This window comes from Miscanthus floridulus, chromosome 11 (genome assembly GCF_019320115.1).
Source record: "Miscanthus floridulus cultivar M001 chromosome 11, ASM1932011v1, whole genome shotgun sequence".
NCBI lineage: Eukaryota > Viridiplantae > Streptophyta > Magnoliopsida > Poales > Poaceae > Miscanthus > Miscanthus floridulus.
This window is the reverse complement of record NC_089590.1, coordinates 13,677,307-13,821,485: the sequence shown is the minus strand read 5'-3', so window position 1 is coordinate 13,821,485 and position 144,179 is coordinate 13,677,307. Positions and strand designations below refer to the sequence as shown.

The window sequence follows — 144,179 nt, the reverse complement described above, 5'->3', positions numbered from 1 at the left end:
TCGGTGGGGTAGATAGTGACAGTTTTATTATCCGCAACCTTCCATTGTTCCTAGCTAATTCAGCGCAAACATGGTTGGAGCACCTTCCACCCAATCGGATTCAAAGTTGGGTGGACCTAAAGGAGATTTTCGTGGGAAACTTTCAAGGCACCTACGCGCGTCTTGGGAACTTGTGGGATCTCAAAAACTGCTGATAGAAGTCTAGGGAAACTCTTTGTGAGTATATCCGGCGCTTCTCCCGGTAGTGCAATGAGCTGCTCAATGTCGATGTTATAGGACCCTTCCTGTCTAGGACCATCTATGAGTCCTTGGTTCACAAGCTTGGATGCAAGGGCCCATAAACCACCAAGGAGCTCCTCAACATCGCCACTAGCCATGCCTCGGGCGAGGAGGCAGTCGGAGTGATTTTTGACCACCCCAAGGGCAAGGCGAAGCAGGACAAGGATGCTAGCGAAGGCGCCTCAAACTGTCCCAATAAGAAGAAGAACAAGCAGCGGCGTGAGGGCTTGCTCGTGGCCGCTGCCGACCACAAGGGAGGTCAGAAGCCTACTGAGGGAACCCTAGACCACTTTGAGAAGCTGCTAGAAGGGCCATGGCCAAACCATGCCTTCCTCATCAAGCACCTGTACAAAGACTATGCCCTCATGAAGTGGTTCCTATCCGGTGGCTCCAACAAGGGGGAGCATAGGAAAGAGCCCAAGCCGGCGACAGATGACGCCGAGGGGAAGGACGATAGCTTTCCAACGCTGGATGGCTGCCTCATGATCTTCGGTGGGTCAGTAGCCTACGACTCCAAGTGTTGCTAGAAGCTTGCAGGCCATGAGCTCTATACACCGAGCCAACCGTGCCTTCCTTCCTTCGATGGTCGGAGTCTGCCATCACCTTTGATCAGACTGACCATCCGAAAAGTGACTTGTAGCTAAGAAGATACCCACTCATGGTCGACCTGATCGTCGGCATGAAGCGGCTCACCAAGGTACTGATGGATGGAGGTAGCGGCCTCAACATCATGTACGATGAGATGCTCGATGCCATGGGCATCAACCGATCGTGCATCCAGCCGACTAGGGTGCCTTTCCACAGCATCGTGCCTAAAAAGCAGGCCATGCTGCTCGACTAGATCGATCTACCCGTCACCTTTAGGAATTTGACCAATTACAGGATGGAGATCCTTACCTTCGAGGTGGTTGGGTTCCACAGAACCTACCACGCCATCCTATGACATCCATGCTACGTGAAGTTCATGGCCATCCCCAACTACACCTATCTAAAGTTGAAGATGCCGGGTCCACGTGGGGTCATCACCGTCGGCACCTCCTTCCAGCGTGCCTACGAGTGTGAGGTCGAGTGCTGCGAACACGCCGTGGCGATTATCGCCTCCAAAGAGCTCGTGGCCATCAGAGAGGAGATCATCAAAGAAGCGCTCGACCCCAAGTGGTCAGCTTGGTCTTTCAAGCCCGTGGAAGGCGCAAAGGAGGTCCTCATAGACCCCAGCAGCTCTGAGGGCAAAGTGGTGCGCATCGGCACCATGCTTTCCTCCAAATAGGAAAGAGCGCTTGTTGACTTCCTCCGCGCCGATAGAGACATCTTTGCATGGAGTCCCTCGGACATGCTAGGAATTCAGAGAGAAGTCACTAAGCACACCTTGAAAATTAGTCTAGGCTCCAAGCTGGTGAAGCAGCGCCTACGTCGCTTCGACGAGGAGAAACGCAGGGCCATCGATGAGGAGATTGCGAAGTTTTTGGTGGTCAGATTCATCAAGGAGGTGTATCACCCTGAGTGGTTAGCCAATCCTATTCTTGTAAGAAAAAAGTGTGGGAAATGGAGAAAGTGTGTTGACTACACGGGTCTCAACAAAAGCATGTCGAAAGGATCTGTTTCCTTTGCCACGCATAGACCAAGTAGTTGACTCGACCTCAGGGTGCAAAACCCTTTGCTTCCTTGATGCGTACTCCGAGTACCATCAAATCATGATGAAATTGTCCGACTAGCTCGCGATGTCTTTTATCACCCCATTCAGATCGTTCTGCTACGACACCATGCCGTTCGGTCTAAAAACATGGGGGCTATGTATCAGTGTTGTATGCTCAAGTGTTTCGGGGACCTCATCGGGCAAACCATTGAGGACTATGTAGATGACATCATGGTCAAGTCCAAACATGCTGACTAGGTAGTAGCCAACCTAGAGCAGACCTTCGTGAAACTTCGAGCAAACGGCATCAAACTCAACCCCAAGAAATGCGTTTTGGGGTCCCAAGGGGTATGCTGCTGGGTTTTATCGTCTCTGAGCACGGCATCGAAGCCAACCCAGAGAAGATCTTAGCCATCATGAGGATGTGCTCGATTCAAAGTACAAAGGGGGTACAACGACTTATAGGGTGCCTCGCCGTGCTCAGCCCCTTTATCTCGCGCCTCGGCGAACAAGGTTCCCCCTCTATTGGCTTCTGAAGAAAGCTGGCCATTTCAAATGGACACCCGAGGCCCAGGAGGCACTTGACAAGCTCAAGCAGCTCCTGATGAAGACCCTGATCTTGGTCCCCCCAACCGATGGGGAACTGCTCCTGCTCTACATTGCGGCCAACATGCAAGTGGGCAGCGCCGCCCTGGTGGTAGAGCGGGAAGAAGAGGGACACACCCTTAAAGTATAGCGTCCCGTGTACTTCGTCAGTGAGGTCTTGTCCAATTCCAAGTCTCGCTAACCCCAAATTCAGAAACTCCTATACGCCATCCTGATCGCCAAGAGGAAGCTGCGTCACTACTTTGAGTCACACCCGGTGATGGTCGTGACGTCCTTCCCTCTCGGCGAGGTCGTCCAAAACTGGGATGCCATAGGAAGAATTATGAAGTGGACACTCGAGCTGATGGGTAAGTGTAACACGTCTGGTGTTACGAGCTTGCTTAGCACCTAGGTTAATGCCTAAGATTAATTAGCAAAACAAGTTTTGGGTTTTAAAATTTAAAGCACACATGGAATTATAAACGAATCTTGTGTGACTTGCTTTCATGAATAAAACAAACAAATAAGTGTTGCTAGTCAACTTGCCTCGGTGCTTAGCAACTTTTAAATATTCTTGTGGACAAAAGTTGTTTAGGGCTTGTTTTGGAAAAGTATGAAGAAAGTACTTAAAATGTCTGATAGTAAATAAATAGTGAATGGCTTGTTTATTTGATTAAGCATGAAAAACAATTTTTATAAAAAAATTAAATATAACTTGTAATTGGTACTTGAATAAAATTTGAAGTTGTGTCGAAAGTACACTTTTTGGTGAATTATAAAATGAAAAATAGTTAAATAACGCCCTGCTGTTTTGGTCCTATTGTTTGGTATAAAGTGTGAACTATGTCGTGAAATGGTTAATCACTCCATCTATGTTTTCACATGATCGGTTGCAGTTAGGTGTAAACTAGGACATGGGGGCAAGTCGAGGTTATGATAGAGTTACAATGCTCACGCAAAAATTGACCAAACTTTGTTAGAACGCGTTGAGGACATGTCATTGGCACTCTGTTCGTGGACCGACTCTTGTAGCAAGTGATCTCGGCCGCTCACCTCAACAACCTCACCCCGCTCGCTCTCGACCGTTCATTTCACCTACCCGAGCTGCTGTCCTCACCTCTGCTCTCTCTCACTCTCTCGATCTCTACCTTTGCCGTGCCATTACTCTGCATGCACGCTCGCAAGCCGACGCCGGGCTGCTCTCCTCCAAAGCACTGAGCTACTGAAGCCACCAGTGCATAGGGCAAATATGCATGCATCTTTAGCAGCTCATAGTACTAGCATCGCTCAGCGGGTACACCATATCGGTAGCACTCCACCACAGCAAGAGCAAACTTCAGTTGCTGCCGCCCCCGCTAAGCGCCACCATCCAATTGCAAGCTTTGTCACATCACCCTATAGCACCATCAGCGCCTCTGCGCCGGGCCGCCCCTGCTACTGAGCCCGCATGTGGCTCCTCGCTCTCCCCATCGCGCCTGTCTTCCCTCCCTCCTAGCTTGTCTGCTGCGCTGCTGCGCGCTGAAGTCGTCGTGCCGCGTCTCCCGCTCGCCCATCGTTGACACCCCTTCCTCACAAGCGCGCCTGAGCCTGCATGGTCCTACGTTGCTCCTTGCTGCTCCTCCCATGGCGACCTCCCTGGCTCTCTGGTCCTTCACGCGTAGCACCGTCGCCCCCTCCTCTTCCACCTCGCGTCACGTGCCCTCGCACTGCAGGCTGCTGTGCCCCCGCTGGACTATCGAGGATGGATGGGCGCACCGCCTGGCTGCCAACCAGGCGTAGCTACGCACCATGTGGCTGCTGATGACCTTGCCACCCCTCCCACTATCGTTCATGTTGGGAACCGCTGCCTCCCCTGTCGTGGCCGCGTGTGGCCACCGTGCCATGCTCCGCCTCGGCCCACGCTGCGGCCAGGCTGAACCCGATCATGGCCCACGCACCTCCCCATGCCGCTCCATCTCTACTATAGCGCCCCCACTGTGGCCACGACATCATCGCTGGGCAGCTGCGGTCGGGCCTAAGGGTGCTTGGTCGCCATGCCACGTCGCCCCGCAGCTATGGGCCACCTCATCCCGTGTTGTTGGCACCCTTGGATGCGGGCCAGTCCCACGCACCCCACGGTCGGTCCTCCGCCATCGCCGTGCCTTCCCCAGCCAAAATCGGCCCACCGGCCGGTTCCCCACCGCGTGCTCTGCTTATGAGGAGGGAGAGGAGGAGAGAATGTGTAAATAGAAGTTTTTTTGGGTAGCTAGGTGTGAAAACTGTGACTCATCTGAACAGTAGCATACTAAATAGATAGAAGCTTGGGGATGTTTTTGCAAAACCATCATCGCACCCTAGGCTTGCCCAGTTGGGGTGGACTACGTTGCCACCTGGGTTGTCGGCCGTGTGCCTCGTTTGGGCTGGCTTGCTAGGCCAACGCCTGCGCCACGTTGGGCTGCGTTCGCCGCGCCATGGGCCACGGCCTATGGTCGCACGCGTGCTGGGCCGGCCTGCCACCGTCGCGCCTACGCCGCGCGTGGGCTAAGTTGGGCCAGAATTGGCCCAAGCGGTCCTCTTCCTTTTTCTTAGTCTTTTTCTTTTTCTACCAAAATAGGGATCTTACAAAATTCATAGTAAATCATAGAAAAATCACAAAAATGACAAACCAATTTTGTTAAGTTCCTAAAATCATGATCTATCTATTAGCATAATTGGTTCATCTATTTTTAAAATGTTTCTAGGGTTGCTCTAATTATTTTAACATGTTTAGTATTGTTAAAATGTGAACTTGTAGGAATTTCCGTGATAAATCGGTGATAGTGTTGACTCTAAAAAATTTACAGTAAATTACTAATATTATGAGTTGCTCACTGTAATTTTTGTAGCCCAATAATAATTAGTTTACTAGAGTAGTTAATGTGCCCTAGTTTTGAGTATATTAAATCACTAATATATCAAAAAGAGATTTGATTTGGTAAGAACTAGTACTTGTTGATGAAAATGATACTTGTTTAGTGAGGTCAATACTTAGCTAATATATTAGTCATAGGAGTTAGCTTGTTAGTTTGGTTTATGCACTCGTATTTTATGAATTGTTGTTGCCTTTTGATTGATTGCGCCATCTCTGCATTTGCATCAATACATACCATAATAGGAACGGCGGTGGATCAATGGTATCAAACGAAGTAGCTGAAAAGATGGTGCTAGGGATTAAGACACAAAGATGGAATACTAACTTTTGGTTATATTTTACCCAGGCAAGCCCCGGTGCATAACCCCTACTTTTCTGCACTTTATATTATGTTTGTGCATTAAGTTTTAAAGAGTTGAATGAAACCCACTTGCATATATATATCTTTATCCTATGAGTCTTACTAGTATGACACGATCGTGTAGAGTGCTATGCTACAAGACTCCTATAGAAGTCGAGTGATTGCCTGTCACTCGTGAGAGATAGGAAATATATTATTGTTGTTACTATATTATTATCACTTGGAATATATATATGAATGATAAATCGAGACCGGGCAGGGATATGGTTTGGGTATTGATGAGTGTAAGAGGTTGTATCCTGCAGCCAATGGGGCATAGCTTGGTTACACTATTTTCCCTGTCTATGTCGGTTAAGGACCAGCCATTGCATTGGACTCTAGGCAAGTCACAGACTTATTATCCTGAACACATACTTGTGTACGGACGCGGGAAGACTTATTACTCTCTTGTCATGGGTTCCGGCTCTTTCCGGACCAACTTTCAAGGTGGTTTTTGGGTGGAGGTCCAAGCACCGCATTGAGTCCGGGACGTAGGGGTGAGGGCTTGGAGTCCAAGTTTATATGGGAACCTAGACCCCGTGATAGGAGGGTAATGGGTTGGTCCTGCTTATGCCTGGGGTACAAGCGGCGCATGTGTTTTAAGGTACCCAGCTGGGCACATTGATTCATGAATCGCCAAGCGATCTGGTATGACTTGTCTACACTCTAGCACCGTAGTAAGAACTAGAAGATGAAAGATGGTAAAATGATTCTGATTGCTTACCACCTACTTGAAAGTAGCACAGGTGCTTACATAGAATGGTTAGTTAATGAACTAATGCTGACTGCTAATAAAAATTGAATACAAGGATGCACGCTTAGTATTGCTTCCTGCAGATGCACTAAACCCACAAGCTAGATAGCCTTGCATATCCTTGGAGTCTTTTTCTTTCCTCCTATTGGGTAAGTCTTGCTGAGTACAATTGAGTACTCGGGGTTTTATTCCCCCCTGTTGCAGGTGACAGGTGGATGCTAGAGCTGACCCTTGTGTGTGGATTCCTCCTGGTGGTCTCAGAGAGGATTCCTTTATGCTACGAGCATAGTCTTTATTTATAACTCTCACTAAATGTTTTTATAAATAGAAGTTTTATAATCTGTTATCATAGTTTATATATCAATGTTCCATCATGTCATGAATAGCTATTTATTTCTGCTGTAACTCTGATCACATGTTTATATTCTGCTATTAAATTAAATTGTTCATACCTCTGATGTTGTATTAAAAGTGATGTAAGAAATGGCTAATAATGATGTAAGCTTTATTCTGTCATTTGTGATCCTGATGAAAAAATATGGATTTTTGGGTTCTCCCTTGGGGTGTGCTCGACGAAACTGCGTAATTTGGTGCCCTCCCTTGAGTACTTAGTGTCTAATGGAAGACAAGTACTCCTGGGAGGCATTAGATTAGGCGGTTCTACCACAGGTGGTATCAGAGCATAAATAAGGAAATAAAGCTTTGAAAACCTTTTCTAAAATAAAATTTGACAACAAAATATTTTCAAAGAATAGGATGTTTTTATGCGAAGTTATATAAGTAGCCCTATTACTATGGTTATGTATCCAGGATAGATGGCACTCTGTTGACTTAGGTAGGCTTAATAAGTTTTTCTACAGGTACACTGACCTCGAGCATAGTCCGATAGTATCGACTAGCTATAGGGAGAGAACGTTGTGGCAAAAATCTAAGAACGGTTGCCCTATACATTGGAAACAATTAAGGACGTATAAGATGTGCATTCATGCATATCCTGTTTGTGCATTGTAGTGCCCATATTGCTTGCAGATATGCTATCCATAGGTGTCACGCGTGTCGTATTGTGCACGACTGACCCGTCCTTGTTCCGGAGTTATTTCTGCACTATGGCTTTGTGCTCCGCGTTCGCCTATGGTTCATGCCGGTCGTGACCCATGTCTCCCCATACTCTTTTTTGCGCTCTGGTCAGACACTTGCCCTGCAGTTGTACTAGTCAGTAATGGCCTCGGACATCGCTCGCCTCGAACGCGTGAAAAATTTGGTTGATTCAGTCATATTGATCCCACGTAGAAACCTTAGTGGACTACGCCAGGACCATTGACTGCTCTGCCTTTATAAGCAGTGCCTAGCTCAGCCGTTGGTACCACTACTTAGTGCACTTTAGCTTGCCTAGCTTTTTCTTTTGAGCAAGCTTTTCGCTCAGTCCTTCTTTGCAACCATCGCTAGTAATGGCAAGGGCCTAGGTTAGTAGTTACTGCCTAAACATTGAGGGTTTTCCTAGAATCCTGCATGCCACCCTGCAAAAACTCAGAGTCAAAGATCATCCCGAGTATGAGGGCCACAAGTAAGTAAAGCATGGTACTTAGTGGTGTGAGGTTACCGTCTACATTGGGAAGAGTGAAGAGTTTCCCGACATCACGGAAGCCTAGAATGTGACCACAACTGGGTTTCGCTTTGTCGACACCTATTAGGTTGTAGCCCGCAAAGCCTTGTGATACCTTTGCTAGACCTATGAGGAGCCCATTGCTCGTACCCGCATGAGGTTCTTTCCACCTTTGGAAAAGAATCGGCGGGCATGGAGGGCTTGCATGGAGGCTTTGCAAGGGCAGAATGCGCAAGAGGATAGTCCTACCATGGTGCACTTGACCACGTACCTGCTTGCTTTGGATGAGCAGTATGATCGGTAAGCCTCGGAGCTGAGGAAGTGCCTCCATCGAGCTGAGGAAGCCGAGACCTTCTCTAGGATTCTCTAGGTGTAGCTTGCCGAAGCACATGCCAGTGCGATAGCCATAGAGAGTCGAGAGACTGCCATGTCGGAAGCTCTAAAGGAGGCTGAAGATCAGCATGTCCATCAGTTGGGGGAGGCCTACCTGGTCACTAGGGCCAAGTGGAGGACGCTGGCTGCTGAACGGTAAAATCCCTTGATTATGGAGGGGATTCTTGTCCACCCGCCAGAAAGAAGGAGAGCTGGTGCAGCAGTACTGCCAGCACCTCCACCCTCAAAAGTGTTAGAAGTAGAGAGGAGGTAGATCCATAGCCAGGGCGGTAAAAGAATCCACCAAGCCAGAATAGACCAATGATGGGCCACCTACGCTAGGCTCTAGGGCTAACCGACCGTTAGCTCTTTCTGAGCCAAAGTCATGGAGCTTGATGACCCTCTAGCCGACTGGAGGATGCCTTACCTCGACTACCTCCTCCGTGAGGCACTACTGACAGACAAAACAGAGGTTCGATGGCTCACACGTCATGCCAAGTCATTCATCATCATTGAGGGTGATCTCTACAAGCGAAGCCACACCGGGATCCTACAGCGCTGCATCCCATCGAACAAGGGAAGTTGTTGCTAAGAGATATCCATGGTGGGGTCTAGGGGCACCATGCCACATCTAGGACTCTGGTCGAAAATGTGTTCTAACTTCTACTAGCCGACCATAGTAGACGATGATGAACAGATTGTGCGCACCTACAAAGGGTGTTAATACTACGCTCGGCAGACCCACCTGCCAGCCCAAGCACTCCAAACGATCCCCATCACATGGCCATTCATGGTTTGGGGGCTCGATATGGTTGGACAAGATGAGGACATCACTCCTTCGGATGTACCTGCTGATCCTCCAACCATCATGCAAGGTCCAATGACCCGAGCTCGAATGCATCAACTCAATTTAGAGGTGAGCTCATTCTTAAGCGATCCTTTTCAAACTTTTAAGAATAGACTACTACCTAATGATGTTATCTTACTTAGGAACATTGGAGAGGGCCATGAGGGACTTAGAGGAAGTGGTAGAGGCGATGATGACCAGCAAGGACGACCAACATAAACTGGACGCCCGGTCCAACATGATTTTGAGTTTGCCTCGGCCTCTAGGCCTAGTCTGTCTTAAACTGGTCACCCAGGATGCATCTAGACTCTGTTTTTGATGATCCACATATGGTTGGAAATATAATTTGATAAGGAAGCCAATGCAAGTGGTATCACATCAAAAGTTCTTTGGAATCCACAGGAATTATCGAAACAAGTCAGCATCTAGAATCTGTCTAAGTGTAGCATCACCGTATTTGGTCCAATGGGCAATCTATCGTCTTTGAGCCCACTAGGGGGGCACGTCTAGGGTAGGCGATGACCCTAAGACCTTTATAATCATACGCTGCCACCGTCATTAGGTTTTGGGTTTTGCTTAAATTAATCTATCAAGAACAGTTTTGCCTTTCATCGGTTTGTGAGACCCCAGCTTTGTGAGATTAATCATTCATCTACAATTTGGTTGTTTTCTTTCTTGTTCTTGCTTGTGTTCTTTGTTGCGCAGGCAGGGATTAGCCTTCTTAGCGAGGTTAACTAGATCCATGTCATGGCTGATAACCAGAGGAGTTGTGGTGCTAAGATTATAGGGTTCAATCTTTCGATCTGAAGCCGGATCGGTGTGTCATTCTCCGCCACAATGATAGTTACCTCTACCTGACAGAAGATTGGGATCCCCGTCCCCATTAAGTGGTATTAGAGCGACAAAGTTGTTCATATTGCTGACATTTTCTTTCAAGAAATCATTCGCTTGCATGGTATGCCTTCTACTATTGTTTCAGATCACGATACATTCTTGAGTCATTTTTGACACACTTTGTGGAATAAATTGGGGACCTAGCTGTTGTTTTCTACAACATGTCATCCCCAAACTGATGGGCAAACTAAGGTAGTGAATCGAACATTGTCCACCATGTTGAGTGCAATTTGAACATGTGGGAAGAGTGTTTGCCGCATGTGGAGTTTGCATATAATAGGGCGGAACATTCCACCACCAAGGTAAGTCCTTTTCAGGTAGTGTATGGTTTTATCCCCCGTGCTCCTTTTGATCTTTTGCCTTTACCTACCACTGAGAGAACACATAGTGATGCTAGAGAGCATGCTGATTTCATTTGTAAGTTGCACGAAACAACTAAAGCAAATATTGAAAGAATGAATGAAAAGTATAGAATTGCTGGTAGTAAAGGTAGAAAAGAAATTAAACTTGAACCGGGTGATTTGGTTTGGTTACATTTGAGAAAAGATAGATTTCCTGAGGTGCGTAAGTCTAAAATAATGGTAAGAGGAGCTGGTCCTTATAAGATAATTGAGAAAATAAATGATAATGCCTACATAATTAAGTTGCCACCCGAGTTTGGGGTTAGTCCCACCTTTAACATTGCAGATTTGAAGCCTTATTTGCAAGAAGAAGATGAGCTTGAGTCGAGGATGACTCAGTTTCAAGAGGGGGAGGATGATGAGGACATCACTTCTTCGGATGTACCCGCTGATCCTCCAACCGTCATGCAAGGTCCAATGACCCGAGCTCGAATGCGTCAACTCAATTTAGAGGTGAGCTCGTTCTTAAGCGACCCTTTTCATACTTTTGAGAATAGACTACTACCTGTTGATATTATCTTGCTTAGGAACATTGGGGAGGGTCATGAGGGACTTAGAGGAAGTGGTGGAGGTGATGATGACCAGCAAGGATGTCCAACAGAAACTAGAGGCCCGGTCCAACATGATTTCGCGTCTGCCTGGACCTCTAGGACTAGTCTGTCTTAAACTGTAACCCTAGACGTATCTAGACTCCATTTTCGATGATTCACATATGGTTGGAAAGCTAATTTGATACAGAAGCCAATACAGGTGGTCTCACATCAAAAGCTCTTCAAAATCCATGGGAATTGTCAAAACAATTCAGCATCTAGAATCTGTCTAGGTGCTGCGTCACCATATTTGGTCCAATGGGCCATGTATCGTCTTTGAGCCCGTTAGGGGGCGCATCTAGGGTAGGCGATGACCTTAAGACCGTTATAATCATACGCTGCCGCCATCATTAGGTTTTAGGGTTTGCTTAGATTAATCTATCAAGAACAGTTTCGTCGTTCATCGGTTTGTGAGACCCCAACTTCGTGAGATTAATCATAAATCAGCAATTTAGTTGTTTTCTTTCTTGTTCTTGCTTGTGTTCTTCGTTGCATAGGCAGGGATCAGCCTTCTTGGCGAGGTTAACTGGATCTGTGTCTTGGTTGATAACCAGAGGAGTTGTGGTGCTAAGATTGTAGGGTTCAATCCTTCGATCTGAAGCCAGATCGGTGTGTCATTCTCCGCCACAACGATAGTTACCTCTACTTGATGGAAGATCGCGATCCCCGTCCCCATTAAGTGGTATCAGAGCGACAATGTTGTTCATATTGCTGACATTTTCTTTCAAGAAATCATTCGCTTGCATGGTATGCCTTCTACTATTATTTTAGATCACGATACAAAATTCTTGAGTCATTTTTGACGCACTTTGTGGAATAAATTGGGGACCTAGCTGCTATTTTCTACAACATGTCATCCCCAAACTGATGGGCAAACTGAGGTAGTGAATCGAACATTGTCCACCAGGTTCAGCGCAATTTGAAGATGTAGGAAGAGTGTTTGCCGCATGTGTAGTTTGCATATAACAGGGCGAAACATTGCACCACCAAGGTAAGTCCTTTTCAGGTAGTGTATGGTTTTAACCCTCGTGCTCCTTTTGATCTTTTGCCTTTACCTACCACTAAGAGAACACATAGTGATGCTAGAGAGCGTGCTGATTTCATTCGTAAGTTGCACAAAACAACTAAAGCAAATATTGAAAGAACGAAGAAAAAGTATATAATTGCTGGTAGTAAAGGTAGAAAAGAAATTAAACTTGAACCGAGTGATTTGGTTTGGTTACATTTGAGAAAAGATAGATTTCCTGAGGTGCGTAAGTGTAAAATAATGGTAAGAGCAGCTAGTCCTTATAAGATAATTGAGAAAATAAATGATAATACCTATAAACTTGAGTTGCCACCCGAGTTCGGGGTTAGTCCTACCTTTAACATTGCAGATTTGAAGCCTTCCTTAGGAGAAGAAGATGAGCTTGAGTCGAGGATGACTCAGTTTCAAGAGGGGGAGGATGATGAGGACTTCACTTCTTCGGATGTACCCGCTGATCCTCCAACCGTCATGCAAGGTCCAATGACTCGAGCTCGAATGTGTCAACTCAATTTAGAGGTGAGCTCGTTCTTAAGCAATCATTTTCATACTTTTGAGAATAGAGTACTACCTACTGATGTTATCTTGCTTAGGAACATTGGAGAGGGTCATGAGGGACTTAGAGGAAGTGGTGGAGGCGATGATGACCAGCAAGGACGTCCAACAGAAACCGGAGGCCCAGTCCAACATGATTTCGAGTCTGCCTGAGCCTCCAGGACCAGTCTGTCTTAAACTGGTAACCCAGGATGCATCCAGACTCTGTTTTCGATGATCCACATATGGATGGAAAGCTAATTTGATAAGGAAGCCAATGCAGGTGGTCTCACATCAAAAGCTCTTCAGAATCCGTGGGAATTGTTGAAACAATTCATCATCTAGAATCTGTCTAGGTGCTGCGTCACCGTATTTGGTCCAATGGGCCATGTATCGTCTTTGAGCTCGTTAGGGGGGCACATCCAGGGTATGCGATGACCCTAAGACCTTTATAATCATATGCTGCCACCATCATTAGGTTTTGGGTTTTGCTTAGATTAATCTATCAAGAACAGTTTCACCGTTCATCGATTTGTGAGACCCCAACTTCGTGAGATTAATCATTCATCTGCAATTTGGTTGTTTTCTTTCTTGTTCTTGCTTGTGTTCTTCATTGTGTAGGTAGGGATTAGCCTTCTTGGTGAGGTTAACTAGATCTGTGTCTTGGTTGATAACCAGAGGAGTTGTGCTGCAAAGATTACAGGGTTCAATCTTTTGATCTGAAGCCGGATCGGTGTGTCATTCTGCGCCACAATGATACTTACCTCTACCTGATGAAAGATCGGGATCCCTATCCCCATTAAGTGGTATCAGAGCAATGATGTTGTTCATATTGCTGACATTTTCTTTCAAGAAATCGTTCGCTTGCATGGTATGCCTTCTACTATTGTTTCAGATCGCGATGCAAAATTCTTGAGTCTTTTTTGACGCACTTTGTGAAATAAATTGGGGACCAAGCTGCTGTTTTCTACAATATGTCCTCCCCAAACTGATGGGCAAACTAAGATAGTGAATCGAACATTGTCCACCATGTTGAGCGCAATTTGAAGATGTGGGAAGAGTGTTTGCCGCATGTGGAGTTTGCATATAACAGGGCAGAACATTCCACCACTAAGGTAAGTCCACTTCAGGTAGTGTATGGTTTTAACTCCCATGCTCCTATTGATCTTTTACCTTTACCTACCACAGAGAGAACGCATAGTGATGCTAGAGAGCGTGCTGATTTCATTCGTAATTTGCACGAAACAACTAAAGCAAATATTGAAAGAATGAATGAAAAGTATAGAATTGCTAGTAGTAAAGGTAGAAAAGAAATTAAACTTGAACCGGGTGATTTGGTTTGGTTACATTTGAGAAAAGATAGATTTCCTGAGGTGCGTAAGTCTAAAATAATGGTAAGAGGAGCCGGTCCTTATAAGATAATTGAGAAAATAAATGATAATGCCTACATACTTAAGTTGCCACCCGAGTTCGGGTTTAGTCCCACCATTAACATTGTAGATTTGAAGCCTTATTTGGGAGAAGAAGATGAGGTTGAGTCGAGGATGACTCAGTTTCAAGAGGGGGAGGATGATGAGTATATCACTTCTTCGGATGTACCCGCTGATCCTCCAACCGTCATGCAAGGTCCAATGACCCGAGCTCGAATGTGTCAACTCAATTTAGAGGTGAGCTCGTTCTTAAGCGATCCTTTTCATACTTTTGAGAATAGACTACTACCTAATGATGTTATCTTTCTTAAGAACATTGGAGAGGGTCATGAGGGACTTAGAGGAAGTGGTGGAGGTGATGATGACCAGCAAGGACATCCAACAGAAACCGGAGGCCTGGACTAACATGATTTTGAGTATGCCTAGGCGTCCAGGAGCAGTCTGTCTTAAACTAGTAACCCAGGACGCATCTAGACTCTATTTTTTATGATCCACATATGGATGGAAAGCTAATTTGATAAAGAAGCCAATGCAGGTGGTCTCACATCAAAAGCTCTTCGAAATCCATGGGAATTGTCAAAACAATTCAGCATCTAGAATCTATCTAGGTGCTGCATCACCGTATTTGGTCCAATTGGCCATGTATCATCTTTGAGCCCATTAGGGTGGCGCATCCAGGGTAGGCGACGACCCTAAGACCTTTATAATTATACGCTACTGCCATCATTAGGTTTTGGGTTTTGCTTAGATTAATCTGTCAAGAACAGTTTCGCCGTTCATCGGTTTGTGAGACCCCAACTTCGTGAGATTAATCATTCATCTACAATTTGGTTGTTTTCTTTCTTGTTCTTGCTTGTGTTCTTCATTGCATAGGTAGGGATTAGCCTTCTTGGCGAGGTTAACCGGACCCGTGTCTCGGTTGATAACCAGAGGAGCTGTGGTGCTAAGATTGCAGGGTTCAATCTTTCGATCTGAAGCCGGATCGGTGTGTCATTCTGCGCCACAACGATAGTTACCTCTACCTGATGGAAGATCAGGATCCCCATCCCCATTAAGTGGTATCAGAGCGACGATGTTGTTCATATTGCTGACAATTTCTTTCAAGAAATCATTCGCTTGCATGGTATGCCTTCTACTATTGTTTCAGATCGCGATGTAAAATTCTTGAGTCATTTTTGACGCACTTTGTGCAATAAATTGGGGATCTAGCTGCTGTTTTCTACAACATGTCATCCCCAAATTGATGGGCAAACTAAGGTAGTGAATCGAACATTGTCCACCATGTTGAGTGCAATTTGAAGATGTGGGAAGAGTGTTTGCCACATGTGGAGTTTGCATATAACAGGGCAGAACATTCTACCACCAAGGTAACTCCATTTCAGGTAGTGTATCGTTTTAACCCCCACACTCCTATTGATCTTTTGCCTTTACCTACCACTAAGAGAACAAATAGTGATGCTAGAGAGCATGCTGATTTCATTCGTAATTTGCACGAAACAACTAAAGAAATATTGAAAGAATGAATAAAAAGTATAGAATTGCTGGTAGTAAAGGTAGAAAAGAAATTAAACTTGAACCGGGTGATTTGGTTTGGTTACATTTGAGAAAAGATAGATTTCCTGAGGTGTGTAAGTCTAAAATAATGGTAAGAGCAGCTGGTCCTTATAAGATAATTGAGAAAATAAATGATAATGCCTACAAACTTGAGTTGCCACCTGAGTTCGGGGTTAGTCCCACCTTTAACATTGCAGATTTGAAGCCTTATTTAGGAGAAGAAGATGAGCTTGAGCTGAGGATGACTCAGTTTCAAGGGGGGGAGGATGATGAGGACATCACTTCTTCGGATGTAGCCACTGATCCTCCAACTGTCATGTAAGGTCCAATGACCGGAGCTTGAATGTGTCAACTCAATTTAGAGGTGAGCACGTTCTTAAGCGATCCTTTTCATACTTTTGAGAATAGACTACCACCTAATGATGTTATCTTGCTTAGGAACATTGGAGAGGGTCATGAGGGACTTATAGGAAGTGGTGGAGGCGATGATGACCAGCAAGGACGTCCAACAAAAACCGGAGGCCCAGTCTAACATGATTTCGAGTCTGCCTGGGCCTCCAGGACCAGTCTGTCTTAAACTAGTAACCCAGGACGCATCTAGACTCCATTTTTGATGATCCACATATGGATGGAAAGCTAATTTGATAAGGAAGCCAATGCAGATGGTCTCACATCAAAAGCTCTTCGGAATCCATCGGAATTATCGAAACAATTCAGCATCCAGAATCTGTCTAGGTACTACGTCACCGTATTTGGTCCAATGGGCCATGTATCGTCCTTGAGCCCGTTAGGGGGCGCGTCCAGGGTAGGTGACGACCCTAAGACCTTTATAATCATACACTACCACCATCATTAGGTTTTGGGTTTTGCTTAGATTAATCTGTCAAGAACAGTTTCGCCGTTCATCGGTTTGTGAGACCCCAATTTCGTGAGATTAATCATTCATCTGCAATTTGGTTGTTTTCTTTCTTATTCTTGCTTGTGTTCTTCGTTGCGCTGGTAGGGATTAGCCTTCTTGGCAAGGTTAACTAGATCTGTGTCTCGGTTGATAACCAGAGGAGTTGTGGTGCTAAGATTGCAGGGTTCAATCTTTTGATCTGAAGCTGGATCGGTGTGTCATTCTCTACCACAATGATAGTTACCTCTACCTGACGGAAAATCAGGATCCCCATCCCCATTAAGTGATATCAGAGCGACAATGTTGTTCATATTGTTGACATTTTCTTTCAAGAAATCGTTCGCTTGCATGGTATGCCTTCTACTATTATTTCAGATCGCGATGCAAAATTCTTGAGTTATTTTTGACGCACTTTGTGGAATAAATTGGGGACATAGCTGCTGTTTTCTACAACATGTCATCCCAAACTAATGGGTAAACTAAGGTAGTGAATCAAACATTGTCCACCATATTGAGCGCAATTTGAAGATGTGGGAAGAGTGTTTGCTGCATGTGGAGTTTGCATATAACAGGGCAAAACATTCCACCACCAAGGTAAGTCCTTTTCAGGTAGTGTATAGTTTTAACCCCCACACTCCTATTGATCTTTTGCCTTTACCTACCACTAAGAGAACAAATAGTGATGCTAGAGAGCATGCTGATTTCATTCGTAAGTTGCACGAAACAACTAAAGCAAATATTGAAAGAATGAATAAAAAGTATAGAATTGCTGGTAGTAAAGGTAGAAAAGAAATTAAACTTGAACCGAGTGATTTGGTTTGGTTACATTTGAGAAAAGATAGATTTCTTGAGGTGCGTAAATCTAAAATAATGGTAAGAGTTGCTGGTCCTTATAAGATAATTGAGAAAATAAATGATAATGCCTACAAACTTGAGTTGCCACCTAAGTTCGGGGTTAGTCCCACCTTTAACATTGCAGATTTGAAGCCTTATTTGGGAGAAGAAGATGAGCTTGAGTTGAGGATGACTCAGTTTCTAGAGGGGGAGGATGATGAGGACATCACTCCTTTAGATGTACCCACTGATCCTGCAACCGTCATGCAAGGTCCAATGACCCGAGCTCGAATGCGTCAACTCAATTTAGAGGTGAGCTCGTTCTTAAGCGATCCTTTTCATACTTTTGAGAATAGACTACTACCTAATGATGTTATCTTGCTTAGGAACATTGGAGAGGTTCATGAGGGACTTAGAGGAAGTGGTGGAGGCGATGATGACCAGCAAGGACGTCCACCAGAAACCAGAGGCCCGGTCCAACATGATTTCGAGTCTGCCTCGGCCTCCAGGACCGGTCTGCCTTAAACTGGTCACCCAGGACGCATGCGAACTCTATTTTTGACGATCCACATATGGTTGGAAAGCTAATTTGATAAGTAAGCCAATGCAAGTGGTCTCACATCAAAAGCTCTTCGTAATCCGGATTAATTGTCAAAACAAGTCAACATTTAGAATCTATCTAGGTGCTACGTCATCGTATTTGGTTCAATGGGCCATGTATCGTCTTTGTGCCCGTTAGGGGGTGTGTCCTAGGTAGGTGATGACCCTAAGACCTTTATAATCATACACCGCTGCCGTCATTAGGTTTTAGGTTTTTCTTAGATTAATCTGTCAAGAACAGTTTCACCATTCATCGGTTTGTGAGACCCCAACTTCGTGAGATTAATCATTCATTTGCAATTTGGTTGTTTTCTTTCTTGTTCTTGCTTGTGTTCTTCGTTACGTAGATATTGATTAGCCTTCTTGGTGAGGTCAACCGGATCTGTGTCTCGGTTGATAACCAGAGGAGTTGTGGTGCTAAGATTGTAGGGTTCGATCTTTTGATCTGTAGCCGTATCGGTGTATCATTCTCCGCCACAATGATAGTTACCTCTTCTTGATGGAAGATCGGGATCCCCATCCCCATTAGGACCTCTCAAGAGAGTGCCTGGGGGCTATACACACTTGCTTGTCACTGTAGACAAGTTTACAAAGTGGATAGAGGCTCGATCGATCTCTGTGGTCAAGTATGAGCAAGCCGTGCTATTCTTCCTTAACATCGTCCATCGCTTTTTAGTCCCGAACTCCATTATCACGGACAACAACAGAAGTTCACCAGGAAAAAGTTCCTCCAATTTTGCGATGAATACCACATTCGCGTCGATTGGGCCACTGTGGTGCACCCCCGCTTGAATGGGGAGGTTAAGCGCATGAACGGTATGGTCCTACAAGGCCTCAAGCCTAGGATGTTCAACTAGTTGAATAAGTTTGGCAGTCGATGCGTCGCATAGCTCCCCATGGTGCTCTGGAGCTAGAGGACGACCCTAGCCAGGCCATCGGCTACACACCCTTCTTCATGGTCGACGGTTCTGAGTCTATCCTCCTGACCGACCTCGACTATGGAGCACCGAGGGTCAAGGTGTACGACGAGCAGGGAGCCGAGGCATCCCTTGAGGACGCCATGGATCAGCTCGATGAAGCACGCGACATTGCCCTCCTCCGCTTGACCAAGTACCAGCAATCATTGTGCCGGTACCATAGCCGTTAGGTGTGGGGTCAGGCCTTCAATGTCGGGGACCTAGTGCTCCGCCTTGTCTAGAGCAACAAGAACCGCCACAAGCTCTCTCTGCCGTTAGAGGGACCGTACATCATCGCAGAGGTGCTCTGACTAGGCACCTACAAGCTCAAGACCGTCGATGGTGAGGTCTTCATCAATGCCTGGAACATCAAGCAGCGACATCTCTTTTACCCCTAATCTATGCGCATACTTATGAAAATTAAGAATGATGTTTCTGAAATAAAAAACACTTTTGCTTATCGATTTCACTATCGTTTCCTCGATCTTTAGTGACACCTGACCCTAGCAACGATAAGGGGTCGGGCCTCACTAGGGGGCTGATAAGAGTATATCTCCCAGACCTTTCTCATGTTAAGATCTAGAAGCAAGGGTCGTGGAAACAAACGCTGAGGAAAACTAGTTAGACTACAAGAAACCCACGCCCCAGTGGCTATGATATTTTTGCTCACCAGCGTGATCAGAGTTTTTTCGCCCGCACCTCGAGCTTTACAGTCTTAACAATGGAAAGGGTCGGAATGCATTAAACTTTTTATACATAAAAAAGGGAGAAGAGCCAAAAGTCTATTCGGTCATAACAAAAGTTAAGAACTTGTCTAAGAACTTGTCCACTTATTACAAGTTCTCCGCCTGGCCTATCTAACTAACTAATTCTTTGGGGGATGATCTCATCCTCTATCTTAGTAGATAAGTAATGTGCCCAAGGGCCCACTTCCTTCTCGATGTCCTCTAGTTCAATGTTGGAGTAGACGGGCATGAAGCCCTAGCTCATCGTCGCCAGATCGATGTTCTCGTAGTGAGAACTAGCGATCACAAATGATTGGTGAACGCCGAAGTGAAGCGCAACCCTCGTGATCTCACACGCTTGATCCGTAATCTAGATGGTGCGAACCACGTATGAGCTCATCTCCTGCTCTAGGCCAGTTCGAGGTCATCGAAGACTAGCTAGATGGCGACACGTAGGGAATCATACTCGTCGCTCTCCTTTAGGAGGGAGGCCTTCACCTCGTCGAGCTCCTTCTCCAAGCAGCGGCTCTTCATCACCTTCGCGCCAAGCTTGTCACCGAGACCTGTCCAAGCCACATACCGATCGTGTCAAAAGGCCTACCACGGATTCTAGGGAGAAAGACAACAAGGGAAACCGGAGGCTTACTGGCCACGTCCACCCGAAGCCTGCGCACCCAAGGTTTTCATTTTTGAAAATTAAAATTTATCGGGGGTCATAGATAAAGAGGATAAACATGATATATCAGAAATATCGGACCAAATTCAAATAAAAGTTAATTTGAATTTAAGTAAATTTAAATAAATTTAAACAAAATTTGTACAAAAAAGATAGATATTTTCTTATCGGCATCTATAGATAAAAATGATATATCGGAAATATCAGGAGATTTCGGCCGAAAAAGGAAACCATGTGCGCACCTCATCGCGCCGCTAGGTCACCTTGGCCTCTAGGCGCCGAACCTCTTCCTAGCGCTAACCAACCTCCATGGCGAGCCTGGCGGACATGCCCTCGACTGCAACCTTCAGGTCCCTCTCCCCCTCAAGCTCAACCTCAAGGAGGTCAATCCGCTGCTGGGCGTCGGCGCGCTCCTGACGAGCCAAGTCACGCTCCACATGGAGCCCCTCTACAGCCCAAAGCAAATTGTCCGGCTCCTTCCCTAGCCGCTCGGCCTCCACAGTGTTCGTGCGTACCCTCTCGATCAGGGCCATGAGCTTCTCCCTACTTCGCAAGCATCATCGTGAGCATCCTTCTCCCTGACTCGAAGGTCGACCAGCTCTTGGGCGGTGGGGGCAAGCTCAGCCACCTCCTGATGGGCGGCAGCGAGCTGTGCGGCTAGCCCCTCACTCTGTCATGCCTCCTCGATAAGGAATTGGGACTTCTCCAGGCTGCGGACCATAAGGGACTACAGAGAGGACAAGACTTAGAGGCACAGAAAGGGAAAATGAGGGTTAGGAACATGGTCATATCATACCTGGCCAACTAGGGTGACAATGTCATGCAGCGAGCTCAGCATGGTGGTCAGGGCATGAACCATAGTCCCAACCTCTGTGTGGACGCTCCCCCATTCCCTCTCCTCCACTATCATCAAGGGCAACCACCTGGACCAGAGATCGGGATGGCTCTATGCCAATCCCAAGGGCACCGACCCCTCTTGCGGCAGCAACTCCTCTAGAGTGGACCCTCCGGCGGTAGACGAGGCGGGTGACGTGGGTGCAGAGGCCTGCCACCTCACCACATCCGGTAGGATGCCTTGGGTACATCCTCCTCCATCCGCCTCACCGAAGAGGCAGCCACCCATATGGATGACTGCTCCAGCTGTGCCACTTTCGCCTACAATGTCGTGGTCACACCCGACTGTGCCACACCCACCACGGGCACCCCAGACGCACCCTCCTCCATCTGCTCTCCCATGGATGTAGCCATCGGCTGTGCCTCCCCGGTCGACACCGTGGCTGCCCAACCACCACTCCTGCTCATCTCCGACACGGCGCTAGCTGGCTCCTAGCGCGTCTACTGGAGGAGGCTCTTCTTTAGCGCAAGCCTCAGGAGAGTCCCACGTCCACCGACACTGCAAAGGACATGACAGTCAGTTTACGGCAAAAATTTGTTAGAACAAAAGGACAAAAAAAACTCCCGCTCACCCTAACACCATCAGGCGATGACACTTTGGGGCCGGCTGTGGCAGAACCTCCTAAGTTATAGGGCCCACATGCACTTGTCACTGTCCGATGACCTTTGACATTTATGCATATGTTTCCAATAACTTAAAAAGACTGTCGGGTGTCCTCGGGGAACCCCGAATCATCCACGATTTCCGAGCAGGATCACGTTACAGAGTCATTGCAGTATTACAACATTTATTCAAATATCAAAACCAGAGTAAAATCAGCGGAAGTCTTACGATAACATAGTTTACAAACCCGTTGTTTCAAACCTTACAAACTAAGTTCGATAATTATTACAAACCATAGTAGTAGTGGAGTGGCATAATTAACATATACTTAACACACAAAATAAACATCCTGCCCAAGGATCACACATTTACTTCTCGTCGTCAGAACGAACGATAGTCATGCAGCACGATCCAAAACAGATCTGCTCATGAGGCTCACCTGCAACAAGGGGTCAACGAACCCTAAGTACAAAAGTACTCAACAAGACTTATCCGAAATATTAACTGATAAACTCAGGAATGCAGGCTCAGGGATTTAAGGTATAGCTTTAACAATGATCAAAGTTCTTTTGCGTAAAAGCTCTTTTAACAACATTCTTTATATAGAAAACTTCTCAAGAATTATATACAAAGCTGACATGATCCGCACTGAGATCATGAAACTTCATATCCAACACCTTCACAAGCCTTATTCAAGTTCCGGTTATTAATTCTATGATGATGAACAGTGAGTTGAGTCTCCTTAACCGAGGAGCAACGACGATTCGAACCGATTAAACACCCAGCTGGGAATTCCAGACCACATGACATATGCAGGTCCCTGACCTACATATACCAACCTACCCTCGGATCCTCTAAAATAAGAACGGGTCTGCGCCACCCGAGAACACAGTACTCCACCATTCCAGCCCATGGCCACGTGGGTACACGCTATTCTCGCCATCTCTCCACTCCCAGTGCGCGAGTAGCCATTCTCGTAATAGAATCGCCAAGTTCAGGCTTACCGGAGTATGTGGTTAGTACTACAAATTCTCACCTCATGCAATTCAACAACGGACGTGCCTTAATCGACACAGGCGGAAAGACCCCGCTCACAAGACCTCCATGTCTTGTGGCTCACACACACCGAGTCCGCCCGGTCCAGATTTATTACTCCACATTCCCATATCACATGCTAACAATAATGACCAATGTTCCATTTAAAACTTTCAGGTGGCAGGTGGTCACCCGACTTTCATCGTTCTACGCATAGCTAAGCAAAACTAGGCATACACGAGTTTAAAACTGGTAATATGGTAAATATGGAATAACAAGGGTGGTAATGCACCAATGAGGCTTTTACTTAACTCCTAATCACTTAATGCAGTAATAGAAAGCAAAAGCGAAATTAATTTATAAAACACAAGGTAGGGTTGTATGCATCCGGGGCTTGCCTTCATTGACGGAAAAGTCCGGTTCCTGCGACGTTACACAAGGATTCGATCCGACCTCAACAGACGGATTAACCTCCTCAACAGCTTGATTAACTACCACGTTTTCACCTTCGTTCACTACACGTAATAACAATGCCATGTTTAACATGATGCAGAATTCGAAACATGATGCTCGATGATGGATGCAAAATTAATAATTTGAATACAACTTTCCTTCGTGGTACAGTTGCAAGTCAAACAAACTAAATCTTTTTCGTAACACATACATCAACTGCCAAGGATCATTAACAACAAACGACTCAAGGTCATCACTCAATCCAAAATTCCAAACAAAAACCTAAATCATTAAAGGTTACTATTCGCTTTTATGAATTAATTATTTAATTCAAAATTATGAAATAAATCAACTTATCCCAATTGAGCTCAAAATTTTAGTACATGTTCATTACATGTTAACTAAGTGGCAAAATAAATTTCATAATTTTTAGATAAATAAATAAGCCTAGAAAAATCCTAGAAATCCATTTATGAATAAATTGAGCAATTTTTATCACATTTAAAAATTACTGAAAAACACTATTTCATATTTTTCTTAAATACTATACATCTCAGAGAAGTCACACAAAAATTTTCATAATTTTTGGAGCTCTAAATAAATCTACACAAAAATAACAAAAATAGACACTATTCATTCAAATATGAAAATAGAAAAATCCATTTGAACGCTGAGTCACTGACATCGGACCTCACATGTCATCACCTACCTCCCGCGTGTTGACTACGACAACGACGGCGTTGACCGGCGCAAACTCACCGACGGTGAGTCCAAAGGCGACGGTCAAGGTACCAAAATGACCACATCATCACGGCGCATCGACTGAAGGCACTAGCTAGACGAATTACTACGAGTTACGAGCTTGGCGTCGGCCATGGCGGACGCGGTGGCTCGACGACGTTACGCCGGCGACAGGAGTACGGTAGCAGTTAATCAAAGGGCATAGGAAGCATTAGGAGCTCACCACAAACACTACAGAGCAGAAAGCAAGGCTGGAGAAGCAGCGTAGACGCGGGTCGACGTGAACAGCAACGGCGGCGGAGCAAGGATCGTCGGTGACGGTGTGCTGGCGACTGCAGTGGATAAAATGGCCAATCAACAGTGAAATGAGCACTACGGCATCGGGACGAAGCTAAAGGTACACCAATCAAGGGCAACGGCTCACCGACGGGCTCTGGCCACGGAGATGCGCATGCGACGGTGAGGTTACCGGCCGCGAGGAAGAAGGCGATGAAACTTCGAGTTCCCGGTGAAGACAAGCCAAATTGGTGGGTCAGATGGACGCGCAAGGTTCAGGCAGAGCTGGGACTAGCTTATCAGCGATGGTGGAGCACGACAACGACGGCACGGGCTCACCGGAGATGGAGCAGCGGCGACGGGAAAAACAGAGAACGAAGAAAGAAGAACGGCGGCGGCTCCAGAGCTTTATAGGACAGCCAAGGAAGCGCAAGGAAGCCACGATGAAGCCTTCAGCACGCCAACGCGACGCCTAGATGGCCACGCGCGCGACTGGAAGCAAGTCGAAGCTCGCCGGCGGTGTAGCGCAAGCGGTGAACACTGTTCATAGTAATTACAAGTTTGCCATTCGCCAAATTTCACAAATTACTCTCAAATTTTCATAACAACTCAAAAATCTCCAAAAATTAAAGTTGTTCAAAATCAAAAGTTCTACAACTTTGCTTTTATAACCATCTCCTAATTCGGTCTAGATTTTGAAATGAACTTTTGAATTTGAATCGGGAGATTTAGCGAATTACGCCTTTTTGATTTACTCAAAATTTTTCTAAACAACTTGAAAAACTCCAAAAATAAACTTTGCTTAACTTGTCAAGCACTACACTTTTTCTTCAAGGCTCAACCCCAAACTATGCTTAGATTTTGAAATGGATTTTCAGGGTAGGATTTAAATGTCGAAAAGCGGGGTTTTCTTGAAAAATTCAAAACCCAGACAAACTTTGAACTTGAGTCAAACAATACAATTCAACACTTATTACACAAATGTAAACTTGTTTTAGTAAATGCACATCAAAGTTTTCACCAAATGCCAAATGCTTTGCAATGCATATGATGACATGTCAGATTTTAATATTTAAACACCCGAGGTGTTACACCGGCTCACCCGACCCTGGCTGCTCCTCATCGGCACATTGCTGCTTCGAGCTCTCCCTCAACTCGGAGGGCCTGGATAGAGTAGGGCGGTCGGTTCCCGCCGACTCTAGGGGCACCGCGGAAGGCCCGGACGGAGCGAGGTGGCCTGATTCCACCAGCTCTGGGGGTGTGTCCTCCCCCTTCTGCCCTAGGGCATGCAACGGTAAAGGCCCCATCTACGGCAGGGATAGATCCTCATCCCCGCCGCCTAGCTTGTCCCATTGGATGGGTGACCTAGAACCATCGCCTTCTTCTTCTTCTTCTTCTTCCTATTCCTCCTCCAAACCTTGCCACTGCTTTCCTCGGTTCAGCCTCGCCCGCTGCCTCACCTTCTTGTCATCCTTATCCTTCTTCCTCCACTCATCTATGGCACGGTTCGCCACCCTCATGGCCGCGTGCTCTGGCAGCGGCATGACGGAGGCCCAAAAGCCCATGTCCACCAGCAGCTCGATAAAGGCTGGATCCGGCCGCATCATGGGATGTCCTAGGATTGGGAACATGATGTTGGACTCATCCATCGCCTCCTTGATGCGCTATGCAACCTCACTGTCATGGAGTGGCCCCTGGGTGAGTGCTGTCCCATCGGGCTACGCGCCGGGCGTCAGTCCATACAGCAGGAGGGCGTGCGCCATCAGCAACGCCTCCCTCCTTGCATGGTATGCCCTGATAACACCAGCCCCGTGAAGGCCGTAGCTCCTTAAGGATGCGACGGACTCGAGGAGGTCGCACATCCTCTTCTTTTCCTTGATGGGTGGCCCCCATGGCCACATCGGCGGTGCGTCTTCGATTAGGCCCCCGGTAAAGACCGACAAGGGGCGACAGGGTCATTCTTCAAGTAGAACCACTACGTGTGCCACCCCTTGTTGGATCTAGACAGCTGGCAGGGCATGTTCTCGGTCGCTCGCTGCCCCTAGAGGTGGATGCCCGCGCATTCCATCAGCACCGAGATCTCCCTACCTCTGTCCTTCCTCTTAAGTAGGGAGATGGAGAAGAAGTACCTCCACAATTCAAAGTGGGGTTCGATCCTCAGGTATCCCTTACATAGCGCGATGAAGGCCACGATGTGCTAGATCCCGTTGGGGTTCAGATGCTGCAGCTCAATCTAGTAGTGGTGCAACAGTCCCCGGAAGAACGGATGGGGAGGAATCATGAGTCCACGCTCGTGGAAGGGCGCAAAGGACACGACGTACCCATCGGGCGGCGCTGACACATCCTCGCGACTAGGCATGAGCCACTCCGCCGTGTCGGTCCTCCTGTGGAGAAGACTGTGCTTAACAAGGCCCTCCATGCATGTGTGGGTGACGTTGGAGCGGTACCACGACTCCATGGAAAACAAAGATGGAGGAGCAAGGACTTTTTGGTGACGGCTGAGAAGCAAAGGCTACGGATCTAAGGCGCTGGCGGCAGATTAGCAAAGGTAGCAAATCCGAATGACACTGGCAAAAAGGCGAAGAAGGCAAGGTTGTTGTTTAGTGTGCCAAAACATGGAGGGGGAGGCCGCTATTTATAAGGTGGGGTGAAGCGAGAGGCAAACCGTCCGCCTAGATCTACGCACCCACCGCGTCGTGTCACATCACCTCTCTAAGAAATGTGCGCACGCCACCTCTGGCCGCTCCCTCAAAGGACGTGTCGGATCATGGTTCGTTCTATTCGATGGACCGAGAACCGCCACAGGTAAGATAGGATACGGAGCTGAAAATGCTCCCATGGCCCATTCAGGCCTGAGAATTCGAAGGTTGGCCCACCGACGGGTTCACAACCGCTATGGGCGCTTTTAGAGTGAGGGTGGAAAGGGATGGGCCCGATAGCGTCCAGTACCCAGGTGCACGAGTGCCACGAGCATCCTGACCCATGTTTGAGTCTTTGTCGGTTCATAGTCGATGGTTTTAATCGAATAAAGGCAGCGAGCCCTTGGGACTGGTTGAACGGACCCAGGAACTATATGGATTGGCCGCTAAGAATCTAGAGTCGGTCACCAGCTAACCCATACTACACCCCTAGAATGGGAAGCTAGGGCCCCATGCGGACTAGCCTGTTAATAGCTCACCGAGTCCCTCCATTTTATCAAAAAAGCGCTTGAGGGAGGATGATCACAAGATGAGCTGACTCCTCGACTGAACCCCTGCTATGCACGGAGGCTCGAGGGAAGTTGGACTCACAAGGAGACCGAATACGCGGTCGCATGACGATGGCGTATTGATCAGATCCTAGGGAGGGATCAGAATCCCACAGCTATATGTTTCCAAGGAGTTTGATCGCAATAGAAGGGAATCACAACCCACCAAGGCGTCCCACGGGCAGCAGAAGATCGAAGCCCTCGAAGTCCCTCCATCCGAAAAGCCTACGAAGGAGTATCCTACTCCTCCGTAGGCTCTAGGGCTACTGTCGGGTATCGGTATTAGGGATACCCGAAGAAGGGATCTGAGGACCACGGATGACAACTCGCTTAGATAATCAAGGACGTATTTCAGTCTCGACCGACCCCGAGGGTACGGGAGCCATCTCGCTCGACCCTGAGGGCACGACCTCGTGTCGTCCGACCCCGAGGTCACAAGCTCTGTCTAGCCCGACCCCTTGGGCACGGGACCCGTGTCACCTGACCCTAAGGGTACGGGAGCCATCTCACCCGACCCTGAGGGCACGGGCTCCGTCTTGCCTGACCCCTGGGGCGCGGGCTCCATCTCGTCCGATGGAGACCCATAGTGTCTCCAACCACTATGGGTCAGAAGGTACGACGCCGGGGTCAAACTTCTGACATCAGGCGGGATGCAGACATGTCTCGACGTGACCCATGGCCACGTCAGGCCATGCCTGGGGTTCACATTGCCAACAGTGATAGGTGCGTGGTCACTGTGCTGCCTACTCCCCATACGGCCGCTGACGGGCACGTCGGTTCACCATGCCATGCGCCGGGACGGGATGGGACGCTATGACCAGCTGATGACGTCGAGGCAAAGTCGTCCATGGGACGCTATGACCAGCTGATGACGTCGAGGCAAAGTCGTCCCCGTCACCATCTACAGCGTTGACGGGACCTGCGTGTAGGAGAAAAGGACGCGGCGGCCCTGGAGGTCTTCTTCTCCCTTGCTTTTCTCCTTTTCTCTCTCTGTAACCTACACCTTCCTCTTCACCTATAAAAGGGGAAGCAGAAGCACATGGCTGGGGGAGAGACAACTAACGAGGACACGGCTGAACAAGCTCAGCAAGACTCAACTCCATTCGATCTTTTCACCAAAGACTTGGGAACTTCTGCCTCTTTCGCTCGTTTGTAACTCCTACCACAAACTAGTGCCGATAACATGAACAGTAGCAGACTGGACATAGGGACATTTCGCCAGAACCAGTATAGATCCTTGTGTCCTCGTGCACACCATTCGGGCCAGACGTGCAGATATAAATTTACTAGCCGGTGATCCGAAACACCGACACATGGTCAAAAGGTTTTTGTTTACATATATAAGAATAGTCGTGTTCCTTCAAAAGGATGAAGACTGTTATGAGTGAAATAGATAATAATTAGACTATACCAGTGAAAATAAACACAAGCGTTTTAGCTATACAAATAGTTTGACAGTTATCTGAGTCCGTCTGAGATAGAGATTTCTTAAATCCAAAATGAAAACTTCACTGATCATAGAGGTGTAAACAGATCAGATATGGACAGTATATATAGTTTTTTTTTTCTAACTTGCATTCGGATATGGATAGTATCAACTATGCAGACCTGACCCCTGACGGGTGTCGAGCTTGGCGGCTGCACTGGGCCCTTAAAAGCTAGGGGCCCAATTTCAGATATGTGTTTGTAGGTGTACGAGATCACTGGCTTAGTAAAAGATATGCTACGTGCGAGTCGATTTGCCTTCTGTCGCTCCAGCGCTGCTTTGTCGATATGCGTCACGCGTCGCCGACTCCGATTACTCGATGTGAACAGCTACGCGGCAACGGCTAGGCAGCCGGCGACTCGCGCACTTTGTTTTAGCATTTCCGAGCCACGCGAGTCCGAGAGATGATCAGACGACGAGACATTCAGTTGCATCTGCGTCGAGCATTGACTTATTTGTTTAATCATCAATGTTTTGATTTGTCCTCATCAATCTTTATTCTTTAGAGTACAAGGCTCCGAGATTATTCTGATATGGGATTTGGAAATCCCATACAGAGCTGGCGTGCAGCTATAGTGTAATGTGACCTAAATCTATACTCAACATATTTTTAGTAAATTACTTACTAATACTTGTTTGAATTACTGATGAAGTATTCGAGGTCCGTAATGTCTTCAGAAAGATTAAATGGTTTGGCGACTATATGCATTGATGAGAAGGAATTATTAGATGAGATTGTTATTGACGCCAGCATCAATAAGTTTACATATGCAAATATTAGAAGAAAAATTAAAGATAATATTTATAATTTGTCTAACAAGAATGTTTTTGGATGTATTAAAGTGTTTATTAGAAACATCATTATTATTATAATTATATTAAAGGATCCATCTTTTTAGCTTCGCTTCATGCCACCAAACTGACAGGACCGGGCCTGATCATCTGTACTAGAAAAGATGCATCACATATATCAAACTTTTAACAGTTTGATTCAGATATTTTTTTTTGGGAATCAGTTTGATTCAGATATGATATGGATATTGAATGCCTCGATTCAAAATATTCATTTAGTACCAAAATTGTGTCGGTCAGATAATTTGGTTGCGATTAACCTTGTACTGGTCATCCTTAAAGGATCTAGCGTATACCTTATCATACTATTATTTTTATAGTTAATATTAATCAGTTTTAAGAATAATTTTTACCTTGATATAGGTTATAATAAAGAGAAAATTACTTATTTGACATAAAAAAATACTTGCTGCTCCCAATTTAGCACTCAAACTTGAAATGTTCCTGGCCTCCCTTGAAATTTTTGTTCCCAAAATAACACTACCTTCCATTTAGTGATTTAGACCACCTCTATCGTGAACTATCATGTGGGGCCACATGCAAAAAGACGAGAATGCCCTGACCCTAACATGGAGGGTGGCGCCGCGGGCACCACGTACGCCCTGGCGCGGCTCCTCCGAGCTCCAGTGAGGCACCTCCTCGCCCCGTCGCGATCCTACGCGGCTGTCACGGCCCATGCGTGCCAGGCGAGGCCCCTCCCGGCACCGTCGCGTCCGTCGCGGTAGGTCCTAGGCCCGGTTAGGCCCCTCCCCGCTCCGTCACCACCCCGCGCGGCCCTGGAGCATATGGCACGGCCCCACGTGAACCGGGCGCATCCGCTCCTCGCACTGGCACGGCGGCACCTCCCAGGCCTGCGCGTGGCCACCCGACACTCCTCCGCGCGAGGCCCCAGCTGGCACCGGAAAAAACACCAAAACACTTATGTACTACAGGGAACCAAGGTTTTCATTTTCGGAAATTAAAATTTATCAGGGGTCACAGATAAAGAGGATAAACATGATATATTGGAAATATTGGACCAAATTCAAATAAAATTTAATTTGAATCTAAGTAAATTTAAATAAATTTAAACAAAATTTATATGAAAAAGATAGATATTTTCTTATCGGCACCTACGGATAAAAAAGATATATCGGAAATATCAAGAGATTTCGGTCGAAAAAGGAAACCAGGGAACAACAACCATGTTAAAAATAAAAAAAATGGCAACTAAACATGTCTTTACCAGAGAGAATGTCACCACGGACGGCAAATTAAAGGAGGGGCAAAATCGTCCTTTTGCATTTGAGTTAACACTTACCTGTTCAATCTAACGCAATCTAACGATAGTGTCATTTTGGGAAATTTCAAGCGAGAGCAGATAAGGAAAATTTCAAGTTTAAGTGGTAAATTGGAAACAACAAGTTTTCCTGCTCGTGCTCTTGGTCGGCCCATAAGTTTTCTACAATTGTAGGAATTTTCCCAAGAGTGTTCCCAATTGTTGTTCCCAAGAGTGCGATGAGGAAGAAATTTTCTCTATAATAAACTACAACCTCTGAAGACTGCTATTGTGGAAAATAACTATTTTAACAACATATTGCACAACCTCTGACAACGTGTTAAGGGAAAGTTACATGTTTTTGCAACGTTATTATGTTAAGATAGTTGTATGCTTTTATAAAGGTTATTTTTTTTTGCGACATGTGTCTACATAATTCTAAGTTTTACAAATTTACATTTTTTTGTTCAAAATGTAATGTGCATCGTTTCAAGGGAGCTGTATGTGTCGGCGGGCCCTATGCCAAGCGGGGCACGGTGGCAGGCCCCTGCAGTGACGGGGCCCACATGTCATCCTCACATTGCTCCTGCTCTACCTAGCAAGTGTCGTCCGCGGGCCGCGGCCAGCAGGCGCCGCTCCTGCCGCCGTTGCGGCGCCGCAGCTCCGAGAAGTCGAGGCGCAGCTCACCAACCTGACCAAGCGCGTCACCAGCATAATCTCCGACCGCTCCAGATTCTGCATCGCGGACCCGTAAGTTTTCCCGCTCGTGCTCTTGGTCGGCCGCGCCATCGATTAAAGGTCGAGCTCGTCGCGTTTCGTGCTTCCCATCGGGATGACTCGGGCTGTCTTTGGTGTTTCAGGGAGGAGGATTGGAATGCGGCATTCAATTACACATTGAACCTCGACTTCCTGCAGCAGTGCCTCGTCGAGACCAGAGGTAAATCTGCAAATCGGTAACGCTCACATTTCTAGAGGGGTTCTTGCTGAATTCTTGGATGGATTCTTCAATACAATAGCAAGTACCGATGGCAAGAGGTTCTTAGTTTGACTGTTTGAGAGATGGAAAGTTTTATAACTTTTTTGAAGAAAGAACAATTGTGGTGGATCACCACTTTTGTAGTCCATGTTGGTTGTCCATATTGGGTAAATAGTTGGCACTAATTCAGAATACATCTAAAACTAAATAATTGGCACTAGTTCAGAATACATAAACTAGTATGAATTCTCTGCACCTGACTGCATCCATGATGTTATTCTATATGTGTACATGTACCGATGATACACTCCAGTACTCCACTACTCCAGCATAGAGGAACTCTGTGTCTTTGTCTCATGTGCCTTTAGTAATGGATGGGCAAAGATCAAAACGCAACACATTTGAATGACTAGAATATTATATATTTTTTCCTTTCTGACTTAAACAGCAGTCTAATCTTACAACTGAAGATTTGAAGCTATTCATATGTTTGATAAAATCGAAGAGTTATACTTGCAGAAGAGTATGCCCTTTTGAATGAGATATGTGATTTGCATACATGGATACATGAGGTCTTCTGTTCTCTTATGTCTAAATTCAATCTAGTAAGGACCATGCATCTTAGCATGCTTCTTAAATTAGACAACCCTGAACTGCCATGCTCTACATGCAGTACTTCTCTCTAGAACCTGTGAACTTATAGAGTATAGGAGATCTGTAATAATTTCTGCTCTCAACTTTTAGAGTATACTGGGACATATTTTAATTGTTGGTTGTTTATCAGATGATTAAAAGTATATTATTCTGATGTGAAAAAATGATTCGTAAAGGTGATCTGGTTGGTCGTCTATGCACACCAGCAGAAGTGAGATTCTACTTCTCATGCCTCCATGATCAGAAAGGTGTGAACAATATCTTCCTGAACACTACTATAAACTGCAACCAGTCCTCTTGGGTGCAGGGATGTGAGCCAGGATGGGCTTGCTCAGTTAGTCCAGATATTTTACTGAGCAACATCAACAGCAGCATGATTCCACGAAGAAGTACCAACTGTCAACAGTGTTGTGAGGGTTTCTTCTGCCCCCGTGGTCTTACTTGCATGCTGCGTGAGTTTTTCCAACACTTCTGAGATAATTATGCTCGTGATCTGGTACTATTTTCCAACGTGTGTTGAGCTTTCTGTTTGTTGCCTGTAGCTTGTCCACTGGGCTCATACTGTCCACATGCCAAAGTGAACATAACCACTGGTCTTTGCGATCCGTAAGTCGTCGCTTTTTCTGTTTGGTTTGCATTTAGACCATGGTACGCAAACAATGTGTGATTGCATTCATATGAATTGCTGAACTCTGTACAGATACAAGTATCAGTTCACCCCAAACTCAAGAAATGCCTGTGGTGGCGCTGACATGTGGGCTGATTATAAGAGGACAGAAGATGTATTCTGTCCAGCAGGTTACTACTGCCCAACGGCAACATCCAAAAAGTCCTGTAGCAGCGGGTAAGGATCTTATCCTATCATTCCTCTCTCTTTCTTCGCATGAATGTTTACAAAATTATTTGACTTGGTCATGTTGCTTCCTCTTTGGCTTTTATTCAGGCACTAGTGCAGGTTGGGTTCCACCACTGAAGATAGTAAGCATTATCTGCCAGATATCTGATCCTGCAGTTTCATTTCTAATCTCACGTTCATAGCAATTGTCCTTCAGTATGCTGAATTCTGATTAAAATGAGAGCACAAAAAATGAGAGCACATTTGTGCTTGGTGCTTGCTTGGTGGTAAATCCTCAAAAAATCTCATCATTTTACATTTTTGCTGCCATGCTATCTTACATCTTATAGTAATGTTCTTTGCAAATCTCTGATCCATTAACCCTAGTAGATTTCAGTGCATAACCTCCTATGAGTATAAAAATTGAAAATCGCAATTTGATGCAGGGTGCATTGAGTGTGGTGCTTTTGATCATATATAACTGATCAGTTCCTCACAATCCGTGAACGGAGAAAAACAAGATCGAGGGAGAAAGCCATTAAGATGGCTAGGCAGCAGATCAGAGCACAAAAGCACTGGAAGGTGGCAAAACAGCTATTGAAGAGTCATGTAAACGGAAGCCAGAGTCATGTTCCTCACACGTTAGGGTCCTTTGCTCAACATGCAGATAGAGAGGACCCTACCCATAGAACGGAAGAGACACCAATGGTTCCAATGAAGGCACAGGAACTATCACTGAAGGCACAGGAACTATCAGAAGCTTCAGTGTTTGAGAGTGAAGGCACGAACGAGATATCTGAATCTGCTTCGTCAGTTGTGGTGATTTCGAGTGGTGGTGGGGAAACTGCTGTTACCAAGAACAAATGTGCGCTGAAAGGAAAGTACAGATCAACAGTCTCACAAAGATTCAAGTACGCATATGTGAGTATCGAGAAGGAGAAGATCGAGGAGCAAGAAAACAAGAACCTTTCCTCTAGTAGTGTCGTTACTACGGTGAGTGAACAGAATGAGATATCTAGGCCTTTGCTTAAAGTTGAGTTCAAGGACCTTACCCTGACACTAGGGAAAAACAAGCTACTGAGATCTATCACAGGGGAGCTCCAGCCTGGCCATGTTACCGCTGTCATGGGCCCCTCAGGTGCTGGCAAAACCACATTCCTCAATGCCATTGCTGGGAAGGTAGCTGGCTATAAGATTAACGGTTCAATCCGTGTTAATGGAAAGTATGGCAAAATCCGCTCTTATAAGAAGATTATTGGCTTTGTGCCACAAAATGATATTGTTCATGGAAACTTAACTGTGGAGGAAAATCTTTGGTTCAGTGCAAAATGCAGGTACTGATGCCTAATGATCATTGTCAATTATTCTTTCAGTTTCAGTAACTAACACAACCATGTCTAAGAACATATATTTCAAACAAGCAGGCTATGCACGCAAATGCCACAACGCGACAAGGTCCTCACTGTTGAAAGGGTAATAGATTCCTTGGGCCTTGAGACAATTAGGAATTCATTGGTTGGGACAGTTGAAAAACGTGGGATATCTGGGTGGCAGAGAAAGCGTGTTAATGTAGGAATTGAGATGGTCATGAAGCCGTCCCTTCTTATGCTGGATGAGCCTACCTCTGGCCTCGACAGCTCTTCATCGCAACTCCTTCTAAAAGCTCTTCGCCGTGAGGCTCTTGAGGGCACAAATATTTGCGCTGTTATTCACCAACCAAGGTTACCCACAAAAAAATATTTTGCTAGAGATAATTTGGAGATTTCTGAAAGGTTTCTCAATATAATGATTCTTTCTGCTCTGCAGCTATACATTGTACAGTATGTTTGATGATTTGATACTTTTGGCAAAAGGAGGTCTAATAGTTTACTGTGGTCCTGTCAACACGATTGAGTATTTCAAAACTCTTGAGATTCATGTTCCTGACCGTGTAAATCCGCCAGATCACTACATTGACATTCTTGAAGGAATTGTAGAGTCTGACTCAGGCATCAAAGCGAAGCATCTTCCTCTGCATTGGATGTTGTACAATGGCTATGAGGTGCCAAATGACATGAAAGATGATATGGAGACAATGCATGACGGAAACAGGACATCATTGCCTAGATCAATGCCCAATCAACTTCGCAACATCAGAAATACATATGTGGGAGAGCAAGGCCACCTCCAGTGCGACTTATCAAGACCTAAGGATCGGTTAGGAAGGACACCAGGGATTCTGATTCAATACAAGTGCTTTCTGGGCAGGTACACTTAAAAGTCAATATTCTCAATCTTGTGAAAATTTTGAACTGCTATTTTATCACTTTTTAGATTTACTTTCCGCATGCCATTGCAGGGTCACGAAACAGCGTTTGCGCGAAGCTGGCCTGCTTGCGGTTGATTTCCTAATACTATGTTTGGCTGGAATATGCCTTGGGATTACTTGCAAAGTTCAGTGACCCGACATTTGGGATGCCTGGATATATTTACACCATAATTGCAGTCTGTAAGTTTAATACTTCAGTATCCTATGTGTTTGCACTCTCAATGTCGTGAAGTTACTGTGATGCAGCTCTTTTGTTCAAAATTGCAGCACTGAGGTCATATTCACTGGAAAGGTTGCAGTACAAAAGGGAGAGAGAATCTGGGATGAGCTCTTTTGCATATTTCCTTGCCAGGGACACCATTGACCATTTTAACACAGTTGTGAAGCCGGTTGTTTACCTCTCCATGTTCTACTACTTCAGCAATCCAAGGTCAACGATGGCTGATGACTACACAGTGTTATTAGCACTTGTGTACTGCGTGACCGGGATTGGTTATACTTTGGCTTTCTGCTTCAATCCTGCTTTAATTATCATTCCTATTCCTATTCTGGCTTCTTTCATGAATTGTATTCTATGACTCTATTTTGCAGTGTGCTGCAATAATACCAGTTATCCTGACCTTGTTGTCGACTCACCCAAGTACACATCTGTTCCTGAAAAACTTGTGCTACACAAAGTGGGCACTGGAGGGTTTCATCATTGTAAATGCTAAAAGGTACTTCCTTTGTTTCAAATGGAAAGTCATTCTGGTTTTGTCCTAAGTGAAACCGTCTTACACTTGAACAAGTTTTGACAAAAAAAAAAAAAACGATATTTATGATATCAAATAAGTATCATTAGATTCATCATGACATAGTAATGCCTATTTCGTGTGACAAATATTGGTATTCTTCTTTATATATATAACTTGTTATGACCGGTAAGGTCTATGGGCGCAGACACCAGGGCTAGCAGCCCAGGTGGGTCGGTGGACCAGTTGGTTACCAGGGCTAGCAGCCCGGTTGGGTCGGTGGACCAGTTGGTTAGCAAGTCCTAAACTCTAGGATACTTATCTCTTCAGTTTGTTATTTAGATTGAGTTAGAGTTAAGTTAGTTAAAGATTTACTTGTATAAGTATGGGACTCTTATGAAGGAATAGATTTAGCCTGGGATTGAGTTTAACTCACCTTGGCCCTCGGGCGTTACTGTTCATGATCCTCTATTGTCGCTGCGACCCAGACGTCTCCAGCCAGCCGCCGAGCACGGCGTCTCCCGTTCATCGCCGGGGTTCCAAGCCCAGGCCCTCCGTCTCTCACCCCTACGCCCTCCGGTCCCTAAGCCACACCGATCTGGTATCAGAGACCATGGCTTCCTCCAGTGCTGCTGCCGCTGCCGCGGCGACGGCCACCACCGTTTCCACCATGCCACCGCTGTCCGCGACCCTCGTCACGTCGGCTTCCCTAACACCACCCCCTGCACCACCGAACCTTGCGGAGTCCTTGGCCGCCTTGGTGACCATGCAGCGGCAGATGGGCGACATGTTCCACGGCATGCAGCGGCAGATGGTGGAGATGTCCCTACGCCTGGCGACGGTCGAGAGCTGCCCTGGTCCTTCGACAACACCGATCCTGCCGTCCTCCACAGCACCGCTCCTCCAGTATGGCATGCCGGGCTATGGGGCTTTCCCGGCGTCAGAGCCGGTAGTCTCTGAGATCCTGCCTTCACAGTCACTTCCATGGCCCACAGCGCCGCCTTCGGTGCCCACAGCGGCCGGCGTTACCTCGCAGCCATCTTCGACGGGACTTCCGATTCAGTCGATTCCGTTTCCGTCATCACCGTCGCCGGTACCGTCGTTGTCCTCCATCCTGAACGGGCCAATCTACTCTTCTGCGCCGGTGGTACATGAACCGCGACATCACCATGAGGGACAGGGGGACAGCCAGGGCGTTCCCAGGTCCCACAAGTTGTCCTTTCCCACTTACGATGGCAAAGAAGACCCGCTCGGATGGCTAAACCGTTGCGAATCCTTCTTCCGCGGCCAACTTACTAGTGAGGCGGACAAGGTTTGGCTTGCGTGCTTCCACATGACGGGATCAGCACAGCGGTGGTATTATGTGTTGGAACGAGACTTCGGCCGCCCATCTTGGACTAATTTCCGCCTGCTCTGCCACCAACGTTTTGGACCGGCACTGTCCACCAACCATCTTGCAGACCTCGCTCGACTACTGTTCGGTGCCTCCGTCGATGCTTACATGGAAGCTTTCCAGGCGCGCTTGGCGCACGCGGGACATCTGGCGCCGCTACAACAAGCGCAGCTGTTCACCGGCAGACTTCTGGAGTATCTCCGAGTTGACGTGGAACTCCATGACCCCCAGGATTTACACCGCGCCATGCGCCTGGCTCGGGCTTATGAACACCGCCATACATCAGCGGTCCTCACGCTACCAGCACCACCTAGTCGGCCTCCTCGGCGAGTTCTGGCTGGACAGCTAGGGGGTGCTATACCACCAGCAGCAACCGCGGCCTCATCCCCAAGCCGGCCATTCAAGCGCCTCACACCGGCGGAGATGGCAGATCGCCGCAAATTGGGCTTGTGTTACAACTGTGATGAACCATATGTGCAAGGACACAAGTGTCCGCGTCTGTTTTACCTTGAAGTGACCGATTATATGGTGGAGGAGCCAGAGTCAGATGACGAAGAACAACTGACAACAGTCGACCAGGACAAACCAACCATATCACTATCAGCCATCGCAGGGATCAGGACCGAGGATACTATGCAAGTTTATGTGCAAGTGGGCAATGTACACTGCGTAGCGCTCCTCGACTCAGGTTCCACTCACACATTCATCAACGGGGATGTCGCACGACGCGTGGGCATCCACTTTGATCGGTGCCCAGGTGCCGGGGTCACTGTCGCCAATGGTGACCGTGTCGAGTGCCGAGGGCTCACGCGCGACGTCGGCATACGCATTGCCGAAGAGGCCTTCTCAGTGGACTGCTATACAATTCCGTTGGACCGGTGGGATATGGTTCTCGGTGTCAATTTTTTGCGCACTCTTGGACCGATATTGTGGGATTTTGATGACTTGTGCATGGCTTTCAACAAGGCTGATCGACACGTTTTCTGGCACGGTATCGGCTCAACCCGCTATGATGTGCAGTCCACTCGACGGCTCTATGCTCTCCAGGACGCGGGCAGCACCACAGGTACAGCCTTGCTCCACAAGCTGCTCCACTCATTTGAGGATGTGTTCGCTACACCCGAAGGGTTGCCGCCTGCTCGACACTGTGATCACCGCATTCACCTCGTGCCACATGCGGTGCCAGTGGCCGTGCGGCCCTACAGATATCCCCAACTCCAGAAAGATGAACTGGAGGCACAGTGTGCTGCGATGTTGCAGATGGGGATGATCCGCCCGAGCACTTCAGCATTCTCTGCTCCTGTGTTACTTGTCAAGAAACATGACGGCTCCTGGAGGTTTTGTGTTGATTACCGTGCCTTGAACAAACTCACCATTAAGGACAAATTTCCCATCCCGGTGGTCGAAGAATTACTGGATGAGCTTCATGGGGCCCGGTTTTTCTCCAAGCTGGACTTGTGCTCAGGGTACCACCAAGTTCGTATGCATGCTGATGACATTGAGAAGATTGCTTTCCGGACTCATGAGGGTCATTTCGAGTTCTTAGTCATGCCTTTCGGACTGTCCAATGCACCGGCAACGTTCCAAAGTCTCATGAACACAGTGCTCCGGCCATTCCTCCGTAAGTTTGTCCTTGTGTTTTTTACGACATCTTGATTTATAGCCCCTCTTGGTCGACACATCTACAGCACATCAACGCAGTCTTGACTACCCTTCGTGACCATCAATTGCCGCTGAAACGATCTAAATGCGACTTCGCAACATCGGCAGTACAATACTTGGGACATGTCATCTCGGCAGCCGGTGTGGCAATGGATTAGGAGAAGGTCGCGGCAGTCAACACATGGCCTCAACCCGACAACGTGCGGGCGCTCCGGGGATTCCTAGGTCTCGCCGGGTACTATCGTCGGTTCATCAAAGATTACGGTTCGGTGGCTGCCCCCTTGACTGCACTTCTCAAGGAGGCGTTCCTGTGGTCTACAGCAGCCACGGACGCCTTCAACGCCCTCAAGAAGGCGCTGTCCAGTGCACTGGTTCTACAACTACCTGATTGGGACAAAACGTTCATGGTTGATTGCGATGCATCGGGTTCTGGATTTGGCGTAGTCCTCCATCAAGGCGCCGGGGCTCTGGCATTTTTTAGTAGACCTTTCGCTGCGAGGCACCACAAGTTAGCCGCATATGAGAGGGAGCTTATCGGTCTTGTCCAAGCCGTGCGGCACTGGCGTCCCTATTTGTGGGGCCGACAGTTCATTGTGCGCACAGATTATTATGCATTGAAGTTTTTGTTGGATCAACGGCTATCTACGGACAACATCAGTGGGTTAGTAAGCTCTTTGGGTATGATTTCACGATTGAATACAGGCCGGGAGCTCTCAATGTTGTTGCCGATGCATTGTCTCGGCGGGAGGCGGGCGATCTGATGCTCCAGGCCATCTCGGCTCCGACATTTCAGTTGTTCGACGACCTACGCCGCGAACTGCAGCTGGACGAAGACCTGCGAGCGCTGCGCGACTCCATTGTGGCTAAACGTGGTGAGCCTTGGCGCATCGCGGAGGGCCTCATCATGCACGGCGCCTACGTTTTTGTCCCAGCAACGTCGTTAGTCCTTCCCGTTCTCCAGATGGCACACGAGGCTGGTCATGAAGGAACACAGAAGACGTTGCAGAGGCTTCGGCAGGAGTTCGTGATCGACCATGATCGTCGCATTGTCCGGGACTTTGTGAGTTCGTGCCTAACGTGTCAGCGGAATAAAATCGATCATCTACACCCGGCCGGCCTCCTTCAGCCGCTAGAAGTCCCCTCGCAAGTGTGGTCAGACATATCCATGGATTTCGTGGAGGGGCTACCTCGTGTGCATGGGAAGAGTGTGATTTTAACGGTGATTGACAGATTTTCCATGCAGGCACATTTTCTTCCGCTCAGTCACCCATACACAGCAGCGTCGGTCGCCGGGGTGTTCTTTGACGGCATCGTCAAACTTCATGGTTTTCCGGCGTCCATTGTGAGTGATCGCGATCCAGTGTTTACAGGGCATGTGTGGCGCGATCTCTTCAAGCTCGCTGGGGTCAAACTAAAGATGAGCACAACCTTTCATTCGCAAACCGATGGACAGTCTGAGGTGGTCAATCGCACCATTGCTATGTATCTGAGGTGTCTCACAGGCGATCGTCCTCGTTCTTGGCTTCAGTGGCTACCTTGGGCTGAATATTGTTACAACACTTCGTTCCACTCTTCCCTGCGGACGACGCCGTTTGAGGTGGTGTATGGCCGGCCGCCACCGCCACTGCTGCCCTACACTGCGGGCTCGGCAAGGACAGCCACGGTGGACAGGCTTCTCTGCGACCGTGACACCTTTCTCGCTGATGTTCGGGATCGGTTGCTGCAAGCTCAGGAGTATGCCAAACGGCACTATGATGCTCACCACCGCCCTCTTCAGTTCAACATTGCGATTGGGTTTTCTTGTGCCTTCTGCATGGGCCGGCGCAGTCCCTGGTGCCGGGTTTTCATGGCAAGCTTAGTCCATGGTTTGCTGGACCGTTTTAGGTTATTGAACGCATTGGCGAAGTGGCATATCGCCTACGTCTTCCGGAGGGAGCTCGGATTCATGATGTGTTCCATGTTGGGGTGCTCAAGCCGTTTCGGGGAACCCCGCCATCAACTACACCAGTGCTTCCTCCTCTCCATCAGGGCCGACTGCTTCATCATCCTACACGAGTGCTTCGTTCTCAGCTGCGTCGCGGTGTGTGGCATGTGCTGGTGCAGTGGGAGAACATGCCGGAAGATGACGCTACATGGGAGCCCGTGGAGGAGTTCCGTGCTACTTTCCCTTCGTTTTAGCTCGAGGACGAGCTGTTTCCAAAGGAGGGGAGAGATGTTATGACCGGTAAGGTCTATGGGCGCAGACACCAGGGCTAGCAGCCCAGGTGGGTCGGTGGGCCAGTTGGTTACCAGGGCTAGCAGCCCGGTTGGGTCGGTGGACCAGTTGGTTAGCAAGTCCTAAACTCTAGGATACTTATCTCTTCAGTTTGTTATTTAGATTGAGTTAGAGTTAAGTTAGTTAAAGATTTACTTGTATAAGTATGGGACTCTTATGAAGGAATAGATTTAGCCTGGGATTGAGTTTAACTCACCTTGGCCCTCGAGCGTTACTGTTCACGATCCTCTATTGTCGCTGCCACCCAGGCGTCTCCAGCCAGCCGCCGAGCACGGCGTCTCCCGTTCATCGCCGGGGTTCCAAGCCCAGGCCCTCCGTCTCTCACCCCTACGCCCTCCGGTCCCTAAGCCACAACATAACTTGATCAAATTTAAGAAGGTTTGACTTCGAAAAGAAGTAGAATGATTTTTCTTTTTGGTCAAACTTAAGAGGGAGTAAGAGCTTTACACGTCACAATGTTTGTCAAAGTAGATATAACCATATAGGTGAAGACTATATTTGTTTTGCAAAAATAGTTATTCATAACGAAAGTTTGGTGACACGTTTGAAATTGTGACAGCTCGTTACATGAATTTAATCATGTGACGCCTGTAAATTGCAAGGGGCGTGTTTCTTGCCAAGTTGTTGCGAGACTGCGACTGCATATTTGTTCTAACCTATGTGCTGTTTACAGGTATCCGGGAGTGTGGTTAATAACTCGCTGTGGTTTATTGTTCGAGAATCACTTTGACGTCCACAATTTCAAGCTCTGTATTTCGATTTTGTTTATGTATGGTCTGTTCTTCCGGATCGTTGCATTTCTGTCTATGATTTTACTGAATAAGAAATGAGTGAATTCAAGTGTACACCTTTCTCATAAACATATTCATTTAACTGTAAATTTGTTTCTGCTCTTTACTACCAAAAATTAATACTCATTCCGTTCCAAATTATAAGTCGCTTTGACTTTTTTTTTACATCTATTTTGTTATGCATCTAGATATGTCTAGATGCATAGCAAAATGGATGAACCAAAAAAGTCAAAGCGACTTATAAGTTGGAACGGAGGGAGTAAAAGTGAAAGGTGCAAAAACTTGTCTTCACAGGGAAAGGAAGATGCTTGAGATACCTCATCTTCAATAATTATATTATAGTTGATTACTGTGCACAATATTATTGCTGTTGTAATGATTTGTGTCAGTAACCTTGTATAATCTACCATGGTAAACATAAAAAGTGTTGGTCATGTACATGGAGGGAAGATGGCAAAAAAAATTCTAGTTTTGATAGTAACCAAAGGATAAAAAAGAAAGTAGCACCGTTAATTTCAAAGACATATGTCATGAACTGGGCTGCCAAGTGGGCCGAAACTGGGCTGCCATGTGGGCTGGGTTGAAGAAAGGGCTTCAACTGCACAAGGAAGGAGCAATGTTGGGAGAGGGGGGTCCAAGAGAATAGAACCAATAATAACCTGAGCTTATCTTCTATCTGTGTTCAGGAACTCTTTAGGGTAGCTGTCTACCTCTGATTCCCGTCTTTCCTTACCTAATTCCCTCTAAATCCTCTTATATCCTAACTGGAATTGAGTAAATCTTAGTGTTGTTGAGTATTCTTGTCTGGATATCAAGGTCTCTAACATGGTCTTCATTTTGTTTTAGTTTTTGAAAGGCATGGCCAAGTAGGGGTCGAAATGGATTGAATCCTTGAATGTGCAATAGAAATAAAACAGTTCAAATTCAAATCCAAGTACGAATGTCTATTTGATTTTTTAAAACCTCAGGCTTGAAGCCCTTTTGATTTGGACAGATTCAGCCGAATCGTTGAGACAAGACATCTAAACTATTACAAATTGTGGGACGGGATCAGCCCAAACATGATACGGATCCAGGTCTCAACTATGTGATATACATGCAAGCTCGTGCATGCGCACACAGAGTTACCAGTTATGTGAATGAATATGCACGAGATATCTACGTGTACAGAGTTTTCCTGCACCATCCATCGACAAGGAATCTAGAGCTTGGAGTAGAATTGTAGAGTCGGATTCTAGTTGGATGCTAGAGATGCCCAACACCAGTGCTTAAAAAAGTCCTTTCAGACTGGCCATCCCTTCAGCTATCACTTTACCATGAACCGCCAACAAATTCCGTTAGGGCTTAACGCTATGCATGCTTTACTGTTTCCTCTTTTTTTCGCTCTAGATATATGTGCCGTCCCATATATTGGCAACAAGGAAACTGCAGCAAGATTAAATGGTCTCATATGGAAAGTTTGTCATTTATCTCTATAGGTGAAAAATACATAATGGTACATCCAATATTAAGTTTAAAATTAACAGCATGCGTCATACACAATAAAGGCGATGAGATTTTTCTCAATCTGCTGTAGGAGCACTCCCCTATAATCTCAAATCATGTTTTCTCAATCCCCTATAGGAGATTTTTAAGGGAACGAGATACTCAATCTGGTAGAGATACTCTAAGGTGCAACGGTTTTTGTGTCATTTATTTTGTTTGTGTCATAAACTCATTGAAATCGTACGGCCTCTTTTTCTATCAGAACTGCAAAAGTGAAATAAATGTGTCTTATTCTTGATATAAGATAATTTCATTTTGTTGTTTTGAAAGCCCGAATTTCATATTCTATAATGATGTTTATAACATCAAGTACATCCTCCATCGGGCTAGACTTGCCAATCACACCATCATCTCATATTCATGAAGCGGTTACAGAGGTTGATGTTCTTCTTTCTTCCGGAGAAATATTTCGTTATAAAAGAACCTATACATACAGTGTAGCGATAGCTAGCTAGGTAGGTTTGTGAAAACCATGATGTGTTGTTGGTATTAGTAAAAGCTCAAGAACAGCAGCTTTAACATCTACAAACTTGAGGGAATCGTGGTGATATATATGCTACTGAGTACTGACACTACCATCCAAGTAACAAACAATAAAGCTAATGCTACGCTGGAGGCAAGATTGTACCTGATTGCCCATGAACAATGGGATTAGATTGTCTCAACGGCTAGATATATTGCCTTTTTCTTTCTAGCTGGTGGTAGACATGTCGAATTAGTGGATGCCTGGAACCACCTGAAGCAAGTTATAAAATTGTAGGATTCCAGCAAGTTGGATTCATTTTTCTAATTCATGATCATCAGACAGCGTCTTTCTTCAGGTGGTATTTTTCCTCAAAAGAAATAATTCTTTTGAACTTAAAGTAGCAAAAAAAAAAAAAATCATGGTGTTTTATTTTTGTTAGCGAAATTTAGAAGTAATCATGGTAATACTTTTGTCTACTTCTGGGCTTGCGTGTACGAACATCCTTTTTTCTCGGTAAAACTGACAAGGTTATCAAAGTTGTTCAAAAGTAATTGCAGCCTGAACTTGTCGTGAATGTAAATCATGTAAAAAAAGTTCTAAAAATACGTGATGGTCAAGTGATGTATGCAGCAAAGGGTCATATTGACTATATAGAGATATTATGGAACGACATGCAGTTCAGTATGATGAATATGTAATGGCAAGCTAATATTGAAATCTTTATATATTCTTTTTCTTATTAGTGCTCATGATATATCATTTAATTTAGTTCTGCACATTTTCTACCTGGATCAGTAATGAAAAATATTATTTCTGGGATCTAAGTTTTACACGCATAGGCTCGGCATATATCAGGTACAACTGGTGAGTAGTGTCGAAGTGTGTTTTAGTGTTCAGGATGTGATTAACAGATGAAATATTGTAAAAGAAAGCCTATGTGTGGTGGTAGAGGATGGATAAAAATCCATTTTCTAAAAAAAAGAAACCAAGAAAGTTTTTTTAGAACATGTGATCGGCATGCATTAGTTAATTCAATAGAAGCATTGTTTTAAGTGTCCAATAACTAAAATGTTGATAAGAAATTGGTAGAATCTTGGACACATAGTCTATTACTTGGTTTTGTTTACAAATCATGATAACTTATTTCATGCATTAGCGCTACAACCATTAATACTTGATCTTTTCTTATACGAGAAATCACCAATAAAATACTGAAGCTGTATTCTTGCCCATTTTTTATTCAAAACCCAAAATATTAACTTGGAAATTGTCCTCAAATGATATAAATTTGATAATGCAAAATTTTATCATTGGATACATGTTCTAACAGACCCTCCATGCGTTATATGTTGAAATATAACAGGGGAATAGTAAGCAATATACATATGTATAATCATATATATGAATGACAAGTATTACCCTAAAGTTCTAGACATCCAAAGTGTGTGTTGGGTGCGCGTGCCATCAAGTAATTTTCGTGTTATTGGTGACATAATTATATCTTCTATCTTATTTGAGTGTTGGATATATCAAAATATTCTACGCGTGCATTGTGATTCTTCTTCACAAAGAGAAGTGCGCGTGCGGAAAACCCACTACCCTATATGGGAGATTGATACTCTTTTTATGTCAACCAATATCTCTCCATTCAAATCTCTAATTGTAGGACGACATCCCAAACTTGATTCCATACAAATAGGAGCTAATAAACCGTCAATTATTATCAGGACATAGTGGGTAAAGATTGGAATCATTTAGGTCCAATTTCTAACCAATTCATGTTTACATAAAATTATTGAACTAACATTAAACCGTCATTGTCCAACTAAATAGTAAACCCTACCATATCTCTAGCTGCCTAGGTAGCATTAGTCAGTAATCAAGCTATTAATGTAACTAACAAAAAATAAAAAATTCATAACTAAAACCAACACATTTTAAGAAATAATTTCCACCAATTAATATTCAACCCAAATCACAAAAACAGTATTATGTTAATCCTCTCTCTCTCTCTCTCCCCCATACATATATATCTTGATATAGACCTAGTTCTAGATCCGAAATGGATACCTATTTTAAAATGAACTAGTTCACCATATATATCATGACATTTGGGCAAGAAAATGGGAGAATATTGTTCACCTACTCAATCTACCCTTGTGCCTTAAAGATTTGATCTACTTTCATGTCTAATTGCACACCACCATGCCTTCAGAGTGGTTTGTAAGACCAGCTACCCCAAAAAATCGATTGTTAGGGTTGATCCATTAGCCGGGGCTTGTTAGAGAAGTGTCTCGAGACGTTGTTCTTGATCTAGCTACCCCTGAAAAAAATAGTACGTCTCGATCTGAAAATAGTTTCTATAATAGTGCACCATTTGTATGCTGTCCTTGCATAAGGAATAAATCTTGAAGTGATCGTAAAAAAACATATCAAAGCATACTGTTCAATATACTATAAAAAATAGTTATCACATTGGAAGCTGCTCCCTCTGATATATATGTTAATGCGTTTCTGAAAAGAAAATTATTGTTTAGCACTTGGTCTATCTTTCTAGATGGTGATTAGTCTTTCTTCTTGTCGTATATTTCTTGAAAATTAAAGAAATAATTCCTTTGAACCTAATGTAGCAAAAGATCATGGTGTTTTATTATTTGTGTTAGTGAAGTTTCATGGTCTACAGTTTTAGCAGCTAAAATTTAGAAGTAACCATGGTAACACTTTTGTCTACTTTTGGTGTTGCGTGTATGAACAGCCTTTTTTCCTCTGTAAAACTGACAAGGTTGTCTGAATACTAAAGAGTTCTGCTCAATATAATCCGCTTCTTCAATTTTAAGTTTCCCATACAGACAATAAAACTGCTCCAAAGTGATGACAACCTGAATTTTTCATGAATGTAAATCACGTAAAAAAAAACTGTTATAAGAATAGTTGATGCATGATCAAGCTATGTATGCAGCAGATGGCCATATATTGGCTGTAGACATTATGGAACGATATACAGTTCAGTGTGATGAATACATAATGGCATGCTAATGCTTAAATTGTCGTCTAATCTTATTTTTTTTCCTATTGCATGACTGTACAATAATTATTGGAGTTTGGTTGGCCACCGAATTTTCTTGGGTGCCCAAGATATATCCTTCAGCTCTGCACATGTTGTATCTGGAACAATAAAGGAAAATATTATTTTGCCGAATCTAATAAGTTTTAGGCATAGACATATATCAGCTAGAATGGGAGAGAGTTAGTGTTGAAATGTGTTTCAGTGTTGAGGATGTAATTAGCTGATGAAATCTTGTAAAAACATGGTTATGTGCGGTCGCAAGGCTAGCTGGAAACAATTCCATTTCCTCAAAAATTAAAAAAAAGGGAAACAAAGAAAGATTTTTGAGAACATGTGATTGTCATGCATTCAATAGAAGCGTTTTTTAAATGTCCATTCACTAGAAGGTTGATACGAAATCAGTACAATCTAGGACTCATGGTCTATTACGTGCCTTTTTGTTTTCAAATCATGATAACTTATAATTATTTCATTGATTAACTACGACCATCAATACTTCATCCTTTCTTATTATATGAGAAATATCCAATAAAATGCTTAAGTTGTATTCTTACCATTCTACTTTATAGGGTCTGCACCTAATTTTTTATTCAGAACCCATAATATTAACCTAGAAATTATCCTCGCATGATATATAAAGTTTGTAATGCGAAAAAATATCTTTGTACTAACGTTTTAACAGTCCCTCGATCTTGTGGTTATGAACTTTTTTATTCAGAAACTATATTATAGAAGGAATTATGTGGCGAAGTCTATTTTTTTGGTCCTCGTTAGATGAAACCATGCATTATATGATGAAATATAGGGGAGTATATGAATGACAAGTATTTCCATAAAGTTCTAGACATCGAAAGTGTGTGTTTGGTGCGCGTGCTGTCAAGTCGATATCATGTTACTGGCGACATAATTATATCATCTGTCTTATTTGTGTGTTGGACGTTTCAAAATATTCCATGGGTTCACTGCTATTCTTATCCACAAGTTGAAATGCGCATGCATAAAACCCACTACCCTAGTTGGGAGATTGATACTATTATTGTCGGGACAACGACAACCAATCTTCTCCTAAATTGTAGAGTTTAAAGAGATCTAAAACTTTTGTTGTTGATAAGTTTTTAATTCGAGATGGTTTACGAGTCCAAATATGCAATATAAGTTCTCAGATCAGATTTAACATGATTAACAATGTCGAATGGAGACAAAGTCAACATCGAAATTGTAGTACCCCCAACAATATCTCTACAACTTTGCAGTTAACAACTTTTTCATTTCAGATTGTTTAGAGTGTCAAATATACAATATAAGAATCCAAATGTGTGGTTAACAGAATAGCGTCAGCTATATAATCGCATGTGTCGCGTATCTTAGCTGGTATGTGCGCTCGAGGGAACGTGAACGTTGATGTCTCAAGTTTGAATCCTAGAAACCACATATTTTCTATCTCGGTATCACCTATCACTGCCGGGTGATGAGGGGTGGAGACCCGGTAGTGATGGTCTATTTTGTCGTAGTGGTCATGGTTTGGACACATTTCTTTTCGCATCACTTAGGCTTCTATAAGTTTTTTTTAGTTTAGATTAGGTTACGTAGCTCACTGCGGGGACCAAATATTGCTATTTATTCCAATATCTGTTTATTTTGGTGTCAACTGTCAAGAAGCATGCATGTCTAAGAATCCCAGTGTTTTGAATGAATTGAGCACTTGCTTTTCTGATTGCCATCTTGCCTAAGCTTTGGTCAGTAATTTACGTGGCTTCATGTCTATCTAAACCTCATAGCATATCACATAGGTTCGGCATTTGGTAAGGAGGGCCTTAGAAAATATATGAATATGAAGCCACTAGCCTTGCTAGCAGTGGCTACTACTTGTTGGTCACTCTGGCTTAGGAGGAATGACATATAATTTAAAAAAAAAGAATAAATTCTCTCCTTTGCAAGTTACCTTCATAGTTACGCATTGGCTACATATATGTGCTGTTCTCCAGAAGCATGTCTTATAGGATTTCCATGTGGAGGCTTTGCAGCATTTGGTATAGGTGCCCAATGTTATCATTTACCTGTTACATGGGTGGCTATGTAGCATATATTGATTAATTGTCAACAGAGGGATTACAGGTGTGTTTTGCTTAATTTTGTAGCTGTGTGTTTCTTGATAAGTTGAGGTCAGGAGGTCTATTTTCAAACCTTATTACCATGGGCCATGGCCGCGCCTTATTACCATGACAATAGAACTGCTTTATAAACATGTACAGATACAATGGCAGAATGGCCGGTGTAATGACTAATCTGGCATTCTTGTCTCGAGAATAAAGCTTGTGGTTTCAAATATCGAAAAGGGATGGAAGGTAGACTTCTTTTTTGGCATAAAGATAAGCGCGTTCAGCGCAATCAGCATATAGACACCCTTTTACTGCCCTCTGGTCGCTATGACATGCTACTGCTAATCATTTCGTTCCAGTCAGGCGTGCCTTGGAAAATGGGTGATATGTTCATTTATCTGTTATTGTGTCTACGTGGTTCATGTCAATCACAAATTACAGAGGCACTGCAAAGCCTGTAACAACCGACATGCTTTTTCAGTTAATGTCCGTTACACAAATATACAGTAAGTAATGCAGAAAGCCAATGAAGCTTTGAACGGAAGTTGTTCCATGGATTTCGTTGGTGAAAGTTAGGGCACGAGTTAGAACCTGACACACCGTAGTTATGCACTAGCAGCACTCGGATTGTTAATAACATAGTACGATACAAGCTTACACTGTACCGTATCATGAAGGGCAAAGATGAATTGCATTAACTAGTGCAAAAATAATTTTTAGAGACAGTTTCCATTTCTAATAGAGGCTGTCGACTTAGGAAATCATCTGTAACCTTGGCGGAAGGCACTGTAGCTACACAACCGATTTTGGAAATCAATTTTCAGGGACGGTTATGTTAAGTAAACCGCTCCTAGAAATGTATTCATTTATAGGGGCAGTTTCCTTCATTTCTAGGGGCAGTTTTCTTAAGAGAACTGTCCTCTGAAATATGATTTTTGGGACGGACGTCTTTACCGAACCGTCTCTAGAAGAGACAGAGTTTCAGGGACGGTTCTTCTCTTAAGTGAACCGCGTTTGAAATCTAATAATAGGGGCGGTGCTCTACAATTGGTGGCATAGTGGCGGTTTTTTAAATAGGCCTTTAAGATTGTTTTTTACTGTTAGCAAAATCATTTATGTACTAGTGATAAGGGTTCTCGTTACCGGTTGGTACCTTGAACCGTCATTGTGCAATATGAGGAGCCATCAGTCCTGGTTGCCCACCGCCGACACCAATTCTTGCAATAGTAGTGGTTTGGAACCACCGGTACTGGATGGTTCCGTAGTAGTGCAACATAATGCACCAAGACCTATTATCACCTAATGGCTCGCAGCTCCCCAACCCCAGTTGCATAATATCATGAGCGTCATATTCACCTGAACAGTTACTCTTGTATTAATATGTCTATATATAGCGTGCCCATGTGTATCTTCAGTTATCAACACAAGCCCTCGACTAATCAGATATCAGGGGTGAGTCCTTTTCTTTCTGTGAGCTCATCGGTTTTATTTTGTTCGGTAGGATTCAATATACAATTCCCTTTTATTGTGTTGGAAATTGAAGCCTAACACGTACACATCCATCTAACATATACGCATGCAGATGAAGCCTACAACCGTGGCACTGCTCATTTTGATGAACATGATGTGCACTATTGGAACAAAGGCCCAAGAAACCACCTTACTGGCAAATTCGTACGGAAGCAATGAAGGAACCAGTTTTACGACGGGCATAAATCCTGGAAGGATGCTGATGGCCCGCAACTTTGATAATAGAGATATATGCTGCAAAATGAGCTTTGCAAAGTAAGATATGATTGTCCTTAGAGATATATACTTGCATTCCCATGCATATGGAGGACGGATATCCCATATATAGACACGGTAAGTTGCATCAGCAGGTTCTTGAGTCCCTTGTATCATCATCTGGGTTTAGACCAATCTAAATAATCTCTGGGGTCGTGAAATGCCGTGTAATTGTACTGAGCATACGCTTAATATTAATCAATAAATTAAAAGATGTCCTGTGTGTGATAATTAGTCACTCGGACAAATCCATGGATGAAGTTCTTAGTGAAAGAACATTTGGCCATCTTTAATAGTATTTATTGCTCTTTGCCTCTACATCACCACGTTCTTTTTATATTCAAAATAATAAAAGGGGAGCGAACACTGTGAACTAAATGGGGCGACCCTAGGTTCGATTTGTATCAACAGGTTTCTCATCCTTTTGAACCTCTTCGTGTGAGGGTCAAACTGCTCGAAACCTATAACACCACACGTCCAAAATCTGCTTATATGGTCTAGCTCCGAACATTGAATGGGCCTGCATACGCATAACACATCTCTTATACTTATTTTGTCCTCACTTCGTGTAAAAGGGTTAGCTCAAACCGCTCGAAACCTATAACACCCCGCGTCCAAAGTCTGCTTATATGGCCTAGCTCCGCATGTTGAACGGATCTGCGTACGCGTAGCACGTCTCTTGTACTTTTGTTCTCACTTCGTGTAAAAGGGTTAACTCGAAAGTGTTGCATTTGGAGCAACAAGGATTATAAGCTGTCCCTCACCCTCCTAAACTTTCAAGGTGGCACTAAAGCCACCAACTACAGCTCCTCATGTACCACATGGGCCACACGGGCGAACAACAGAACTACTACAATCCTCTAATTGGGCTGGGTTGTTACATTCACCCCATAAAAGGGGGACGCCCTTGGTAGCTCACTATATACACAGTAGATGCTCAGAACACGCCTTGGTACACGCCTCCACGAGCACATGCAACAAGGGTTTATGCTTTGATACCATCTGTAACACACAAGGTCCAAAATCTACTTATATGGCCTAGCTCCACATGTGGAATGGGCCTGCATACCTCTGTTACACCTTCATCCTCGTTTCATATAAAAGTGTTAGCCCAGAGATGCTATGTTTGGAGCGAAAAGGATTATAAGCTAGCCCTCACCCTCCTAAACTTCTAAGGTGGTACTAAAGCCACAAACTATAGCTCTTCATGTGCCACATGTGCCACATGGGACAACAATACAACTACTATAGACTTCTAATGGGCTGACGTGTTATAGAACCGTGGTCTAAATTTAGGAGCGGGTCGGAGATCCGAAGGGGTCGATCCGCCACCCTTGCAGGCATAGTTCTGGAAATAGAGGGAAATGACGTACCCTCAAAGGAACTTGCATGTACAGAAAGGAGAATAACATCGATGAGTTTTCTATTCAGTTTATCCCTCATTAACGAAGTCCCATGTTTCTTTTTCAAAAGAGAGAGTAATCACTAATCACTTACAGTTTCATGATATACAATTTGGTTTAGCACATTTACAGTTACTTTTAGGCTATGATTTACTAGTTCCTCCATTTTTGTGTTTAGATGTATGTGTGCCCTACCATATCATGCGAACGAAAAGAACTAAAGCCGGTCGTCTGATGGTAAAAATACATCGGGACATCCAATTTAGTTTATAATAAAACTAGACCATCAACCCATGCGAGGGCATGGGCGAGAATCTTTAAAGACAGAAGTATTAGTTATTGTTTAGTATCTTTGGCTAATGAAAACTAATTATATTAATTGTACATTACTTTCTTTTCGTTTATTATCTGACACAGTAGGCATAATGGATACTCTCACTACTACAGAATGTTACTGTAGGGGCGGCTCTAGAGCCTCTGTAGGGGCGGCTACACCAGCCACCCTTCCTAGGGTGTTCCTACAGAGGGTGCCTCTGTAGGGGCGGTTTCCTGACCGCCCCTGCAGTGCCCTCTGTAGGAGCGGCTGGTGTTTTCAGCCGCCCCTACAGTGCCCTCTGTAGGGGTGGCTGGTAATATCAGCCGCCCCTGTAGTGTACTTCTGTAAGGGCGGCTGTATCACCAGCCGCCCCTGCTGTGTGTATTTGTAAGGGCGGTTCAATCAAGAACCGCCCCTACAGTGGATTTTCCAGAAAAAAATAAATAATTCAAATTCAAATCTGACCATATATATATATACAATTCAAATTCGAATCTGACCGCCACAAATATACATATATACATCCACAAACACAAGACCATTATTTAGAACATCATCACAAGTCATAATTCACAAAAGTCCATCATGCAAAACAAAGTCCAAACCGTTCCAAAGTCTGATCCAAACCATACCACAAGTCCACATTGTCATCAACGACCTAGGGCTAGCCTATCAGTCTCCCGAAGATGTTGGTATAGAGGATTACTACCTAAGTCGGAAAGAAGATGATGGTAAGTGCCTTTATAGTACACAATCTGGTCCATTATAAAGTTGCAAAGGTCGCCGACCATCTCTAAGAGCTCGTCATCCTTGTATGGGTTCCTTCTCGTGTCTTTATCTTTCTCCAACTACAAGAGAACAAGTTTAGGTTTACTATATCACAATATATGCGAACTTTTCATACTACGAGCGAAGAGGTTCAAACTTACCAGATTGGGGTTTCTGTTGTAGCCACCGATGGTACTCATCATAATACATGTGTAGTATCCACAATGTAGACTCCCAGGCTTCTGCTTGGGGCACTGTGTGTTTTGCATATGGAGATGTTAAGTAATGCTATTGACAGACACGTAATATATGGAGTACCAAAGTAAATGACACTTACCGCACATAGAGTTTTGACATACAACTTTTCCTTCCTATTTGGATGATGCCTCCCCTTATGTTCCTGGACATAGTGCCTGAATGCTCCGTTCCAATGGTTTTACCAAATACAACTTGTTAGTATCCCACATTGAACCTTACAAGTATGTATACAAACATAGTAGCTAAAATAAGGATTGTCAATATGTATACGTCTTGACAATCGCTATGAAGTCTTTGTATGTCTCGACTGGGAAATCCGCTGAATCAAAGACCCATGCCATGCTATGTGAGAGCCATACGCCTATGCAAATCCAGTGATCGCTGCATGAATTTAGTCATAGAAGGAACACATAAGCTCTTTTGCATCAAACAAAGTATATTGAACAAAGCTAAGTATACAATCGAACTTACTTGAAGTGGTATGGTATCCATATATTATCGTGTTGTTGGAGATTTTTAAAACATAGGGCAATGTATGCCGCAACCTTGAGGGACTCTTCCAATATTTTCTTGTTCCTGATGTCCTCTTTCTCCTTAAGTGTCTTTCCAGCTCCTAGTTCTTTGCAATCTAGTTTCCAATCTTTAGGGTAATTAAAATTTGTTGATGCTATAGGTGAAGGGTCTATATACCCGTGTTTCAGAGCTAGCCTCTTTTTCACAAAGTCCGCTTGCATTCTACAAATCACGACGCGGGTTAGTTACAACAAAATTAAAAGATTACAATCGTATCATATCGAGGGGCAAGGACTTACAGGCACCATATGCGAATTAGATTCATTTCCATTCGTCCGAGGTGGAAGCATGCCTGGATATCCCTAAACTCAACGGCAATTTGCCCACCTGGGGCTCCAAATGTGCCGGCTGGGATCCATGCTTGTAAGATTTCTAGTTCTGTTATCTGAGCACGCAAGTACGATTTCCTCCCAAACTCTTGTATGTTGTTGGTCCAAATAAATCCATGTGAAGGAGTTCTAGCACTCTTGTGGTTGACATGAAAGCTTTGGTTGGATGAGTATTTGCAACTTGCTTGCTGGCTTGACATGCACTACAAAGCTTGTCCTTCTCAAACTTCACATCCTTCAACCCTCTCACCAAATCATTCTTCATTAGCTTCTTGAGTGAGCTCATACCAACATGAGCTAGTCTTCTATGCCATAGCCACCCAAGTGTTGTTTTGGTGAATAGGCAAGTCTTCAAGTTAGCATCTTCGGAGGTAAAGTCCACTAGATATAGGTTGTTGTATCTAAATCCTTTGAATATCACTTGATCATCATCCTTCTTAGATACAACAACTTTCTTCTCGGTAAACAAGCATTGGAAGCCAAGATCACACAATTGTCCAATGGATAGCAAGTTGAAGCTCAATGAAGCAACATATAGCACATTTGAGATAGAATGATCATTTGATATTGCCACTTTGCCCAATCCTTTAACCTTGCCCTTTGAGTTATCTCCAAATGTGATTCTTTCTTGTCCATCTACTTCTTCTTCTAATGAGGTGAACATACGAGGATCACCGGTCATATGTTGTGTGCAACCACTATCAATAATCCAATGACTTCCACCGGTCTTGTAGTTCACCTACACACAAGAGATCAAGCTTTAGGAACCCAAACTTGTTGAGTGCCCTTCACCTTCTCAACAAGTGACTTTGCAACCCAAATTTTCTTAGGCCTATTTTTATTGGGAGGTCCTAAGAATATCACTTTCATCTTTCCACTAGAATCCTTTCTAAGAATGTAGTGAGCATTGAAGGCAAAGGGTCTAGCATGCTTGGGCAAGGGTTGTGGTGGTGGAGTTTGGCACTCATGAGCAAAGTGGCCTTCTTATCCACACTTAAAGCATCTCTTTGGCTTTGGCTTTGGCTTTGATTGTTGTTGTTGAGCTTGAGCCTTCTTCTTCTCTTGATTTGCCATGTACCCAATGCCACTTCTATCCATCTTCATGATGGTGTTCATTAGGAGCTCACTTTGAAGATACTTGCCTCTAGTGAACTTGCTCAATCCAATCTTGAGATGCTCTTTCTCCAACTTGAGCTTCTTGTTTTCTTCCTTAAGAGCATCATTGTTTTTCTCTTGCTTGAGCTTCTTGTTTTCTTCTTTGAGCTTCTCAATCTCAAGCATCAACTCACCATCATGATCAAGTGTTTCTAGCACAATGGTGTTGTGGCTTTTGATTTCTTTAAGATCTTTCTTGAGCTTTGCATTGCTATTCTTGAGCTTGACAAACTCATCATAATCATCGGCCTCAACCACTTGCTTGCCCTTGCTACTAGAACTTTGCTCAATGCTCTCAATGATCAAGTCATCACATGATGTAGCTATATCAATCTTAACAACATGGTTAGTAGCATCATGTGGCTTATTTGATAGAAATTCTTGAGCTATGACAAGATTATCATGATTAATCTTGAGAGTAGTATATTCATCTTTTAGCTTGTTATGGCTAGTGATGAGCTCTTTGTGCACCCACTCAAGTTTATCATGTTTATGTTTAAGCTCTTTCTTAGAAGATTTAAGCTCCTTGAGTTTGGATGACATAGCATCACTTGCTTCTCTAAGCTCAACACTAGCCTTTTCCGCTATGTCACATTTTGCTAAAAGTGAATCATTTTTAGCCTCTAGCTTTTTATTCTTAGCTCTAGTCTTTATAATGATCTTAGTGTATTGTTTTAGCAATCTAGCAAGATCATCATAAGTAGGTGACTCATATTCATCATCATCACTATCGCTATCATTATTACTAGCATTTTCATCATCACTACTATCATCACCATTTGATACCTTGTGTTCACCCTTGGCCATAAGCATAAGTGTGTAGAGGATGATGTTGGTGGTGGCAGTGAAGATGATGAGTCAATAACAATGGCGGCCACCTTCTCGTTGTCACTATCATCATCGGATGATCCACTAGATGAATCAATGTCCGTGAGCCAATCACCGACGATGTAAGCCTTTCCACTCTTCTTCTTCTTGTGGAAGTCCTTCTTCTTGCCATCTCTCTTCTTGCATGGCTTGTTCTTTTTCTTCTCATCTTCATCTTCATTGTTTGAGTCATCTTTCTTGCCCTTGTTCTTGTTCTTGAACTTGTCTTTCTTGGGCTTTGTGCATTGGTGAGCTAGATGACCAAGTTCTCCACAATTGTAGCAATCCATCTTGGAGATTGGCTTCCTTCTAGAGCTAGTGAAGAACTTCTTCTTCTTGCCATCAAACTTGATGCCACTCTTGTTGAGCTTCTTTAGCATCTTAGCGGTTTTCTTCACCATGAGAGCAAGACTTTCATCATCAACTTCATCATCACTTGAGCTCTCATACTCAAGTCTTGCTTTGCCCTTCTCTTGGCTAGCCTTGAATGCTAAGTCTTTTTCTTTCTTCTTTGTAGAGGATGAGCCATCTTGAGGTGTGATGTGCATGTACATCTCATGAGCATTGATCTTTCCCAATATTTGTGTCGGTGTAGCGGTGGAAAGATCACCTTGATGTAGCACGGTCATAATATGCCCATATTTGTCAATGGGAAGGACACTCAAAATCTTTCTTACAATATCGGATGGTTGCATTTGAGTAAGTCCAAGCCCATTGACTTCCTCTACAAGAACATTCAAACGTGAATACATTTCATTAGCACATTCTTTAGGAAGCATCTCAAAAGAGTTGAGCTTTTTCATGACAAGATGATAGCATTCCTCACGCTCACTCTTTGTTCCCTCATGGAGCGCATAAACATCCGACCATAGTGCATGGGCGTCTTTGTGGTTCCTCACCTGGTTGAACACATCTTTACAAAGACCTCTAAATATGGTGTTTCTAGCCTTTGCATTCCATTTTTCATAGTTCAACTCATCGCCTTGTGGGTGTGCGGCATCCCGAGGTTTTGGGAAACCTTGTGAGGTGGCTCTAAGTATTAGAACATCTAGAGCTTCTAGATACGCCTCCATACAAATTTTCCAATATGGAAAATCGTCCCCCTCAAAGATAGGAGGAGGTCCGTCCCCGTGAGACATCTTTCACTAGGCGGTTAAGCCTAAATATGTGAGCACAAGGCTCCGATACCAATTGAAAGGATCAAGATGGATAAGAGGGGGGGGGTGAATTGGGCTAATTCTAAATTTCTTTGCAATAATTAAATCCTATGGTTAGCCCAATTAACCCCTTGTGCCTACAAAGTATTTCTAAATGTTCTACCGCACAAAAGACTTGCAACCTAAGTTCTAATCCTACTCTAGCATGGCAATTCTATGAATGTAAAGACAAGTATTGAATTGCTTAAAGTAAATGCTCAAAGTAAATAGAGAAGGAGGAACGCGGCGATGTTTTGCTGAGGTATTGGAGAGTCGCCACTCCCCACTAGTCCTTGTTGGAGCACCCGCACAAGGGTGTAGCTCCCCCTTGATCCGCGCAAGGATCAAGTACTCTCTACGGGTTAATTCTTCGACACTCTATCGCGGTGAATCACCCACAACCGCTCACAACTTGAGTTGGGTCATCCACAAGCTCTTTGGATGATCACCAAGCTCCCAATCATCACCAAGCCATCTAGGTGATGGCGATCACCAAGAGTAACAAGCACAGACTCTCACTTGACCACGACAAGCCTAATGAGAAGGCTGTATGCACACTTTACTACTCTTGATCTCACTAGTGAGGGCTCTCTTTGGGATTCTCAAATCTCAATTACCTCACTAGGACTTTGCTCTTCTTGGCACTCTCTAAAGTGTTTCTCAGCTGTTGGAATGAGCAAAAGTACCCCCACACACGAGTGGAGGGAGTATTTATAACATGGGCTAAAAAACGAACCGTTATGTGCCTCTGCGGGGTGACCGGACGCTCCGGTCATGTTGACCGGACGCTCCGGTTAGTACAACCCGAACTCCAGTGTTTACAGTGTGACCGGACGCTGACCAGCATCCGGTCAGCACTGACCGGACGCGTCCGATCGTGATTTTCCTCTCTGGAACCTTACTAGAAACGACCGGACGCTGGCTCTCAGCGTCCGATAACTTCACCTCTCAACGTCCGGTCGTACCAGACGATTTCACCTTGGTGAAATGAACGGACCGGGCTCTGCGCCAGCGTCCAGTCAACCCAGAACTAGCGTTCGGTCAGTATTTGACCCTCCATTCACTTCTAACTCTCGATCATATGTAAATGAAGTTTGCTCCATTAGATCTAAGGGCTGTTTTGGAGCTACCTAGTGCTAGTTTTAACAAGTGTGCATCACACCTAACTCACTAGACTCACCTAGGTCAAACTACCCATCCATATCCCCCTTAATAGTACGACCAAAGGAAAAACAAAGTCCTAAACTACTCTAAGTGTCTCTCCAACTCCAATCGACACTTAGAACTAGTCCATCCTTAACCTTGTCGTCCATCCTTTGAAAACCGAAACGATTTCCATCGTAGGGGCATGACCATCATGATTGCCCAATCGATCTCCATTACCGTGACCTAACTTAATTGCCTCTGCAAAACACACGTTAGTCACAGTAATCACGTATTGTCCTTAATCACCGAAACCCAACTAGGGGCCTTGATGCTTTCAGCCTCCTAGGAAGGAACCTGTTGGAAGTTGCACCTAGGGTTGTTCTATGTTGGTAAGGTCACCTAACATGGGATACATCACAATAGTGGTCAAGGCTGGCATTTTTTCTCCTAGACACATGGGTTGTGATCTAGTCTTGGGATTGAAAGTCATTAGGGTGCCAGGCTTTGTTTTCTTTCTTCACTTAGTGCTTTGATGCAGAAGCTAGAGGTGGGTTCAGGATTATTGTATCAACTCAACGAATTAATGATCTTGAATAAAATCCTTCCTTTATAAAAAATAAGCCAAGTCAACTTAAATTCTTACTCGGCCAATCAACCCGAGTGAATTCATGCAATCGTCCAACCAATTTGAGTGGCATTTTCTATCATCGACAAGTGGAAACCTGTCAATTGAGACTAATGCACTGTCATCTAACAGAGCACACCAACAGTTGGAAATTGCATGTGCATGCTCATGGAAATTAATAGGCGGCGATCACAAATACTTTCCCTGATCTATCATTTCAAATTGTACCCTCTACACACCACTATGTGCATAAACCATTGTCGCTCATCACCTCTGATATGCCAGCCCCAAAAAATCATCTTCCCTTCTCTAGCACATGGCACACCTCTGCGACATTTGGCACATTTTTAATTATGCCCATGGTGGCAAGTGTTTGTTGATGTGAGATTATGGGAGTTAAGTCCCAAGAGGGAGTCTTCCTAGTCATGTTTTGCTTAGTTGTGGGTGTTTTGGGCCAACAAGAACATCAATCCCTTCAATTGGGTGCATGTGACATCCACACCAATTTGAATTATGCCCATGGTGGCCAATGTGTGTATGTTGATAAAATATTGTGAAGGTTTAGTCCCACATTGGTTATTGAGGTTTTGGTATGGTTATTGAGGTTCGGGTAGTTGTCGCAAATCTCGTCCTACACTCAATGGGATATCACACCCAGATTGAAATGAGCATCACTTGAGGATTGATTCGCAACGAAGAAGCTGTCATAGCCGGTTTCTGAAACCGACTTAGCTAGTTTTGTCATATCCACTGCGAAAAGGCTAGAAACGCTTCCCAGGAAGGAGCCTGTTGGGAGGTGCACTTAGGGTTGTTCTATGTTGGCAAGGCCACCTACCATGGGGTACATCACAATAGTGGTCAAGGCATTTTTTTTCCTAGGCACATGGGTTGTGATCTAGTCTCAGGATTGAAAAAGTCATTATTAGGGTGCCAGGCTTTGTTTTCTTTCTTTGTTTTGGCTATGTACTTTGATGCAGAAGCTGGAGGTGTGTTCGGGGTTATTGTATAAGCTCAATGTAATGATCTTGAATAAAATCCTTCCTTCATAAAAGAAAATATGAAGTGTTATGCAGTATATCTAACCAATATATCTGGTTGTTAACATACATTCCACAGTCTTGGTGTTTGTTTTGTTTTAAATGGAATTATAATAAAATCACATGTACAGGTTGTTCTTGAGAAACGAACAAACGTTAAAGTGAATCTATGAAAACAAAACAAAGTAGATACATTGCTCGATGTAATATAATTATGATAATTTTAATTATTGTTTTGCTAGCTGTGCTGCGTCTCATCTCTATAATAATGATGTTTGTCACAGGAAAAGACACGGAGTAGAACTTAAACTATCGTACTAGACCTCATATTCAATGAAGCAGTAAGAGAGGTTGATCTTTCTTCAGGAGGAATATTTCTTTTTAAATATTAATTCTTTTCAACCATCAGTACAGGGTAGCAATAGCTAGGATTGTGAAAACCATGATGTGTTTGTTGGTATTAGTAAAAGTTCGGGGACTACATCTTCAAAACCTAGGAACTTAGAGGGAATCATATATGCTAATATATTGCATATGGTGCCTACCACGGATCAGAGTGACAAACATTATTGTTAAGAATAATTGCAATTGTAAAACTAAAGATATGCTAGAGGCAAGGTTGCACTCGATTGCATATGGTGCCTAACAATTATCTCTTGAGCTAGCTATGTTGCCTTTTTCTTTCTAGCTGGTAGCCATGTGTCTAGTTAGCTGGTGGTGGTCGCCTGGAATGACCTGAAGCAAGTTAGGGCGAATTTATAGGATTCCAGCGAGTCGGATTCAGTTACTAATCCATGATGGCTGCACAAAATATCTTGTTCCATTCATCAAATCAGCGGTGAGCTTACTATGATCTCATCTGTCTCTAGAACCATGAAATAAGATCTACTGCATCAAGTCATGCACATTGGTAAATAGGTGACCACGATTTGCCAGCGTTGGCATGGTTCACATCATAGCTCCTTTCAAGGCACTCTGTTGTTGGCCTATTCCATGCCACACCAATCCCTACACTGGAGCAATCATGTTGGCGTCAAATTGATGAAAGCCTGCAAGTTGTAGGCAGTGTTAATATTGTAGACATATGCTTTTTGAATACTGCAATCTGTTGCATGGTCAGGCTATGTATGTAGTAGAAAGACATATAGAGTGCAGCTCTTGGCATGGTTCACATCATCTTTGGTGCTGATAGTTATTGGGCCCTGTTTATCTAACTGGTTTTAATTATTACTGTGTAGATTGTTCAACTGAGCTCGAACAAAAACCAATCCATATACTAGATCACCATCCATATATCAGCCCCATTTGTCAAACCTTTTCCTATGTGCACACAACGAAGAAAAAAAAGACTATAACACATTCGTTGTCAATCCATATACTAGATCGCCCTCCATCTATGCAATTTTGGTAAATGTTTTCTTTATCAAAGAACAAAGCTAGTACATATTTAATGTAATTTACATTTTTTTATGTTACCGCTTACAATCTATCGGCACTAATAGTATTAGACTCAAAAATCTAGACATGGTAACCCTTTCCTAGGCTATGTTTGAAATCCTGGTCACATATTAGTAGGCACTAATAGTATTTGATCTTTCTTTGGGAGAAAATGTCTGGAGATATACTTATCTATGTATCAAATGATATGAGTGCGTGTTGTAGACATCAAAGTGCGTGTTCGGTATGCGTGCCAATCAGTCATTTTCTGGATATTGGCGACATAATTATGCCAATCGCTTTATTCGCATGCCTATGTGTGAAAATATTCGAGGGGTGCTTTATAATTCTTAGCTATTAGTCAAAAAAGCGGGCATGCACAAAACCCACTTACTTGCGGGAATATATTCTTACTTTCACGCAATACCAAGCTATCTTTCTCCTATATATATCATAACTCTCCTTATTAGTAAATATGCATAGTCCGAAGCTGGCATGGTACTTACAATCTGTAAGGGCTCACAACTTCTTCCCTAGCTTATCTGATATCATATGTAATTGACATAATCTTCTTGATTGTCTAAGGTCTTAGCTGTATAACATGTCTCAGATTGTTTTTTCGCCTCCCTTTCCCATTAGATTTTAGCTATATAACACTTATTCATATTCTTATGACTATTTTTTCATCGGATGTATTCACTTCATAATTATGAACTAGTAATAATGAATTGGTGTGTTTGTTGGAAACAAAAGAAAGTTTATTGGTGGAGTAATCAAAAAGTGGCAAATCAGTATGCATCAATTATTTACAGATCAGCTGTGTTCTGAGTATGTTAACTAGGTATCTAAAAGTGTAAATGAGTTGATAATTTTATTGCAAAGGACATAACTATGTCCAATAATTGATTGGAAATAATTCACCAAAGTATTCAAAGTGACATGTTAAATGTGTATTGTTCACACATATGTTTACTGCTAGATAATTAAACAACCCAATTGGACTTGTAATTTTGTAATAGTGTACAAGTATATATACTTCAATTTGGCACTTTAGGTCGTTAAATGTTTCTATAGCAATAGTTACTATCATCCACTGTCTAGTTTGTTCACCGGATGCTATTCTTTGTAGCACAGTTTTATTTGAATGTTGGCTTAAAATTATATCTCATAGCACTTCTTCATTTCACTTCAACTACATGTGTTTAGATTATTCTTATGAAATATATGTATATGTGTATTCAGTGGGCAAAAATGATGAAGGCATATACCATTCTTATGGCCCTTTGCATGGTAGTTCTGTTCTCTTGCAATGACGTGGAGGGTGGAGCATACATGAGGCATGAAGCACTTTCCCGCAAAGGTCTAAAAGAACAAATCAAGCTAGCCACTAGTGGACTGAATCCTTCAGTTAGCAATTTGTCAGGTCAGGCATCTAGCAACGTAAACGGTGTGAACAATAACTCTGAAAGCACAAACACTAATATGTCAGACACCGCTACAGCCTATACCCCGACGACTGCCACTACCACAGATTCCCACCATGACCTCTCAGTTGATCAGTACCGAAGGATCACCCACAACAATGAGAATAAGCCGTGATGAAGGATTCATATGTCAGGGCACTCAGTATCACCCAAGCACAAGAATCTATGGATGGAACCATCTATCTAGTTTGCAAATTTAATCTTAAGTTGTACTTGTGTGTATTTCTGGAACAAACTTGTATTACAAGATGCCTACTTTGTGTAATGGTATTTTCCATGTACTATGCATCCATCTCAAGCATTGGATTCTCAAGGTTTTCCTATGCTCATGAATGTACCATATATATTGGACTAGTACAAATAAAGCAGATGTTTATGCATGGTCCACATTAATGATCAAAATGGGTGACTTCGTTTTCATAGTTGGGTTACAGTAAGGATTTGTGTATATCCAGCATATTAGACCAGTTGAAGAGGGAATTGATGAGGTTAGATATATTTCTATATTCTTCTTTCATACTACACCATTTTCAACTTGGTCCATAAGTTACCGTCTCCGCTTGATTTAGCTCTCAATAGATAACTATACGTTATCTTAATTAGCTTAATTCAACTCTCTAAATTTAAGCTCAAGCTCCACCACCAGTATAAATAGCTGGTTGTAAATAGACATATACCACCCAATAACCTGTGGAGCAAAAGTGCATTGCATGCTGGTTTCCTTGTGTATAAATAAACAGGGTGCCATATGCCCCCTGTTCTCACAAGAGTGAAGCATAGTCATTTGGAGAAAAAAATACATTTTTTTTTGTAAATTCCTGAAGCGTGCGTATATTCCTGTGGAGACAAGGTAATGGAGTCGTCACGTAAGCTCCAGCCGGTCGTCATCCTTCTTCTCCTGCTGATTGTGGCCACCGGTATGTTCTGAAACAAAGACAGTAGATTCTATGCACATATATGGTGACACAAGCATGCATGGTTATATTATCACTAGTAGAGAATAGACTTTCAGTTCAACACATTAGTCTCGGCTAGCCTTGGACCCGAGACTAATGTAAGCATTAGTTCCGGGTCCAAGTTTTCTGGGCTGCAGAGGAACTTTAGTCCCAGTTGGTAAGACCAACCAGAACTAAAGGGTCTAAATTAGTCCCGGTTGGTGTTACCAACCCGGACTAAAGAGCCTTGTACTTTAGTGCCGGTTGGTAACACCAACCCAAATTTTAAAGGTAGACCCTTTAGTCTTGGTTGGTGTTACCAACCCAAACTAAAGGGTCATTTAATTCCGGTTGGTGTTACGAACCCAGAACCTGGACTAAAGGTCCTCCGATGGGCTAGATCAATGAGAAAGCTTCCCATCCAAGGTCACATGTGCTGTGCAGGTGGGGTGGAAAGATACGCGTAAGGCAATGCATGAGGTCTTGGGTTCAAATCCGATGAGGCACAGGGGTGAGAGGCGTTATTTTTTTTAGCATCGGAAGACCTTAGAGCATCTCCCAGAGTTTCCTAAATCATTTCCTAATCCTTGGTTTTTAGCAAGATGAGAAAAAACCTAATGCAAATGTTCCAACAACTCCTTATGCATCCTCCTAATCTTTTACAACTTGGGAAAAGTCACCCTGTTCTGCGTAAAGTTACGCGCTTCCGAGTCGCGCGTAACTTCTCTCTCCTGCGCGTGTTTGTCGGCCAATCTAAAGGTGGAAGGGCGTGGAAAGAATAAAGAGTAGGAAAGGGTTCCTAATGCAAATGTACAATAGAGAAAGAATGTATAAAAGTGGTTAGGATAATTTAGAAATAGTATAGGATTCCTGATGTAAAATTGTCTTCTATATTTTAGGACTGGATTATTAGAGACTCTTGAAGATGGCCTTCTTTATTCCTTCCAATATTTTTTTAGGAATCGTAAAACTTTATGTTTTTAGGAAGAAAATATTGGGTACTATTCAATGTTATGTAGATGTATATAAAGAGTTATATAATTAAACTGATTTTGGTTTGCACGCTGTGTCATTCCCTTCTGATAATAATATATTCAATGTTACGTAGGTTTTTTTATATATTTTTATATAGTGGGATTTTCTAGTGATAGATCGTTTGTCTGCACGTTATGTTGTATCAGAAAATATATATGTAAAGGCTGATACGAGGGTTTGGTTTCGGATCACCTCTAGTACGGTTACCAAACCGCCCTCAAGATGTAAGGTTTCTAGAGATTTTTGTTGGATTGAAACACAGTTGCATTAATTGGTCTCGTAGAAATCGATTTTGGCCACCTCTAATAATTGATTATTTATAGTAATGGAAGTTTTGATCCTGATAAGGTCTTATTTACATACGCATGTATATATCCGCCTCAATCTACGGGAGTGGTTTGATGTGAAATTTAGTTTAAATTACACACCAAACCACTTCAAAATTGATGGCATTCATAAAAGCCGGGTAGGACCACATCTCTCTACATGTACAGCCAGCCATTGTTGTAGGCTTGTGACCACCCGACCGTCTCTCACTACTGGAAACCGGTAATTTGCCGAGTGCCTGCGGTACTCGGCAAAGCCCGAAATACACTCGGTAAAGGCTTTGCCGAGTGCCGCACTCGGCAAAGAGCAGTCAGCAAAGAACCCATCGGTAAAGGTTTCTTTGCCGAGTGCCACATATCGGGCACTCGGTAAAGCCTTTGCCGAGTGTCACGTCAGCACTCGGCAAAAAAAAAACCGACGTCAACTCTGACGGCCTCTTTGCCGAGTGCCACCTCAGCGGCACTCGGCAAAGAATTTTTTCTTTTTTTTTTGAAAATTTTTTGCCGAGTGCCATACTCTTGCACTCGGCAAAGAATTTTTTTCTTGTTAAAAAAAATCTTTGCCGAGTGCCATGGCTCTGGCACTCGACAAAGCTAGGAAATTGGGTCTCTGCTTCCCAGCTTTGCCGAGTGCCATGGTCACGGCACTCGGCAAAGAGGGAAAAATGCTATTTTTTTGTTTTTTTGCTTTCCATCAACGCAAACAAAGAAATCACATATATATCAACACACAGCACAGGATATATCACATACACATCCATATTCCATCACATACACATCCACCATCCATAATACATCACATACAAATCCATTGTCCATAATTCATCACATACATTCGCATCATCCATGACAATATCCATCACAATATATATATGTCTCTAGTAGTAGTCCAACATAAGGCTAAGTCTAACACAAGTCCATGCAACATGAAAAGAAACAAATAAATGGTACCTACTGCCAGCCTCCCCACCCAGAGTGTGAACTGCCACCTTGAGGAGGGCCAGTTGTCCACCTGGCCTGTGGAGAAGGGCCACCTTGAGGAGTCGGGTTTGAACCCGCCGACTGTTGCTGCACAAAGGAGAAGCGAATTCATGAGTATCTACAGGAGGGCCACACAAGCTAAAGGAATAAACAACCATATATAGTCACCGGAGTCCCTACAGGAGGAGGAGCCACAACTGGAGCGAGTAGCGACTGGGGCACGACCACACCTGGCAAGGCCTAATGGCTCGCCATGAAGCTGAACATGTCCTATAGCCTCTGCGTCTCGGCCGCCCTCTGGGCTTGTACAACCTCCATCTCCAGCCGATGGGCCTCCGCCTGGGCCGCCTGCTGGGCCTCCAACCTCTGCAAGTCGACCTGCAACATTCCACCCGCAATGTTTAAACAATGCAAAGGCAAGGTAGATGTGTAAAAGCAATGAACGACGAATAAAACAGTACTAACGTGGAGTTCCACCATCTACTGCTGTGAGCTCTGCTGCCGAGAGCGTATGGGGAGGGAGGAGCTCGTGCTCCTTGCTCGAATGTCGGCGAGGATGGGAACATAGGCGGAGTTGACTGTGCTATCCGCCATCCAGTACCGGTCGTGCTGCTTCCCTCCTCCTAGCCTCATCAGGAGGTCTGTGTCCAGGAGCTGGGTGGCCGGATCAAAGTCCTCCCCATGGTGCTCGCGGGCCGCCGAGGTGTACTCGCTAAGCTTGCTATGGACGCTCATGCTGGTGTACGCCTCGGGCCCGTCCACCGGGTTGTAGGTGACTTCCAGGGCCGTCACCTTGCCCTTGTGTGCCAGGGCGTGTGCCATGAACTTGTTGCATTCCTGGCCTTGGTACGCCTGGGACTGCGAGGAAAACACAAAGATGATTACAAGTAATGAGAATTGAGCGTTAGAATAAATAAATAAAGATGAAAACACAAAGAAGATTACCCATGTCTAGGCGTATGCGCTGAGGCTCCGGTTGCCTTGGTGGTGTGGCGCCCCACCCATCTGCAGGCGGCAGTCCCGACGGATGTTGTGCTTCTCCGCCCACTCCTCCAAGAGCCACCTGTCCACAATGGCCTCCCAGCAGAGGTGGTGCCTAGCGCACCAATCAGGACATTGCTGCATGCCATCAAGTTATTGATATGTCAGAAGATGAAATGAAGCCTACCTATTCTTCATGGAAGGAGTCAGTATCAATGTTTCGTACTTACCAAGAGGTACTGCTCCTTGGTGAACGTCCTGGTCCTAGCATCGGCCTTCCTCACCACCTGACCAAGGACGTCGGCGCTGTAGTTGATGATGCACTGGAGCCGCGTCTCGTGGTACAAGTCTGAGAGTCGGGACCTACAGACCTTGTCCTGCACTCACGCTGCCCGGTCCTCAAACCCTTCGTTGCACCTGAAGAAGTCCTGCATACAGACATCATGTATCATTTCATTATTTCAAGAACGACCAATGAATGCATAGTATTGACCAATTTAGTGCGATGAAGACTCACCCCAGAACTCGGCCTTGATCCGCGCCGCAACGGTGCCGAACTCGCTGTCCTCGGCGGCGTAGAAGTGGTCCCATGTCCAGGGCGGCGAAGTCACCGAGGCATAGGTGACCATGCTAGGGTAGTGCTGCCGAATCAGAAGGCCCAGGGTGCCATTGATGTGCCGGCCCGTTACGGACACAACTTCCCAGTTGCTGCAAGAGTCATTAAGAAGAATTGTTAGTCTCCAGTTCGATTTTCAGCATGTCATATGAAATAGTAGTGAAATAATACTTGTCGCCGCTGGGTCGAATCACCGGGCGCCGATGAAGTGGGATCGGCCATGTCGGGAGCTGCGAGGGCCCACGCAAGTAGACTCCCGACAAGGTAGAGCTAGAGGCAGTGCTAGTGGAACCCCCTGGTGTCGCTATCACCACATCCCCATGGTCCGACGAGTCAGAGGAAGTGCCACCCCCTCCTATGTGTAGGCCCACCACCTGGTCATCCTCGTCCACCGACAGGGTGGCAGCCGACTGCACCCTCGTCCTCGGACGACCGCGGGGACGGCCGCTCCTCGTCCTCCTCGTCGGCGGCTCCGGCAAGGGGTCCTCCTCAGCGTGGGGTGGTGAGCGCTCCCTCATGTAGAGGGAGTTGACCCCCGATGGGCCTGCCTTCCGCCCAACATTTTGTCGAGTGCCTGCAATTTCAAAGAGTAAACCAATTAGCACAGTTAAATTACAAGTACTTATAAAGAGATGCAAAATGAACGAAACATAATTGCAATAATAATAATAATAATATAGTATTACATGAATTAGAAATATTCTTCAGGATCGGCAGCGGCTGGATCATAGGTGTCGTCATCACTATCAATATTGTCGAGTAAATCGGGCTCATCTCCATCGTTGTCATCATTGTCATTGCCTAACTGTAATCGCTCAAGCATTTGTAAGTCCTTAGCATTTTGCACCTCTTCTCCGTCGTCCTCATCTCCATCATCCTGATTAATGTCATTGTCTACTTCCATGCCCATCAGCAAAAACATGTCTATGTCAAACCTCCCTTGTAGCCCCTCTGGTTGATAGAACTCCCATGTGTTTGGGTCAAAGTTGTAATCCTCATCATTTGGGATAGGCAGTTTACTGTGCGGTGATACCAACTGCACAAGGTACCAACCGATAAGATTGGGGTCTTTTTGGCACGCCCATGGGAGATAATAAACTTGCGTGGCCTGTTGAGCCACAATATAGACATCCTCTCGTTGATAGATAGAATCCTAATGAATTTTGACTTGTCCAATCTTAGGGGCTGTTCTCGTGACATTAGGATCGAACCAATGGCATTTGAATATGACTTAATTAGGAGCTTTGCGACACTCAAAATTAAGCTCGTATATTTCTTCTACTATGCCGTAGTAGTCGCGCTCATCGGTGCCGGGCGTACGAACTCCGGTATTCGTGGTTTTCCGATTGGGCCGACTCCGCTCGTAGTTTCTTGTGTGAAAGCGATAGCCATTCACATCATAAACGGTGAATGACTTGACCTTGTAGGCAAAGCCTTTGGCGAGCCCTTTCAACTCAGCATCCATTTCCACATCCTTGCGGGCCTGCAAGGTGAGGCCGGATAGATCGTTACATTACTCGCTCGTAGGAGCAAAGTGGGATGTCAAAGGTTGAATGAGGTAAATTGGATGGTGCCTTCGTATCGAACCAGGATATGAAATCAGGCACACCATCTTTGAGAAGACTATCTTCTTCTTGAGGGGAAGGAGCCCTATTCCCTCTCGAGTATTTATTCAGAAATTCCCTAAAAAACAAGAGATAAGGGGGTTCGATAGATGGAGGATAGTGACAAGGGCATATGTAACAAGCTCATTGAGAACTTACTGCACATAAGGCTTCACTTCGTCAAGGTTCAACAACACATACACCATGATAGTGCGCCACTCATCATGCCGCAAGATCTTGGTGCCCGATGCGCTTGCCTTTTCAAGTTGCCCTTTGAAAAGGCTGAGGTTCGATGAACTCTCGTCCGCGTTGTAACGAGAGGGACGATTGTGCATGCTAGGAAGGCCATCCTTATAGTATGTGTTATGAAGTTTGACACCTCCTCCAGAATGAATGCCTCTGCCATAGAAGCCTCAATTTTGGCTTTATTTCTACACTTTTTCCGAAGAATCTTTAGACTTCTCTCAATTGTATAGCACCAATGGGCCTGCATGGGTCCCCCCATTCGTGCCTCGTACGGTAGGTGCAAAATCAGATGCTGCATCGCCAGGAAGAAGCCAGGTGGGAAGATCTTCTCCAACTTGCAGAGCAACACAGGTGCCACTTTCTCCAAGTCATCAATCACGTCCCGAGATAACTCCTTGGCACAAAGCTGGCGGAAGAAATAGCTCAAATCTGTCAGCACGCGCCACACATGCTTAGGGACGTATCCCTGGGTCATCGCAGGAAGGAGCCGCTCAATCCATATGTGGTAGTCATGACTCTTCATCCCTAAGACTCACATAGTGGACAAGTTCACTCCCCTACTCAAATTCACCGCATGCCCATCAGGGAACATTAATGTCCGGATCCAATGTAGTACTTCCTTCCTTTGGTCCTTTTTCAAGACAAAATCAACCGGAGTCCTTCTCCATTTCTTGCTGGGCGCGGGAGGCTTCATGACTTGCTTTGGCCTATCGCACATCGTTGCCAGGTCTAGTCTAGCCTTAACATTGTCCTTTGACTTATTAGGAATGTCCATGAGTGTTGCAAAAAGCGCCTCGGCGATATTCTTTTCTGTGTGCATTACATCAATGTTGTGTGGAACAAGAAGGTCATTGAAATAGGGGAGCCTAGTCAAGCCCGATTTATGAGTCCACTGGTGTTCCTCACCATATCCAATAAAACCACCTTTCTCTTTATCATCTTTGAGAGCCTCTATCTCAGCATGGACCTTGGCACCGGTCATCATCTGAGGTGCAGGGTCGGTGACTTGAACCCCTTTCCTGAAGTTCTTGATGTCTTGTCTGAATGGATGGTCAAGAGGGAGGAATTGACGATGTTGGTCAAACAAAGAAAACTTGCCACCCCTCTTCAGCCAAGTGAACCTCACAGTTGTCTTGCATATTAGGCATGGGAACTTCCCATGAACACACCACGCGCAGAATATGCCATACGCCAGGAAGTCATGCAGGGAGTAGTGGTACCATACATGCATTGTGAAGTTCTTCTTTGTAGCTCGGTCGTATGTTAGTACCCCCTTTTCCCAAGCAAGGATCAATTCATCAATGAGAGGCTCCATGAACAAACCCATCTTGTTCCCCGGGTGTCCAGGAATTATCAGTGACAAGAATACGTTCTTGGGTTGAAACATGACGCCGAGGGGAGATTGAGGGGGATCACGAACATGGGCCAACAAGTGTACGGGGCCGCCAGCAATCCATAGGGGTTGAACCCATCTATTGCCAGCGCTACATGTACATTCCGAGTCTCCTCAACTTTACCATGATGTATGTCATCGAAATGGGTCCATGCATCGCCATCCGATGGGTGTACCATCTTGTCAGCATTGTATCTTTTGCCATGTTTGTGCCATGTCATCTATTTCATGGACTCCTCTGTCATGTACAGCCGTTGGATTCTCGGTATGACAGGAAGGTACCGTAGGACCTTCGCGGGGATACCAAGCTATTCCTTCTTGCCCTCACTAGTGTCGACCTCTAGATACCTAGAGGATTTGCACTTTGGACAGTGCGTTGCTTTCTCGTGATCTTTCCTAAATAGGACACAACCATTCGAACAAGCATGGATGTGCTCATATGGCATCTTAAGGGCACGGAGAAGTTTCTGTAACTCGTACAAGTTCTTTGGTAGAATGTGACCCTCCGGAAGCAGGGATCCAACAATTGCCAACATACCATCGAAGTTGTCTCGACTCATGCTACACTGCGACTTGAACGCCATTAGGCGTCCAATGGCATCCAGTTGCGAAACCATTGTCTTTTCGTGAAGGGGCTTCTGTGCCGAAGACAGCATATCGTAGTACGCCTTTGCGGATTCCTTTGGCTCGTCCTCTAATCCATCACTGAACTGTGCCTCCTGAAAGTCATCCATCCAGTCTGCTACCCCAGCATCTCCATCAAAAGCCTCGAGGCATGGTCTCACCACCTCCTCTCTAATATGATCGGCTTCACCATGGTGGATCCAGCAGGTAGAGTTTGGCGTGAATCCATACTTGCAAAGATCTTCCCCCACGTTCTTCCTATTCTTTCTTACACGGTGTCACATTTGCTGTAGGGACACGGCATCCGACTCGACCCTCTAGTAGCCTCGCCAAATGAATGCTCCAAGAAAGCATTAGTCTTAGTCATCCATTCTGGGGTCATACTTGCGTGGCCCGTGTACATCCAATCATGGTTCTCCATCCTCTGGCATATACATATGTAAGCGAGTAATATAACTAGCAATTGCATCTACACAGCGTTCCTACCATCCAATAGGTGAGGATAGGTCCTAATCCCACCCGCGGATGCGTAGATGAGGTCAGTTTCAATGCTCCGCTCCTATCCGAGACAGAATTTCAACAGCACCTCCCCGCTGTTCTCTCGATACATGTCCAGCAAGGGAGAGTGTGTATCCAGAGAACAACAGGGAGGTGATGCCGAAAGTCCGTCTCAAACCAGAGCGAACCATGGAAACTAACCTCATCTACACATCCGCGGGCTGTCCAAAATACATGGACAATCCAAAAGAGATACGGTCATAGATATGCAAAGATCTGTATACCTCCGACCGTATCTCTTTCAAACGGGAGATGCCTAACTGGGCTACGTGACCATATAAAACATGCATGCAAAGGAGGAGGGGGTTATACCTAGGGTGGCGGTGGAGTCAGGCTAGCGGGGCAGTGGCGTGTCGGTGCAGTGACAAGGCAATGCGGTGCAGGTAGACCAGCAGCGCCGACGAAGATGATCAGGGTCGCCGAGTCCCTCCCACGGGTCCTTCTCCTACATAAAAAGGCAATAGGTTAGAATCCATTGAAAATTTCGGCAGCACCTCCCCTGCACGGGGAGGTTTCCAAAACCTACAAGAAACGTAGACGCGATGGCCAACAACCACATATATACCAAACATAGGCACAAAGGCCAACAAACATATATATACCAAGACGAGCCATGTACTTTAGTTCTCTTTCCATGCAGATGAATGTATCGAAGTAGTACAACAACAAGTACTACTACCAGTACAACTACTACTAACACTAACACTAACACTACTTACTACTAACAATACTACTAACACTACTAACTACTAACTACTACTACTTACTAACTACTACTAACACTACTAAGTACTACTACTAACTACTACAGGTGTAGGGCATACCTTCGCGACGAGAATGGCAACAACGAGGGTCGGCGACGACGGCGGGGACGACCGCAGCGGCGTGAGGGTCAACGGGCCTAGGCCGACACCTTCCTTCTCCTCTCCTTCTCCTTCTCCTCCTCTCTTCTCCCCTCCTCCTCTCTTCTCCCCTGCCTCCTCCTCCTCTCTTCTACAGTGGCCACCGGCGGGGGCAGTGGCCGCCGAAGGGGGAGGTGTCCCCCAAAGGGCGCGCAGGCGGGGGAGGCGGCCGCCAAGGGGGCCGGCGCGGGCAGTGGAGGCCGGGCGGGGACGGTGGCCACGGCGCGCCTCCTCCTCCTCTCTTATGCAGTGGCCGCCGGCGGGGGAGGTGGCTGCCGAGGGGGGCGCGCAGGCGGGGGAGGTGGCCACCGAGGGGGCCGGCGCGGGCGGTGGAGGCCGGGCGGGGGCGGTGGCCATCGGCGGGGTGTGCCACGGCGGTGCTGGGGCCCACGCGGGAGGCGGCCTGGGGGCGCCGGCCGGCGAGGAGCCGTCGCACGGGGAGGCGCGGTGGCCGGCGGTGTGGCGGAGGCACGGGCCGGGGCGGAGGCATGGGCTGGGGCGGAGGCGCGGTGGTCGGCGGTGTGAGGAGGCGTAGGCCGGGGCAGAGGCGCGGTGGCCGACGGTGTGCGGAGGCGTGGGCCGGGGCGGAGGCACGGTGGCGGGCGGTGTGCGGAGGCGCGGGTCGGGGCGGAGGCGCGGTGGCCGGCGGTGTGCGGCGGTGGCGGCTGTGGGAGAGAGAGGTGAGAGGGAGTGAGAAATGAGAGAAAGAGAGAGAGAGAGCGCGCCGGCCGGGCGCGGGTGAAGATAAGGCGGCTTTGCCGAGTGCCAGATCGGCGGCACTCGGCAAAGTCAATTTTCTTCGCCGAGTGTCGTGATCTGGCACTCGGCGAAGCTTTAAAAAAAATCAGTAGCTCTTTGCCGAGTGCCAGCTGGGCGGCACTTGGCAAAGTTATTACTTTGTCGAGTGCCAACCCTAGGCACTCGGCAAAATAATTTTTTTTTGGTTTTTTGCCACCAATTTTTTTTGAAGCTTTAGTACACTACCACAAACAACATGTTTAAATTTGAGACATTTTCATTGCCTTTTGGCATATTTCTATAGTTTATTTTGTTTTGTTGAATTTTTCCAGAAAATGTAAGTTTGAACTGCAGGTGCATTGAATAATGGATTACATTCGTTCAAAAAATGTTATCCTTGTTTCTTAGTGTAAATTTAGGCTAAATCCAGGAACTGTCTCGAAATTTTGATCAACATGCTCACGGGGCAACGCCACCAACTTGCGTGGGAGTGGTTTTTTAATTGTATAAAATGCGAACGAATTCCGAAAATCATGAAACTTGTTGAGTTGTCGCCGTATCGTATGCGTATGTCGTGGAAAAAAATTGAAAAAGTTTCGACCACGTTGTCACGTACGATGCTCACAAACCAGGACATCTCCACATGCTCACAAATCAGTGATCACATGTGCTGTGCAGGTGGGGTGGAAAGATACGCGTAAGGCAATGCATGAGGTCTTGGGTTCAAATCCGATGAGGCACAGGGGTGAGAGGTGTTATTTTTTTAGCCTCGGAAGACCTTAGAGCGTCTCCCAGAGTTTCCTAAATCATTTCCTAATCCTTGGTTTTTAGCAAGATGAGAAAAAACCTAATGCAAATGTTCCAACAACTCCTTATGCATCCTCCTAATCTTTTACAACTTGGGAAAAGTCACCCTGTTCTGCGTAAAGTTACGCGCTTCCGAGTCGCACGTAACTTCTCTCTCCCGCTCGTGTTTGTCGGCCAATCTAAAGGTGGAAGGGCGTGGAAAGAATAAAGAGTATGAAAGGGTTCCTAATGCAAATATACAAGAGAGAAAGAATGTATAAAAGTGGTTAGGATAATTTAGAAATAGTATAGGATTTCTGATGTAAAATTGTCTTCTATATTTTAGGAGTGGATTATTAAAGACTCTTGAAGATGGCCTTCTTTATTCCTTCCAATATTTTTTAGGAATCGTAAAACTTTATGTTTTTAGGAAGAAAATATTGGGTACTATTCAATGTTATGTAGATGTATATAAAGAGTTATATAATTAAACTGATTTTGGTTTGCACGCTGTGTCATTCGCTTCTGATAATAATATATTCAATGTTATGTAGGTTTTTTATATATTTTTATATAGTGGAATTTTCTAGTGATAGATCGTTTGTCTGCACATTATGTTGTATCAGAAAATATATATGTAAAGGCTGATACGAGGGTTTGGTTTCGGATCACCTCTAGTACGGTTGCCAAACCGCCCTCGAGATGTAAGGTTTCTAGAGATTTTTGTTGGATTGAAACACAGTTGCATTAATTGGTCTCGTAGAAATCGATTTTGGCCACCTCTAATAATTGATTATTTATAGTAATGGAAGTTTTGATCCTGATAAGGTCTTATTTATATACGCATGTATATATCCGCCTCAATCTACGGGAGTGGTTTGATGTGAAATTTAATTTAAATTACACACCAAACCACTTCAAAATTGATGGCATTCATAAAAGCCTGGTAGGACCACATCTCTCTACATGTACAGCCAGCCATTAATTGTTGTAGGCTTGTGACCACCCGACCGTCTCTGCAAATGTTCCATTAATACTGACCTCTACTTAAGAATGCTTTCTGTACAATTCTTTGTGATATATACATCCTGATAACTAACCCGCGGTCTGCTGTGCGTGCATTTGTATGTGGTTGATGACGAGATAGATATGGCACCGGCGGTGCACGCGAGGGAATGCGAGAAGGACAGCGAGCGATTTGCTGGGATATGCACGAACAAAGAGAACTGCGCCACCGTGTGCCTTAGTGAAGGCTTCATGGGTGGCAGGTGCAGCACCTTCCGCAGACGCTGCATCTGCATTAAGCCCTGCTAATTAAACCAGCTCGCTCGCCATCAACTGGATGATGCGCGTGCCTGCGACTGCGACCGTACCGATCGACCACCAGATGCCGATGCTAACTACTCTCGTTCGGCATTTCATTTCGATGATGGTCTTGTGTTTTATTAATTTGCTTTATTTATTTATTTATTCCAACAATAAAACGTACTGGCAAGGAGATCTATGCTTGCTTTATTTATGATGCTTGTATTCCTGCTTATATATATAATCTATATGTAATTAATGAATGATTGATTGCTTGAATTGGCCCAGTCCCAGTGAGTTTTGTAGTTTTGGTATTTCGCATCCGACGCCTGCATTTCTCTGTCTTGGGATGCAGTGACAGACGACTCACACCAACAGTATGTAGCCAAGGGCCTGAAAAGCCCCGTACAGCCAAAATCAGTGGCAGAAAATGTCATGACGAATTTTTCTGTGTAATTACGTGACGACTTAATAAAAAGCTTTAAATATGTTTTGTTAGGTTTCAGATTTCCCCTCAAGTTTAGTTGTCTTGCTTTAAGAGATTACATTACCGAGGGCGAACCTATATGAAAAATCACAAGTTTTGTCAAATCTCTATCTCTACACCTAAAAAATAACTAAGCTTATCATCTGCGTCCCTACGTTAACCCCGCCCGATCCCACTCGCAAACCCCGTCCAGGCGACCCGTGACCTACGTAATCACCGTGACCCACATATTCCGCAACAGATAAGGCCCGTTTCCAAAACAAACTCCGTTTCCGAAAGGCAAACAATCATGCCATATACAGACGTCTTATTGCTGCTGGTGCGATTTTAGGCCGCCTCCCGCACCCGGTTTCCAATCATGGATCGCTGCCCATTCTGACGCCTCTCCTGCATCGGGTTCCTCTCTTCCAGGCTGCAAAGGTGACTCACAAGTTCTCTTCTCTCCCTCAGATTTGCACTGAAAATTTGACTCTGCACTTTCAAAATTACTGACTAATTCAATCACGCTTTAATACTTGTCAATAGGTATACTTGGCAATGGTGCATCTAGATGAATGAAACGATATCACGCCATCTAAGCCTCAAAGCCAATTGAGAAGGTGAGACTGCAAATATTTCAGAGTTGATAACATTGTACCTTTGCATGGTACAGGCCTCCAGCACCTCCATCTCTTGTTCAATTGTTTATATTGGTCATCTGTTCCCTATGTTTCAGTGTGATAGTAGATTGAGACAAGCTATGAGCTTCAAGTCAATATATGAAGAAACAAATGTAGAATAATCACATGAGAAACCTTTTCAATCAGTATAGAATAACATCCTTTCTCTTTCAGTTCAGGTTCAGGGACACATGACATGTAAGAAGACATTGTGGACTAATCATTATTGTGGCCTGGGTGTGAGTTGATTTTTTTTCTTAAAAAAATAGCAACCAACGAGCCACCTTCCTTCAATGGTGTGGTCTGAAACCAGCAACATGGTCTAGACAGCAGTGCCTCCACCGCTTGTATGGTGGAAGGAGACAGTCAGATATCACAGACATGAGCTGCAGGCACGTACATCACTGTAGGCGTGGGCAAAAACTTAGGGCTCCCGTGCAACGCACGAGCATAATTCTAGCAAATAAAAAAATTATTAATTCAACATTACAACCTTGAATTGATAAAATATTTTGGAACGCACCAGCAGCAGAATGGCCTAATTTAACCTAGTTCAAATATGCTTGTACGCAGTGGCGGATGCATGATGCGGGATAAGGGGGGCTAAAACAATGGAGATGTTGATTTGCATGAAGATTTAATGGTGAAATCAAGTTTTTGCTACAGTGACTAGGCTTGAAATCAAGAAATTAGGGGGGGCTGGAGCCCCAGCCCCCCCCTGTGGATCCGCCGCTGCTTGTACGTCACCGTCACCACACTAATGACATTCGAAACAAACTAAACTCGATAATCTATCAAGCCCACCAAAAAGAACAACACAAAACATTCACTTCTCATTTTTCATCACGTCTAGGATCATAATATGTAAGTCAATTTTACAACATTTCACAAACATGTAGTTCAAATATATCTCACACTCCATAGCGTAGAAAGGAATAGGGAGAACACCTCACACCCATTAGGGAGGGGTGACTTTCATATATATAGCCACAAGGCCGTCAATACGTTTACAATTAGACCCCTAGATATATACACATCTAACACCCCGGCCCCCGCAGTTGTAGCGGGAGGATCACGGACGCATAGATTGGACCGAAAATCAGTAAATAATTATACAGGCAGGCCCTTAATCATGATATCCGTGAACTGATGTGAAGGCGGCACATGGAGAACACGAGCTTCACCAAGGGCGACCTTCTCACGGACGAAGTGAAAGTCGATCTCGATGTGCTTGATCTAGCGGTGATGGACGGGGTTTGCTGTCATGTATACAGCAAGGATGTTGTCATAGAAGACAACCATGGTGGAGTGTAGCGGTAGATGGAGCTCCCGAAGAAGCTGGCGCAACCAGCAGCACTAGGTGACGGCATGGGTGATGGCACGGTACTCTGCTTCAGCACTGGAGTGAGAGACAAAGTAATTTTGTAAGTGTGTGTGAGAGCCTTGAGTGGTGGCAGCGGCGGGGCGCTCGGGCTCACCCTGACTCCTTCCAAAGGGTGCGCGCAAGCTTACCTAATGCGTATAGCCCCCGAGCCATCTATGGGATCGGTCGGGGGTCCACCGGTCAGCTTCCTCTTTCCCAGGGACTTAACATATATCCCTATGTTAGACTCTCGTCAATTATCCAATATACTGGAAATGCAACAAAGGTATAATATTTGCAAATACTGATTGTATATGTAGGAAATATTAGTAGTGACGATAAGAAGACTTATAAGGGTGTCGTATTGCTGTTTACTCGTGCCATGTTTGTCGAGCTAAATACTTGCTGGAACCTTGATTGTCTTATAAAAAACATCTAAGATAGATGTTACCATTATTGCGTAAGGAACAAATCCTGAATTGTAGGAAGCATATGGAAGTAAGCATACTGTTCAACATACTATAAGGAAAAAAACTTATCACTTGGAAGTTGCTTGATTTGATATATGTTAGTGTGTTTCAGAGAAGAAAATTTATCATTTAGTAATGGGTCTATCGTAGTAGATGACTCTTCTAGTGAGTGATCTAATTTTTTATGAGGTTGGTCTTTCCCCAGGTGGTATCTTACATCAAAAGAAATAATTCTTTTGTGGCTAAAGCAGCAAAGCCATAGCTATGTTTGTGAAAATCATGGTGTTCTAATTGCATTAGTGAAACCCCATAGTCTACAGTTTTAGCAGCTAGAAATTTAGAGGTAATCATGGTAACACTTTTGTCTACTTTCGGGTTGCCTGAACAAACATCCAGTTTTCTCTGTAAAGTTGACAAGGTTGTCTGAATACTAAAGTTCTGCCCGATCTGCTTCTTCTGCAGGCCGTGCCCCATCAATTTCAAGAAGACCCGTGAACCCTGACTTGGCTCATAGGTGGCGATAAAATTGCTCAAAAGTGAGGACAGACAGAATTTGTCGACAACCCTAAACCACATCAAGTTACTTCACGATGTCATCAAGCTATGTATGCAGCAGAGGGCCTTATTGGCTGTAGAGGTTATGGAACAGCATACACAGTTTACTGTGATCAATATATAATTTGGCATGCTGATACTAAAATCTTCTAATCTAAAGTTGTTCTTATTAGAAGACTATCATAATTTGAGTTTGCCCACGGATTTTTCTTGGTTCTCATGATATATTAATTTCTGAGTTCTGCACATCTCCTATCTGCTAAAAGAAAGGCAAGCATTGTTATTTGTCGAATCTAAGTTTTAGGGAGAGGTATAATCCGTTAAAATGACATAGTAGTAGTGTTGAAATTTGTTTGTGTTGTGTACAAGAAAGGAAGAATGATTTTTTTTAGGAAATGTGATTGGCGTGCATTCACTAGACATTTTGTTTTCAACGGTCCATTCACTAGATGGTTAATAAGAAATCAATACAATCTTATTTCGTATAACTTATTGTTTCTAGGATTAGCTACCACCATCAATACATGATGTTAAAACGTCCAGCGAAATACCCCTAATCCATAGTCTCCCCATAATATTAACCAGCAATATATAAACTTTGTAATGCAAAAATGATATATTTGGATTTGAGTTTGAATGTCTCTCTTGTGGTTATGGTTTTTTTATACAAAATATACTATAAAGGAAATTATGAGCTAAAGTATAGTTTTCTAGTTCCCACCGAGACAAACCATGCCTCATGTTTTGAAATGTCAGGATTAGTACACAACATACAATTGCCACTGTTCGCCTAAACGGTCGTTTAGCCCGTTTAAACACCATGTAAATGCTACACGGTGGTGCGTCGTTTCCGTTTAATCACCCGTTTACCCCGTTTAATTGGCCGTTTAGCCCATTTAATGGGACGCTTTGCCCGAATAATGGCTAAACAGTAGGTGACCGACTGTTTACCGTTTAGCGTTTAGGAAAACACTGACAATTGCACAATCATACATATGAATGATAAAAATCCATATAGCTCTAGAAATCCAAAGTATTTGTCGGTACGCATGCCATCAAGTTGTTTTCATGTTATTGGGTGACATAATTATATCATCAACCTTATTTGTTTGTCGGACGTGTCAAAATATTTAGTGCGTTTGTTACGATTCTTATTCACAGAGAGAAGTGCGCATGCACAAAACCCACTGCCCTAGTCGGTTTAGAGAACAAGAAAGACTAGCTAATGGTTGTAGTACACAAATTTGTTCGGTGCGCATGCCATCAAGTTGTTTTCATGTTATTGGGTGACATAATTATGTCATTAGCCTTATTTGTTTGTCGGATGTGTCGAGCTAATGGTTGATATACAGGATTTGCATGTGGAGGCTTTGCAGCATTTGATATAGGTGCCCAATGTTATCCTTTCCTTGTTACATGGGCCGTTGTCGACGTAGCATATATGGATTAATTGTCAACAGAGGGATTATAGGTGTGTTTTGTTTAATTTTGTAGTTGTGTGTTTCTTGACATGGAGAGGACAGGAGGTCTATGTTCAGACATTATTACCATGGCCGCGCCTTATTACCACGACAATAGAACTGCTTTATAAATATGTACAGATACAAAGGCAGAGTGGCTGGTGTACTGACTAATCTGACATTCTTGTCTCGAGAATAAAGTTTCTGGTTTCAAAATCGAAAAGGGATGGAAGGTAGACTTTTTTGGCATAAAAATAAGCGCGTTCAGCAATCAGCATATAGACACCCTTTTGCTGCCCTCTGGTCGCTATGACATGCTACTGCTAATCATTTCGTTCCTGTCAGGCGTGCCTTGGGAAATGGGTGGTATGTTCATTTATCTATTGTGTCAATCATAAATTACAGAGGCACTGCAAAGCCTGTAACAGCCGACGTGCTTTTTCAGTTAATGTCCGTTACACAAATATACAGTAAGTAATGCATGCAGAAAGCTAAAGAAGCTTTGAATGGAAGTTGTTCCATGGACTTTGTTGGTGAAAGTTAGGGCACGTGTTAGAACCTGACACCCCATAGTTATGCACTAGCATCACTCGGAGTTTTAATAAGATAGTATGATACAAGCTTACATTGTACAGTATCAAGAAGGGCAAAGATGAATTGTATTCACTAGTATAGAAATAATTTTTACAGACGGTTTCCATTTCTAATAGAGGCGGTCCACATAGGAAACTGTTTGTAACTTTGGCGGGAGGCATGGTTGCTACACAACCATTTCTGGAAATCAATTTTTAGGGATGGTTACGTTAAGAAAACCGCCCCTAAAAATGTATACATTTCTAGGAGTGGTTTCCTTAAGAGAACTGTAACACCCTAAAATTTGCCACTTTTAAAAATAGAGTTAAAATGATTTATTTGTGAATTATTGTGCACATGAAAAATAGGAAAATAAAAATTTTCATTAATTTAAAATTTATCATAAGGTAGAAACGTGTTTGTTGCATTCATGCCGGTCGCACCTCGTGTTTCTATGTGCAAAATGTGTGTTTTTGTATACGTTTAGGAGACGAATATCTATCTCTAGGAATTTTTCAGCTTCTTTCTGGAATTTAATTCCTACCTCCTTCACCTTAATCTTTATGTTCAAAGTTCCCAACAATATTTTTATGAGCTCCAAATACTTTATTTGGGTTCATCAAGTTCCAAAGTGTCTCTGAGAATTTTCCCCAAATTTTCGGAGGTCCCGGAGTATTTTTCGTGGCTTAAATATCAATTCTGGACTTTTCTAGAATTATTTTATCCACGAAATTAATTAATTCCGAAAATAATAAATCTCTCATTTATCCCAACGCTCAAAGCCCATGTGCAATAATCCTAATAAATCCTAAAGGCCCATGCATTTATTTACTAATGGGCTTTAATGTTTATTTAGGCCCAATAGTAAATGTGGAGGGGGTAACATCAATTAGTACTATATCGCTAGTTGACGTGGATGTAGGGAGTTTTTCTTCCTATATATATCAACCAACCCCTTGGGCAAAGCACACCAAAATTACCATATGGGGAGCAACTAGTTTGGGAAATCCCTCGTGTAGTAAATTATATTTTTCTCCTCTTTCTCTCACCGTGAATCCATACTTGCAAAGATCTTCCCCCACGTTCTTCCTATTCTTTCTTACACGGTTGTCACATTTGCTGCAGGGACATGGCATCCGACTCGACCCTCTAGCAGCCTCGCCAAATGAATGCTCCAAGAAAGCATTAGTCTTAGTCATCCATTCTGGGGTCATACTTGCGTGGCCCGTGTACATCCAATCACGGTTCTCCATCCTCTGGCATATACATATATAAGCGAATAATATAACTAGCAATTGCATCTGCACGGCGTTCCTACCATCTAATAGGTGAGGATAGGTCCTAATCCCACCCGCGGATGCGTAGATGAGGTCAGTTTCAATGCTCCGCTCCTATCCGAGACAGAATTTCGACAGCACCTCCCCGCTGTTCTCTCGATACATGTCCTGGAAGGGAGAGTGTGTATCCGGAGAACAATAGGGAGGTGATGCCGAAAGTCTATCTCGGACCGGAGCGAACCATGGAAACTAACCTCATCTACGCATCCGCGGGCTGTCCAAAATACGTGGACAATCCGAAAGAGATACGGTCGCAGATATGCAAAGATCTGCATACCTCCGACCGTATCTCTTTCGAATGGGAGACGCCTAACTGGGCTACGTGACCATATAAAACATGCATGCAAAGGAGGAGGGGGTTATACCTAGGGTGGTGGTGGAGTCAGGCTAGCGGGGCAGTGGCGTGCCGGTGCAGTGGCGAGGCGATGCGGTGCAGGTAGACCAGCAGCGCCGACGAAGATGATCGGGGTCGCCGAGTCCCTCCCATGGGTCCTTCTCCTACATAAAAAGACAATAGGTTAGAATCCATGAAAAATTTCGGCAGCACCTCCCCTGCACGGGGAGGTTTCCAAAACCTGCAAGAAACGTAGGCGCGATGTCCAACAACCACATATATACCAAACATAGGCACGAAGGCCAACAAACATATATATACCAAGACGAGCCATGTACTTTAGTTCTCTTTCCATGCAGATGAATGTATCGAAGTAGTACAACAACAAGTACTACTACCAGTACAACTACTACTAACACTAACACTAACACTACTTACTACTAACAATACTACTAACACTACTAACTACTAACTACTACTACTTACTAACTACTACTAACACTACTAAGTACTACTACTAACTACTACAGGTGTAGGGCATACCTTCGCGACGAGAATGGCAACAACGAGGGTCGGCGACGATGGCGGGGACGACCGCAGCGGCGTGAGGGTCAACGGGCCTAGGCCGACACCTTCCTTCTCCTCTCCTTCTCCTTCTCCTCCTCTCTTCTACCCTCCTCCTCTCTTCTCCCCTGCCTCCTCCTCCTCTCTTCTGCAGTGGCCACCGGCGGGGGCAGTGGCCGCCGACGGGGGAGGTGTCCCCTGAAGGGCGCGTAGGTGGGGGAGGTGGCTGCCAAGGGGGCTGGCGTGGGCAGTGGAGGCCGGGCGGGCGGTGGAGGCTGGGCAGGGACGGTGGCCGTGGCGCGCCTCCTCCTCCTCTCTTATGCAGTGGCCGCCGGCGGGGGAGGTGGCCGCCGAGGGGGTGCGCAGGCGGGGGAGGTGGCTGGGCGGGGGCGGTGGCCGCCGGCGGGGCGCGCCACGGCGGCGCTGGGGCCTACGTGGGGAGGCGGCCCAGAGGTGCCGGCCGGCCCAGGGGCCGTCGCACGGGGAGGCGCGGTGGCCGGCGGTGTGCGGAGGCACGGGCCGGGCGGAGGCGCGGTGGCCGGCGGTGTGAGGAGGCGCAGGCCGGGCCGGAGGCGCGGTGGCCGGTGGTGTGCGGAGGCGTGGGCCGGGGCGGAGGCGCGGTGGCCAGCGGTGTGCGGAGGCGCGGGCCGGGGCGGAGGCGCAGTGGCCGGCGGTGTGCGGCGGTGGCGGCTGTGGGAGAGAGAGGTGAGAGGAAGAGAGAAATGAGAGAAAGAGAGAGAGAGAGTGTGCCGGCCGGGCATGGGTGAAGATAAGGCGGCTTTGCCAAGTGCCAGATCGGCGGCACTCGACAAAGTCAATTTTCTTCGCCGAGTGTCATGATCTGGCACTCGGCGAAGCTTTAAAAAAAATCAGCAGCTCTTTGCCGAGTGCCAGCTAGGCGGCACTTGGCAAAGTTATTACTTTGCCGAGTGCCAACCCTAGGCACTCGGCAAAATAATTTTTTTTGGTTTTTTGCCACTAATTTTTTTGAAGCTTTAGTACACTACCACAACCAACATGTTTAAATTTGAGATATTTTCATTGCCTTTTGGCATATTTCTATAGTTTATTTTGTTTTGTTGAATTTTTCCAGAAAATATAAGTTTGAACTGCGGGTGCATTGAATAATGGATTACATTCGTTCAAAAAATGTTATCCTTGTTTCTTAGTGTAAATTTAGGCTAAATCCAGGAACTGTCTCGAAATTTCGATCAACATGCTCACGGGGCAACGCCGCCAACTTGCGTGGTATCAGAGCAATGCTGACTGTAGGACGCAAGCCTAGTAGAAACTGGTCGTTTTATTTTATAAGTTGCTACAAAAACCCTTGTTCTATGACCTTGATATTTTCTTCTCTACTATATCTCTACCTTTGCTATTCATCTCTACCTTGATGCTTATTTTAAAGTCTTTGTTCTCATCTTTACCCCTTGGTTTGATATGCTTTTAGAATTGTCCCTCATCACCTTCTTGCGTAATCTGAAGATAAGTCTTAGGATTGTTACCCCTAACATAATGAGGACGATAGTATCGCAAGTTGTGTCAATGATTGAGTGTGCACCTTTATTGCTTTGTTGAACTTACATTATGCTTATGCTTGTTTTAGATTTTTGTAATGATTGCAATGATCTTGTTGGGTGTCCCCGCAATTTCATTTAGCTTATAGGCTTTAGGTATAAGGATTAGTGAAATAAATAGTGGGGTTTTGGTTTCCTTCTATTTTCCCTATCCTGTCTTTTTGAGTAGTCTGTACTTTTCGGCTTATATCTCTATTCTTGGACAACCAAAAATCATGATAAAATTCTAGACAATAGTAGACTTCAATATCTTTCTCTGAGCGCAAGAATCACCCTGATAGCTATTTTAATCATGGAGATACGAAAATCACAAGCCGATGCATCTGTGCTGTTTGGAACCTAGAATAGTTTCTGTTGTGCACTAATTTCGACCAAGTTAACTGCAGAATTTGGAAATGTGTTTTATAAGGAAGTTGTGGAGAATTTTATAATCTTTCCAACGGTATAAGCTACAACTTCATTGAGTTAACAGAATGAGAGTTACAATTATTTTACTACTCTGCTGTTTTTCTGCTCGCGAGGAATTCCAGATTTCTTGTTCCTGCTCATATGCGAGAGTATCATTGGGATATCAGAATGACTTCATACTAGTTAGCTTATCTAAAAGAATATGCAAGCTGTGCTTGGTGTCCCCTAGTTTATTTTTCTTAAGGGGGGTAGTCAAGTGAAAGAATTTGCAAGATGAAGTGCCCTATGTTCTAGTTTGTGCAGCAGAAGCGTGGTGGTACCCAAAGATATGAGAGAAACTTAGAGTTTCAATGGGTTTTGGTTAAAGGTCCAAGGAAGGTTTATCCAAGATCATCAAGATTTTGCTAGAGCTACTGGAGAAGTTATCAAGTTAGTTTGGATAAAGACCTCAGCTAAGTGTTGGAAGGAGTCCAAGAAGAGGTTGATGTAAAACCTATGTATTAGCTTTGCCAGATCCAGACAAGAGTTTCATATCTACAATAATGCACCTTGTCAAGATGTGGGATGTGTCCTTATGCAAGAAAGAAAAGTAGCGGCTTATTTATTAAGTCAATGAAGGAAGCGTGAGTTGAACTACTTAACATGTTATCTGGAGTAATCTCTTATGGAGCATGGTAGTAATATCTTCTTAGAAGAAAAAGTGACATATAGGAGGATCACAAGAATCTACAGGACATCTTCACCAAGTTGGTCTTGAGCTTGTAATATCTTTGTTGGAACGAGATTGATTATGACTTGGAAAAGTGCTATACCTTGGAGAAGTAGAAGTCGCAGTCGATGCCCTTAGCAATGGAGAATCATGCTAAGAAGGTTCGGGTGACACCAAGGACTAAGAGTTGTATTCCCACATCGAGCAACTTAGCCGAAAATGTTAATGTTTTGAAGATTGGTGGTAGAATCTCCTTCTGATGAGAGGTTCGTCAGGCTTCCTCGGAAGGTGGATATTTTAAGAAAAGAGAATTAGTATTAAAGGAAAGGTGGCCTAGTGATTGGAATTACCTAAGCATTGTTAGGAGTATCTACCATAATCTTGGAATCAGTTTGATAAGTGACTTGGAGTAAGATTCACAGGTATGCAAAGTAAGACAGAATTCTTATCAGGATGATGAAACTGCACGAGGAAGTAAAGAAGAAACCAAGAACGAAGTATCCCTATATCCTAGTCGACGTCTTTCGAATCTCGAGGGCGAGATTCATCTTAAGGGAGGTAGAATTGTAACACCCCAAAATTTGCCACTTTTAAAAATAGAGTTAAAATAATTTATTTGTGAATTATTGTGCATGAAAAATAGGAAAATAAAAATTTTCATTAATTTAAAATTTATCATAAGGTAGAAACGTGTTTGTTGCATTCATGCCGGTCGCACCTCGTGTTTCTATGTGCAAAATGTGTGTTTTTGTACACGTTTAGGAGACGAATATCTATCTCTAGGAATTTTTCAGCTTCTTTCTGGAATTTAATTCCTACCTCCTTCACCTTAATCTTTATGTTCAAAGTTGCCAACAATATTTTTATGAGCTCCAAATACTTTATTTGGGTTCATCATGGTCCAAAGTGTCTCTGAGAATTTTTCCCAAATTTTCGGAGGTCCCGGAGTATTTTTCGTGGCTTAAATATCAATTCTGGACTTTTGTAGAATTATTTTATCCATGAAATTAATTAATTCTGAAAATAATAAATCTCTCATTTATCCCAACGCTCAAAGCCCATGTGCAATAATCCTAATAAATCCTAAAGGCCCATGCATTTATTTACTAATGGGCTTTAAAGTTTATTTATGCCCAATAGTAAATGTGGAGGGGGTAACATCAATTAGTACCATATCGCTAGTTGATGTGGATGTGGGGAGTTTTTCTTCCTATATATATCAACCACCCCCTTGGGCAAAGCACACCAAAACTACCATATGGAGAGCCCCTAGTTTGGTAAATTCCTCGTGTAGTAATTATATTTTTCTCCTCTTTCTCTCGCCGTCGCCGTCGTCGTCGCCGTCGCTGTTGCCGTTGTCGTCTTGCTCCTCCTACGCCACCGAGGTACCCCTAGGTAAGACCGCAATCCAAAATGTTTTCCCAGACTTCGTCTTCTTCTTTTAAAAGCGTATTTTAGTCGGTTCATTTCAAAAGTACGTTTTCAGCTATTTACAGAATTGCTACTGATTTTGTTTTAGCCATAACTTCTCCGTTTTAACTCAGATTTGATCCGTTCAACTTGCGTTAGGTTCATAATTTCATAATCTACGTGTTTATACTACTGTTTGGTATGTTTTTAACTTTTAAAATTCATGGTTAGATTTAATCTAATATTTGACTAAAAGAAATCTTGTTTAAATCATATCTTCTGCGTCTTAGATCCGTTTTAGTCCATTCAAGTTACGTTAGATTCATAGCGTCAAGATCTACGCGTTACTAATAGTGTTTATCATGTCATTAATACTAGAATTTCATGGTCTATATCATATCTTAAATAACAATTATGCAACTGGATTTTATAAATAGAATATGATTTGTTTCACTTTAGTTTTATAACTCAAATCTAAATTTGACTTAATTCAATTTATATAAGCTTTTGTATAGTTAAAACACATGAATCTTATAGTTTTATATTTTCTCTTATGAGTAGATCTTTCGGTAGTTGTATCTTTTCAACCGTAGCTCCGATTAGAGTGCTTCTCGCAATTGTGTGTTCATAGCGATGCGTATAATCGTGTTTCAAACTCTTTTACTTATTTTTCTATGATTGGTATACTGTTCTGATTTAGTTCTATTGTTTGCTTCGTGTATGATTGTATGGATGCTTGTGTGGTGCTTTATGATTACGTCCAGTCAGTGAGATATACGTGGTGACCAAGAAGAAGGAGTACGTTGAAGATTAAAGCTTACCGAATGATCGGTGTTTTAAGGCAAGTATAGCATGGGATCTTCCTTGTTGTCCTATACACCTTTAATCATTTAATTCATGCTGCATGTGTCTACCTTGACTACCACTAAGGATATCCTAGTCTTTTGTACTGGTACCTTGATACCTTTGGGTTATTGCATTAGGTAGCTTTGCTAGTGCTCAACTACAACCATGATCTTGTAACTTGACTAATAGTATATGCAATAAACACTAAAAGATGCTTTTTAGCACCATGGAACAAGGGGCTAGAGCATTGGGCTATTTATGATGCTCTAGATTCCTCTCTCTAAGGACTTATCTGTAAGTGATCATCCGGGACTTACAGTACAGCTGTGAGGGCTATATGGCTCTGGCTTTGGCTCAGTATGAGGACCTTTTCTAGCTTGTTAGTGGTTACCTTTATTGGCGTAAGAATGACTTACCGAATCGGGTATAGTGCGGCCTCTATCCCCTTGTGTATAGGCTGCGTGTCAATGTGCCATCGGGAAGGGGGGCTCTAGATCTATTTGCCGAGTGAATCTAATGGCCCTAACTTGTTAGACGAACCTTCGAAAGGCCTCATAGTGAACCCTGTCGACCTTCCTTGGTAGAGGGTCAAGAGGCTGATCACCTCGGGCGAAAAGGTAAATCACGACTCACAGTGAAAGTGTACAACCTCTGCAGAGTGTAAAACTGATATATCAGCCATGTTCACGGTCACGAGCGGCCTTGGAACATTTACGGAATAGATAATGAACACAGATGATACTAATGATAAAGATGCTCACTATTGGTTAATTGTTTATGCTATTCATTATTCATGTTTACCTGATCATGTGTTTATGGGCTTGAGGTGAACTTTTTACTACTCAATTGCTAGAATCATGACTCATTAAAAGCTAATCGCAGTGAACCAGTGTCAACCTTTTGAGCCTCATGAACCCCATATTATATTTGTTGAGTTTGACATGTACTTATGCTTGCTTTATTTTCAATTATTTGGATAAAAATCCCGGATGGGTACCAGATTGCTAAAGTTTAGAGAAATTAGGCTTGTGGTCAACCAGTCAGTTGTCCCTGTGGTATTGGAGTCTTTGCTTGAAGATCGGAGTTGTCTTTCTGCTGTCTATACTCTGAGGTTATAATCTTTATACTATTACGCTATGTATTTAAGCATTGTCTTTTGATATTACCTTTATTTGTAGCTATATATGAGATTTGACTTCTTAGGCTCACACATGGTGTGTATCTGGTTTTATTCTTAAAACCAGGTGCGACAGAGTGGTATCAGAGCAATGCTGACTGTAGGACGCAAGCCTAGTAGAAACTAGTCATTTTATTTTATAAGTTGCTACAAAAACCCTTGTTCTATGAACCTTGATATTTTCTTCTCTACTATATCTCTACCTTTGCTATTCATCTCTACCTTGATGCTTATTTTAAAGTCTTTGTTCTCATCTTTACCCCTTGGTTTGATATGCTTTTAGAATTGTCCCTCATCACCTTCTTGTGTAATCTGAAGATAAGTCTTAGGATTGTTACCCCTAACATAATGAGGACGATAGTATCGCAACTTGTGTCAATGATTGAGTGTGCACCTTTATTGATTTGTTGAACTGTCATTATGCTTATGCTTGTTTTAGATTTTTGTAATGATTGCAATGATCTTGTTGGGTGTCCGCGCAATTTCATTTAGCTTATAGGCTTAAGGTATAAGGATTAGTGAAATAAATAGTGGGGTTTTGGTTTTCTTCTGTTTTTCCTATCCTGTCTTTTTGTGTAGTCTGTACTTTTCGGCTTATATCTCTATTCTTGGACAACCAAAAATCATGATAAAATTCTGCACAATAGTAGACTTCAATATCTTTCTCTGAGCGCAAGAATCACCCTGATAGCTATTTTAATCATGGAGATACGAAAATCACAAGCCGATGCATCTGTGCTGTTTGGAACCTGGAATAGTTTCTGTTGTGCACTAATTTCGACCAAGTTAACTACAGAATTTGGAAAAGTGTTTTATAAGGAAGTTGTGGAGAATTTTATAATCTTTACAACGGTATAAGCTACAACTTCATTGGATTAACAGAATGAGAGTTACAATTATTTTACTATGCTGCTGTTTTTCTGCTCGCGAGGAATTCCAGATTTCTTGTTCCTGCTCATATGCGAGAGTATCATTGGGATGTCAGAATGACTTCATACTAGTTAGCTTATATAAAAGAATATGCAAGCTGTGCTTGGTGTCCCCTAGTTTATTTTTCTTAAGGGGGGTAGTCAAGTGAAAGAATTTGCAAGATGAAGTGCCCTACGTTCTAGTTTGTGCAGCAGAAGCGTGGTGGTACCCAAAGATATGAGAGAAACTTAGAGTTTCAATGGGTTTTGGTTAAAGGTCCAGGGAAGGTTTATCCAAGATCATCAAGATTTTGATAGAGCTACTGGAGAAGTTATCAAGTTAGTTTGGATAAAGACCTCAGCTAAGTGTTGGAAGGAGTTCAAGAAGAGGTTGATGTAAAACCTATGTATTAGCTTTGCCAGATCCAGACAAGAGTTTCATATCTACAATGATGCACCTTGTCAAGGTGTGGGATGTGTCCTTGTGCAAGAAAGAAAAGTAGTGGCTTATTTATTAAGTCAATAAAGGAAGCGTGAGTTGAACTACTTAACATGTTATCTGGAGTTATCTCTTATGGAGCATGGTAGTAATATCTTCTTAGAAGAAAAAGTGACATATAGGAGGATCACAAGAATCTACAGGACATCTTCACCAAGTTGGTCTTGAGCTTGTAATATCTTCGTTGGAACGAGATTGATTATGACTTGGAAAAGTGCTATACCTTGGAGAAGTAGAAGTCGCAGCCGATGCCCTTTGCAATGGAGAATCATGCTAAGAAGGTTCGGGTGACACCAAGGACTAAGAGTTGTATTCCCATATCAAGCAACTTAGCCGAAAACGTTAATGTTTTGAAGATTGGTGGTAGAATCTCCTTCTGACGAGAGGTTCGTTAGGCTTCCTCGGAAGGTGGATATTTTAAGAAAAGAGAATTAGTATTAAAGGAAAGGTGGCCTAGTGATTGGAATTACCTAAGCATTGTTAGGAGTATCTACCAGAATCTTGGAATCAGTTTGATAAGTGACTTGGAGTAAGATTCAAAGGTATGCAAAGTAAGATAGAATTCTTATGAGGATGTTGAAACTGCACGAGGAAGTAAAGAAGAAACAAAGAACGAAGTATCCCTATCTCCTAGTCGACGTCTTCCGAATCTCAAGGATGAGATTTATCTTAAGGAGGGTAGAATTGTAACACCCCAAAATTTGCCACTTTTAAAAATAGAGTTAAAATGATTTATTTGTGAATTATTGTGCACATGAAAAATAGGAAAATAAATTTTTTTATTAATTTAAAATTTATCATAAGGTAGAAACGTGTTTGTTGCATTCATGCCGGTCGCACCTCATGTTTCTATGTGCAAAATGTGTGTTTTTGTATACGTTTAGGAGACGAATATCTATCTCTAGGAATTTTTCAGCTTCTTTCTGGAATTTAATTCCTACCTCCTTCACCTTAATCTTTATGTTCAAAGTTCCCAACAATATTTTTATGAGCTCCAAATACTTTATTTGGGTTCATCATGTTCCAAAGTGTCTCTGAGAATTTTCCCCAAATTTTCGGAGGTCCCGGAGTATTTTTCGTGGCTTAAATATCAATTCTGAACTTTTCTAGAATTATTTTATCCACGAAATTAATTAATTCCAAAAATAATAAATCTCTCATTTATCCCAATGCTCAAAGCCCATGTGCAATAATCCTAATAAATCCTAAAGGCCTATGCATTTATTTACTAATGGGCTTTAATGTTTATTTAGGCCCAATAGTAAATGTGGAGGGGATAACATCAATTAGTACATATCGCTAGTTGACGTGGATGTGGGGAGTTTTTCTTCCTATATATATCAACCAACCGCTTGGGCAAAGCACACGAAAACTACCATATGGGGAGCCCCTACTTTGGGAAATCCCTCGTGTAGTAAATTATATTTTTCTCGTCTTTCTCTCGCCGTTGCTATCGCCGTCGTCGTCGCCATCGCTGTTGCCGTTGTCGTCTTGCTCCTCCTACGCCGCCGAGGTACCCCTAGGTAAGACCGCCATCCAAAATGTTTTTCCAGACTTCGTCTTCTTCTTTTAAAAACGTATTTTAGTCGGTTCACTTCAAAAGTACATTTTCAGCTATTTACAGAATTGCCACTGATTTTGTTTTAGCCATAACTTCTCCGTTTTAACTCAGATTTGATCCGTTCAACTTGCGTTAGGTTCGTAATTTCATAATCTATGTGTTTATACTACTGTTCGGTATGTTTTTAACTTTTAAAATTCGTGGTTAGATTTAATCTAATATTTCACTAAAAGAAATCTTGTTTAAATCATATCTTCTGCGTCTTAGATCCGTTTTAGTCCATTCAAGTTACGTTAGATTCATAGCGTCAAGATCTATGCGTTGGTAATAGTGTTTATCATGTCACTAATACTAGAATTTCATGGTCTGAATCATATCTTAAATAACAATTATGCAACTGGATTTTATAAATAGAATATGATTTGTTTCACTTTAGTTTTATAACTCAAATCTAAATCTGACTTAATTCAATTTATATAAGCTTTTGTATAGTTAAAACACATGAATCTTATAGTTTTATATTTTCTCTTATGAGTAGATCTTTTGGTAGTTGTATCTTTTCAACCGTAGCTCCGATTAGAGTGTTTCTCGCAATTGTGTGTTCGTAGCGATGTGTAGAATCGTGTTTCAAACTCTTTTAGTTATTTTTCTATGATTGGTGTACTGTTCTGATTTAGTTCTATTGTTTGCTTCTTGTATGATTGTATGGATGCTTGTGTGGTGCTTTATGATTACGTCCAGTCAGTGAGATATACATGGTGACCAAGAAGAAGGAGTACGTTGAAGATTAAAGCTTACCGAAGGATCGGTATTTTAAGGCAAGTATAGCATGGGATCTTCCTTGTTGTCCTATACACCTTTAATCATTTAATTCAGGCTGCATGTGTCTACCTTGACTACCACTAAGGATATCCTAGTCTTTTGTACTGGTACCTTGATACCTTTGGGTTATTGCATTAGGTAGCTTTGCTAGTGCTCAACTACAACCATGATCTTGTAACTTGACTAATAGTATATGTAATAAACACTAAAAGATGCTTTTTAGCAACATGGAACAAGGGGCTAGAGCATTGGGCTATTTATGATGCTCTAGATTCCTCTCTCTAAGGACTTATCTGTAAGTGATCATCCGGGACTTACAGTACAGCTGTGAGGGCTATATGGCTCTAGCTTTGGCTCAGTATGAGGACATTTTCTAGCTTGTTAGTGGTTACCTTTATTGGCGTAAGAATGACTTACCGAATCGGGTATAGTGCGGCCTCTATCCCCTTGTGTATAGGCTGCGTGTCAATGTGCCATCGGGAAGGGGGGCTCTAGATCTATTTGCCGAGTGAATCTAATGGCCCTAACTTGTTAGACGAACCTTCGAAAGGCCTCATAGTGAACCCTGTCGACCATCCTTGGTAGAGGGTCAAGAGGCTGATCACCTCGGGCGAAAGGGTAAATCACGACTCACAGTGAAAGTGTACAATCTCTACAGAGTGTAAAACTGGTATATCAGCCATGTTCACGGTCATGAGCGGCCTTAGAACATTTACGGAATAGATAATGAACACAGATGATACTAATGATGAAGATGCTCACTATTGGTTAATTGTTTATGCTATTCATTATTCATGTTTACCTGATCATGTGTTTATGGGCTTGAGGTGAACTTTTTACTACTCAATTGCTAAAATCATGACTCATTAAAAGCTAATCGCAGTGAACCAGTGTCAACCTTTTGAGCCTCATGAACCTCATGTTATATTTGTTGAGTATGACATGTACTTACGCTGGCTTTATTTTCAATTATTTGGATAAAAATCCCGGATGGGTACCAGATTGCTAAAGTTTAGAGGAATTAGGCTTGTGGTCAACCAGTCAGTTGTCCCTGTGGTATTGGAGTCTTCGCCTGAAGATCGGAGTTGTCTTTTCACTGTCTATACTCTGAGGTTATAATCTTTCTACTATTACGCTATGTATTTAAGCATTGTCTTTTGATATTACCTTTATTTGTAGCTATATATGAGATTTGACTTCCTGGGCTCACATATGGTGTGTATCTGGTTTTATTCTTCAAACCGAGTACGATAGAGTGGTATCAGAGCAATGCTGACTGTAGGACGCAAGCCTAGTAGAAACTGGTCGTTTTATTTTATAAGTTGCTACAAAAACCCTTATTCTATGACCTTGATATTTTCTTCTCTACTATATCTCTACCTTTGCTATTCATCTCTACCTTGATGCTTATTTTAAAGTCTTTTTTCTCATCTTTACCCCTTGGTTTGATATGCTTTTAGAATTGTCCCTCATCACCTTCTTGTGTAATCTGAAGATAAGTCTTAGGATTGTTACCCCTAACATAATGAGGACGATAGTATCGCAACTTGTGTCAATGATTGAGTGTGCACCTTTATTGCTTTGTTGAATTGTCATTATGCTTATGCTTGTTTTAGATTTTTGTAATAATTGCAATGATCTTGTTGGGTGTCCCTGCAATTTCATTTAGCTTATAGGCTTAAGGTATAAGGATTAGTGAAATAAATAGTGGGGTTTTGGTTTTCTTCTGTTTTCCCTATCCTGTCTTTTTGAGTAGTCTGTACTTTTCGGCTTATATCTCTATTCTTGGACAACCAAAAATCATGATAAAATTCTGGACAATAGTAGACTTCAATATCTTTCTCTGAGCGCAAGAATCACCCTGATAGCTATTTTAATCATGGAGATACGAAAATCACAAGCCGATGCATCTGTGCTGTTTGGAACCTAGAATAGTTTCTGTTGTGCACTAATTTCGACCAAGTTAACTGCAGAATTTGGAAAAGTATTTATAAGGAAGTTGTGGAGAATTTTATAATCTTTCCAACGGTATAAGCTACAACTTCATTGAATTAACAGAATGAGAGTTACAATTGTTTTACTACTCTGCTGTTTTTCTGCTCGCGAGGAATTCCAGATTTCTTGTTCCTGCTCATATGCGAGAGTATCATTGGGATATTAGAATGACTTCATACTAGTTAGCTTATCTAAAAGAATATGCAAGTTGTGCTTGGTGTCCCCTAGTTTATTTTTCTTAAGGGGGGTAGTCAAGTGAAAGAATTTGCAAGATGAAGTGCCCTATGTTCTAGTTTGTGCAGCAGAAGCGTGGTGGTACCCAAAGATATGAGAGAAACTTAGAGTTTCAATGGGTTTTGGTTAAAGGTCCAGGGAAGGTTTATCCAAGATCATCAAGATTTTGATAGAGCTACTGGAGAAGTTATCAAGTTAGTTTGGATAAAGACCTCAGCTAAGTGTTGGAAGGAGTCCAAGAAGAGGTTGATGTAAAACCTATGTATTAGGTTTGCCAGATCCAGACAAGAGATTCATATCTACAATGATGCACCTTGTCAAAGTGTGGGATGTGTCCTTATGCAAGAAAGAAAAGTAGCGGCTTATTTATTAAGTCAATAAAGGAAGCGTGAGTTGAACTACTTAACATGTTATCTGGAGTTATCTCTTATGGAGCATGGTAGTAATATCTTCTTAGAAGAAAAAGTGACATATAAGAGGATCACAAGAATCTACGGGACATCTTCACCAAGTTGGTCTTGAGCTTGTAATATCTTTGTTGGAACGAGATTAATTATGACTTGGAAAAGTGCTATACCTTGGAGAAGTAGAAGTCGCAGCCGTTGCCCCTAGCAATGGAGAATCATGCTAAGAAGGTTCGGGTGACACCAAGGACTAAGAGTTGTATTCCCATATCGAGCAACTTAGCTGAAAATGTTAATGTTTTGAAGATTGGTGGTAGAATCTCCTTCTGACGAGAGGTTCGTCAGGCTTCCTCGGAAGGTGGATATTTTAAGAAAAGAGAATTAGTATTAAAGGAAAGGTGGCCTAGTGATTAAAATTACCTAAGCATTGTTAGGAGTATCTACCAGAATCTTGGAATCAGTTTGATAAGTGACTTGGAGTAAGATTCACAGGTATGCAAAGTAAGACAGAATTCTTATCAGGATGATGAAACTGCACGAGGAAGTAAAGATGAAACCAAGAACGAAGTATCCCTATCTCCTAGTCGACGTCTTTCGAATCTCGAGGACGAGATTCATCTTAAGGGGGTAGAATTGTAACATCCCAAAATTTGCCACTTTTAAAAATAGAGTTAAAATGATTTATTTGTGAATTATTGTGCATGAAAAATAGGAAAATAAAAATTTTCATTAATTTAAAATTTATCATAAGGTAGAAACGTGTTTGTTGCATTCATGCCGGTCACACCTCGTGTTTCTATGTGCAAAATGTGTGTTTTTATATATATTTAGGAGACGAATATCTATCTCTAGGAATTTTCCAGCTTCTTTCTGGAATTTAATTCCTACCTCCTTCACCTTAATCTTTATGTTCAAAGTTCCCAATAATATTTTTATGAGCTCCAAATACTTTATTTGGGTTCATCATGTTCCAAAGTGTCTCTGGGAATTTTCCCCAAATTTTCGGAGGTCCCAGAGTATTTTTCGTGGCTTAAATATCAATTCTGGACTTTTCTAGAATTATTTTATCCACGAAATTAATTAATTCCAAAAATAATAAATCTCTCATTTATCCCAACGCTCAAAGCCCATGTGCAATAATCCTAATAGATCCTAAAGGCCCATGCATTTATTTACTAATGGTCTTTAATGTTTATTTAGGCCCAATAGTAAATGTGGAGGGGGTAACATCAATTAGTACCATATCGCTAGTTGACGTGGATGTGGGGAGTTTTTCTTCCTATATATATCAACCAACCCCTTGGGCAAAGCACACCAAAACTAACATATGGGGGGCCCCTAGTTTGGTAAATCCCTTGTGTAGTAAACTATATTTTTCTCCTCTTTCTCTCGCCGTTGCTGTCGCTGTCGTCGTCGTCGTCGCTGTTGCCGTTGTCGTCTTGCTCCTCCTACGTCGCCGAGGTACCCCTAGGTAAGACCGCCATCCAAAATGTTTTCCCAGACTTCGTCTTCTTCTTTTAAAAGCGTATTTTAGTTGGTTCACTTCAAAAGTACGTTTTCAGCTATTTACAGAATTGCCACTGATTTTGTTAGCCATAACTTCTCCGTTTTAACTCAGATTTGATCCGTTCAACTTGCGTTAGGTTCGTAATTTCGTAATCTACGTGTTTATACTACTGTTCGGTATGTTTTTAAATTTTAAAATTCATGGTTAGATTTAATCTAATATTTGACTAAAAGAAATCTTGTTTAAATCATATCTTCTGCGTCTTAGATCCGTTTTAGTCCATTCAAGTTACGTTAGATTCATAGCGTCAAGATCTATGCGTTAGTAATAGTGTTTATCATGTCACTAATACTAGAATTTCATGGTTTGAATCATATCTTAAATAACAATTATGCAACTAGATTTTATAAATAGAATATGATTTGTTTCACTTTAGTTTTATAACTCAAATCTAAATTTGACTTAATTCAATTTATATAAGCTTTTGTATAGTTAAAACACATGAATCTTATAGTTTTATATTTTCTCTTATGAGTAGATCTTTCGGTAGTTGTATCTTTTCAACCGTAGCTCCGATTAGAGTGCTTCTCGCAATTGTGTGTTCATAGCGATGCGTATAATCGTGTTTCAAACTCTTTTACTTATTTTTCTATGATTGGTGTACTGTTCTGATTTAGTTCTATTGTTTGCTTCGTGTATGATTGTATGGATGCTTGTGTGGTGCTTTATGATTACGTCCAGTCAGTGAGATATACGTGGTGACCAAGAAGGAGTACGTTGAAGATTAAAGCTTACTGAAGGATCGGTGTTTTAAGGCAAGTATAGCATGGGATCTTCCTTGTTGTCCTATACACCTTTAATCATTTAATTCATGCTGCATGTGTCTACCTTGACTACCACTAAGGATATCCTAGTCTTTTGTACTGGTACCTTGATACCTTTGGGTTATTGCATTGGGTAGCTTTGCTAGTGCTCAACTACAACCATGATCTTGTAACTTAACTAATAGTATATGCAATAAACACTAAAAGATGCTTTTTAGCAACATGGAACAAGGGGCTAGAGCATTGGGCTATTTATGATGCTCTAGATTCCTCTCCCTAAGGACTTATCTATAAGTGATCATCCGGGACTTACAGTACAGCTGTGAGGGTATATGGCTCTGGCTTTGGCTCAGTATGAGGACCTTTTCTAGCTTGCTAGTGGTTACCTTTATTGGCGTAAGAATGGCTTGCCAAATCGGGTATAGTGCGGCCTCTATCCCCTTGTGTATAGGCTGCGTGTCAATGTGCCATCGGGAAGGGGGGCTCTAGATCTGTTTGCCGAGTGAATCTAATGGCCCTAACTTGTTAGACGAACCTTTGAAAGGCTTCATAGTGAACCCTATCGACCTTCCTTGGTAGAGGGTCAAGAGGCTGATCACCTCGGGCGAAAGGGTAAATCACGACTCATAGTGAAAGTGTACAACCTTTGCAGAGTGTAAAACTGGTATATCAGCCGTGCTCACGGTCACGAGCAGCCTTGGAACATTTACGGAATAGATAATGAACACAGATGATACTGATGATGAAGATGCTCACTAATGGTTAATTGTTTATGCTATTCATTATTCATGTTTACCTGATCATGTGTTTATGGGCTTGAGGTGAACTTGTTGCTATTCATTTGCTAAAACCATGACTCATTAAAAGCTAATCGCAGTGAACCAGTGTCAGCCTTTTGAGCCTCATGAACCCCATGTTATATTTGTTGAGTATGACATGTACTTACGCTTGCTTTATTTTCAATTATTTGGATAAAAATCCCAGATTGGTACCAGATTGCTAAAGTTTGGAGGAATTAGGCTTGTGGTCAACCAGTCAGTTGTCCCTGTGGTATTGGAGTCTTCGCCTGAAGATCGGAGTTGTCTTTCCGCTGTCTATACTCTGAGGTTATAATCTTTATACTATTACGCTATGTATTTAAGCATTGTCTTTTGATATTACCTTTATTTGTAGCTATATGTGAGATTTGACTTCCTGGGCTCACATATGGTGTGTATCTGGTTTTATTCTTAAAACCGGGTGCGACAAGAACCGCCCATGGAAATAAGATTTTTAGGGACGGACGTCTTTACCGAACCGTCTCTAGAAGAGACGAGTTTTTAGGATGGTTTTGTTAAAAGAATCGTGTTTGAAATCTAATTACAGGAGGGATGCTCTATAATTTGTGGCATAATGGTGGTTCTTTAAACTGTCCATTAAAATCGTTTTTTACCATTAGCAAAATCATTTCGTTATTAGCGACTAACAGTCCGAGGGAAATCTTTAGCAACTAACCCTTGAACGATACTTGTTAACTTTTAGTAACTGACGTTACATGATATTTTGGGGTTGTGGTGTAGTGTAGTGATAAGGGTCCTCACATTACCAGTTGGCACCTTGAGCTGTCAGTGGTAGCCTTTGACACTGTTGCTTTATGACCTAGCAGCAATAGGAGGAGGGGGCATCAGTCCCGATTGCCCACCGCCGACACCAATTCTTGCAATAGTAGTGCTTCGGAACCACCGGTACTGGATGGTTATGTAGTAGTGCAACATAATGCGCCACGACCTATTATGACGTAATGGCTTGCAGCTCCCCAACCCCACTTGCATAATATAATGAGCGTCATGTTCACCTAAACAGCTACTTTTCTATTAATGTGGCTATATATAGCGTGCCCAAGTGTATCTTCGGTTATCAACAGCACGAGCCCACAACTAATCAGCTATCAGAGGTGAGTCCTGTTCTTTTTGTCAGGTCATCGGTTTTATTTTGTTCGGTAGGATTAATATATAGTTCCCTTTTATTGTGTCAGAAATTGAAGCCTAACACGTACACATGCATCTAACATATACGCAGATGAAGCCTGCAACGGTGGCACTGCTCATTTTGATGAACATGATGTGCACTATTGGATACTTTGATCATGCAAGTTTTTTTGGAACAAAGGCCCAAGAAATCACCTTGCTGGCAAATTCCTATGGAAGCAATGAAGGAACTGGTTTTTCCAAGGGCATAAATCTTGGAAGGAAGCTGACGGGACGCGTCTCTACTACTAGAGATATCTGCTGTAGAATGAGCTCCGATCCTTGCAAAGTAACATATGATTGTACTTAGAGATATATGCTTGCATTCCCATGCATATATATGCAGGACGGATATCCTATATATAGACATGGTATGTTGTATCAGCAGGTTCTTAAGTCCCTTGTATCATCTGGGTTTAGACCTATCTAAATAATTTCTGGGGTCGTGAAATGCCGTGTAATATTGTTGTTGACACCGTTTTTTGCACGTGTCAAAATAATCGGAGTGGACTAATCGGCAAGGGGAAAGTTATTGAATACTTTGATAGCCGATGAAAGCCAGTTTGTAAAGATGGTTGCCGATAGCTGGTAATGGTCGATGGAAAGGTTGATTTGGACTCGGGCGTTGCCGATGAGGTTGGAGGTGTTATTGTCGATGCCGATGAAGGGAGGCTTGAAGACTACTGCCGATGAAATAGGGAGTATGCCGATGGGAAGGAGGACGGTGAGATTTCCATCGTAATTGAGGCGGACAGGGAAATAGATAGGAGTTGATTTCCTTTTCTATATTTGTTAGGGTATGATTCATGTAAGAGTCACGTGTTTCCTTAGATATGGGATTGGTGTCCTAGTTGTGTTTGGTTGTGTCTCTTTAGATCAGGGTATAAATATGGAGTAAGGGGCAATGTAATAAAAATCTGAATCAATATCAAAACCAATTTTTACTCCTATTTGCATCTACTTACTTTTCGGCGACTTCGTCAATTTGCATATTTTTCCTTTTTTACGAGTTCTCATTGATTCGGCGAGCTGCATCGTTTCAGTGCGACCTTCGGCGATTCTCGAGTTCCGTGTGAGCACCTCTTGGCCGTGACTTCCGGGCGTATCGCTGTTGTCAGGACCAAAGTGTTCGTATCTTCATCCTTGTCGATTAGCAGGTCAAATCGACTGGCACGCTTTGGATATCGATTCGGGTATTAGCCCTTTGTGTTTGCAGATCACTTTTGCATCAACACATCTTTTGGCACGCCCAGTGGGACCAATCAATCAATATGTTCAATCCCGAGATCGATTCGGGGAACATTATCGCAGTATCAGAAGAAGATCTCAAGGAAGAACAGAGGCAGGCTATGGAAAAGGCTGTGGAAGAATACAAGCAGCTTTGTCTGAGATCGTTTAGCTTGAACAAGAGTGGACAAGTCATCCAGAAGCAAGATTTGCCGTTGCCTCGGCAGGTTACCTTTGACTCCAATCCTGGTAAACTTCAAGAGATGGTTAATTCTGCAGTAAATCATGCTTTGATTAATCATTCCAATGTGCTGTCCAATACTGTTCATAATGCTGTGGTTCGAACTCTCAAAGAAGGACAAGCGGCACCACATTACGTTGGGCCTGCCTATCATCAACCAGAGCCGGCATCTGTCAAAACTCCATCGGCTCCTTCGGCCGTTGTGGGTACAGAAGTTACTTCCCCTCCAGTATTGGCAGGCTCACCTAATATTCAATCTACACCGATACAATCAGATCAGGTACTACCAGGAGGGCGAGTTCAGCTTAATACAGATCTATCGGCATCAGCTATGTCAGGCCCTGTGTCTCAGAATAGCCAGATTCCTACTAATTGGTGGGGATATGGCATGCCTCCAGAGTCATCTGCTTTCAATCCTAGATTACCTCAAGTGTTTGATGCAGTAGGAAGAGCGCCTATACCATCGGCCGTTTCGCCGATGGCTCAAGTGCCTCAATATGCCGCAACTACTTCTGTGCAACCAACTCCAGGAGGTTTCCAGATGCCTATGGTTCAAACATTCAATTCAAGTCCATCGGCGAGCTTACTGCCGATGCAGCAGAAAGCCCCTGCTATGAGTCAAACTGGGGTTCAGTTCATGCCTCAAACCAGTTATAATTATCCAATAATATCAGCAAATTACCAGCCATCGGTAAGTTTTGTACCGATGAGTTCTAATAATGATTGGTCAGGACAGTTACCTGTTCAACATACAGTTCAGCGAAATCAGCAGGTTGCAGGGATTCAACAAGGTCATATGCAAGCTGGTTTCCAGAATCAAGCATCGGCAGCCCAGCCGATGAATCCTTTCCAACAGGCTAATGGGCCACAAGTAACGGCAAATATGCCGATTGCTGGAGATCGTGGGCTACAAAGATATGTGGAGGGATGTCAGCAGGCACCTCCTGTAGAAATTCAACCAGTTCGTCAGCAGGAGGCTGATGCTTTTTGGGCCGATAAGATAGCAGAAATTGTGAAGGACCAGTTTGGGATAAAGCCCAAGGTCAATACTTATTCTTATCGGACTCCATACCCTCCTGCATACGATTTAATTCCTCTCCCAAATCGGTACAAGGTACCGGATTTCACTAAATTCTCTGGGCAAGATGATACATCAACAATGGAACTTGTCAATCGCTTCATTATTCAATGTGGAGAGGCAGCTAACAGAGATGAATTAAGAGTTTGATTATTTTCATCATCTTTGTCTGGATCAGCATTTACATGGTTCATTTCATTACCACCAAATTCTATTATTACTTGGGTTGATCTAGAAAAACAATTCCATAAGTATTTCTTTGCTGGAATCCATGAAAAGAAGCTTACCGATTTAGTAAAATTGAGACAGCGTAATGATGAATCGGTAGAGAGCTTTGTACAAAGGCTACGAGATGTAAAAAATAAGTGCTACAGCCTGGTGCTGGATGATCGACAGCTTGCCGATCTGGCTTTCCAAGGGTTATTGCCACATCTTAAAGACAGATATGCTTCTCAGGAGTTTGAAAGCCTCAGTCATCTTGTGCAAAGGATCTCTGATCAAGATACTAGGGTTTTTGAACCTAAAAAGAACTGGAGTAAAAAGGTATCATTTGTTGAAGAAGTAGGAGATTCTGACTCTGATGAAGAACCAGTTATCGGCTTAGCTGAGTGGGTTAAGAATAAAAAGCCGATATCATGTCCCTTTGGTCAAAAAGAGCCAGAAAAGTTTACCTTTGATATCACCAAGGCCGATAAAATATTTGATCTTCTGCTTCAAGAGGGCCAAATTAAGCTGTCACCTAATCATGTGATCCCATCGGCAGAAGAGTTGAAGAAGATTTTGTACTGCAAATGGCACAATGCAACTTCACACAGTACAAATGAGTGCAAGGTATTCAGGCAACAGTTACAATCGGCTATTGAATCTGGGAGAATTAAGTTTGGTACTTCCAAGACCCAGAAGCCGATGAAAATTGATCAACACCCTTTTCCAGCAAATATGTTGGATGCCAAAGGAAAGACCAGGGTATTGACGTCAGAGGCTGCTGAGAAAAACGCGTCAGTGGACCCCCAACATCGGATAACTACCGATGATGCAAAGAGTAAGGGTTTGCTAGGAGAAAGCAGTAGTTCCAAAAATCCTCCTCGACCTGGCATTGTGATTACTCATCGAAGGCAGCAGGAGGGTTGGCGTCAACGTAATGACCGATATCGACAACAGCAAGAAATGAGACGTCAGGAAGAATGGAATTGACATAAAGATCATTGGAGATGTCCGTTTTTCATCCATTGCTGGGAAGAAGGTATTAAATTGCCAACTGTTGAAAATTGCCCTGAGTGTAATGGTTATTACGGAGTCAATCGTTCAGAAAGGAGGTTTCAACTTGGTAATCAGGGTTCGTCTATCAATGAGCCGATCAGAGGCAGAGCATCAGTGCATGATCGGCTGGGGGGCAGACTTAGTGTACATGAGAGGCTTGGTAAACGCGCTGGATATTTTCCAAGGAATCAAGAGGAGCTTGAGGAGATGGCAAACGCAAGAGTTCCCGATGAGGAAATATTCTACAGGGACCCTAATATACGTCGTGTAGAACCAACTAGGACTTGTTATCAGCCGGTTTGGAAAACCAAGTTTCCTCGGTGGTGCCCAGAGGGTCTGACAAAGACGCAGAGAAGGAGGATGCAACGTGAGCGTCAGGGGGATTTATACCAAGAGGAAAATTCCTCCAATGAAAGGCCTGGTCATCAGCAGTGGCAGGTAAAACACAAAAATAAGGGTCCATCGGCAGATGTTAATATGGTATTCATGTTGCCGATGGAGTTTTTGGCACTATCTGATAATGAGGAAGAAGTTGTTCTCTCTGATCAAGTAGCTCAGTTAACACTAGATCCAATGATGGCTGTTTTTGAGAAACCTACCGATGACGAGAGACAGCATCTTAAGGCTTTATTTGTGAAGGGCAGAGTTGATGGGCAGCCTGTGTCTAAGGTACTTATTGATGGAGGGGCTGCGATTAATATTATGCCTTACGTGATGTATCGGAAACTTGGTAAGGGAGATCAAGACTTGACCAAAACCGATATGATGTTGAAAGATTTTGAAGGCAATGTGTCACCGGCTAAAGGGGCAGTGTGCGTTGAATTGACCATCGGCAGCAAAACCTTGCCAACGACGTTCTTTGTTATCAACGGCAAGGGTGCATATAATCTGCTTCTAGGGAGGGATTGGATTCATGCTAATTGTTGTGTTCCTTCTACAATGCATCAATGCCTCGTACAGTGGATTGGGGATAAGATTGAGGTCGTCCCTGGTGATTCTTCTTATATCATCGCATCGGCAGAATCAGATACTTATGAGCGAACTAAATGCATATCAGGAGAAGCTTGGGAAAAAGAGTTCCTTAGGGTTGCTGATTATGAAATTCCACCGATCCAAGCAGTCGGTTCTGAAGAGGAGTTTTAATGGATAGGTTTGCCGATGATGGAAAATTAGGTCAAGGATTCACATCGGCAGATGATTTAGTAGAAGTAGATATCGGTGATGGTGATAGGTCAAGACCTACTTTTATTAGTGCTAAGTTAGATTCCAAGTGTAAGCAGCGAATAACAGATTTGTTAAAAGAGTATAAAGATTGTTTTGCTTGGGATTATACTGAGATGCCTGGATTAGACCGATCGATAGTTGAACATCGGTTACCTATCAAATCTAGATTTCGGCCACATCAGCAGCCAGCGCGCCGATGCAACCCTAATGTACTTCCTGACATTAAGGCCGAAATAACTAAATTAATTGAAGCAAAGTTTATTCGGCAATGTCGATACGCAGAGTGGATCTCTAATGTGGTTCCTGTTTATAAGAAAAATGGAAAACTTCGTGTCTGTATTGATTTCAGGAATCTCAACAAAGCCACACCGATGGATGGCTATCCAATGCCGATTGCTGATTTGTTGATTGATGCTGCGGCTGGACATCAAATTATCAGCTTCATGGATGGTAATGCAGGTTACAATCAAATATTCATGGCTGAGGAAGATATTCCCAAGACTGCTTTCAGATGTCCAGGACATGTGGGGTTGTTCGAGTGGATAGTCATGACGTTTGGTTTGAAAAATGCCGGTGCTACTTATCAAAGGGCTATGAACTTTATTTTTCATGAGTACATCGGCACATTAGTGGAGATCAACATTGATGATGTAGTGATTAAGTCTGGAGATATCACAGCACATTTAGCCGATCTGCGAAAGATACTGGAGTGCACAAGGAAGCATGGATTGAAGATGAATCCTAATAAATGTGCATTCGGTGTATCGGCAGGACAATTCTTGGGTTTTATGGTGCATCAGCGGGGCATTGAAATCAGTAGGAAGTCTATTGATGCAATTAACAAGGTGATTGCTCCTGCCAATAAGACTGAATTGCAATCTTTGATCGGTAAGATTAATTTTATTAGAAGATTCATATCTAATCTGTCGGGTAAGATCAAGGCTTTCAGCCCACTACTTAAATTGAAAGCTGATCAGGAATTTGTATGGGGAATTGAACAGCAATTAGCCCTTGATGAAATTAAGAAATATTTATCAAATCCTCCAGTGCTAGTTCCACCTCAACATGGGAAGCCTTTCAGGTTATATTTGTCAGCTGATGATACAGTTATCGGTTCAGCTCTTATTCAAGAATTTGAAGGGAAAGAACGTGTTATTTATTATTTGAGCAGAAGATTAGTGGATGCTGAGACGAGGTATTCGGCTATCGAAAAATTGTGTCTGTGCTTATACTTTTCTTGTGTCAAATTAAGGCATTATTTGTTATCTGCCGAATGTACGGTCATATGCAAAGACGATGTGGTCAAGTATATGCTGTCGATGCCGATATTAAGTGGTAGAATCGGCAAATGGATTTTAGCATTATCAGAATTTGAACTACGCTACAAATCAACTAAGGCAGTTAAAGGGCAAGTGATGGCTGATTTTGTCACTCAGCATTGTAATACGGTGGACTCTCTGGGGATTGCTCCCTGGACACTTTTCTTCGATGCGTCCACATGTGGTGAAGGAGCAGGTATCGGCATTGTGTTAATTTCACCTCAAGGAAAGAAGTATGAATTTTCATTGCCGATTGTTGCTACAGCGACAAACAATCAAGCTGAATACCAAGCCTTGATAAAAGGGTTAGAATTGCTAAAGGAGATACGTGCCGATGTTGTTGAAATCTTTGGTGATTCTATGCTAGTTATAAATCAATTGGCTGGAATTTATGAATGCCGAAGTGAAGCTTTGATTTCGTATTATGAAAGATGTTTGCAATTGTTGAAAGGATTTAGAGATTTTCGTCTTGAACATATCTCTCGATTGCATAATGAGGAAGCTAATCGACTAGCTCAGCATGCTTCAGGGTATCAGCCTATTCAGGAAGTGCTAACATCGGCAGTTGATACCGATGACTGGAGGAAAGAGATTGTCGATTATTTAAAGGATCCATATAGAAAGGTTGAGAGACGTATAAGGTTCCAAGCTACCAAATATGTGCTCCTCGATGATGAATTATATTATCGAACTATAGATGGAGTTTTACTCAGATGTGTTAGCAATGATGAATCGAAAAGCTTGATGGGTGAAATTCATGAAGGAGTATGTGGGGCACATCAATCGGCTTTCAAGATGAAATGGATGATCAGAAGGAATGGGTACTATTGGCCGACTATTCTTGAAGATTGTTTTAAATATTTTAAGGGATGCCAGGGGTGTCAAAAGTTTGGTAATATTCAAAGAGCGCCTGCATCGGCTATGAATCCTATAATCAAACCATGGCCGTTCCGGGGATGGGCTATTGATCTCATTGGTTAGATTTATCCGCCATCGAGTAAAGGACATAAATTTATTCTGGTTGCTACCGATTATTTCACAAAGTGGGTTGAGGCAATTCCTTTAAAAAAGGTGACATCGGTCAATATGATTGATTTTGTGAAAGAACATATTGTTTACCGATTTGGTATTCCTCAGACTATCACTACCGATCAGGGTACTATGTTTACATCAGGAGAATTTGATGAGTTTGCTGTAGGTATGGGAATTAAAATTTTAAATTCTTCTCCATATTATGCTCAAGCTAATGGTCAAGCTGAGGCTTCTAACAAAGGGATCATCAAACTCATTAAGCGCAAAATTGAAGAAAATCCTAGGAGGTGGCATACAGTATTAAATGAAGCCTTGTGGTCATATCGGATGTCATGTCATGGTGCAACCAAAGTAACGCCTTATCAGTTAGTATATGGACACGATGCAGTATTGCCTTGGGAAATTAAGGTTGGCTCTAGACGAATACGTTCTCAAAATCAGCTGACAGCCGATGATTATAATACTCTTATGAAGGATGAGTTGGAAGATGTGGCGGGTCATCGGTTAAGGGCTTTAGTTAGTATCGAAGAAAATAAGAAAAGAGTAGCTAGATGGTATGACAAGAAGGTGAAAGTAAAAGAGTTTACCGATGGAGATCTGGTCTGGAAATTGATTTTACCGATTGGGACTAAAAGTTCAAAGTTTGGAAAGTGGTCTCCTAATTGGGAAGGTCCATATCGGATAAGTCAGTCTGTTCCTAGTAATGCATATATTTTAGAAACCCTCGAAGGGGTTGTGTTTCCCAGAGCGTTAAATGGAAAATATTTAAAGAAATATTACCCTAGTATCTGGACAGATGCATAAAAGTATAAGTGCCGATAACAGTACTATCGGCTAGAATTATGCAAGGGTGTCAATATCTCATAAAGTGCCGATACAATAAATAAGATTACACATTCAACAAGGATTGGATAGCTAATATCGCACGCAGGCGAATCTGGTCGGCTTCCTCCATTTCTTTGATATCGTCATCGGCAGCACCCTCCACAGGCTTGAGTTTTTTCTTCATGGCTAAAGCTTTGCGAGCTTGGATATCTCTTTCTTGCTGAAGGGCTTTGACGGCATTGGGTAGCTGGCTTTCTTCTTGTTGAGCATGAGTTAAGGCTGCATCGATTTCTTTCAATTCAGCCAATAGAGCTACCTTCCTTGCTGATAGATCCAAGATTTTCTGCTTAAGTGCAGCACCCGAAGTCTGCAAGTTGACGATGCCCTTGTGCTTCTCATCAGCGATTTGTTTCAGTTGTAGCATCTCTTCTTTAAGTTGAGCTTGAGCTGCTCTATCGGCAATGCGCTGAGCAGCCCGTTGATATTGCAGTTGGCGGCTTTCTAAGTGAGCTGCTGGGAAGAGTATTTCTTCAACATCGGCAGGGACCTGGCCACGAATTGTTTTGAAAATTGCCTTTGCGGGGTCTGAGTCATCTACCAGTTGGGCGGTACCTTGCTGTAGCAAGTTCAGGAGGGTTTCCAACTTGGATTTAGTCTCTGCCGATATTGTTCCCAGTGCAAGGGAAGAACTTGTCTCCTCTCCATCGTCGTCAGAAATGTCAATGGCAAAGGAAAATAGGCTGTTCGGGGAATCTTGTTCCTGAGAGAGAGAAAAGGAGATCAGTTAGGGGTAAGTATGAGTATTGTAAAATCAGATAGGTTGATTGGTTTACCTGTTTCAAGGCAATTTCCTGTGCTTGACTGGAGGAAGCAACCTGGAGTATGTCGTGTGGGGGATCGGCTGAGCTTGCCGATGGGATATCCTCTGTGACTTCATCGGTGGTGGGCTCTTGAGGTATGATGACCGATGACATTGGGGCAGATGTAGGGATCGGCATAGACCTTTGTCGTTTTGGCTGTGCTTCAGTATCTGTTAAAGCTTTGCGCTTTGCTTGGGCATCGGCAACGATTGGCTGGGGGGCATCGACACTTGTTGGTTGTGAAGCTTGGACATCTGGTACGTTTGCCGATGTACCCAATTGTTGCTGCAAAACAAGTGTAAGATATGATATTTAACAGATAAAATGTAAAGTCAAGAAGCTACCTCTGAAGGTTCATCGAAAGAAGTGGTGCTTGATATCGGCGGAATTGCCGATGACGATCCAGTAGCAGCTCTTACCCCCTGATGATTAAGGTTAATACAGTTTGTGATCGGCATAAGTGAAAATAAACAAGGTTGTTACCTTAAATGCTTTGACCAAGGTTGTAGCAGCGGCCGATGGAGTAGCCCTGGATGTAGCCAATTTGGATTTAGAAGTGATGGTCTTGGTACGAATCTTCTGGTGGGTCAAAGCGGCTAAGGTGGGAGCGTTGTAGCCGATCAGCGATGTTGGGGAAACAGGCCGGAGATTGAAGGGTTTCCCACTTTTGCTCACCGATGGTGCTGGGTTGTTAACCTGTTACAAGAGAATCAGTTACTGATATATGAAGGGAAAAGCAGAAGGGAGTTAAAGGAAACTTACCGCGTCGTCAGGGATGGCATATTCAGGGTCGATCATGTGCCGATATGTGTGAGCAGAAGTTGCGAACAGTTGTTCTTTCCACTCTCGCCACCATTGCTTGTATGACTCGGTGATGAAAGATATTGGTGTCCAGGTGGATATATCAACATCTGTAGTATCGGCATCGGGGGAGAGTTGTACTACCTTGTTCCAATCTGTTCCACAGGTGATTGTTTCCCTGGGTTTGATCACATCGGCAAAGCAGAGTTTGATTGGCAGTTGCCCAAAAGCCAATTGGCGGGATACTGCCGATGGGTTGTAAAATTCATATGTAATGTTGGTGTTTTTCCCGCTGCCGAATGTGTTTACTGGAATCGCCCTGGGAGTGATGATAGCCATCATGAGCTCATTATCTTGATTCAGAGTGTCATCGGCAAAGTTGAAAAGAAGGGGGAATCTGTTTTCTTCGTCAATATAAGGCACCCAGGCCCTATGATCACGAGAAAGACCATTGTAGAAGCTTTGAAAGAATCTGCCGATTTGGTCTTCGTTGGCTTCTGTTCCAGGAAGGACAATTATGGCTTCACCAAAATTGAGGGGTGAGCGTGTTGCCGATTCATCATCCCCGAGCACATAGTCTTCAGCAATTTCTCGTGGGAATTGTTGAGCAAAAAAGTCCCATTGCAAACGTTTGTGCATATGGGCATTCAGCCACATGTTGATAAACCACCACGGGCCTCCCAGGTTGCCGATGGGTTCGCCAAGCAAAAGTTTCTGAGATACTTGATGAAGAAGATGATAAGTGGAGCTCAGAAGGTATCGGCCAAGAGGAAACCTTACGCCATTAGCCAAAAGTTCAGCTGCAGGGAGGAAGGCGTTGGTTGGTCCTACTGATCGACCACAGAAGATAAATTTTTCTAACCACATATTCAGGAATGTGGCATGTTCCCTCTGGCTAAGTGTCCCGATTTTCTGGTATTCTTGAATATATCCTGTCCAACCGCCGATGTTACGGGTATTCACCCTATATTCAGACTTTCTACCATAGATGGAGCCTTCATCGGCAGTTGAGATGTCCAAGCCAGTAAGCATGTGGATATCGGCAAGGGTAGGAGTAGCTGGGCCATGTCCAAACATAAAAGTATTGGTCGTGTCTGACCAGAAATAAACAGCTGCAATTATCATTGATTCATTTTTCTGCATATCGGCAATAGAGAGCCTAATGCATTGGTCTAACCTTCGTTCTGCCCAGTATACTTGCATCGATCTATTAACCCTCAAGTACCAATCTTTCCACCCTTTGGTGGTTTTGGGCCAAGATCGGAATGTGTCTTTCCACAAATTCAGAGAGAAATTTTGGGCTCTAAAGGGGATTCTGTTAACCTCTGCATTGATCAAATCGGTTGGATCTGGGTTGCCCATTGGTCCAAGGCATTGGACGTGCGGCTGATCGGTTGGGATAATTAATTTGTTGCGCAGTTCCTAAGGTTATGGAATCCAGAAGACAGAAGAAAGGAAAAATCACCAACTGAATGAATTTGCAAAAAAAAAAATCAAAGTAAAAGGTAATGGAAGTGGAGCGAACCGCGGGGACGTCGAAGTTGATGGCCATTGTCTTGAGGAAGGTGGAGGTACGAGCCGGAAACTTGAAGTTAGCGCCGGAGAAGGGTTCTTGTTGGTTGAGGTCGCTCGGTTGTTCGTCGGAGTCGCCGCCGGAGAGAGAGAATGCCAAGGATTGGAGGCTGAAGGTAGAAAATGAGGGTTCCGGAGAAATCTATTTATAAGCCGCCCAGAATAAGGGTATTTTGGACTTATCTCTATGTCGCGCGCATATAGGTCAAGGCGGTTCAGAGGGATATGGTAACTGTTCACGCGATAATCGGGGGATTGTACAGATGAGTTGATAACAAGTAATCATGACTTGGAAGGGATATCGATACATGATATTTTGATTCTGAAAATGGCAGCATTATCATGTTAAGATCTTGCCGATGGGTTATTGTTTCGGTATCTTAACCATAATCAAGGCAAGAGTGGTTGGCGATTGTGCGATATTTACTGAAGTGCGTGAATCAAGATTAGATTTGATTGGATTTGATAACAAATCAAGTTTTGGCTTGGAGAATGAGTTACGGTAATCGGGCAAAGGCAAGTGTTATCTGGAGTAAATTTCGGAGCATTAATGGTTTTATACTCCGAAATTGGGGGGCATGTGTTGACACCGTTTTTTGCACGTGTCAAAATAATCGGAGTGGACTAATCGGCAAGGGGAAAGTTATTGAATACTTTGATAGCCGATGAAAGCCAGTTTGTAAAGATGGTTGCCGATAGCTGGTAATGGTCGATGGAAAGGTTGATTTGGACTCGGGCGTTGCCGATGAGGTTGGAGGTGTTATTGTCGATGCCGATGAAGGGAGGCTTGAAGACTACTACCGATGAAATAGGGAGTATGCCGATGGGAAGGAGGACGGTGAGATTTCCATCGTAATTGAGGCGGACAGGGAAATAGATAGGAGTTGATTTCCTTTTCTATATTTGTTAGGGTATGATTCATGTAAGAGTCACGTGTTTCCTTAGATATGGGATTGGTGTCCTAGTTGTGTTTGGTTGTGTCTCTTTAGATCAGGGTATAAATATGGAGTAAGGGGCAATGTAATAAAAATCTGAATCAATATCAAAACCAATTTTTACTCCTATTTGCATCTACTTACTTTTCGGCGACTTCGTCAATTTGCATATTTTTCCTTTTTTATGAGTTCTCATTGATTCGGCGAGCTGCATCGTTTCAGTGCGACCTTCGGCGATTCTCGAGTTCCGCGTGAGCACCTCTTGGCCGTGACTTCCGGGCGTATCGCTGTTGTCAGGACCAAAGTGTTCGTATCTTCATCCTTGTCGATTAGCAGGTCAAATCGACTGGCACGCTTTGGATATCGATTCGGGTATTAGCCCTTTGTGTTTGCAAATCACTTTTGCATCAACAATTGTAGTGAGCGTACGCTCAATATTAAACAATAAATTAAAATATGTCATGTGTGTGTTAATAAGTTACTAAGATAAATCCATGGATGTTCTTGGTGAAAGAACCTTTGGCCATGGTTAGTATTATTTACTGCTGTTTTGCTCTACATCATCAGGTTCTTTTTTCCTAAGAAATTTAGCTTTGATCGGTCATCACCAGAAGAAAACGGGTAAGGGTCAATCAACATATTAGATCAATGGCCCCAGTGGCACTTGTTATGATGTGTTTTTTTGGAAAATATTAAATATGCAGTGACGTTCAAGATATTTTGATGACTCGTCGGCTAAATCAAATTTTATGTGGCCACTTCAAATATTTGTGTGTATCTGTGCAAGGAATGTTTTTAGTGGTCAACTGAGATCGTTCTGGAAATAGAGCGAAATGCCATACCCTCAAAGGAACATGCATTGTCTGAAGAATTACCTTTGACAATACCTAGCAGCTACTCTCATAAGATGAATTAGATGTTATCACAAGAGACATAAGATTTATACTGGTTCAGGCACGTGGGGTGCCCTAGTCCAGTTGGGAGTTGGGTTACAATAGATCCGATCAGCGAATATATTGGTTTTGTAGTTTATTACATGGAATGTGTATTAGATTGATCCTATACTATCGTTCTGATATGGCGGCTCCGGATATCTTTGTTATATCTTGACATCAAAGCCGATGGATTCGCCTAGCCTTGGTGGGCCTCCTTCATCATAGTTTTTGGCTCGACAGACGGACGTAGTCGAATATACAGGTGGTGCGGGCACTCCTGGCCCATATACCTGACATGCATGTACATAAAGGACAATACCATCGATGAATTTGTTATTTTTAGTTTATACCCCGTTTAACTCATCAATTACTTGTCTATATGTTTTTTCGTCCATATTTATTGTTTTTTCTAATTTGATTGGCAACTCCATATTTTGACAATATACATTTAGTTGAGATCTTAGCTTAAACTATGGTGGTTCTCGTTGCAACCCATATCTTATAGGGTTAATTAGATATATGCCATTATACATTGCTGTTTCTAAAGCATACCATAGGAACTCACCAAACACAAGTGCCATTATAATTATAATAATTATGTCGAACAATGAAATATGGACCCACATTCAGGCGTAGGGAGACACCCATATTTTCGTATCAACGCTACTGCCCTTGCTATTATCCCTTCCATGGGCCCACTCATCATCTCTTCCTTCCATCACAGCTCCCTCTGGCCTTCTCTCCGTCTCTAGCGAGCATAGACGTTGGTAGCCAGAGCAGCGTCTCTGTGGCCCAGCTCGTCTGGCTCCTGTCTCTGTGGCCCAGCTCGTCTGGCTCCGGCGTGCACCCGAGCACCGCACCCTGCTACTGCCAGATCGCCTCAACAAGCTATAGACGTACCTCCGCGCCTCCTACCACAGTTTGCAGGTCTCCCAGCTGCACACGCACAGCCACGTCTTCTCCCTGCTGAATGTGGTGTGGCGGGTGCACTGCCTCTTGATCGACGAGGCCACCTTCATCCTCCTCCGGGGCATCGCCTACGGCCGGTACCACGCGATCTCACCCACCAGGGGCCAACGGTAGGCACCGCTTCTGGCATCCTAGAAGTGTCTCTAGAGGTGGTTCTTGACCATCTAGCTGCCCGTGAAAGAATAGGGCGTCACTGAAAATAGTTTCTATGATAGTGCACCATTGTCCAGCAAACATACTTGCTGCAGTCTCAGTTCTCTTTTGTTTGAAATGTCTTGAACGAAATATTAAAGATGGATGCAGTGCTTGCACAAGGAATAAGTCTTGAAGCGATAGTAAAAAAACATATCAATGTAAGCATACAGTTCAATATAATCTAAAAAAAATAGTTATCACATTGGAAGCTGCTCGCTTTGATATGTTAATGTGTTTCTGAAATGAAAATTAATTGACTAGAACTTATCTTACTTGATGGGGATTAGTCTTTCTTCAGGTGGTATATTTCTTCAGAAGAAATAATTCCTTTGAACCTAAAGTAGCAAAAGATCATGGTGTTTTATTTGTGTCAGTGAAATTTCATGGTTTACAGTTTTAGCAGCTAAAATTTAGAAGCGATCATGGTAACACTTTTGTCTACTTTTGGTGCTGCGTGTATGAACAGCCATTCTACCTCTGTAAAACTGACAAAATTGACAAGGCTGTCTGAATACTAAAGTTCTGCTCAATATAATCCGTTTCTTCAGCAGCAGATGAAAGCCTGAACTTGTCATAAATATAAATCACGTCAAAAAACTGTTATAAGAATACTTGATCGATGATCAAGCTAGATGGCCGTATTGGCTGTAGAGATGAATACACGAGTGTCCAATTATTGGAGTTTGTTGGCCACAGAAATTTTTTGGTTGGCCACAACAATAAAGGAAATATTATTATACGGAATCTAATAAGTTTTAGGCATATGGATATATCAGCTAGAATGGGAGAGAATTATTGTTGAAATGTGTTTTTTAGTGTTGAGGATGTGATTACCTGATGAAATGTTGTAAAAACATGGCTATGTACGGTTGCAAGGTTGGCTGGAAACAATTCCATTTCCTCAAAAAAAAAAAAAAGGAAATGAAGAAAGTTTTTTGATAACATGTGATTGGCATGCATTCACTAGAAGGGTTGTTTTAAAGGTCCATTCACTAGAAAGTTGATACAAAAACAGTACAATCTAGGACTCATGATCTATTACTTGGCTTTCATTTACACACCATGCATGATAACTTGTAATTATTTTATGGATTAACTACAACTATCAATACTTGATCTTTTCTTATACGAGAAATATCCAATAAAATACTTAAGCTATATTCTTACCATTCTAATTTTCATAGCATGTGCGCCTATTTTTTGATTCGAAACCCATAATATTAACCTAGAAATTATTCTCACATGATATATAAAATTTGTAATGTGGAAAATATCATTGGATTATAACATTTTAACGGACCCTTTTGTGGTTATGAATTTGTTATTCAGAATCTATATTATTGAAGGAATTATGTGGTGAAGTCTATTTTTCTGGTCCTCGCTGAAGGAAACCAGGCGTTATATGTTCAAATATAGGGAATAGACCTAATATTAAACAACATATATACATATGCGTAAACATGTAAATGAATGACAAGTATTTCCATAAAGTTCTAGACATCGAAAGTGTGTCTGGTGCGCGTGCCATCAAGTTGGTATCATGTTATTGGCGACATAATTATATTATTTGTCTTATTTGTGTGTTGGACGTATCAAAATATTGTGTGGGTGCACCGCGATTCTTATTCACGAAGAGAAGTGCGCTTGCACGCACAAAACCCACTACCCTACTTGGGAAGAAACAGATACTCTTAGTGTCCGGTAAGTACAACCATTCTTTCTCCTAGATGTACCTATAGTTGTAGCCCATCCATATTTCCAATCTAGGAAGGCGATTAAAAGATAAACCACTTAACATCTTTATCTGTTTACCTGGAATATTTCATTTTCAAACCTCTTCCATTGTCCCAGGCCATAGCTCAATAAAATATCATTGATGACAATTCTTTCGAATCACTTTTCCATTAAAAATTGTGCCCTATCAAATTTCTTGTGACTACTATTATTTCATCAATTCTTTATAAATATATACAGATACAATTGAAGATGGCTGGTGTACTCAGTACTCTGGCATTCTTGTCTCCGGAATAAAGTTTCTGGTTTCAAAACCGAAAAAGTATGGAAGGGTAGACTTTTTTAGGCATACAAATAAGCGCGTTCAGCAATCAGCATATAGACACACTTTTGCTGCCATTTGGTCGCTATGACATGCTACTGCTAATCATTTCTGGCCTATTCGCTTGAACTTATCCGCCGGCTTATCAGCTAGAATATACAATATTTTTCTCTCACAACAAAACAGCTTCAGTCGGCATTAATACCAACCGAATAGGCCAGAAATGGGTAAGGATGAAAACGGTACGGAACCGCATCGTTTTCTACATTTAATCCGATCAAATTCGTATTTTTGGACAAATTCAAATTCGGTTCGAAATTCGGAACACACCAAATTAGTAATCGGAACAAAAACGGTTTAGACATTTTTTTACCATTTTCTACTTTTCTACTGTCACACCCAATTTTAAGGATAAAATTGAATGCACTAAACTCGTGTGTGCCCAGGAATCAATCATACACACAAGCTGACAAATTACAATAGTATCATCACAGTGTCACATACATCAGAGCTATAATAGAACTTAGTCTCATACATCACAGCGGAATAATAAAGATAGAATGAACTCTCGCGGCCGTCATCACAGGGAAGGTCAACTGGTTGACCACAAGCCTAATAATCCTCCGGGAAATCCTCATACCCGTTGTCATCTGTTACCCATCCGGGATTTTTTTTATCCAAGTAAAGAAAATAAACAAGTGTAAGTACATTCCGTACTTAGCAAGCTAACATGGGGTTATGAAGCTCAAAAAGGATAGACTCTGGTTTACTGCAGTTAGCATTTTTAATAGGTCAAACTTTTATTCTCAAGTATTATCAAGTTATGCTTAAGCTCCCATTTAAACCCATAAGAACATATATCAAGGTCAGGTTTACCATATTTCATCATAGAACAACTTAATCGATCATCATCAAGTATCCAGTTATTCTGTGAGTTTTCCGGGCCGCTCGTAACCGTGAGCACGGCTGTTATAACAGTTTGTTACCCTCTGCAGAGGTGGTGCACATTCACCGCGAGTCGTGATCCCCATACGCCCGGGTTAATTACTCCCATGTCACTACCAAGGTGAGCGGGCAGGGTACACTATGAAGCCATTTCATAGGTTTCCCTAACAAGTTAGGGCCGCTAGGTTTCCTTGGCAGGCAGATGTAGGAACCCCCCTTTCCTATGGCACAAATCCATCGCGGCTATACTCCAAGGAACAGAGGCAGCCCTATATCCAAAGTGGCAAGCCCCATTTGCGCCAAAAGGTAACCTCTAACTAGTTAGGAAAGATCCTATTACTGAGCAAAAGTCAGAGCCATATGACTCTCCCGGTTGCACTGTCAGTCCCAGCTTTTGCCGACAGATAAGTCCTTATGGAGGGCCGGGAGCAACATGAACAACGGTCATTTGCACTTTCGCCCTATGGAACAGTTATTATAATTCAGGTTACTCTCTTTGTTCTATAGTATCATTCATCAATATGTATATCAAGTTTAGTTAGAGCACTAGCAATCTACCCATATGCATTTAACCCATAGGAGACAAGAAACAGGATAACAATCACTAGGATGTCCTAACAGGTATCAAATTTAGACACATGCAAATGAGTAATTGCTTAAAGTGAAATAGGACATCAAGGAAGGCCCATGTTATACTTGCCTTGGTTCACAAACTCGTGCTGGTCCTGCTGGTCGTCGAAGAGTTCTTGGTCTCCAACGTTTTCCTCACCGTCTGAACGCGACCAACATGGCAACATACAACATTCCAAAAGCATTCATGCAAAGCAAACATTCCTATCATTAGAACAGTACACCAACAGTATTGAAAACAAGATAAAATGTTTGTAAAACTAATCTACGTTTCTCTACGATCACGTCAACGCGAAGTTCACGAAAAACGGAGCTAAAATGCGAAAGTTGTGATTAAAACGGGTTTTCCTATAGCCCTATATTTAATTAATTCTAATCATGAAATTAAAAAGTTCCAAACTTGACTAACAGTAGTTCTAACATGTAGCCTATGAAATTACGAAGCTAACGCGATTTGAATGGATCAATTCGGAGCTAAAACGACAATTTTATAAGCGAAACAGTTCGAATGGCATTTCTGTAAATACTGAAAACGTACTTTTGACTTAAGCCGATGACTTTACGCTTTCAAAACAAGAATGCGTAATAGGGGGAATGCGCTTTGGACTGCGGGTTCTATTACGTGAAAACAGGAGGGCTCTTTAGCAAAACCACCCGCGAAGGGGTATCGGCCAACGGTGGCCGTTAGATCAAGATCGGACGGCCCGGAACAGATGGGAGGGAGAGAGAAAGGGGCGCCGGCGGCCGGCACAGTGACAGCCACGGCGGCGTAGCCATGGCCAGCGGCAAGGACACGCCGGAGCGCGCGGTTCCGGGGCTAGGGTTCGCCAATCGAAGAACTGAGAGCACCGGGGTTATTGGGGGAAGCAGGGGGGTACGGCTAGGCCAAAAAGGTGGCCGGAGGGGAAGGTTGGAGCGGCGGCCGCCATGGCCGACGGCCAAGAGCTTCCCGGCCGCACGCAAAACGGACACACAAGCCATCAAACGCCAAGGTGAATGACAGGGAGAGAGAGGAGAGCATGGGGGTCTCACCGCGGGGAAGAAATGGGTCGGAGATGGCTCGGGGAAGGCGGTCCACGGCGGTTCCAAACTCGGTGGACGGCGGGGCTTCTCCGAGCGACGTGGCGGCCTCCGAAGCGTGAGCGAGGGCGAAATTGGAGCGGAGAGCGAGAGAGGAACGCGCGGGGGCTCGGCTTCGCTTAAAAAGAGGCCGGGGCGAGGGGAGGGCGATCCCACGACGCGCGACGTGGGCGCGGGCGGCGGTTGCGGCTGACGCGCGCTGCGGTTGCGGGAGGAAGGGGGCGGCACTGACGTGCGGGCCCGGGCGTCAGCGGCTGAAAGAGGAAAGGGAGGCGCGGCGGTTGCAGCAGGGGTGCGCGCGACTTGGGCCGGCGTGGAGCTGGGCTGTCGCGGGGGCAGCAGTACTGCCCGAACTGGGCCGGCCCAGGAAGGAGAATGGGAGGAGGTAAGGAAGAGAGGTGAGCGGGCCAGCAGGCCGAAATGAGAGAGAGGGGGGAGATGTTCATTTTTTTTCCTTTTTATTTTCCAAACAAATTTTTTTTTCCAAAAGCATTTTCAAATAATTTTTTTGAATTCATTTGAACTCTAATTCATGAACAATCATCCCATGAATAAATGTTGCAGCAGCATGTATGCATCAAAAGTTTCAAATCTCATAATTGATTTTAATTCCCAAAAATTATTAATTTCCTATAATTGAATGCACACATAATTGCATATTTAAATCAAATTTACTATTTTAAAAAGAATTCAAATTTTAGGGTGTTACATCTACTTTTAATTCGGAATATCCCGTACCGAACCGCATACCAACCGCGTCGTTTTATACATTTAATCCAATCAAATTCGTATTTTCGGACAAATTCGAATTCGGTTCGAAATTCGGAACACACCAAATTCGAAATCGGAACGAAAACGGTTTAGACATTTTTTTTGACCATTTTTTGCTTTTCTACTTTTAATTCTGAATATCCCAAATTCGAAATTCGGTTTAAACCAAATTTGGCCCACTACAAGTCTAACCTTAGAAAAATTATATTTATTCATACGATCTCGGATGAAGATGATTTTTATATGAAAATTGTAGCTCTGGATGACATCTACAACTTTCTAGTTCTTAGTTTTTTCATTTGATGTCTTTAAGATGTTCAAAAAAAATAAAGAAAGTCAGCAGTATATTAATCGCGTACAAGCGCTTGTTGCCTTAAAAAATCATATCTTCCTTACATCGTGTCGAATGGAGATACTTTTTAAGAAAGTTGTAGAACTTGTTAATTATTATGTACTTGTTAATTGTTATGCACTTGGCCCTATGGGTCAATATTCCGTATTGATTTTTCGTATACCGACCGTATTCGACATAATTCCGCTCGAATTAGTTTGTTTTCGAAATTTTCGATATTCCGTAAGTTCGTGTTCGTTTTCGTGTCTAGCTTTACCGCTTTCGCTTTTGTTTTCGTATTCAAATGTAGAAGTAGAAAACGGTTGAGAGGTTTTACGACCGTTTCCGACCGTTTTCTTCTCTCGAAATGGGCGGTATGTTCATTTATCTGTTATTGTGTCTACGTGGTTCATGTCGGCAATCATAAATTACAGATACACTGCAAAGGCTGTAACAACCAACATGCTTTTTCAGTTGTTGTCAAAGAAGCTTTGAAATCTGATGTACAGTAAGTAATGCAGAAAGCCAAAGAAGCTTTGAACGGAAATTGCGACATGGACTTTGTTGGTGAAGCAAAAGTTAGGGCACGTGTTCCAAACTGATACCTCTGCGTATGCACTAGCAGCACATGATTTTTTTAATAAAATATTACAAGTATATAACATAAGTTTACACCATACTGTATCAAGAACGACAAAATATTAGAATTTTGACAGAGCAGATCATAACTTTTAAAAGCTCAACTCCAAAAGTGTGCAAGTAATTATTACTGTCTCATAACCCTACTTGACTTTATAGGACTCTCTGATTCTTACTCTAAAACAAGAATCTGGTGCAATAGAACTGTCAAAGCATTAGATGAGACCCTTATATTGGCTTGGTTGGTACATATGGCCTTCATCTTATTGTGTATATATAGTACCCTCCAAGGTCCCTATACATACAAGTAGGAGCCCTTATAGCAAAGATCTCTTATTCCTAGCCCAACTGGGATTTGAGTCACCGTACAACAATTTGTACCTTGACTCTAATTAATCATTTGAAGCCACCGTGCTTCTCCAAAAATATTTGCATCAAATTGGCTCCTTTATTTTATTTGTACTCTAATAATTCACTTCAATTGAGTTGCGTTTTATCTTGTTCTTGCTTGTGTTCTTCAATTCACAGCAGGGATTAGCCTTTTTGGTGAGCTAGGTCAACCGGACTGTGACACGGTTGATAACCAGAGGAGATGCGGTGCTAAGGTTGTAGGGTTCGGGTCTTTATGATCGATCTGAAGCTGGATCTGTGTGCCGTTCTCTACCAAATCGATAGTTATCTCAACCTGATGGAAGATCAGAACTACTTTTCAATCTTGCAATTTTTGAATTAAATTATTGCTATTACTCGCTACCAAATTTTAAGCCTGCTGTCGCTAGTTCGTAGCGCGGCAAGCATCGTGGTTATTCGTCGGAAGTTGATGTGTGGGTCCCTGGTGGCTCGGGTACTAAAAAACACCAAGGGAGACATAGCGGCTTATCCTGGTTCTAGATATCTAGGCCCTACATCCAGCAGTGAGGTGTTCTTCGTGTTTAGGAGCACCCAAATCGGGGGGTTACAACGGAGGAGAACAAGAGTTTGGCAGGGGATTGCTCGGTGCTATCCTATGGCTCATCGGCGGCGGTGTTCTTCTGCAGCCAGTAAGAAACTGGCCTTCTCTAGCTAGGTAGCCGGGGAGGAACTCCTTGGTGTTCCTCTCGGTTTGCTACTGTTATGTTCTGGGTTTCTTTCCCTTTCTAGCTCTGGGAGCCGACCCTCCTCTTATATTCCGACGAAGATTGGGTACAAGTCGGTTTGGGGTTCTAGTCTATGGTCTTCATACGCCGGGTGTAGGAGGGTGTTGCCACGGCATGGGATGGATCTCTGAAACTTCTAGTTCATGACCTGGCAGCAATAGCAGGAGCTATCACTACCGCTTGCTGATTGCCAAAACCAATTCTTGCAATAGTAGTGACTTTGTAGTGCAAAATAGTGCACCAAGACCTATTATCAAGTAAAGGCTTGCAGCTCCCCCACCCCTAACCGCAATTGCTCAACATCATGAGTGTCCTCTTCACCTCAAAAGTTACTTCTCTATTAATACGGCTATATATAGCGTGCCTGGTGTATCTTTAGTTATCAACAACACAAGTCTTCTATTATCAGCTAAATGCGGTGAGTCATTTTCCTTTTGTGAGATACATCAGTTTCTTTCAGTAGGATTCAATATAATTTCCATTCATTTTGTCAGAATTGAAACATAACATGTAGGCATCGATCACATTCGCAGATGAAGCCTGCAACAGTGGCACTGCTCATTTTGGTGAACATGATGTGCACTATTTCATACTTTGATCATGCAAGTTTTCTTGGAACAATGGCTGAAGAAACCGCCTTGCTGGCGAATTCCTTTGGAAGCAATGAAGGAACGAGCTCTACGAAGGGCACAAATCTTGGAAGGAAGCTGATGGACAGTATTGATAATTCACACCGCTCATTTCCTATCTCAACAGTCAATGGCCTAATGAACAACCCCCCAGTTCGTCATCCCTAAAGTTCATAAATGTATGTCCTTCCACGCATATGGAGGATATCCTACATATTATAGACACGGTATGTTGCATCAGCAGGTTCTGGGTTTAGACCTATATCTAAATAATCTTTAGGGCTCAAGAAATGCTGTGTAATTGCGTGTCCTGAGCATACGCTCAATATTAATCAATAAACAGATGTCCTGTGTGCGATAAATCTATGGATGACGTTCTTTGTGAAGGAACCTTTAGCCATCGTGAATAGCATTTACTTTGCCTCTACATCACATTCTTTTTTCAGATTCAGAGAACTGCTCCAGTACTCTATTTAAAAACTGCACACATCTCGATGCAGCCCATTCAATAAATTAATCTTGTTATTATGTTGCACCTAGATCCCGCATGGGCCTCGCCCGTCCAAGCGAAGCCCGTGGCCAGCCCTGATTGAGAGGGAAAGTCACGTGTGCATGTATGAGGTCCCGAGCTCCTTGATCGGTGGATGACGGAGATCACGTCACCGTTTCCCTCGCGGACGAACACTGGAAAGTACCACCTCCATCTCCCTCCTCCTATCCCCTGCGGAGGCCTAGGGCGGCGGATTTGGAATTTGGATTCCTGGAGAGGAGCTCCGGCGGCGCCATTCCTCCATTTGGCATGAGGTCAATGCCTCTTCGTGATGGACGCCTGCCGGCTGCCTGCCCGTGATTTCCACCACTGAACAAAAGGGATCGAGAATCGCAAAAAAAAAAGAACAAAAGGGATCGAGACCTTGTGCACATGACTTTCTGGATCAGGGCTGGGCACAGGCTGGGCTTGGATGGGCTGGGCCCATGCGTGACCCATGCGCAATAACAAAAAATTAATTTATGGAATGACTGCTTCGAGATGTGTGTAATTTTTAGAAAAAGGAGTATCGGAGCAGTTCTCACAGAATAATAATAATAATTTGAAATAAGACAAATAAATTTTGTAAGGGTGTGTGCGAGCCTTGAGTGGTGGTAGCAGCGGGGCGCTCGGGCTCGCCCTGACTCCTTCCAAAGGGTGCGTGCAAGCGTACCTGATGCATATAGCCCCCGAGCCATCTATGGGATCGGTCGGGGGTCCGCCGGTCAGCTTCCTCTTTCTCAGGGACTTAACATATCCCTATGTTAGACTCTCGTCAATTATCCAATATACTGGAAATGCAACAAATGTATAATATTCGCAAATACTGATTGTATATGTAGGAAATATTATTAGTGACGATAAGAAGACTTAGAAGGGTGCCGTATTGCTGCTTACTCGTGCCATGTTTGTCGAGCTAAATACTTACTGGAACCTTGATTGTCTTATAAAAAAAATCTAAGATAGATGTTACCATTATTGCGTAAGGCACAAATCTTGAATTGGACGAAGCATATGGAAGTAAGCACTGTTCAACATACTATAAGGAAAAAAAAAAACTTATCACTTGGAAGTTGCTTGATTTGATATATGTTAGTGTGTTTCAGAGAAGAAAATTTATCATTTAGGAATTGGTCTATCGTAGTAGATGACTCTTCTAGTGAGTGATCTATTTTTTTATGAGGTTGGTCTTTCTCCAGGTGGTATCTTACATCAAAAGAAATAATTCTTTTGTGGCTAAAGCAGCAAAGCCATAGCTATGTTTGTGAAAATCATGGTGTTCTAATTGCATTAGTGAAACCCCATGGTCTACAGCTTTAGCAGCTAGAAATTTAGAGGTAATCATGGTAACACTTTTATCTACTTTCGGGTTGCCTGAACAAACATCCAGTTTTCTCTGTAAAGTTGACAAGGTTGTCTGAATACTAAAGTTCTGCCCGATCTGCTTCTTCTGCAGGCATTACCCCATCAATTTCAAGAAAACCCGTGAACCCTGACTTGGCTCATAGGTGGCGATAAAATTGCTCAAAAGTGAGCACAGACAGAACTTGTCGATAACCCTAAACCACATCAAGTTACTTCATGATGTCATCAAGCTATGTATGCAGCAGATGGCCGTATTGGCTGTGGAGGTTATGGAACAGCATACACATTTTACTGTGATCAATATATAATTTGGCATGCTGATACCTAAAGTTGTTCTTATTAGAAGACTATCATAATTGGAGTTTGCCCATGGAATTTTCTTCTCATGATATATTAATTTCTGAGTTCTGCACATCTCCTATCTGCCAAAAGAAAGGCAAGCATGGTTATTTGTGGAATCTAAGTTTTAGGAAGAGGTATAATCCGTTAAAATGGCAGAGTAGTAGTGTTGAAATATGTTTGTGTTGTGTACAAGAAAGGAAGAATGATTTTTTTTAGGAAATGTGATTGGCATGCATTCACTAGACATTTTGTTTTCAACGGTCCATTCACTAGAAGGTTAATAAGAAATCAATACAATATTACATCATATAATTTATTGTTTCTAGGATTAGCTACAACCATCAATACATGATGTTTTTTAAGAACGTCCAGCGAAATACCCCTCATCCATAGTCTCCCCATAATATTAACCAGCAATATATAAACTTTGTAATGCAAAAATGATATATTTGGATTTGAGTTTGAATGTCTCTCTTGTGGTTATGGTTTTTTATACAAAATATACAATAAAGGAAATTATGAGCCAAAGTATAGTTTTCTAGTTCCCACCGAGACAAATCATGCCTCATGTTTTGAAATGTAGGGATTAGTACACAACATACAATTGCACAATCATATATATGAATGATAAAAATCCATATAGCTCTAGAAATCCAAAGTATTTGTCGGTGCGCATGCCATCAAGTTGTTTTCATGTTATTGGGTGACATAATTATATCATCAACCTTATTTGTTTGTCGGACGTGTCAAAATATTCGGTGCGTTTGTTACGATTCTTATTCACAGAGAGAAGTGCGCATGCACAAAACCCACTGCCCTAGTCGGTTTAGAGAACAAGAAAGACTAGCTAATGGTTGTGGTACACAAATTTGTTTGGTGCGCATGCCATCAAGTTGTTTTCATGTTATTGGGTGACATAATAATGTCATCAGCCTTATTTGTTTGTCGGATGTGTCGAGATATTCGGTGCATTCATGATGATTCTTATTCACAGAGAGAATTGCATGTGCACAAAACCCACTGCCCTAGTTCGGAGATGATACTATTGTTGTCGGGTAATGCCAACCAATCTTTCTCCTACATATAACACATATAGTTCCAGCCCATTCATACTTCCTAGTGATCAAGCTAGGTGATTCCAGGATAAACTACTTATCATCATCTGTGTGTTGCCTGACACGATGCTATTTTTATAAACGTCTTTCCATTGTCTCAGGTCACAGTTACCTAAGAAGTTATAAATAATTCATTTGAATCACTTTTCCATTTGATTTCTAATATATTGTGCCCAGTCCAAATTCTTCAAATTACTCAGTAGTAGTGCGACATAATGCGCCAAGACCTATTATCAAGTAATGGCTTGCAGCTCCCCCACCCCCAGTTGCATAACATCATGAACGTCCTCTTTACCTAAACACGAATTTTCAACTAATCAGCTAACTGGGGTGAGTCCTTTTCTCTTTGTAAGCTATATCTGTTTTATTCAGTATGATTCAATATAATTTCAAAATGTACTAATTATGTCAGAAATTGCAGCAAAATGACATACACGCAGATGAAGCCTTCAACTGTGGCGCTACTCATTTTGATGAACATGATGTGCACAATGGCATACTTTGATCATGCAAGTTTTCTTGGAGCAAAGGCCGAAGAAACCACCTGGCTTATGAATTCATATGAAAGCAATGAAGAAACAAGATTTACGAAGGGCATAAATCTTGGAAGGAAGCTGATGGATTCCAGTCTTGATTCAAGCCGCATCTTTTCAGTCAGTGATATCAATCGCATAATGAACCCTGGCCCTCGTCCTTAATTAGTTCATGGTTGCATCATGTATGTCCTTCCACACATATGGAGGACATTATATATATGTGATGTATCAGCAGGTTCTAAAGTCCCTAGTGTCATTTGAGTTTAGACCTATCCAAATAATCTCTGGGGCTTGTGAAATGTGGTGTATTTGTACTGAGCGTACACTCAATATTAAACAATAGATTAAAACATATCCTGTGGAGAAGTTGATTTCCCTTGAGGTGAAAATACAAAACAAGACAACAAAAGTTGAAAATATCCAACATCCATGCCATTTAATTTCACCTAATCAAAACTGCAGATATTCTATTGGACTTTGAGTCCTTTAGAAGAGTTCCGTATCAGATGAAAACATAGCACATGGCACACCTCTCTGACATTTGCACATTTTTAATTATGCACATCGCAGTCAGTGTGTGTTGATGTGAAATTAAGGGGGTTAAGTCCCAAGAGGGAGGTCTGCTAGGCTGCAAGGATGTCTTCGCCTCCCCTAGGCCATCGACTTGTATGAGCCTCCACATCTCTCGGTCTGGGTGACTAGGGCGGCGACCGCAGGTGCTGCCACCCACCCCGCCGCCCTCCCCTTCTCTTGCCTCGCCGTTGCCCTGAGAGTGGTCGCCGGAGACCCACAAGGATGGCGGCGGCAGGGCCCTCGTGCCTGGTCCCTCGTTTGGGGAGCACTAGTCCATCTCCATTGGGGAAGTTTGTCGGTGTCCATGAGAAATTAGCGGCGGCAGCGGTGTGGTGGCTTAGATCCACACCAGCGGAAGATGGATCCGACGAGCCAGTGTTCGAATCTGGCCAAGAAAGCCAGGGTCCTGCTTGCATCAGCTATGGCCGTTCAGTGCCAATGCGGCTCGATCTGGCTACCCCTGCCTGGATCCACAGTAGCAAGTGGACGGCAGTGGCGGTAGCGGTCGTGCGTGGCTGTGCGCCTAGGGCACGTAGGCAGCATGTGGATGGCGTGGGATACACGATGGTTGTGTACGCTGCTCATGGATGGCTTGGTCATGGAGAGGCGCCTGACGCATACATCCGTGGTGATTATTTGTTCCTGGCAATTGGTCCGTTGGTACCCTAGGGGCGGTGGCAGCCTGAGTGTCAGTGCAAGGATCTCATCGAGGAGGAGGTGGATCCCATCAGCAGTGGCAGCCCTAGAGGTTGTGGCAGCGATAGAGGACTCCAATTGAGGTGATGACCATCCTAATGATGGCGACTACCCTTTGGGCGGCCGAGGCCTCAGAATCCGTCGAAGCGGAAGTGGATCCTATTGGCTCATGTCTGATCGGCAAGTTCTAACTGGAGTACAACGGATGAAGGTGGTCTAACCGATGACATGTGGTGTCAGCTCACTTGAAGCGGATGAACATGACAGCAGCGGAGATTCACAGCGTTGGCGCACTAGGGGTGGCGGCGACATGATGACTTCCACTCATCGAATCTTGCCGTTTTAGGAAAGTGTCGGAAGCAGGGATGTGCCAAGGTTGTAGTTTATTTTTTATTTTTTTGGTTGTGTGTTCTCCTCTTTGTTAAGGTGTCTAAGTGTTCTTGTATCCTTTTGGCTGTGTATATCCTTCATGGATATAGAGACCGGATTAATGAAAATCCATTATCTAAAAAATGACCCAAGAGGGAGTCTTCCTGGTCATATTTTGCTTAGTTATGGATGTTTTGGGCCAAGAAGGACATCAATCCCTTCAATGGGGTCTATGTGACATCCGCCCCAATGCAATTTGAATTATGCCTATGGTGACCAATGTGTATACGCTAATAAAATATTGTGATGGTTTAGTCCCGCGAACATTGGTTATTGAGGTTCTGGTTCTATTGTCGCAAATCTCGTCCCACACTCAATGGGCTATCACAACCGGATTGAAATGAACATCAATCGAGGATTGATTTGCAACGAAGAAGGGAAAGCCAGCATGCATAGCCTGTTTCTGAAACCAACTTACCTAGTCTCGCCATATCCATTGCGAAAAACCTGGAAACGCCTCCCAGGAAGGAGCCTGTTGGAAGGTGCACCTAGGGTTGTTCTATGTTGGCAAGGCCACCTAACATGGGATACATCACAATAGTGGTCAAGGCTGGCATTTTTTCTCCTAGACACATGGGTTGTGATCTAGTCTTGGGATTGAAAGTCATTACGGTGCCAGGCTTTGTTTTCTTTCTTCACTTTGACTTTGTGCTTTGATGCAGAAGCTAGAGGTGGATTTAGGATTATTGTATCAACTCAACGAATTAATGATCTTGAATAAAATCCTTCCTTTATAAAAAATAAGCCGAGACAACTTAAATTCTTACTCGGCCGATCAACCCGAGTGAATTCATGCAATCAGCCAACCAATTTGAGTGGCATTTTCTATCATCGACAAGTGGAAACCTGTCAATTGAGACTAATGCACTGTCATCTAACAGAGCACACCAACAGTTAGAAATTGCAAGTGCATGCTCATGGAAATTAATTGGCGGTGATCACAAATACTTTCCCTGATCTATTATTTCAAATTGTGCCCTCTACACACCACTATGTGCATATACCATTGTCGCTCATCACCTCCAATCTGCCGGCCCCCAAAAATCATCTTCCCTTCTCTAGCACATGGCACACCTCTGTGACATTTGGCACATTTTTAATTATGCCCATGGTGGCAAGTGTTTGTTGATATGAGATTAAGGGAGTTAAGTCCCAAGTTGGAGTCTTCCTGGTCATGTTTTGCTTAGTTGTGGGTGTTTTGGGCCAACAAGAACATCGATCCCTTCAATTGGGTGCATGTGACATCCACGCCAATTTGAATTATGCCCATGGTGGCCAATGTGTGTATGTTGATAAAATATTGTGAAGGTTTAGTCCCACATTGGTTATTGAGGTTCGGGTAGTTGTCGCAAATCTCGTCCTACACTCAATGGGATATCACACCCGGATTGAAATGAGCATCACTTGAGGATTGATTCGCAATGAAGAAGCTGTCATAGCCGGTTTCTGAAACCAACTTAGCTAGTTTCGTCATATCCATTGCGAAAAGGATAGAAACGCTTCCCAGGAAGGAGCCTGTTGGGAGGTGCACTTAGGGTTGTTCTATGTTGGCAAGGCCACCAACCATGGGGTACATCACAATAGTGGTCAAGGCATTTTTTTTCCTAGGCACATGGGTTGTGATCTAGTCTCGGGACTGAAAAAGTCATTATTAGGGTGCCAGGCTTTGTTTTCTTTCTTCGTTTTGGCTATGTACTTTGATGCAGAAGCTGGAGGTGCATTCGGGGTTATTGTATAAGCTCAATGTAATGATCTTGAATAAAATCCTTCCTTCATAAAAGAAAATATGAAGTGTTATGCAGTATATCTAACCAATATATCCGGTTGTTAGCATACATTCCACAGTCTTGGTGTTTGTTTTGTTTTAAATGGAATTATAATAAAATCACATGTACAGGTTGTTCTTGAGAAACGAACAAACGTTAAAGTGAATGTATGAAAACAAAACAAAGTAGATACAATGCTCGATGTAATATAATTAAGATAATTTTAATTATTGTTTTGCTAGATGTGCTGCGTGTCATCTCTATAATAATGATGTTTGTCACAGGAAAAGACATGGAGTAGAACTTAAGCTATCGTACTAGACCTCATATTCAATGAAGCAGTAAGTGAGGTTGATCTTTCTTCAGGGGGAATATTTCTTTTTAAAAATTAATTCTTTTCAACCATCAGTACAGGGGTAGCAATTGCTAGGATTGTGAAAACCATGATGTGTTTGTTGGTATTAGTAAAAGTTCAGGGACTACAGCTTCAAAACCTAAGAACATAGAGGGAATCATACATTCTAATATATTGCATATGGTGCCTACCACGGATCAGAGTGACAAACATTATTGTTAAAAATAATTGCAATTGTAAAACTAAAGATATGCTAGAGGCAAGGTTGCACTCGATTGCATATGGTGCCTAACAATTATCTCTTGAGCTAGCTATGTTGCCTTTTCTTTCTAGCTGGTGGTGGTAGCCTGGAATGACCTGAAGCAAGTTAGGGCGAATTTATAGGATTCCAGCTAGTCGGATTCAGTTACTAATCCATGATGGCTGCACAAAATATTTTGTTCCATTCATCAAATCAGCGGTGAGCTTACTATGATCTCATGTGTCTCTAGAACCATGAAGTAAGATCTACTGCATCAAGTCATGCACATTGGTAAATAGGTGACCACGATTTGCCAACATTAGCATGGTTTGTCTGAAGAATAAAGTAAAGTTTCTGTTGGATCTCCTGCTTCTGCACGCATAGCTCCTTTCAAGGCACTCTGTTGTTGGCCTATTCCATGCCACACGAATCCCTACACTGGAGCAATTATGTTGCCGTCAAATTGATGAAAGCCTGCAAGTTGTAGGCAGTGTTAATATTGTAGACATATGCGAATACTGCAATCTGTTGCACGGTCAGGCTATGTATGTAGTAGAAAGACATATAGAGTACAGCTCTTGGCATGGTTCACATCGTCTTTGGTGCTGATAGTTTTTGGGCCCTGTTTATCTAACTGGTTTTAAATATTACTGTGTAGATTGTTCAACTGAGCTCGAACAAAAACCAATCCATACACTAGATCACCATCCATATATCTGCCCCATTTGTCAAACCTTTTCCTAAGTGCACACAACGAAGAAAAAAGAAGACTATAACACATTCGTTGTCAATCCATATACTAGATCGCCCTCCATCTATGCAATTTTGGTAAATGTTTTCTTTATCAAAGAACAAAGCTAATACATATTTAACGTAATTTACGTCTTTTTATGTTACCGCTTACAATCTATCAGCACTAATAGTATTAGACTGAAAAATATAGACATGGTAACCCATTCCTAGGCTATGTTTGAAATCCTGGGCACATATTAGTAGCCACTAATAGTATTTGATCTTTCTTTGGGAGAAAATGTCTAGAGATATACTTATCCAGGATTAGCTACAACCATCAATACATGATGTTTTTTAAGAACATCCAGCGAAATACCCCTAATCCATATTCTCCCCATAATATTAACCAGCAATATATAAACTTTGTAATGCAAAAATGGTATATTTGGATTTGAGTTTGAATGTCTCTGTTGTGGTTATGGTTTTTTATACAAAATATACTATAAAGGAAATTATGAGCCAAAGTATAGTTTTCTAGTTCCCACCGAGCCAAACCATGCCTCATGTTTTGAAATGTCGGGATTAGTACACAACATACAATTGCACAATCATATATATGAATGATAAAAACCCACATAGCTCTAGAAATCCAAAGTATTTGTCGGTGCGCATGCCATCAAGTTGTTTTCATGTTATTGGGTGACATAATTATATCATCAACCTTATTTGTTTGTCGGATGTGTCAAAATATTCGGTGCGTTTGTTACGATTCTTGTTCATAGAGAGAAGTGCGCATGCACAAAACCCAGTGCCCTAGTCGCTTTAGAGAACAAGACTAGCTAATGGTTGTAGTACACAAATTTGTTCGGTGCGCATGCCATCAAGTTGTTTTCATGTTATTGGGTGACATAATTATGCTATCAGCCTTATTAGTTTGTCGGATGTGTCGAGATATTCTGTTTGTTCATGATGATTCTTATTCACAGAGAGAATTGCACATGCACAAAACCCACTGCCCTAGTTGGGAGATGATACTTTTATTGTCGGGTAATGCCAACCAATCTTTCTCCTACATATAACACATATTGTTCCAGCCCATTCATACTTCCAAGTGAGCAAGCTAGGTGATTCCAGGATAAACTACTTATCATCATCTGTTGTCTGACACGATGCTATTTTTATAAACGTCTTTCCATTGTCTCAGGTCACAGTTACCTAAGAAGTTATAAATAATTCATTTGAATCACTTTTCCATTTGATTTTTAATATATTGTGCCCTGTCCAAATTCTTCAAATTACTCAGTTGTGGACAAGTAGGTGAAAAGCAAGAGCCATATTTGGTCTGTTTACAGAATAGGAAAGACTGGCTGATGACTGTAGTACACAAATTTGTAAGTGGCAAGAGCCTATAGTCTTCGTGAAGTAATAATAATACCTCACTTTTGATACTAGACACTATATACCACTCTATGTACATGGAGGTCCAAAATAGGCGACTAGAAAGGGGTGCATAGGAGGCTCAAGTTTTTCTCCTTTCAAGAATGAAAGAGCAGGGCCTATATCTGAAGACAACCCATGCGAACCTCTTGTGTAGGGCTAGCAAGATCTTGTAGTCACAGTGGACTTAAGGATCCTAAAAACTAGGATAGAAAGATGCAGATGCTGTTGGAGGTGAAAAAGGATGAATTTGAACACTTATAGCAAAGACCGGCTTAGCCTAAATCGAAAACCGGCTTAGGCTGGTTTGGCAGATTTTAGCCTTCAACTTCCTGAGAAAAATATCGAAACCCAACCAAATGATATCCAAAAATTGTAAAATTTGGTGGAGAGACTTATAACATAATACAGAATACCAGCACCAAAACTCACCACAATTGGAGCATATCCAAAAAACCGGATTAGCTGGTTTTGAAAACCAGCCTCAGTTGTTTTTTTTCCAACCTAACTCCTCTGCAACAAGAAATTTAAATCAATATAAATGAGCTCCAAAGGTCATGAAACTTTGCAAACACTTCCACTAACCCATTTTGAATATATACCCAGACATCTTGCCAAATAGATCCAAGCTTCCTCAGGAATTTCAAAATCCCTACCTCAATTTGGGTTTTTGCAAAAAAATCCTCAAAATGGTGATTTTTAGATGCTTAAGGTGAATCTATGGATGGCAATGCATATGCATGTTCCCAATAACTCATATCACCTAAATATCAATCAAGAACATCTCCCAAAGAATAGCACGAAAATGTTCACGAAATTCATCAAAGGAGGCAAAAAACAAGGGGTTTTGAAGAAGGAAACACGGGAGATTATAGCTTGGCTTCAAGCCATGACTTGACCAAGTTCCAAGGACCCCCAAAACCACTCAAAACACTAGGATGTCAGATCAAACATAGATCTAAAAATTCTCCCTAAAATAACCCCTAAAATAGAGAAAAACACAGATTTTAGATGATAAGAAAGCCACAAATCAAAGTTAGATGGCAAAAAGCTTGTTAGTGCAGCAGACGGACCCGCCATCTTCATGACTAAGCTTCACCTCGACAAAAGCTTTGTGATGATGTCACATGTCCTCCAACTCGCCACTCCTGGTTTGAGGCCCAAATAGATCAAACCTACCATAGATGGTTTTGAGGCACAAACCACTGGACCGTCATTTCTCTGTTTTGAGGACCAAACTGGCAAACCCTCATGCATGCCTTGTTAGGCATGACTCACTGATGTTGATGCATGTCCATTCTCCATATCCTCGACCCGACAGCAATAGCAGGAGCTATCACTACCACTTGACGCCAACCGCTGAAACCAATTCTTGAATAGTAGGTGGTATGGAACCAGTAGTACTAGATGGTTCTGTAGTAGAGCGACATAATGCGCCAAGACCTATTATCAAGTAATGGCTTGCAGCTCCCCCACCCCCAGTTGCATAACATCATGAACGTCCTCTTCACCTAAACAGTTACTTCTCTATTAATATGGCTATATATAGCATACCCAGTGTATCCTTGGTTATCAACAACACGAATTTTCAACTAATCAGCTAACTACGGTGAGTCCTTTTCTTTTTGTAAGTTATATCTATTTTATTAAGTATGATTCAATATAATTTCAAAATGTACTAATTATGTTAGAAATTGCAGCAAAACGACATACACGCAGATGAAGCCTTCAACTGTGGCGCTACTCATTTTGATGAACATGATGTGCACAATGGCATACTTTGATCATGCATTTTATCTTCGAGGAAAGGCCGAAGAAACGACCTTGTGTCACACCCAATTTTAAGGATAAAATTGAATGCACTAAACTCATGTGTGCCCAGGGATCAGTCACACACATAAGTTGACAAATTACAAAAGTATCATCAGGGTGTATCTTACACCACGATTAATACCATAACATAGTCTTTCACAACATAGTGGAAAATAAAAGAATGTAGCTCTCTCGTGGAAGCTCCAACATAGGGACGGTCAACTGGTTGACCACAAGCCTAAAAGTCCTCTGGAAACTCCTCATACTCATTGACATATGTGACCCATCCGGGATTTTTATCCAAATATAGAAAGTAAACAAGCGTAAGTACTTCCCGTACTTAACAAGATAACATGGGGTTATGAAAGCTCAAAAAGGATGACTCTGGATTACTACGGTTAGCACTTTTAGTAAGTCAGGATTTTATCATTAACTATTATCGAGTTATGCTTAAGCCCCAATTAAACCCACGTGATCAGATATCAAAATCAATTGTATCATATTATCATCATAGAACATCATAAATGAGCAACAATAAATAACCAGTTATTCTATGAGTTTTCCGGGCTGCTCGTGACCGTGAGCACGACTGTTATAACAGTTTGTAACCCTCTGCAGAGGTTGTGCACATTCACCGTGAGTCATGATTCCCACATGCCCAGGTTAATTACTCCCATAACACTGCCAAGGTGAGCGGGCCGGGTATACTATGAAGCCATTTCATAGGTTTCTCTAACAAGTTAGGGCCGCTATTTTTCCTCGACAGGCAGATGTAGGAACCCCCCCTTTCCATGGCATATGTCCATCGCGGCTATACACAGAGGAATAGAGGCAGCCCTATACCCAACGTGGCAAGCCCCTTTTGCGCCATAAAGGTAACCTCTAACAAGCTAGAAAAGGTCCTATTACTGAGCTAAAGTCAGAGCCATGTGACCCTCACGGTTGCACTATCAGTCCCAGCATTTGCCGACAGATAAGTCCTTATAGAGGGCCAAGAGCATCATGATCGAAAGTCATTTGCTCCTTCACCCTATATTTAAGTTGTTTAAAAACAAATTTTACCTTTTCGTTCCATAGAACCATTAATCATTATTTGGATCATGTACAGTTACATTGAGCGCTAGCAAACTACCCATATGCATATAACCCATAGGAGAACAAGGAACAAGATAATCAAACACTAGGATGTCCTTACGGGTATCAAAATTAGACACATGCAAATGAGTAATTAATAAATGGTGAATAGGACATCAAGGTATATCCCATGCTATACTTGCCTTGGTTAGCAAACTCCTGCTGGTCCTCAAAGAACTCTTGGTCTCCAACGTTCTCCTCACCGTCTGAACACGACCAACATGGCAACATACAACATTTCAGGAACATTCATGCAAAGCAAACAATCCTATTGTTAGAACAGTACACCAGCAGTACAGAAAACAAATTAAAATGTTTATGAAAAGAATCTATGTCTCGCTACGATCACGTCAACACGAAGTTCACGAAAATCGGAGCTAAAACGCGAAAGTTATTATTTATACAAGATTTCCTATAGCAAATTAATTAAGTAAACCTAACCATGAAATTTAAAAGTTGCAAACTTGGTTAACAGTGGTATTAACATGTAGATTATGCAATTACGAAACTAACGCAATTTGAATGGGTCAATTCGGAGCTAAAACGACGATTTTATAAGCAAAACAATGCAGTGGCATTTCTGTAAATACAATGAACTATTTTCGGATTTAAATCAAATCTGTAATTTTTAAATCGGGCGAGGATTGTGGGTTCAAAATCACAAAACCTGGGGGTCTCTTTAGAAAAAGGACCCGTGAAGGGGTATTGGCCACCCTGGACCGTTGATCCAGCAATGGACGGCTCGGATTAGATCTGGGGGAGAGAGAGAAAGGTGGCGGCCGAAACAGTGGCGGCCGCGGTAGGGCACCATGGTCGGCGTCAAGGAGGTCACCGGCGCGCGCGAAACAAGGTCTATTGGCCTCGGTTTTTGCATCCGAGAGCACTGGGGAAGAGAGGGGGTGCGGGCGAACTGGCCTAGGCTGAGAGAGTGGCTGGAGGAGGCGGTTGGCAGGGTGGTCGCCATGGCCGGCGGCGAGAGCTCATCGGTGCTCACAAATTTGGGCCCTAGAGGCCATGAAACTCGAAATTGAAGGCATGGAGAGAAGGAGGGGAGCAAGGGGGTCTCACCGCGGTTCAAAATGAGGTCGGAGGTGGCTCGGGACGGCGACCGCGCGGCGGTTTCGAGCTTGATGGATCACGGCGCTGCTGCGGTGGTTGTGGCTTCCTCGTGCACGGGCGAACGTGAAAACGGAGTGGGGGAGACAGCAGGGAGGGTGGCGACGGGTCCGGACCACCGTTTTATAGAGGCCAGGCGTGGGGGAGGACGCTCCCACGACACGAAGTGGGGGCGTGGCGGCGATTGCGGTTTGACTAGCGTAGGGCGCGTGGGAGGTGGAGGAAGGCACTGAAGCACGGGCCCTGGCGGTCAGCGGCTGAGGTGCAGGGCGGCGGTTGAGGAAGGCAGTGCGGCTGGCAGTTGCCCGAGTGGGCCGGCCCAGGAAGAAAAGAGGAAGGAGGGGAAAGGAGGGTAGGCGAACGGGCCGGCAGAAGAATGGGCCAGCAGGCCAAATTGAAAAAGGGAAGGGGAGGGAAAAGTATTTCCTTTTCTTTTTCCAAATAAATTTTCCAATTCCATTTCCAAATGATTTTTGGATCCTTTTGAATTTAAATCAAAACCACTCAACATATTAAATACAATGCTCCAGCATGAGTGCATCAACATGTGTGTATCCTTAGGATTGATTTTAATTTCACAAAAAGTATTATTTTCCTATATTTGAATGCACACATAATTGCATAAATAATTCAAATTTACTATTTTAAAAGAATGCAAATTTTAGGGTGTTACAATTCTACCCCCCTTAAGATGAATCTCGTCCTCAAGATTCGAATGATTGCTTACTCAAACAGTTGTGGATAAGACTTTTGCAATTCCTCTTCTCTTTCCCAAGTAGCCTCATCCTCTGTATACCGATTCCACTGTACTTTGCACATTTTTATAACTCGGCTCCTTGTAACTCTTTCTGCCATCTGTAAGATCTTTATCGGATACTCTTCATATGTGAGATCTTCCTTAATAGCAAGTTCTTTCAAAGGAATCTGCTCTTCTGGTACTCGCAAACACTTCTTTAATTGAGAAACATGAAACACATCGTGCACACCTAACAAACTCTCAGGCAGTTCCAACTGATAGGCTACTTCTCCAGGTGTTAGCACTTTTCCAAGTCATCATCAATCTCATTCCAACAAAGATATCACAAGCTCAAGACCAACTTGATGAAGATGTCCTGTAGATTCTTGTGATCCTCCTATATGTCACTTTTGCTTCCAAGAAGATTGTACTTTCATGCTCCGCAATGGATAACTCCAAATAACATGTCAGTTAGTTCAACTCATGCTTCCTTAGTTGACTTAATGAACAAGCCACTTCTTTGGGTACCACCATGCTTCTGCTGCGCAAACTAGAACGTATGATTCTTCATCTTACAAATTCTTCATCTTGGCTACCCCCTTAAGAAAATTAAACTATGGGACACAAAAAGGGTAACTTGCACCTTCTTCCAGATGATCTAACTAGTATCACAATGTCCTGGCATCCCAATGAGACTTTTGTGTATGGGCAAGAACAAGAAACCTGAAATTCCTCACGAGCAGAAAAATAGCAGTGCAGTAAAACAGCTATAACTCTCATTCTGTTAATTCAATGATATTGTAGCTTATACTGTTGGAAAGCTTACAAAATTATCCACAACTTCTTTATAGAACACTTTTCCAAATTCCATAGATAATTTGGTCGAAAATGGTACACAACAGAAACTGTTCCAGGTTCCAAACAGCACAAATGCATCGCCTTGTGATTTTCTTATCTCCATAAACAAAATAGCTATAAAGGTGATTCTTTCGCTCAGAGAAAGATATTGAAGTCTACTATTGTCCAGAATTTTCTCATGATTTTTGGTCATCCAAAATCAGAGATATAAGCCAAAGAGTGCAGACTATTCCGAAAAAACAGGATAGGGAAAACAGAAGAAAACCAAAACCCGACTATTTATTTCATTAATCCTTATACCTTAGTCCTATAACTAAATGAAATTATGGAAACACCCAACAAGATTATTGCAATCATTACAAAGATTCAAAATAATCATAAGCATAATAACAATTCAACAGTCAATAAAGATGCACAACTCAATCAATGACTCAACTTGCGATACTATCGCCCTTATTATACTAGGGGTAACAATCCTAAGACTCTTCTTCAGATTACGCAAGAAGGTGATGCGGGATAGTTCTAAAAGCATATCAAATCAAGGGGTAAAGATAAAGAACAAAGTCTTCAAAATAAGCACCAAGGTAGAGATGAATAACAAGGGTAGAAATATAGTAGAGAAGAAAATATCAAGGTGCATAGAGCGAGGGTTTTTGTAGCAACATCTAAACCTTAAAACGACCAGTTTCTTCTAGGCTTGCATCATATAGTCAACACTGCTCTGATACCAATTTGTCACACCCAATTTTAAGGATAAAATTGAATGCACTAAACTCGTGTGTGCCTAGGGATTAGTCACACACATAAGTTGACAAATTACAAAAGTATCATCACGGTGTATCTTACATCACGATTAATACCAAAACATAGTCTTACACAACACAGCGGAAAATAAAAGAAAGTAGCTCTCCCGTGGAAGCTCCAACATAGGGATGGTCAACTGGTTGACCACAAGCCTAAAAGTCCTCTAAAAACTCCTCATACTCATTGACATCTGTTACCCATCCGGGATTTTTATCCAAATATAGAAAGTAAACAAGCGTAAGTACTTCCCGTACTTAACAAGATAACATGGGGTTATGAAAGCTCAGAAAGAATGACTCTAGTTTACTGCGGTTAGCACTTTTAGTAAGTCAAGATTTTATCATTAACTATTATCGAGTTATGCTTAAGCCCCAATTAAACCCACGTGATCAGATATTAGAATCAATTGTATCATATTATCATCATAGAACATCATAAATGAGCAACAATAAATAACCAGTTATTCTGTGAGTTTTTCGAGCCGCTCATGACCGTGAGCACGGCTGTTATAACAGTTTGTAACCCTCTGCAAAGGTTGTGCACATTCACCGTGAGTCGTGATTCCCACATGCCCGAATTAATTACTCGCATAACACTACCAAGGTGAGCGGGCGGGGTATCCTATGAAGCCATTTTATAGGTTTCTCTAACAAGTTAGGGCCGCTAGGTTTCCTCAGCAGGCATATGTAGGAACCCCCTTTCCTATGGCACATGTCCATCATGGCTATACACATAGGAATAGAGGCAACCCTATACCCAACGTGGCAAGCCCCTTTTGCGCCATAAAGGTAACCTCTAACAAGCTAGAAAAGGTCCTATTACTGAGCTAAAGTCAGAGCCATGTGACCCTCATGGTTGCACTGTTAGTCCCAGCTTTTGCCGATAGATAAGTCCTTATGGAGGGCCGAGAGCATCATGATCGAAAGTCATTTGCTCCTTCACCCTATAATTTAGTTGTTTAAAAACAAATTTTACCTTTTCATTCCATAGATCCATTAATCATTATTTGGATCATGTACAGTTACATTGAGCGCTAGCAAACTACCCATATGCATATAACCCATAGGAGAACAAGGAACGGGATAATCAAACACTAGGATGTCCTGACGGGTATCAAAATTAGACACATGCAAATGAGTAATTAATAAATGGTGAATAGGACATCAAGGTATATCCCATGCTATACTTGCCCTAGTTAGCAAACTCCTACTGGTCCTGCTGGTCGTCAAAGAACTCTTAGTCTCCATCGTTCTCCTCACTGTCTGAACACGACCAACACGACAACATACAACATTTTAGGAACATTCATGCAAAGCAAACAATCCTATAGTTAGAATAGTACACCAGCAGTACAGAAAACAAATTAAAATGTTTATGAAAAGAATCTATGTCTCGCTACGAACACATCAATGCGAAGTTCACGAAAATCAGAGCTAAAACGTGAAAGTTATGATTTATACAAGATTTCCTATAGCAAATTAATTAAGTAAACCTAACCATGAAATTTAAAAGTTACAAGATTTCCTATAGCAGTGGCATTTCTGTAAATAGAATGAACTATTTTCGGATTTAAATCAAATCTGTGATTTTTAAATCGGCTGAGGACTGCGGGTTCAAAATCAGAAAACCTGGGGGTCTCTTTAGAAAAAGGACCCACGACGGGGTATCGGCCACCCTGGACCGTTGATCCAGCAATGGACCGCTCGGATTAGATCTGGGGGGAGAGAGAGAGAGAGAAAGGTGGTGGCCAGAATAGTGGCGGTCGCGGCAGGGCACCATGGCCAGCGGCGAGGAGGTCACCAGCGCGCGCGAAACAAGGTCTAGCGGCCTCAGTTTGCACATCCGAGAGCACTAGGGAAGAGAGGGGGTGCGGGCGAACTCGCCTAGGCTGAGAGAGTGGCCGGACGAGGCAGTTGGCAGGGTGGTCGCCATGGCCAGCGGTGAGAGCTTGTCGGCGCTCACGGATTGGGCCCTAAAGGCCATGAAACTCGAAATTGAAGGCACAGAGAGAAGGAGGGGAGCAAGGGGGTCTCACCATGGTTGAAAATGAGGTCAGAGGTGGCTCAGGGACGGCGGCCGCGCGGCGGGTCTAAGCTCAGTGGATCATAGCACTGCTGTTGTGGTTGTGGCTTCCTCGTGAATGGGCGAACGCGAAAATGGAACAGGGGAGATAGCAGGGAGGGCGGCGATAGGCAGGACCGCCGTTTTATAGAGGCCGGGCGTGGGGGAGGATGCTCCCACAACATGAAGTGGGGGTGCGGCGGCGGTTGCGATTTGACTAGCACAGGGCGCGCGGGAGGTGGAGGAAGGCGCTAATGCCCGGGCCCTGGCGGTCAGCGGCTGAGGCACGGTGCGGCGGTTGAGGAAGGCAGCGCGGCTGGCAGTTGCCCGAGTGGGCCGGCTAAGGAAGAAAAGAGGAAGGAGGGGAAAGGAGGGAAGGCCCAGGCCAAGGCCCGCGCAAAAGAGCACCCCACCTCCTCTCCCTCGCTCTCCCTCGCTGACACCCTGGCCCCGCCTTCTTGCCTCGCTGACTAGTGGGACCCACCTATCGGACGTCTCCCACCTCGTGTCGTGCACCCCACGCCACCCCACCTCATAAAAGTCTTTGTGCTGTGCTCACAGTCACGAGCGGCCTTGGACCCTTACGGAATAGATGATCACTAATGGTTAATGATGATGAACACGGAT

General features: G+C 43.3%; 1 protein-coding gene, 6 long non-coding RNA genes and 1 pseudogene across 8 annotated transcripts; 6 read left to right on the top strand and 2 right to left on the bottom strand.

Moving 5' to 3' along the window:
* The first annotated feature begins 30,636 nt into the window (after window positions 1-30,636).
* Window positions 30,637-43,048, top strand: LOC136491672 (ABC transporter G family member 25-like; annotated as a pseudogene).
* Window positions 43,049-51,445: 8,397 nt separating this feature from the next.
* Window positions 51,446-52,162, top strand: LOC136491261 (uncharacterized). Its single transcript, XR_010767993.1, has 2 exons — window positions 51,446-51,579; window positions 51,710-52,162. It is a non-coding gene; the product is annotated as an uncharacterized lncRNA (long non-coding RNA).
* A 1,980-nt stretch (window positions 52,163-54,142) lies between these two features.
* Window positions 54,143-54,815, bottom strand: LOC136492901 (uncharacterized). The gene is made up of 3 exons (XR_010768230.1): window positions 54,737-54,815; window positions 54,561-54,653; window positions 54,143-54,479 (listed from the first exon to the last, which is right to left on the bottom strand). It is a non-coding gene; the product is annotated as an uncharacterized lncRNA (long non-coding RNA).
* Window positions 54,816-63,446: 8,631 nt separating this feature from the next.
* LOC136493671 (uncharacterized) lies at window positions 63,447-64,893 on the top strand. The gene is made up of 3 exons (XR_010768412.1): window positions 63,447-63,533; window positions 64,265-64,445; window positions 64,524-64,893. It is a non-coding gene; the product is annotated as an uncharacterized lncRNA (long non-coding RNA).
* Window positions 64,894-65,288: 395 nt separating this feature from the next.
* LOC136490916 (uncharacterized) lies at window positions 65,289-77,799 on the top strand. Its single transcript, XR_010767907.1, has 2 exons — window positions 65,289-65,423; window positions 77,379-77,799. It is a non-coding gene; the product is annotated as an uncharacterized lncRNA (long non-coding RNA).
* A 7,644-nt stretch (window positions 77,800-85,443) lies between these two features.
* On the bottom strand, window positions 85,444-87,464 carry LOC136491671 (classical arabinogalactan protein 9-like). Its single transcript, XM_066487940.1, has 2 exons — window positions 87,414-87,464; window positions 85,444-86,028 (listed from the first exon to the last, which is right to left on the bottom strand). The coding sequence occupies exons 1-2, from the start codon at window positions 87,462-87,464 to the stop codon at window positions 85,444-85,446; spliced, it is 636 nt and encodes a 211-aa protein (XP_066344037.1).
* A 14,630-nt stretch (window positions 87,465-102,094) lies between these two features.
* Window positions 102,095-102,659, top strand: LOC136490651 (uncharacterized). 2 transcript variants are annotated; one of them, XR_010767830.1, is made up of 2 exons: window positions 102,095-102,152; window positions 102,278-102,659. It is a non-coding gene; the product is annotated as an uncharacterized lncRNA (long non-coding RNA). The 2 variants fall into 2 exon arrangements; XR_010767831.1 differs by having other exon boundaries at window positions 102,112-102,152; window positions 102,234-102,659.
* Window positions 102,660-123,559: 20,900 nt separating this feature from the next.
* LOC136494239 (uncharacterized) lies at window positions 123,560-125,277 on the top strand. Its single transcript, XR_010768541.1, has 2 exons — window positions 123,560-124,704; window positions 124,820-125,277. It is a non-coding gene; the product is annotated as an uncharacterized lncRNA (long non-coding RNA).
* Window positions 125,278-144,179: the final 18,902 nt, after the last annotated feature.

Coding starts and splice junctions, on each gene's coding strand:
- LOC136491671 (XM_066487940.1), bottom strand. CDS start 87,464: ATGAGCAGGAACAAGAAATCTGGAATTCCTCGCGAGCAGAAAAACAGC. Junction 86,029..87,413: donor GCGAGCAGAAAAACAGCAGA/GTAGTAAAATAA, acceptor TCTCTCCCACAG/CCGCCACCGCCGCACACCGC.